The sequence below is a fragment of the Mchenga conophoros genome, linkage group LG15 (genome assembly GCF_057382185.1).
Source record: "Mchenga conophoros isolate Kocher_MC1m ecotype Shallow Benthic linkage group LG15, M_conophoros_male_GT1.1, whole genome shotgun sequence".
In the NCBI taxonomy this organism is placed as follows: Eukaryota; Metazoa; Chordata; class Actinopteri; order Cichliformes; family Cichlidae; genus Mchenga; species Mchenga conophoros.
In genome coordinates, this window is record NC_140540.1 from 15,623,653 (window position 1) to 15,744,087 (window position 120,435).

Sequence of the window (120,435 nt, forward strand, 5' to 3'; positions counted from 1 at the left end):
CGATCATGGTGTGACGGTGTGAACGGCACAAATCCGATATTTTCAAATCCGATCTGGGTCACTTTCGTATGTGGTACTGAATCCGATACATATCCGATGTTTCAGAAAGCGACTGCTGTGTGAACGGACAAGTCGCATTAAATCCGTCTTTTACGTCACTGACATAAGACAGACGCCAATTATCAGCGCCAGAGAAGCGCCCGAGAAGACATCGCGAACGCTTCCTGGTCATCCGGTGAGACTGCTGGGAAGACAACGTTGGAGAAACGTGAACATTTTATTTGTACTGCATAACCTGCAGATTCTGACAGAAATCTGCAACTATCCTTTGAAGCACCGCTCCTCTAAAACAGCAATAAGGATCATTATTAGGTTATTTACATTATTATGTAAATAACAAAATAACTTAAAGCAAAAATTGGGAAACATGAAGTCCGAAGTCTTTATATTAAGGGCCATCAGTCAAACAATATAGTTTGCTCTGGCTAGGAGGACTAGGAGGAGGAGTTGGCCGTCCGACTGCGGTCTGGAGTGTGGAGCCTTCCTGCTGCTGCGGAGTCGGGGCGGTCTGCCTCCCCCCACCGCAGGGAAAGGGGAAACACCACCTGGGTCTGGGTGCAGTTCCCCCCTCCAGGGGCGGGGGCACCTAGACCCGGTTTGTAGAGTACGCTTGGGGAGTGTGATCGTGTGTACAACGTCTCTTTACGTCTGTCTCCACGTTGGTTGAGTGTGGAGTAAGTGCATATGAGAGCATGAGGGTGGGAATGGATGTTTGTGTCTGTGTGTGCCTGTATGTCTGTGTCTATATGTCAGGTTGGGTGTCAGGCGCCACCTCTCTGGGGACATCTCAGACCCTCCAAGGTTTGGAGGCCTATCTCCCCCTACCACCACTTCCCCTGCCAGTGGCGGACCCCCTCAGACATCGGTGCGTTGGTGGTTCTTTGTGTCCGGGGATGGGCGTCCAGGTACACACCGGCTCACTCCTTGGCGGCCGCTTATCGGGGCCTGGAGCCTGGGGCTTGCTCGGGCCACTTCGGAGGTGGGGTGCCCCCGGCCTCTCGGCCTGGGGCTCGGTCACTCAGGCGCAGCTGGCTGCCGGCGGAGCTCACGGGCGCGTCACTGCAACTCCCCCTGGCTTCTGCTCCGCGGCTGCTGAGTGAGCCCTCATCTGGGACTCTCCTCAGCTCTTTCCGGGACAGTGGCGCAGCTGCCCCTCTGTTGGTCTTCCTTGGTCTCTTGTGTTCTGGGGGCCTCTGGATGTCTGGAGTTTTGATCTCCTCCACACCTGCTTCACGCCCTGGAGGACGGGGCTGTGGCCCCCCCACACCCTCTAGCAGATTATTACATGAAGGAACCTTTTAAAAAAACAAAAAACAAGCGCGTCCATGCTCACAGGTGTACACACGGGTGATCACACCCACAAACTACACCCTTTTTGGCTCCTACCTCAAAGCACACTGTGTTCTGTTGATCTTATGTGCTGCACAATAATGTTTAACATTTAGTATTTACTGTCATATTCCCATATATCATTGTGATGTTGTTTATTCTATTACTCTTGTTCTCTTCTGCTTGCTTTCTTTTTTCTTTCTCAGCAGGTGATCCAGGTGATTGATATATGCATTTTTTTTTCTCTGCCCGTTCTGTTGGTTTTTGTCTTTTGCCCTTCTCCCCCGTCCCTCTTCTCAGCTGTTTCTCTTTCCCTCTTTCTTTCTCCCCTTCTTTCCCCCAGTCAAGTCTGTCCCGTATTCATTAAGTGAAAATAAAATAAACAATAAAAGGTGAATCAAATGGACCATTACGGCAAGGCTGGGATGGTCAGTTTGGTAAAGTAAATCCGTTGGGCATCTTTCTTTGCCTTTAGACAACAATTCTGATGGCAAAAGAGCCAAACGGGACAGGCCAAAAAAAAAAAAAAATATATATATATATATATAGTTTGCTCTGGGTCTAAACAGAGCGCGTTGTGTGTGACGTCTTCTTTTGCGCATGCGGGCCGCTTTGAGCGTTCACACTAGAGAGCGTTTGCTGTCGCATTTTATTTGTAGTGTGAACGAGCAGACAAAAAAAATCGGATTTGATCAAAAAATCGGAATTGAGCATTAAGACCTGCAGTGTGAACGTAGCCTTAGACGCTTTTTCTCTAATTGATCTTTCTGAGTTAACTTCAATAATTACTTCCTCCAAGCCATCAACGTGTCTTTTAGACCCCATTCCTACAAAACTGCTCAAAGAAGTCCTGCCATTAATTAATTCTTCGATCTTAAATATGATCAACCTATCTCTAATGATCGGCTATGTACCACAGGCCTTCAAGCTAGCTGTAGTTAAACCTTTACTCAAAAAGCCATCTCTAGACCCAGCAGTCTTAGCTAATTATAGGCCAATCTCCAACCTTCCTTTCATATCAAAAATCCTTAAAAGAGTAGTTGCCAAACAGCTAACAGATCATCTGCAGAGGAATGGTTTATTTGAAGAGTTTCAGTCAGGTTTCAGAGCTCAGCACAGCACAGAAACAGCTTTAGTGAAGGTTACAAATGATCTTCTTATGGCCTCTGACAGTGGACTCATCTCTGTGCTTGTCCTGCTAGACCTTAGTGCAGCATTCGATACTGTTGACCATAATATCCTATTAGAGCGATTAGAACATGCTGTAGGTATTACAGGTACTGCACTGCAGTGGTTTGTATCATATCTATCTAATAGACTCCAATTTGGGCATGTAAATGGAGAGTCCTCTTCACACACTGAGGTTAATTATGGAGTTCCACAGGGTTCAGTGCTAGGATCAATTCTGTTTACATTATACATGCTTCCCTTAGGCAGCATCATTAGAAGACATAGCATACATTTTCACTGCTATGCTGATGACACCCAGCTCTATCTGTCCATGAAGCCAGATAACACACACCAATTAGTTAAACTGCAGGAATGTCTTAAAGACATAAAGACCTGGATGGCCGCTAACTTTCTGCTTCTTAATTCAGATAAAACTGAGGTTATTGTACTCGGCCCTGAAAAGCCTAGAAATATGGTATCTAACCAGATTCTTACTCTGGATGGCATAACCTTGGCCTCCAGTAATGCTGTGAGGAACCTTGGTGTGATTTTTGACCAGGACATGTCCTTCAACGCACATATTAAACAAATATGTAAGACTGCGTTCTTCCATTTGCGCAACATCTCTAAAATTAGAAATATCCTGTCTCAGAGTGACGCTGAAAAACTAGTTCATGCATTTATTACTTCCAGGCTGGACTACTGTAATTCATTATTATCAGGATGTCCAAAAAACTCACTGAAAAGCCTTCAGCTAATCCAAAATGCTGCAGCAAGAGTACTGACAGGGACTAGAAAGAGAGAGCATATTTCTCCTGTTTTGGCTTCCCTTCATTGGCTTCCTGTTAAATCCAGAATTGAATTCAAAATCCTGCTCCTCACATACAAGGTCTTAAATAATCAAGCCCCATCTTATCTTAATGACCTTGTAGTACCATATCACCCTATTAGAGCACTTCGGTCTCGCTCTGCAGGCCTACTTGTTGTTCCTAGAGTATTTAAAAGTAGAATGGGAGGCAGAGCCTTCAGCTTTCAGGCCCCTCTTCTGTGGAACCAGCTTCCAGTTTGGATTCGGGAGACAGACACTATCTCTACTTTTAAGATTAGGCTTAAAACTTTCCTTTTTGCTAAAGCATATAGTTAGGGCTGGACCAGGTGACCCTGAATCCTCCCTTAGTTATGCTGCAATAGACGTAGGCTGCCGGGGGATTCCCATGATGCATTGAGTTTTTCCTTTCCAGTCACCTTTCTCACTCACTATGTATTAATAGACCTCTCTGCATTGAATCATATCTGTTATTAACCTCTGTCTCTCTTCCACAGCATGTCTTTTATCCTGTCTTCCTTCTCTCACCCCAACCGGTCGCAGCAGATGGCCGCCCCTCCCTGAGCCTGGTTCTGCCGGAGGTTTCTTCCTGTTAAAAGGGAGTTTTTCCTTCCAACTGTCGCCAAAGTGCTTGCTCATAGGGGGTCATATGATTGTTGGGTTTTTCTCTGTATCTATGAAGCGCCTTGAGGCGACTTATGTTGTGATTTGGCGCTATATAAATAAAACTGAATTGAATTGAATTGAATTGAATAGATGAGTTTAAATACCTGGGGTGCATCCATCCAAAGCAAGAGAGGTGAAGAAGAAAGTGTAAGCGTGGTGGAGTGGATGGAGGTGAGTCTTAAGAGTGATATGTGACAGAGGGATAACAGCAAGAGTGAAAGGGAATGTTTACAACACAGTAGGGAGACTTCCTATGGTGTATGATTTGGAGACGGTGGTGCTGACAAAAAGACATGTGGCAGATCTTAACATTTTTGTTGGGAGTGACCAAAAGTCAGTACATCAGAGTGACATCTCAGGCTAATAGCTTTAGAAACAAAGAAAGAGGAAGACCGCAGAGAAGGCTGTAATGGATGCAGTGAACGAGGACATGGAGAGGGTTGGTGTGATACAGGAGGATGATACATTGTGGCAACTCATAAAGGAAACAGCAAAAAAAAAAGAAGAAGAAGAAGAAGGGAAGACGGTAAAGAATTTATTGGCAGTGTTACACTATATTGCACAAAAGTATTCACTCATCCAGCCAAATCAATAAATTCAGGTGTTCCAATCACTTCCATGGCCACAGGTGTATAAAACCAAGCACATAGGCATGGAATGGGTCGGTCTCAGGAGCTCAGTGAATTCCAGTGTGGTACTGTGATCGGATGACAGCTGTGCAACAAGTCCAGTCATAAAATTTCCTCTTTACTAAATATTTCAAGTCAACTGTTAATTGTATTGTAACAAAGTGGAAGTGATTGAAAAAACAGCCACAAAGTGACAGGCCAAGTAAAATGACAGAGCAGGATCAATGGATGCTGAAGCACATAGTGCGCAGAGGTCACCAACTTTCTGCAGGGTCAATCACTACACACCTCCAAACTTCAGATTAGCTCAAGAACAGCGCTTCATGGATTGGGTTTCCATGGCCGAGCAGCTGCATCCAAGCCTTACATTGCCAAGCGCAACGCAAGGTGTCAGATGCAGTGGTGTAAAGCATGCAGGGTAGACGTGTTCTCTGGAGTGATTTATTATGCTTCTCCATAGGGCAATCAGATGGATGGGTCTGGGTTTGGCAGTTGCCAAAGAACCTATTTGTCTGACTGCATTTTGCCAAGTGTAAAGTTTGGTGGGGTTTTTTCAGTGTTTGTTCTCTGTCCTGTAGTTCCAGTAAAAAAAACTCTTAAAGCTTCAGCACACCAAGACATTTTGGACAATTTCATTATCCCAACTTTGTACAAACAATTTGAGAATGGACCCGTCCTGTTCCACCATGACTGTGCACAAAGCAAGTCCTGACCTCAACCCGGCAGAACACCCTTGGGATGAATTAGAGCAGAAACTGTGAGCCAGGCCTTCTCATCCAACATAAGTGTCTGACCTCACAAATGTGCTTCTAAAACAATGGTCAAACGTTCCCACAAACACACTCCTGAACCTTGCAGAAAGCCTTCCCAGAAGAATTGAAGCTGTTATAGCTGCAAAAGGATGGGCTGCCGTCATATAAAACCCTATGGATGAAAAATGGGATGCCATTCAAGTTCAGATTTGAGCATTCTAGTGTATCAGCGCCATCTATACAATAAAAATAAAAACCAAAGTAAAAACCCACAAGCATCATGTTGCTCATGATAATGAAAAACTGAAGGTTCTGCTATGTTATAGTACATAAACTAGGTGAATTTTGCTCAACCACAGTTACAGCAAAAGGGTTCACACAATGAAGCATTTGTTATAATAGTCCAATGTGCTAATAATATCATTTTCAAAGGGAGACAATTTTCTATATTGTTGCAGATAACTGATTATTTTTTCACTGTTGTTAGATACATTGTTATTATTAAAGTATAGATTAGAGGTGCAAACAAAGGCAATACTTTGAGCGGTTTTAATAAATACTCCTTTCAACAGCTTTCTTTAGAGGCTCTATTTTGTTCCTTACCGCATTCAGCTGCAATAATAGGAAGAATTGTCAGTGCCAGTTCTTTTGTAAGGATCACATTCAGTCACTAATCACAAATACAACACTGATCTAGTCTAAAGAGACTGCTACAACTCTGCTGCTACCTGCTACAACTCTATCAAACACAGGGCACTACATTGTGGCCATTGTGTCTCCTGCTTTATTTGTATTTTGATGTGGAAATGAGATTGGCCAACCTTACAGTGGTACAGACATTCTAATCTTTACTGTAATTTTAATGTATTATAAAGTCTACACCCACAGTTTTAGTGGTTATTTGTACACTTCTCTGTAAAAACAAGACATCCCAGATAATACTGTATTGTGTTAAAAAATGTGTATTTGTACTCCATATCGCCATGATAATTATAGCAGTCCGTGATGACTAATTGGTGCTAAAGGAGACTATAATGGGATTCTGTAGGAGTGTATATAATGTTCTGAACTTATTTGCATACAAAAAGGCCCTGGTGGATTTTTAAAGTGCTGTGATCCGACTGTAGCTTTCTTTGAGGGACTGCTAAGTAAAGAATAGCTATTTGTATCAAATGAGTATCTGCGGCACTTGAAATTCTTCTGCAGTCACACAGGTAGCTCCAGTCAGCGGCCTTTATAGTACTATGACCCGTATGATGAAACCAAGCATTACACAGTCAACTACCCCTCCTTAGCAGCTGGTTTACAATCTTTCCCACACCCCACAAAACACGAGGAAAACAACATTACATAACGCTGAAGTTGGAGCTAGAGTCGACTAAACTGTCGAATGAGGGGGTGGTGGGGGATCCTCAATATTTAACACACCTCATCCTACATTCACTTTGACTTGGGCCGAGGAATAACCTTCTGATCTCATCCATCAAAGGTTACTCAGCCAGTCACCTCACATCTCCCTTTATACCCGAGTCTAATCGGCACTGATTGGCTTATGAAAACCCTAATCACTGAAAATTACTTTCAGTGTGATGCCGGTATGTGTGAGTTCTGAATAACTTTAAAATGACGAGTGACTCCAGGAGGGTTTTTCTGTGCCTACTTGATTTTAAGTAGCTGTGCACAGTCACTCTATGGATGTGGTTTTGAAAACTAATGAGACAGAGCAGAAAGCTCTCCTCCACAAAGATGGGGACAGCCAAATCCCTGATGAAAAAACATTACAATGTTCTTGTTGCAAACCTCACAAGCACGGCCTATATACTGTGTATGACACCTCAATCTGGACTTTAGTTGTTCTTGAAGGCATTTTTATCCATACGCCAACTATACTATGTCCGTGTAAACTGATATGGAGTTAGTGACCTTATTCTTTTTAACAGTTTTAGTGCCTCATATTAGCCTTGTCAACTCAGTGGAGAGGACTCATATAAAGGTTTGGACCCAGGCAATCTCATTCCAAGTCTGATATTGCTAAAGGACAACCGCTAATGCATCCAACTAACTTGGCTGTGAACTCATCATTTTATCTGAAGGTATTATGTAATATACTTCATGTTTCATCTGTCTCATACCGTTGTCTGCTATTAAAGAGTTATTTCAGTGACTAAATCATGGTTACAGTTTTTCTCAAATGTTAAAACACAAAAGCCAATCCTGTAACCCAAATGACCAGTAGTCTAAACACATTTACTAAATGTAGCCACCATATACCAGTACCATAAACACATGTCACATGAAGACACAATTCACAAAACACAACCCTCTGTACTCATAAATCTAAACACATTTTTCCTTGCCAAAACACATGTTGCAAAACAACTCTGCACATATTCTCAAATGAAAGCTCATGTGATGCAAAATGCTTGCCACAGTCACCAATCTGTGAACACAGGGAACACACTTGGCGTCAGTCACTACACACAACGACTCAAAATTGAAGACACCTGTTGCTAATGATGTGACCCCACCTATGAAAGCATAGTTTGGTGAAGATGCCAAACAATCACAATGGATGAAGGCATTCGAGCGTGCGGAAGGAGAAGAGCTGCAGGCCAAAGAGGAAGAGGGGTTGAGATCAGAGGAGGAAGAGGTGAAGGCCTAAGAAGAAGAGGAGTTCGGAGTAGAGGAGGAAGACAAGGAGGCCAACAAGAGAGAGGAGAAGGTCCAGGTGGGAGAAGAAGACAACCTCGCACCATCATAACAGATGATATGCGAGCAACAGTAATTGATCATGTCATTGTCCATAGCATGACAATGGCTGAAGCGGGACGAAGAGTACATCCAAACCTGAGTAGGTCCACCGTGGCCACCATTATCAAGGCATTTAGACAACACAACAGGTATAGTACACTATTGCTTTCTTTGTCACACTACAGTTTTACAGGCCTGTGAAAGTGGTCTGTTACCTTACATGTAGTTTTACATATAAATCAGTCAATTGACAACACATGTTTCTTTCTTTAGAGCTGAAAGAATGCCACATAGAGGTGGGAGGGTTGCCATATTCACAGCGGCACAAGAAACCCTCATTGCAGATATGGTCCGTGAGAACAACTGCATTAGACTCCGAGAGATCAGAGACAAAGTCATTGCAGATAATGTAAACTTTGAGAACATTGATGCTGTCAGCGTGTCCACAATAGACCGAGTTCTCCGGCGCCAACAGATGAGGATGAAACAGGTCTACAGGGTTCCCTTTGAGCGCAACTCTGCGCGACACATAGGACAACGTTACGAGGATGTGCAAGTACGTATACATCCATGTCCACAGTACAGTTAGTGGACATACTGTGTTGCTTAGTGGCTTACATTACTTCTGGACTACCTGTGCTACCTGATTGACCGTTCTGAACACCTGTACGCTTTCCCATGTTCACAGAGGATAATGCAGTTGGACGCGATGGCCAGACCCCATGAGTACCTCTTCCTGAATGAGGCTGGCTTCAACCTCCAGAAACGAAGGCGAAGAGGCCGTAACATCATTGGCCAGAGAGCCATCACTGAGGTTCCTGGCCAACGGGGGGGTAATATTACTCTTTGTGCAGCTATGGGTACGGAGGGGCTTGTCCACCGGCATGCTGTCCTTGGGTCTTACAACACCCAACGTCTCCTCACCTTCCTAGAGGAGCTAAAAGACATCCTCCTGGACCGTCAACAACACCATCCTAGGCTAGCACATCACATGTATGTGATCATTTGGGACAACGTCCGCTTCCACAAGACACACCAAATCAGAGAGTGGTTCACCACAAACAGTGACCACTTTTTAAACGTCTGTCTGCCACCCTACTCCCCTTTCCTGAACCCTATAGAGGAGTTCTTCTCATCATGGAGATGGAAGGTGTATGACAGACAGCCATACACAAGAGAGAACCTCGTACGGGCAATGGAGCTGGCCTGTGCTGACATCCCAGTGGAGGCCTTCCAGGGATGGATTCGCCATTCCAGGGCGTTTTTCCCGCGGTGCCTAGCAAGGGACAATATAGCCTGTGATGTGGATGAGGTGATGTGGCCCAATGCAGCTCGGCGACATGATGCCGCACAGTGACTGTGTGTAATACTGTAAAATGACCGTGTAGACAATAAAAAAGACTTCACACCCTGATCATGTTTCCGAGAGTACTGTTGTGTGCGATAGATTCTGTTTTTGCATTGAGTTGTGTTACAGTAGTGTACGTACATGCAGGATGTTTTTATAGATTTATAGTCTTCATGTGAAACTCACAAATCTAAATGCCTAATCCTCTGCAGGGTTCTATGACGATCCGTTACTGTACAGTTTATAAAAATATGCATTGGCAGTTATGAACCAAAGAACCTTCTCACAAATTGAGCATTGTGTTTTCAATTGTTTTGCTGTAGTGTGTAATGCTGTGTATAGTGTTTACAGTTTTGACAGCTTCGAGCTGCTCTCTTGGTGTGGGAGTTTGAGTTTTGCAGTGGGAAGGTGTGGTTGTGTTTATGTAGCTTTAGAGAAGGGTGTTGTGTTTGGACATTGGGGGACCTGGTGGTAACGTTTGTGACATGTATTTTAGCATTTGAGAAAAACTGTAACATTTTCACCTGCATGGCTCAGTGGATAGCAAATTTAGCTTGTCAACCACTGTGACTCAGATGTGTTCTTTTCTTTTTAGCAAACAATCATGGACCCCAGAGGATGGGAAACCTCATGATGTTTTATCTTAACACCACTTTGTGTTTGACCTTTGTAGTTTTTGGTTAATTGCTGTAAAATTTTGGGGAGATATCCACGGATCCCAGTGGATCTTAATGGCTTTGATCCTTCTCGGTCTGGATCATAGTTTCTACTTAATCAGTGAAACACAGCAACATACATGGGAAGGGTGAGCAGATAGTCATGGTTCCCAGAAAATCCAGAAAATGCATCCTAATAACTCTGGTAATTAGCTGGCAGCAACACAGTGCATTTAGGCATGCAGACACGGCATGTGACCTGCTAAAGATCACACTGAGCATCAGCATGGGACATAAAGGTGATTTAAGTGACTCGAACGTGGCTGGTCTCAGTAATTCAGAAACTGTTGATCTACTGGGATTTTCCCACACAAGCATTTCTAGGCTTTACAGAGAATGACCTGAAACCGAGAAAAAGATCCAGTGAGCACCGGTTCTCTCACCGGTGAAAATACCTTGTCAATATCAAATGTCAGCAGGGAATGTCCAGACTAGTTTGAGCTGATAGGAAGGTAAAAGTCACTCAAAGAGAATTTTACAGCCAAGGTTTGCAGACGAGCATCCCCAATGAGACATGGAATCGTGAAGCAGATGGGCAGCAGAAGACCATGTCGAGTAGCAAAGTGTAGTTCAATTGAGGTGAAAGACAAAAAGCAAACTGTGCTGACTGCAAACTGATGCAAAAACTAGACGACAAAAAAAAAAAAAAAGAAAAGAAAGGGACAAATCTTGAAGAGATACAATAAAACTAGCTGAAAAACGCCAGATGCCAAGCTGAAACGCTTGGCATCTGGGTTGAATAAAGACGACCGGGCACTGAACCAAAGAGAAACAGAGGAGGTGACTCATTAGACGACTAAACAAAGGCAATACTAATTGGGGTGGGGAAAGTAATCAAAAGGCAGACAAAGAAAGTAAGTATGAAAACAGGGGCACAAGAAGAAGGGAACAGAGTAATCTGGGAAATGACAAACGGAGAGACACAGATAAGAAAACAGGAGGCGAGTGGAAAGAGAAAACATAAGGGAAGAGAACTAGGAAATAAAGCATGATCTTAGATCAACTAGAACCCGAATCCAGGACACACTTAATGTGAATAATATTAGTCTTTTACTTTCACTCCACACAGAAGGCTTTTTGACTTCACATACTGCAGATAATGAAACACGCTGACTTGATGAGTGTCTGTGTCCTAGCAGTGACCGCATTTTATCGGTGCTCCCAAAAAGACTTTGCCAGTTTATAGTCACACAAATCTCAATTATACTTGTAACACTAATTCTTATAATACTGTTATTCAGACACCTGCTGCCATACCTATTCTAATTGAACCCTCCCTCAATTCCCCCCTTTCCGGTGTTGATGTGCTACTAAAATTTCCTGCAGAAAAACTGTAACACTTTTAAATAAAAAGGGGGCAAACACACTAAATGACAGGACAGGAGGGGCCCGAAACAGATGGCTGTTCCCTCTACATAAATAAATTGACCATAAATTCAATTCATTTCTCCCTGGTGTGTGTGTGTGTGTGTGTGTGTGTGTGTGTGTGTGTGTGTGTGTGTGTGTGTGTGAGTGTAAGAGAGAGAGAGAGACTTAGAGAGCTTATAAGCAGGAGGAGACTTTTTCTTTTTGTGCACAGTCGCACTGAATTAAATCAAATTGAACGTTTCTTTATCACATCACGACCAATGAGGCTAATTCCAAATGATTTTCTGTTTAAGAATTGGCAGTAATGTCTATTGTAAGCTATACAATACTGGGATACTGGTTTCCTACTTGTCACTCCAACATATTAGAACTGAACAGTGATTGATAGAGCAAGGAGAATAGGAGAGAGAGAGAGAGAGAGAGAGAGAGAGAGAGAGAGAGAGAGAGAGAGAGAGAGAGAGAGAGAGAGAGAGAGGTGGTTAAGCCTATCCGGAGGAAGAAGCAACTAGCCAAGAAGCCTCAGCAGTTACACTTGCCAAAACGGTTCCATTTAGCCAGCAGGCTACACTTGCAGCATTCACCGTTTAAATGTGAATGAACAATTTTGCATACGTGTTCGAGCCACAGTCGCTCCGCGTCTCTTCCTGTCTGCGCTGTGCTGGAGAGGCAGCTGGGAATAGGATTTTCTTTAACATAACTTAACGGCGGCAGCAGTTGTTGGACCGGCGTTTTTCTTTTTTCTTTTTTCCCCGGCGCCTCCTCGCAGCGGATTTACAAAGCCTCTCCGGAACCCGCAATGAAATTCAGCACCCTGGACAGAGACTAAGCGTTTCAGCACCCGGGGCAGCGATTCACCGTCCAGTGGAGGTAAGCCAGCAGGAGTTAGCAGAAGCCCTTCTGCCTTCACGGTGGTGACGGGAAAGAGCAGGTTATTAAAAGGAGACCAAATGACTCCTGAACGTGCTATCACTTGTCTCAGCGCTGCTTCGGAGCGGGATGTGCGCACATGCCAGACATTGAAACGGTGATGCTGAGAGGTTGAAATCACAGAAAGCGCAGTTTCCTCGCTAGTAAGTTTAAAAAAGATTGGTAGGTGTAAAGCTTTCCCAGTTCTGCCACTTTCCCTCGTTCTTGTTCAGACTCTTTTTGGGGGGCTTATTTTAGGCGCTCCTTTAAAGGAATTCGTGCTATGTGTGTGTGTGTGTGTCGGGGGGGGGCTAAAGTAATTGCCAAGCATTACTTGTTTCTACAGCTATTTGAATGATTAGATTTGTCGCCATGCTTCGATAAGCAGGGGGCTTCCGTCCCCCCCTCAACCCCTCACCCCCGCCGGTTTCCATCGTGCCCGGGCGGCAGCGGCTCGTGCCTCCGGTCTGCGCGGAAAATCAGTCCATCCGTGTTCAGAGGCCCCCAACAGCCTCAGTACCCAACACACACACACACATAGACGTTCACACCGCCCCCACAGCACGCGACTGTTAATCCTTACGACCCCTGTGCTTTCCCACCTCATCGATATTTGAGCCTTTCTATTTGGTAATGGGCACAAGAAAGAAAGGTGCTCCTCCCTTTTAGCACACACGCATTTACTTCAATATTTCTTTCTTTTTCGGAGAGAACAAGCCTCGGTTTCAATTTCTCGCCTCATTTCTGAGTTTTTAAAGCCACCAGCCGTGGCTTTAACCAGATGACTCCAAAGGTTAATCTTGCAGGTGTAACCACTGTGAAGCTTCAGATGATTAAAGTGTGTGTTAGGCCGTATAGTTATAGGTGTGTGATAACCAGTTCCTTTAGCTACCAGTCAGAACTATAGTTTGGTAATTATTGGAGTGTATATAAGAGGACAAAATCAGTCCACGAGCTCAAACTGTAAACCTTTGAAGTTTGAATACATGCTGTTTTCCTGTTATTGTATGTCATGTAACAGTAAGATGTTATTTGGGGGGTGGACTGTGTGTGGAGCTGAGACTAAAAGGCCTTTTTCATAAACTTTCTTACGCCTCATAGATTAAAACAATGAGCATATTAATCATTAACCCACTCATGAATAAAACCCACAGGCCTTGTGTCAAGTGATAGCAAATATTGTCACATTAAAGGTTTTCTCTTTTTTTTTAATACCCATTTAATCTAAGCAGCACATTAGCCATTGCTGGGATTAACCACGTGACCTTTTGGTTTCCAGACTGGTGCTTAAACTTGATGTGACCACCCAGCTTGTTCACTCCATGCATTGCTTGATCTGTCGGCTGCAGCTCTTTTGCACGAAGAAATTAGCTTTCAAAATGTGAAAGAAGAAAAATGCCAGTGTCAGGGCTGCTTTGAATAAGAGGTGACCCCTGTGGTTTTTGGTGGCTTTTTTTTTTTTTTTTTTTTTTTTGCCTGCGGCACTCCAACAGGCTCTGATAGCCCTTCAGACACACTCTCACACACATGCATACGCTCTAACTGTGTGTAAACTCACAGTGATGTAAGCCTCAGTTTTTAAAGCCTTGATTTTAATGATGTTCATTAGGATTTTGATTACACTGAATGTGTGATAACTCTCGGCACTGCGTTAAGTGTGTCTGATATGTCGGCTCAGACTCTGAGTGACAAGAATTAAGTGGGAGGAAGCAAGAAGTGTGAATCACAGCGGAGATGTTGCCACGGGGCTCCACTCCTGTGTCCTTGAAAGAAAGAAAGCATATATTGATATGCCAGTGTTGCCTCTGGGTTATTAAGCTCTGGGCACCACTGTATAGAAATTGCTGCTCTATATCATTGGGATGAACTAAATGCAAATTAATCTTTCATGCTCAATTTATTATCCAATAAACAGACCATGAATTTGAATTTTAATAGTGGCCCTACAGAGGGCACACCCCAGAACTGCCTTTTACCTCTCTGTAAACTGCATTTATTTTGTGAAAATTGCAGTGGCTGCAGTGAACATGAGATGCTCTGAGTTCAGGGCAGTTGTCCTGAGGCATTTCATTTTCTTGTACCATGAAAGCAGTGCCAGTTTAACATTCATTTCCCACCTAGAGGGTTACTTCTCAACTGGGGTTGTTCACACTGTCTCAAACCATGCCTCATTGAGAAACATGGCACGGCACAACCACAGCCTTAGGGTCAGCAGTTGGGAGTTCACACTGGCATCCACAACACAGCTTGTTGATGGGCTTTGCTTTAGATTTTTCTTCTTTTTTTCTTTTTTTGCATTACATAGATTGCAGAACCGCGTTGCTTTTCATGAGTATGCATTTTACATGCTCATTGCACAGTGGATCATGTTTCTGCATGCCCGGAATTCCATTTGTGGAGTCTCTTAAAATTCAGGCCTTTGCTAGAAATGCAATTAGATCCCATATTGCTATAAATACACGATGGGCCGATCTGAAGGCCACAGAACAGGCAGAGGCAGTGAACACCCACTCACCCTCCTCACTCCACATCACTCCCCCTTCCTAATCGAAATCCTCTCCCCCTCACCCCGCCACATGGTGAGTTGTGGGCAATTTGAATGGTCAGCAGAAGACAGTCAGGAAGCAATGGCTGTCACACAGAATACTGGGCCACAGTGAGCCTCATCAGTATAAAATCTACATGTCCGCAGAAGTGTGGTTATTCCCTCCTAGGTGTGTTTCTTTTGGTCCTGTTGCAGAGATAGAAACTGGATTCATGAGAGTGCTCTGTCTTTCCTGTGCTAGGCTCTACTGGGCAAAGCGTGCTACGCTAAACTGTGTGGTTCTGTGTTGTGCCTTGCTTTGCTGTGCTCAGTGTCGTTAGCCGAAACACAGCTGCTATTGCATCTGATGCAGTGAGCACACAGCTCGTCTCACCGGTTCCCTGCCACTGGTTTTGCACTCATGTATTGCTATGCTTCGGAGGGCTATAATCTCACTGACATAATGGCACCCACTCCAATCAATAGCCAAATGGCACAGTGAATCGATAGCTACAATACTGTACAATAACGTGGCCTGGGAGAGACAGAGGAGAAAAGCAGCATGCAGCCATCGTGTTTAACTCTGAAAAACCCTTTGAATATATACTCCTTAATTATGGATAAAAAATACCAGCCTTGTTAACGATCCATGCATTATGGATTGCTGCATGACCTACGCTAATATAAGCACAGCAGTTGGAAAAATACTGGCACCACTTTCCAGGCTTGCTTTCCTCACTTTCTAATCACCACATCCCACACACAAACAGCACAAAACTGGAGCCTGAACTACTGTAAAATATAAAAGTTTGCATAGTGCACAGAGGAAAGTCCTGAGTAAATATTCATCATTTGTCGTACTTGGAAGCTTTTTTTTTTTTTTCAGATTTTCTTGAAAACACAAACCAGTGGGTGTCAATATTAGGCAAGGGGAAAGCATTCACACATTTAGCCTTTTCAATTAACAGTTGTTGGTTTTCCCTGAGGACCCAGAAAATTCATTTGGTTTTTAAGTATTAGTCAAGCTTTTATCTAAACCTAGCTTAAAGAACTGTGCGATGGGGGGAGTATGGAGTATATTCAGAGGTTTATCTGATAGAATCCAGCTAGTATTTCAAACTGTAGAAAAGGCGCCTTTAAATGATCCAGTTTTAAACGTTTTGTCTGCACCGTTCTCAGAGATAATGTTATGCACAGAGAAAAAGACCAAGACGGCTCTGGGAAGAATACAAATTGCAAAGGTAACTAGGTAAGGGTCACAGCTAGAGCTAAATAACGGCTGTTATTCCAGCAGAGAAGCAAATTGCCCTGAATGGAAGATAAGAAGTTTATCTTTCTGTCTGTTCCACACTTTAACACTGCTAGAACCAAGATATGATTAGATCCAGCCTTTAAAAAAATCACTGCCACCCTAAATGGCACTTTCTCTGTTAGAGGGCAATTTGGCAATCTGCTCAGCATCTCATAAAGCAGCTACACTGGACGTTTATAAATCAAAGACTTCAAATCTCAGAGTGTGGCTAGAGGAGAAAACAAATGTACCCATGTGAATTTTTAAACAATCACTCCAAGCTTTGTTGTGGTAGCATAAAATTCCACCTGCACCATCCGTATGGTGGTTAAAGGTTTTATTTTAGTTTTTTTTTTTTTATCTCTGCTTTGACTGTGGATGTTTTTTTTGCTCGCAGCTCACTAATTTGCTCCAGTGGAGGATTGTTGACCAAAAAAAACATAAAGGGACCTGTAGCAGGAGCAGAATGCAAATCTGCCTCTTGTCCTGCGTATATGCAGAAATGTTTGGCATGTCATTACCACAAATGTCACCATGTAACTAGCAGCTAGTGCTGTTCCCCTCACACAACAGCATGCACAGCACACCTACATTTTTTAATGCCACCCATATACCCACCCACGCCCCGCATATACACATGCTTGCGCACTGAATGCTTTAAAGAGAGTGCGATTGTGCGGGTATATAGAAGTGAAATATTGGAGCCATTGCAGCCCTCCAGGCATGCAGTTATCAGGGATATAGAACTGATGGGAAATCAATCAGCTCAAGTGGAGTGGCCTGGCCTGTGCTGAAGAGAATCTTGTCTTTTTTTAGGTGCATGCCTTGATGTCTGCAGCTTACGTTCTAACCACGGGTAGATGTAGAGAGATTTGTTCTAATATATGGTTAAGTATGGTCAACAGTGGTTAGAAAGGGCCAAGAACAGATTGTGGTTTGGGTAATAATGTGTATATGTGAAGCTTAAATAATTATTGGTCTTTCGCAGAAACAGGGGTGGAGGTACTAATGTTGTTTACTGCTACAAGACCTCAGGGGAGCAGAGTGGATGTTGGGGGCATGTCTGTTTTTTTAGAAGACAAACTGCAGTTTGCATCCCATTTCCTAATGTTGCTGTGTTTTACAAATAACGCAGTCGTTGTGCCAGGCTTTGTAGAAAAGTCTATGTATACGTTCTAAACGTATACTTCATATTTTATTTAACCTGTAAACTACTCTATTTAAATTTTATTTTCTGGCGCCTCAGGATGGAATAAGAGTGAGGGGTTTGTTTTTCTTTGGAGAAAAAAATGAATAGGGAAACACTCATTTCTTCAGACCTTGGTATGTGCTTAAAGACATTTCTAAAACCTGTGCGTATTTTGCGTGCATAAGTTAAAATATAATCTTTCATGACTTCAGGGGGCACAAAGAATATGAAAAAGTAGTTTGGTTTAAATTTATTATGTCCAGATATCCTTGTAACCAGCCTAAAAGTAGTGTTCCTTTATCCATGAGCCTGATGAAGAACTGAGTGAAATGCAGTGCTTTTGCTCTGAGTCCTTGATTATAGTTTTACAGACTGAGTGCGCAGTATCTACCGCAAACACTCATGGCTAGTTTATTATGAATATGTTCTGGTCTTGAAATGAACTATTGTGCATAAATACTGTACATGTTTTGCCCTCTTTTTAAGATTCTTTTCCTCTATATAAATATCTATCTCTAACCTTACCTATCCTACAGCCATATTTACTTGCCGCAATATGAGGGGAGTGTTGCAGAATGAAACTCAGAAGATCTGTTACATCTCTGTGTCAACCTCATTTCTAATTCATGCATGTTATTGTTGCTCTGCAGCTGCATATATGTTCTCTGAGGTGCACAGGCCAAACCTGAATCACATACAAAAATGAAGAGAACAAGGTAATGTGCTGTAGCTAGAGGCTCTAGAGGATTTAAGTGTCCATAAACATTAATATGCTATATTATCCCACTGAGACTGTTTCCTTTATGGTGATTTTAAGTAGGAGAGTAAACCCATTTTCACATTTTCATGCAGACTTCTCAATGGCTTTATCTTGTGAGGAGGTAGAGACAGGAAGTGCACGTCTGTATGCGTGTTCCATTTTTCAGGGCACTTATAGGAAACAGCTTACAACATGCACAACCTCGCTCGTTTAAATGCTCGGACTGTCAGCAAAACAAGGATTCACATTAATCTGTCAGCATGTGTGTTTGGCTGTGAATGCATTTGGCCACATACACACGTCCATGGATAACGAGGGTGTCACAGCAATGCTGCAGTTTCTGCTGTGTAATACTATTAAAAGGGAAATAAACAGCAATATTCCATGTTTGTCCACATTTTGAATGTGTTTCACATTTCCATCTTATTATATTATTACTGCGAGTATGCACACTGGATAAGATGCTTTCTGTGTATATTTCTTTACATGTGTGCACGTGTGTATTTTCTAGATGAGTTGATTTCTTCTAATTTGTGAATGCGCGGTATGTGAGTACTGTATGTCTGGATTAGTCTTAAGTGTGTGTTTTGCAGTGTGCGTGTGTGTTTTTAAATGCGTGTTGGTTTATGCCTCTGTGTGACAGTAGATGTTTGCATTTGTGAGCAAAGAGGAGTCTACGAGTGACAGCGAAGTGTCAGCGGGGATATGATTTCAAGAACCATGAATCACTTTGTGCTGCTTTTAATTTAGCATTACTGAAGGCAGGAAAGGTTTTAGTAGAGAAGAGAGAAGGCATTATGGCATTTCTCACATTTTGGAGTTCTGTTATTACACTAGTGAGGGATACAGATGGGTGATGAATGCAAAGAACAGGAATGAGAAAAATAGCAGATGCTTCCATTTAAGATTAAGAGTTGGTAAATAATGTGTAGAGTGTGAATCAGTAGAATCAGTAAGGCATCACTTTTTATTAGCTAAAAAGCAAACCTGGAGCTACGTGAAACAGAAGCTGCCCGGTAGTTCAAACAGCCAAGTTGATCCTCCTTCACACCCACATGACATACTCCCCTAACAGCAGCGTATATCCAATGCGCCCTTTCAATCATGGCGGTGTACTTAAGCTGTCAGTGATCTGCTCACTATTTGCTGCCACACTGCTCACCTGAAACCTATGCTATCATTCTGTGCATGAAGCATTTAAAAGCCCCTATAATCTATTCCACAAGCTTGGCTAACTGAAATGGTTTTCACTCAAGCTGCAACCTCCAGGGCTGAAAAATGAATCCAAAACGCTCAAGTGCCAAAAAGTGCAGTTCCTGAAGAGGCCACTTGAGGAATCCCTATAGACTTCAGCCATGAAATCAGTCCCTGTAGTTTCTTTCTCCCAGCAAAATAACCAAATCCCATTTGGATTTTGCGAAAGATAAAAATCGCGAGTGTTTTCTCATTGCCTGGCGGTTGTGCCTACACAGCTGTTTGCTGTGCCACGCCTCTACAAATTCAAGTCACCGAACTGGACCTCTGTTCGTTATTGCTCTTTGTGTCAGTGCCTTTTGAAGCAGTTATCTGACAAACATTATGTGCTGCTTCGAAGTAGAGCACATCCAAGAAGTTTCTGCTCTAGTTTCAAACACTGCGATTGTGTTATTATCTTAGTCTGAGCCTCTTATCACTAATCAGCATTTGTTTCTATCTGTGGGATACAACCATACATCCATACGGTTAATGGATGAAGTCTACTTAACAAGTTTGCTAGTGTTTATATTCATCTTGAAATCCAAATTTTGTCAGTTTAGGTTCTGAAAAGCAATGTTCAAAATGTGGCTATGTACATCTTTTATATACAGGCTACACAGGCTGGCTGATATACGCTACATTTGCTGCAGTAGATTTCCACTGACAAACTATATGAAAAAGTATTACGCTGCACCAACTGCAAGATGGTTTATGTCAGCTTTTGCCTCATTTTTTCTCATTTATAGGTTCACACTAAAGTTGACTTTTTTTTCTGTACTTAGCAATAGTATTTTGCATCAGATTGCAAAAGAATGGTGAACATTAATAATAGCTTTTAAGACATTTTTCATTTGGGTTGAAGAGCTGTTAGCAAGTGAGTGACAGATCAGTGTACCAGTATGACAGGGAGGCTTGCCTTGCTGGTTGACTTGTCTGCCATTGCTGGTTAAGAAGCAAAATGAATTGAGATCATCTGGAAAAACAAACAAAAAAAGACTGTCTGAAAATCTGCCAAACACAGCTTGTGGTGTACATCAAGGGCCTCGTTATGTGCGTCTATTTCTGTATTGTGCAAAGAGTCACCCTTTGTGTAGATGTCGTCAAGTTGTTTTCAATTATGTGTCACCATATGTCTGTTTGTACAGCTATATGCTGCCCGCTCATTATGGTGTTGTCTAAGTTGGGCAAGGGCTAGAGGTGCACATGAGACAGATTTCACTCCACTGGAGACATAAAAAGATTATCAAAGTAGCCACGGCACATTTTGCTGACAGTCTCCTGCTGTTCTGTTTTTTATTTGCTCCCGGACAAAACCAGTCAGGGTTATATTGGTTAAGGCGGTGTCCAAACCAAATATATACAGTAGATAATAAGGGAACACCGCTAGATCGTCCTCTAAGCATCCTTATTAGTAATTTTAAACTGTTCCTGTAGGGAACATTGTTTGGACAACCTTTGTAAAGCTGGCAATGCTGTGCAGGTGTGATTGTGCATAATTACAGTTTGTGCTTTTTTTCCTTGTAATTAAGTCTGGCCCATCGAGTCAGCACCCAAGCTAGCCTAGGCTCCATGTACAATGCAACAAAACAGAGGCTTGCGTGATTTAATTACCGTACAATCACACAGTTCACACACATGTGCACACAAACAACAGCAAGCCAACAAGGCTCATACTCTCTTCTGCAGCTCTCTGTATTCCCCTCTCGTTTGTCACTCGCTGCCCTTTGCCAGCCCTCTACAAATTCACTGGGTTTGTGAGGTGCAGGAGGATAGTCACCATGGCAGGGAATTAACCCTGCTGTATGGGGCCACCTGACCCGTCTGTAAGACATTATTGCCTGTGTGTTGTACGTTTCAGCCCACCGAGTGCAGTAACTATTGTGTATATCATCATCGATACAGATCAAGCCTGACGAAGGGAAAAGTCAGACACCCTGAGCTGGACTGGAGCCAGGACTGGTAGACTGATTAGTCCATAGTGGCTGCTGGTAGATGTTGCTGGGGGGATAAATTCAGCTCCATATGACTGTTACTCCGGCTCGGAAAAGCAGAAGCAGCTGCTGCTGTGTCACTGCCCCTCGGCTGTGGAAGGAGACTCTGGAGATACAGGACAACTCTCCTCCCCTTTTCCCCAAGCTTGCTTTCTCCTCCCTCTCTGCCGTTACTCTTTTCCTCTATCTCTTCCCACTGCACCTCCCCCTCTCTCCCATCTTTCTTGCTTCCTTTCTCAGCAGCACTTAAACACCAGCACCAACAGGCAGTAGATAATGCAAGGACACACACACGCACCCAACAGTGATGTACTCTCACGTGTACTGCTTCGTTTTCTGTGTGGGCTCAAACACAAAAGATTGGTCCTTCTTATCTTTCCTGTTGTCATACTGCCCAAATGTGTGTGTGTGTGTGTCTGTGTGTTTAGAAACGCACACTTGTGTATGGAAGTGCACTTTTGAACAAAGCAGATGAGAATTTGCCTACATACAAATGTGTGTGAGTGCTTGTGTCTTGTTTTCAGTGATGAGCACTTTTTTTAACTAGCCTGTCTCTCAACTCAGCACGGCACTAATAGGCATTCAGCAAGCCACTCTGCACTGCAATTAGCCGAAAACCACGGGAAAAACATTGATAAACAAAGATGAAACAATTTACGCCCTGCCCATTGCAAAACCCTCAATCGAAGTCAAATGCTATTATCATCCCGGCAATATATTTCGGCAGGTGGAAGCCCGCTCTGCCAAACAGATACTACTATACCCTTGAAACACATCAAACAAAAGCAGATGCAAGTGCCTGTTTGCTCAAACACTTATTAAAATCCCATATAGGCCACTTATGTGGGTGTTGTTACTGGAATCAGAGTTAAAGCAGTGGTGGCTGTTTCATCCTTGTCCCCACAGTGCTATGGCAGAGAGTATCAGGGGCTACTAGCCATAGTTTCATGTCAGAGCCAAAGTCAGGGAATGCAGCCACCATCGTGACTGAAAAGCTCCATCATCCAGCAAACACGGTCATCTATCCTGAGCTGACTGCAGAGCAAAAGAGATAGCTTGAGGAATTTAAAACAAAAAAAATGGAAAAAAGAAAAACATGAATTGTTTGCTCTTTCTTTTCTCATTGGCTTTCTATCTATACCATCAGCCATTGCTATAGATTTCTCTCATTTCGAGCTATTTCTTAGCTGAAAATGTTTACACTTAATGAAACAGACCAGCCCACTCCCTGATGCCTGATGCCTTTGAACATTATTCTTAGCCTCAGCAGATCAATATCAACTATGTTCCCTGTCGGTCTGTTTGCAATCACTAAAACTTGGTAGTAATGAATTTTTTTTTCACCTCAAACTCTCTGGAGCTGTGTGATGAAACCAGCAGCATCTCCATCTCTTACTAGGCTTTACTTGTGAATGCTGTCAGGCCAAATATCTCTCATATCTTGTTGTTTTTAATCTCTTGCCAATAATTGAAGCATGCCAGGAAGGAAATGCTTGTATTACCAATCACAGCAGCCACTTACATTGATGCAAGTTGTTGGAAACCAAGTGGAGGTCGGAAATTGAATAAGGGGCCGGACTGTATCAAACCAGCAGACAGACAGCTGGTCTGCACATTGTACTGGTCAAACAAGTGGTCTGCTGGCACCCTTTTTAAATCTGAGACGGTCAACAGGAGTCAAAAATGTTGACTGGTGCCTTGCATCACTGGACACTGGAGTGAGTTTTACAAGGTCTCAGTCAATGGCCATGACAAGCTACAAGCGACATGTTTGCACTCTAGACGGCACTGGGGAACCCGTGCATCTATATTCTGAAGCTCATCTGTCTAAGAAAAAACAAATTTACAATTCCCACTAGCCCTGAACAGGAGTATGCACATGTACACAGTGAAAATATACTAAAAAGAGGGATAAAGTGCAGCCTGAGGACAAGATAAAGACAGTCTACGTATCTAAAATGCTAAAAACTTCAATATTATAGGATTTTACTAGATAAGCCTACTAAACACAAAACATAATTGGTATATTGAGGATCAAAACAGCAGGATTTCCTTAAAAAGGGCAGAAAAAATAAAGAAAAACAGCTATAAACAGTGATAAGAGGACTGAGGAATTCAGAAGGGTACCTGACCTAATGTTAAAACTGTGGCTGTAATTACTGATAGGAAAACCACTGTTATATAGTCATTTCAAAACCACACAGCTAGTTTGCTATAAGCAGTTGCAAAAATAATATGAGCTCACTTCATATGTAGAAGGGTGCAAAACCGTTTCAATCATCCTATAACTCGTGCGAGGCTTGGTCTGCAACGTTTCTGTGTCAATTTTGGTGAAGATTGGGGGGAAAATGTTTGTGAAAATTTAAAAAGAAAAGAAAATCCTTCATGAAGATTGCATCAGTTAGTTTGATCAATCAATCTCAGTTTTGCAGGTTTGAGAAAGAAGATCATCTGGGCCTATTTTAGGGAAGATTGTGGTGTGAGAAATATTTAATTATTTAAAGTTTTAACATGGTGATGCCGTGGTTAGCGCCGTCGTCTCACAGCAAGAAGATCTTGAGTTTAAATCTGCTGCTCTGCCGGAGCCTTTCTGTATGTGGCTTGCATGTTCTCCCCATGCGTGTGTTCGATCTCTCTAGGAACTCCAGCTTCTTCACACAGTCCACAGGCATGCATGTTAGCCTAAATTAGCAGCTGTCGAAAGGTCTGATTGTAAACATCAATGATTGTCAATGGTTGTGCACCACCTTTTGCCCTATGACATCTGCGATAGGCTTCAACCCCACCGATGACCCTAAATTGAATAAAATGGATTGGTGGATACCTCAAATACAACACAGAAAAAATATTACACAAAAATATCAACATCATAGGACACTGTGAAATCGTCTTTGATCCAATGAATCCAGCATTGTCTTATTTTTGAAAATGGTTTTTGAAATTGATTCGTTTCTGAACAGAGGTTTAACTAAATTATGCTTTCGCTTTCTTGGTTGCAATGATTGCACTTCCCCACTTTCTTCATGATTATGACATGAAGTATACTTACTTTTGAAACACAATACTTACAAATTCAGCCTCGCTAAGACGATTTTGAGTCCAGGAAGATAAAAAATAAAGAGACACTTTGTTATGAGATTGGTCAGGCTATCGTTACATCCTAACCCACAACTTATGTAACAATATTATTAGTAGTAATAATAATAATAATAATAATAATGAATAAATAAATAATATTGAAGCAGAAAATAACAAGTGTTGTAAATAATTTGGGTGTTTTAGACGAACTGCTACTCCCTGCATTCAAAATTCAGTTCTGAATTCTGACTGTTTAATTGTATTCACAAAGTATTCGACAATAACATGAAAAGTGAATAGTGAAAGAGTGAACGGGGTGATTTCAGATCGTCCTGGACTGTACGGTTTGTCTTTGGGCTTTTTATAACCTGCTGACAATGAACAGGACCTACAGATTGTTGAAATGATTGGCAGGGCATCACGGTTTCATCACTGTCACCATTTTTCCTGCCTCTGCTTTCAGTCAGTGGGTTTAAAGACTACAGTCTATTGTTTATTTTTTATCTGAAATTTAGCTAAATCAAATTAGGCTCTGTTATGTACAGTGTGGGCTGGGAGCGCTCTGTGTCTGTATTAAAAACTATTTTGCACAGATACTCATCCCATTCTTCATTCCAGAGCAGAGTTAACATGATTCATGATTATTGTCTAACAGCAAGCCCTGCTTTGTGTCCCCCTCCCCCATTTCTAGCCCTGCAGACTGCTGTGGTTTCTGCCTGATCAATGTGTGTTCTTACCAACTCCATCTCTTTCTAATTAAGATATTTCACTGTGTTCTCCATAAGGATTTCACAGAAAGGTCAAGCTGACTATTTTCCCATTTGGGTCTCAGCACATTTGCAAAGGTCCTGCTCGCCATGACGACTGATCTACATATTTCCACGTGACAAAATACCAGCAACTGATGGCATTACAGATTTTGGGAGGTGTGAGATGTTGGGCTGCTCCTTGTTCAAGCCGCTTCAACGCCATCGGACTTATTTACTGGCATAATCGCCTAATGTTTCATCAGCGCTTTCCGATGGGACAAATGATCTCTATAAAACACAAGGAAACTAATTAACCACCGGTGTCAAGATTTTAATGGTTCCAATTAGTCAACACTTTGGGGAACGTGTATTATTAAGAATGATTGCATGCCACTTACAATCTGCAAATTCCACCTAGTTTGTAGCAGTCGCAAGCAATCTTTCCAACAGTTTCTACACTTGTTTTACAGGCCTAACATTACTGTAAGTGGCGTTGATTTAGTGCGGTGAACATCATCTGAGAGCGGGGTATTCAGTCAGGCCGACATTGCCACCCTAAGCCCACGCACACACAAATCTCCACATGCCAACAATATCAGAGCGGCTTATCCTGTTTTCATGTTGAAAGGGATAGAAGCTAAATATTCAGCCTATTATATATTTTAGGTAAACATGTTTTCTCCAGTTTGTGTCTTTCCTCTTAAGTGTTGCCCGTTCGTAATGAGGCCAAATGGGTATTTCACACTTTAACTTTCTATTTATTTTTGGTGTTCCTATAACTTTCTATCACAACTGAGGGCTGTGATTTAAATGCAGAGCTGCCAGTAACTCCTGACTGATTTGTTCCCAGATTACATCCTTTGGAACATTATTCTTTTGGCAGCAACTCGTTTCTCTGCAGTGGTCTGATTCCAGACAGAGACAGTAACCAATCAGTTACCCTTAGCAAGCTTTCCAGAATTTTGTGGAGCCAGCCAGAACAGCTTCTGTTTTCCATTGTTGTATAGATGAAAACAATCCTTTGCTCACTTTAGTACTTTCCTCTGCAAGTGAAACAGCACTTTGCATTTCAAGTGTGTGCCAGCATGCTAGCAGGCTGCAATGCTTATGCTAAATAGAGGTAACCAAAGTATGAAATAAACTGAATTTCTGAGTGTCTAAATGGAGTAGATGACAAGCTGGATCACCTAAAGTTTATGAAAAACCAAGAATTAGTGTGACTAACTTCATGGCAAGTCAGCCTGTTGGAGTAGTTCTGGAGAAATTATAGTCTGAGTCGCTATTGTCAACCTACTGATGGCAGTAGAGAAAAATTCAGGAGGATGACTAAAATCATTCATGGTCCTCAGAGATCTGTTTATGTAAATTTTGCCCTGCTGTTGGAGTTAGATAACAATTCAGCAGGTACCAGAGTACACTGTCTCAGCTGGGGACAGAGAATGTTGAGCAAAACTTCTCATTTATTGCATATGCTGGTATGTTATTCATATAGCTATTAGCTTTCATTTACAAACTAAAATAATTATTCCTTGGTTGTAAACCTTCTTGATATGTTGCACTTTACTTCCATCTCTCCTTCTGTATATCTGAATATCTGAATATCAAACAATAGCTGGTTTTCCACTGTTGTTTTATGATGTTCCAATAACGCTCATTGGTCACTTAGGATATTAATTCATGGTTTCAGACAAATGTGTAAAATTTTATCATTATTCTTAGAGATTCACTAATACACCAGGTAAATATCAATAATACCTGAGGAGCTGAAGTATCTCAGAGTCTTTTTCATGAGTGAGGGGAGAGTGGAGTGGACTGAAAGAAAGATTGTTCCAGCGTCTGCAGTGATGCAGACCCTTTACTGCTGTGGTGAAGAGAGAGCCGAGTGTGAAAGCTGACTGAAGTTCAGTTGAAGTTGTCAGTTTACTGGTCAGTCTATGTTCCCACACCTACTTATAACCAGTAGAGACCAAAGGACAGCTGTGGAAATTAGCTTCGTCCACTGAGTGTCTGACATACGGGTCTCAGAGTAGAGCTGCTACTCCTCCACATTGAATGCCAGTTGAGGTGGTTTGAGGAAGGATGCCTCCTGGGCATCTACTAGGTGCTTCAAGCATGTCCTACCAGGAGGAGGCCCCGGGGCAGACCCAGGACATGCTGGAGAGATTACATCTCTCGCAGCCTTGGGAATGTCTTTGTGTCCTCTGGGAAAAGCTGGAGTACGTCGCCAGGGAGAGGGAGGTCTGGGTCTCTGCTTAGACTGCTGCCCCAGCTGTGGAAAATGGATAGATGGATTTATCACTGAGAGTGGCTGATTTTTATCTGTTGTGTCACATTAAATTTACAGTGGTCAAATGTTCAAATGCGAGCTGAAAGACTGGAAAACAGTTCAGTTGTTTTTACAAAAAGAACGAATAAATGACAACAAAAAAAATTCTGCATCAGCGATCAGCCAAATTGATCATCGTTACGTCATTATTAGCCTCCTTAATCACTGATGTATGAATTTTCATGCACATTAATTATGCAAGATGTGTTTTGTGGGGCTAGAATGACCTTTGACCACAAAAACCTAACAATTTCATCCTTAACCCCCGTGAACATCTCTGCCGTAATATTGGCAAGATATCGAGTTCACAAGAATAGAACAGATGGGCAAACAACTCAAGCACATAATGCCTGTGGCCACTGCAGAGGCATGTAAGAGAAAAAACAATGAGACACAAAAAGAAAAGCATCACACCACAAAGAGAACCAATTAGAAAAGAAAGAAAACAGACATATATGAATCAAAATGATAATTTAAAGATATTTAAAAAAAAAAAAATAACCAGCAGGAATTGAATGGAAACATTCAGCAGGGAGAAAAACAATAATAAGAATTCAATAGACAACAGTAAGGCCAATAGAAGAAAAGAAATGTATTGTCTTTGTAGAACTACGTACATATGTTAAATAGATCTCTCATTCCCTGCCATTGCTTGAATCTGCCAATTTATTCTTTGGATAAACATTAGCATATTTTTTCTAGACATGCTGGACCCGTGTTAGCAGAATATGAGTAATCACTACCGCTGTTTACAGGAGATATTACACACCAAAGGCTCATTAACCAAACGGCTCCCAGATAAATGCCTGTGCTCCACTAAGAGTCAGCTGATTTCGGAAAGTCTGGAAACGGCAGGACTGCAGAGAATCCATCTGACCTGTCCTATTGATTGTCACAAAGCATGTTTGCCCACATCAGGTCTCAAAGCTAAACTCTAGACTAAGACCGTCACCTCATGCACCCCTTAGCAGCAGTAATTGCAGAGCTTTACACTTCAGGCAACTGAGGCTTTGTCTTTCCAGCCCCAGCCCTGCTCCCATTGCCTGTCTTGGTGAACGGGCTTGCCAACTTGCTATGTCACCATGGGATCTTAGAGAGTGAGGTGTTGCTTGTCCTATATCAACCCTCTCCAGCCCCACCTACCTCTCATTTTAGGAAACAGAGGAAGTGCAGAGCAGACAGACAGTAAGCAAGCGTGCGTGCATACGATAAGGGGAATGTGAGTTCTGCTTGTGAGACCTTGTTTTTGTCTTTCAGAGTTCTGGCATGTTTGCCTCCAAATGAGAGGCATGGTATGTCAGATATAAGTAAAACTGCATGGAGATAAACAGAGAAAGAGACTTAAAAGCACGCCGCCGCCAAAGGTGTGCGCCTGTGTGTGAATGATAGAACGCTTTTGTCGCTCATCGTCTTTCTGCTCACGGCTGCGGTTAATTATTCACCAGGGTTGCGCTGCAGAGATGAACTGAGGGGCTTTGGGATAAAGGCATTGGAGGAGGAAGATGAAATTATAAAATCCTAATGACGGAACTCCGGCTGAATGGTAATTTCTTAAATTGATTTTGAAGAGGTGCCCAGACAGAACTGGCATGGAGAGACATTGAGATGGAGCGAGGGAGAGGATTCCTTCCTCGCTCTCCTTGTTTCACTCTCTCTCTGGACATGTTCCAGCCCTCTACACCTCTGGCCTCAGCCGCCGTTTTATCCTGTACTTAAGTTTCATCGCCACACATCTGTCCTTTTGTTTCAATCTCTCCTACTTAACCTCAACTTCTCACCTTCATTTACACAATCTGTTCACATATCTCTACGATGGGATCATCTTATGAACTATTATCCCATTTTACTCTTCACTCATATATATGCAGGACCCCAAATTGCAGGTCCCAGTCGTCTTTGAGGTGAACTGGAGTCTAAATTCTTTGGACTGAGAATGCAAACCGAACTTAAATGAGCATGAATGGATTTCAGTAAGGAAATGGAAGTTGACATCTCATGGTTAATGGAGTAAATCCAAGGACAAATCTGTAGTGATCTGTAGTCACATATTAAATTATACTTTTTCAAAGTTGCAGTGGTCTGAAGAGAGAGAGAGAGAGAGAGAGAGAGAGAGAGAGAGAGAGAGAGAGAGAGAGAGAGAGAGAGAGAGAGAGAGAGAGAACAACCCTGTGTATTGCATTTGCAGTATTATACCAAGTTTATTTACATTTTTGCATTTTTCCACATATTTGCTGTTTAGAAGAAATGTTATCGATGAAAAACAGCATAAATATCCACATAAACAATATCAAAGATATTCACTGTCAAACTGAGGGCCCTTGCACCTTATGTGCATGAACCCTTATTAGTCATTATAACTCTGGAGGGTCTGTAGTTGACATTAACCAAATACAAAGAAAATAAAATCCCCGGGAGAAGTTTAAAAAAGCTGCACCGGTCCGTCGTGGTGAAGAGGGAGCTGAGTGTAAAAGCGAAGCTCTCAATTTACCGGTCGATCTACGTCCCTACCCTCACCTATGGCCACGAGCTGTGGGTAGTGACCAAAAGAACGAGATCGCGGATAGAAGCGGCAGAAATGAGCTTCCTCCGAAGGGTGGCTGGCCTCTCCCTTAGAGATAGGGTGAGAAGTTCGGCCATCCGGGAGGGGCTCAGAGTAGAGCAGCTGCTGCTCCACATCGAAAGGAGCCAGCTGAGGTGGTTCGGGCATCTGACAAGGATGCCCCCTGGGCGCCTCCTGGGTGAGGTGTTCCAGGCATGTCCCACCGGGAGGAGGCCCCGGGGCAGACCCAGGACACGCTGGAGAGATTATATCTCTCGGCTGGCCTGGGAACGCCTTGGTATTCCCCCGGATAAGCTGGAGGAGGTGGCTGGGGAGAGGGAGGTCTGGGCCTCTTTGCTTAGGCTGCTGCCCCCGCGACCCGGCCCCGGACAAAGCGGATGAAAATGGATGGATGGATGGATGGAAGTTTAAAAAAGTATAACCCCTGAAAATGACAAATATGGCATCAAACTTTTCTCTTCAAATCAAACTTCCTTTGGGGTTTAGGTCATGGAGGCTTTTTTGTGTCTTTTCTGTTATGTGTGTACTAGAGATGGCACGATACCACTTTTTTATGTCCGATACCGATACCGATATCATAAATTTGGATATCTGCCGATACCGATATGAATCCGATATAGTGTTTTTTAATCAACAAAACTGTTTTTTAAAATATCTTGCTGCATTTTGCAAGTCTGCAAGTTCATACTCAAGTTTAAAACAACAACTACACTAAAGCTATTCTGTTATACCTGTATACAAAAAAAATATTTCATAGTTCAGCAATACTGATCAATCTAATAAACTTAGACCTACACCATCCTCCCTATTCTGGTATTTTAAAGAGTACTTAGCGTAAATATTAAGCAACCTAACTAATAGGGTTCCAACTCCCAGCAACAACAAAAATAAATAAATAAAAAATAGGGAACCACCCCTCACGCTCCACCTCATGATGCTTAATCAACGTAATCAACCTTAATTTGATGCAGTGTGAAAAAAAATGCACAGAAATCAATTATTTTTCAAGAAATATTAAATAGATTCAACATCTTTCTTCAACAAAATTGCAGACTGCACAGATGGTACCTTCCCAAAGGAAAATGTACTATAGCTTACTAGGGTATATATATTAGACTTAATAGTCACTATATACAGTAATTGACTTCTATTCATTTTACATCAAATTAAAACTTTGGGTGTCAGATAATTATTTATTAAAAGCTAGACATTTTAAATGAGAATAAGAAAGAAAAGTATGTCTTTGTGCCCCCTTTTCCCAGTTAATGCCCTATCGGCCCCCCTGGCTAAACTTTGCTAGATCCGCCCCTGCACAGTTACCAGCCGTCAGCTACGTAGAAAAAGATCCTGGTGTAGAAAGTAATATTAAATAAATTCTAACAACAGCTTATCAAGCTTAAACGTGCTGCTGTTGTTCAGCCGCTGGTTTCCTCTTTCTGGTGCAAAGTGGACCAAAAACAAACAAGAGAGACTCACGACAGAAAAGCCGATCAGCTGATCATTAGCAGTTTCACGATTGAAGTAGCAGCCGGAGAGCGAGAGGCAGTCGCTAGTTAAGCTTAACGTGGGAATGCTTTACAAACATTCAGAGATGGACTTACACACTTGCTTTACTTCTCTCGGGGATAACTTTGTCGGAGATGAAATGCCAGGTTGCTAGCGAAGCTCCACATGCTATCCAGACCACCGACAGGTCCCGCATGCCACAGCTGCTCTATCACGTGATGCATACTGCTCCGACGTTCTGAGGCGAGTTACGGCGTGTTGCAAGTTTTGTGAGGTGCTTTCGTGATATTTAATGGATCGGATTACATTTTTTATTTTTCTCCGATATCCGATCCAGTAATTTAGGTCAGTATCGGACCGATACCGATACGTAATATCGGATCGGTCCATCTCTAGTGTGTACCAAATTTCAAGCACAGCTCCTGTTTACGTACATTCCCTGTACTTTCAAGAGAGTATATGTCCTTGTAAAGGCTGCAAATAATCCTACTAACAAACTGGACAGACATAATAGAGCCTCTACACTGTCAGCACTCGGGCCTAAATAAAGAATATATCAACCAGGATAAAATTCTTTTGCATTTTTTATCAATAAATAAAAACCAGATGAACTTTCTAATAAAAAAAAAAACATTGGAATGGACAAATGGACTATGCACTGTTTAAAGTCTTATTCAGTGGTCTGCAGCATCTGGAATCCCACAGTTCAGCTCCTGATTAGAATAAGCTTCCTACTGCTATACTGGCATTAATGAGAGCCTACTTACATTCATTAATGTGTCTGCCTGTGTGAAGTTACTGGTTCTTGGAAAAACAAAGTGGTCCATGAGCTTAACTCGTTACATCGAAAGAAATGCCAAGAAACAGCTAAGGGAAGCTATTACATGCAAACAGCATCCTAACATTTGTAAAAAGGTATGCTAATGTTAACTCAACACTGCTAAATGTAGTATAAGTGAAGTGGATTTAATGTGCTTTCAGTTGGACATCTTTTGTGTTCCCGTCAGAAGAAATTAGCCACCTCCAGAATTAATAACGGCACTCCATATAAAGTCTATATCATGGGTGCGAAAGCCTGAACCAGCCCGTCACAGGTTTCAGTCCTGCTGACTGGATGGCTTTGTACAAGAAACAAAGAGGGCATAATTTTCCCCCCTTTTTTCCCAGTCTTAATGCAGCGTTGTGTTGCATTAAGTATGGATCACCTCGTGAGAGTGAGAAACTGTTAATTTCATAGGAGCCACAGGTCTGAATCATCATCAGTTTTACAGCCTTCCTACTGTCAAAGACATTACCCACGGCCTGCCATCAGCTCGCAAGTAAGATGGTTTAAGCCAAAGAGCCGTGACGGCATGTTTTTGATTTACCACGCTAGCATTTCTTTGTAATGACACTAGACTGGCTGAATGTGGAAAAAACATTTTTAGAGTATAGCTGTACTTTTTCATAAGAAAAGGAAACATTTGGAAGTTATTTAAATGAGTCATTATGCATTGGCTTCACCGGTTGGGCCCACTTGAAATCAAATTGAGCTATTTGTGGTCCATGAGGTAAATGACTTTGACATCGCAGCTCTATGTGACGACTAAAAAAATACTGCCTCTTTTTTGCCATCTCTTCCCAAGCTAAACCAAACAGTAAACAGGATTTCAGTGAACAAGTAGGCCAAATGAATCATCTTGTGAAAGGTGTTGCCGCTCTGTAGTAGAGAGGAAGTGTTGTTGCGGTAATGCTGATTCTAGGCTGAGCAGGGCAAAGAGAAAGAGAGCTGTTCTGCTCAAGAGTGTGAATTATATCGTCAACGGGATACACTGTGGAAAGTGCATCAGTTGAATCAGTGCGGAGAACTGAAAAAGAGTATTTTCCACTACCCTCGACAAACAAGAATAAACCTGTAGCCTTCGTAACATCAACAAGGACAAGGGTTTCCAAATTTTTGATAACCGAGTACCAGTTAAGGGAGACAACGTATGATTAAGCTCCACACAGGAAAAATTCCCTCTTCAAACAATTTTTAGTTGGTGTTTGTTCAGAAGATGGTCCTTTATTTGGGCTTTTTTCTTTTGACTTTTAGGGGGGGGGGGGGGGGGGGTTGTTGTTGTTGTTGTTGTTTTAAGAAACCAGCTAAATTCCTACATCCTCTGCCTCCTGTATTTTTCAGTTTCTAAAAAGGCTGTCTGATGGACAGAACAAGAGAGTTGCAATTAAAAAGAAATTTTGCCTCGGTCTCGTTCTGCAGTGCTATTTCACTGTGGAACTGCAGATGGATAAAATGTACAGTAGTGCATTTCAGCCAGACATTAAAGCACCATATGAGGGAACGATCATCTCTTATCACACCTGACAATCATCGACTCATCGAATAACAAACTGAAAGAAATGATGATGTATGTACGGTGGCCCTGAGAGGCCAAACGGACTGCAACTTAAGAAAACACTAGCAATAAGAAAAATGCTGCAAAAGCACACAAAACACAACAGAAATAGGAAAAAAGAAAACAGAAATAGGAAAAACAGATTTCCAAAAGTTCAAGGGAAGTGTTTCTGGGGAGACAATAACCTGACGGACCAGTTGCAGGAACCAAAATAAGAGTGGAGGATCTATCGGTTTTGTGAGGAAAGAAAAGATGAGAGGTAAGTGTGTTAGCCTAACTATTAGCCTAAAAATCTGTCATCAGTATTATATGAATCATGATAAAACACACCTACCATCTTTTGGGTTCCTGCAACTAGTCCGTCGGGTTATTGTCTCCCCAGAAACACTTCCCTTGTGTTTTTTCCTATTTCTGTTTTTTTTTTTCCTATTTCCGCTGTTGTTTTTCCTATTTCCGTTGTGTTTTGTGTGCTTTTGCAGCGTTTTTCTTATTGCTGGTGTTTTCTTAAGTTGCAGTCCGTTTGGCCTCTCAGGGCCACCGTATGTATGTCATAAGAGTAGAGATTGTCGAAGTTCTGCATCAGTAACAGGTCAACATACAGAAAACACAGAATAAACTAAACCCTGAACATTTCATAGAGTCTAGTGACTATAACCCATACCCATTATAAGAAAAATGACCAAATGTCTTATTCTGTGCCACTGTGCACGATTGCCCACATAAATAAACTGATTACCCCAGGACGTCTGATAAGGAATACAAGACATCTCACTAAAGACAGATGAAATACTGAAATAACGAGAAACACAAAAATTGCTCTTTTAATCCTGCAGGATACATTGTTTGATGATATATCCAACAGGCCTCACTTTGAAGAAGCCTCCCCTCTCTATTGTTGCCTTACTTCAATACCCCTGAACCATACATAGCAAACACTATGTCCAACAGAATGGAAAAACTGTAGCTATGTGAGATCCCTCGTTATTATTTCTAATGTTACTCTTGTCTTCTCAAATCTCCAGTAGTCTTCTCTGCATAACAAAATCAACATGTTATTAACTCAACTACATACTGCATGTGGCCCTGCATGAGATTCTTTGAAGGCTTTTGGGGTTGTGGTTGCTTTAATTGTGGCATCATAGTTCACACAGTTCAAACATGGAACATTTCCAGGGGAAAGAGGACTTGAAAGATGGGACTTTAAAAATTTATCTCTGAAATTACTCGATTGCTTTGAAGCGAATACTGGAGAATTAACAAACTCTTTGACAAAAGTAGGGCCAGTAGACAGGATGTGCCAGTGTTTTATATAACAACATTTGTAAGAGACTGGAGGATGGGTGAATAAATAGAGGTCAAAATCACAACTAGAATTTTTTATGAGTAGGGGGACGAGAGTTTATTTCTGTCCATTTGCATGACCTTAGATAGACTCATGCTTAAAATCCTTTGATCATATTTATTTTTCTGAGAAACAGCAACACAAATCATCAGATTTTTCTAAAACCCTTCCTCAGAGAACAAAGTATTTTTATCTGCGGTAGTTGAGTGCAAGATAAAACCTTTCCTTAAACTATGTGGATGATAACTTGAGGACAAAATAATTTGTATTAGAAATGCCGAGCAAAGCCACATGCTGATTTCTTTCTCATGTGATGTAATATTAGAAATAACAGGCTCTGCATATGTTAGGCTGTTTAAACCTTTTGAGTTGGGCCGCGTCTGCCTTTTTGTTTAGGTTACCACCTTCAGCCCTCATGTTACAAGCTCAGCTGAGCAAAGAGTGTCTCAGGCAAAGCTCATATTTAGTCATTAATCCTCTCGTGTCACTCGCTGAACAAATCCAAAGCAATGTTTAAACATATGAAAAGCAGCATTCCTCTTGTCAAATACAGTTGTGCTTCTCAAAGAGAAATTCAGTGTTGAACTGAATAGTGGCAATATAATGGGACATTTTTAATGAAATCACAATGCCCTTTTAAGCCAAGTTTTTACGTTTTTATAATTGTTTTAATATATACATTTCTTATGGATGGAGCAGTGAGTCCAAAGCTCACTATCTATAGGAGATTATCTATGAATTTTGATGTGATTGCCCAGGATAGTGACATCATTAGCATGTTAAACCAAATTTAACTAGTTTTTGCCTGTTTAGTCCCATATAAACATATAAACAGTAAATTGTGGTTGCAATTGTATCATTTTATTTTAGACTTGGCAGTATCCTCAAGGGTAAATAAATGCTCCTGTGCCTGACATCCATGAGAAGAAACTAGAAAAATGTGGGAGGAGAAGGTAAATACACTCAGTGCTGCTCTCAGTCAATAGCTGCTGTTGAGTTACCATTGAGCAAAGCACTTAACCTCCAACCGAGCCAGCGCATTCGCTCAGTAGATCTGTATAGATGGATCTTCGAAAGCTAGGCTTACTTGAATTAAAAAGACATTTTCCATCCTTACCTCCACTTTTACAGTTTTACACCACCCTGTGCAAGCACAGCACACTCACACCTGAGCACACACGCAGTGACATACAAACACACATCGTTCTGATCCTTCCTCTAGTTCTGTCAGCCCCCTGAGGCGTTTCACCCTCTCGTTCCTGTCTCCATTCGTCCTCATCCTCAGTGACACCGTGCCGTCCTGACCAGGCCTGTTACCCTGTTATCCGTGCAGCGGGCCGCAGAGGAGAGCAAAAGGCACTGTGATTGACAGAGATAAGGCCTCTAATTAAGGCAGTGATTGGGGGCTCTGGAGGGGGCTTAGCTTCCTGGCAGGCAGAGGAGAGGAGACGTATCCAGGGCGCCCAGCCCCTCTGCAATTAGACGCACATCTGCTATCAGCGATCAGCTCGTTGTCCCTGGAAAAGGGAGACTTTCTGGAGCACATTGCCTGTCAATGTCATTCATTGTCCCTTTTCCTTCCCTTGTACAACCTGCTTCCACCACACCCGATAGACTGTGAAGATACTGATCATGCCACGCAGACGCGAACACAAACAGTACAGGAGAGTGCACTGAACATTCACAGAAAGTTTTTTAGTCCTCATACAAAAGCAGTAGCTAGGCAAATACCCATTCATGCATATACTTTACAGTTTATTGTGCACACATGTGTTCAGTCATCATGGATGAATACATGCAATCAGAGCTAAGATTCCTAAACGCCTCTTGTTTTAGGTCTTTTAAATCCTGCATATATAAATTCATGCAGACCTCATCAGAGGATGTGTTTGAGTAAATAGGATAAATGCACGTACACTACAAATAAAAGTGAACACACCCAGTTGTACTGTGGCCACAGACACAAATTTACCATACCATTAGCATGCACAACCCTGTCTCAGTGCTCTTACTGCAAGCTTTGGATTTACACTTTGAAAGCATGATCAGCCTGTGGAGATTTTACAGCCTGGGTGAAATGTCAGATCATCTAAGCACCAAGTTTTATGACTCTAATCTGGACAGCTGACACAGACACAGGGCCTACTAGCATGTTCGAAATGGAATAATAGTACATTATGACACACAAGAGCATACATCACGGGAGTTCTTTGCTGCTGGAGAGGGTTGTCGGATCGGGCCAATTTATGAGCCGATATGTCTACAGCCTAATTCCAAATATGAGGGAGCCGTCATTTGAATAATCTACACCGAGAGAGCGGAAGGCTAAGAGATATTTAACATGATGAATATGCCTGAGCTGTACAACTTGTGCTATCTGCTGAAGTCTTAAATCTAGACTCCTCGCCAGGGGGAGCGGGGTGAGAATATGGATGGAGCAAGCTTAAGTCAGTCTACGGCTTTCACAAAGAGAAAGGAGGAGAAAGGCCACACACTTGAATTGAAGAAACTTCAGGAGAGAGACACAGGGGGCCAGTTACGCATAGTCACCAACTAAAGAGATTTCTCAACAGAGACGTCTGCTGAAAAGGCAAATTAGTCTAGGACCAGGCATAATCCTTGTCTGTGAAACTGGCCACGAGTGTTTTCTCTACAGGGAACCAGGTCTTTATTATATCCTTACTCTTCAATATTGCACCCCAGACTGCCAGGAGACAGGTCGCCTCTGCAACAAAGGAATTTTGCTTTGACATGGTCTGTTAAACACCCTGGTTGGCTCCTCTCATCTGTGCATGACTGTTTTAAGTCATTAAAAAAAGTTACTGCAGGTTGTGTAGGTTCAGTTGTGATCCCAAGCAACTGTTCTTGGTGTCTTGGAATTTACTGTTAACATGAAGAGAGCAAACTTAGCATTGAATTAAAGACGCATTGCAAGGTGTGCACCGAGAATGCTCAATATAATTGGGAGCACAAGAAAGTCCGTTGGCTCTGTGAGAAGAGAGTAAGGGAGAGATGGAGCCCCTCAGTGCAGGTCAAACAGGTTCTGTGAAATAAGAAAGAAATCAGGACAAGGGAGATGAAGAGGCAGAGAGGGATCATAGTGGGAAGGAGGGGAGGAATCTGTGAGCTCGCTCAAGGAGAGAAATGGGAGAATTGGAGCATTTTCCCCTTGTGGATACTCAACGTTTATGACCAGACAGACAGAGACAAAAGAAGAGAGAAAAATATATATGTGCATTCTTTATACCTGCGTTTAGCCCTCGCATGGCTAAATCCTTCTTCTAATGTTAACTCGTTAAATTTTTGTCCTGCCTATCAAGTCCAGCTGTCAGTCAAGGCAGAATTGACCTGGATTAAATAATAAACTCAACATAGATCTGACACGATCATTTAGAAATACACAGCTCCTTGGCACTTTTCAACTTTTCCTTGAATGTCTGATTTAGGATCATAGATCATATTTAAACAAAGGCACAGTTTGGTAAGCTTTTCTGATTTTAAAGCTTTGAGTTAACCATCATGGTTCTCATAATGCTATATTTTTAGAGCCAGAAGTGACTACAATTAGCAATAATTATAGTGATCAGCTAATGCTAGCAATGTTGATTAGTAAGCATCCATCAGTTGTAGTGGTGCATCTGCTAATTAGTGTTAAATAGCATACAAATACAATGGTAGCATTTCAGTCACCATAACTGGAGCACAGATGGCTTGGATGGCTGTAGAGCTAACTGCAAAGCGTGTCATATTACTTGTTAGATAAGTGCATTGAAAATTCTCCAAAAGCACCAACACCACAATCATGGCAGAGAGCACGTTCAGCCAGTTGTGAGTTGTTGAGTTATTTTATGAATACTGATTTTGCTCCTAAAGCAAAATCTTTAGGAGCAAAATTATGCTACTTCTGTACTGTAAGGTCCGCAAGTCTTATTTATTTATTCAGTAGGTTTTTAGACTATAGCCTCCATAATGTATGCATGTGAACTGCACATAAATATTGTTAAAATATGTTTTCTGTACTGACATGCCTTCATTGCATTTAGCTTTTCTGTCTAAGGTGATCCAATTATTCCACAATATAGTGGCACACAAAACCACTTTGCTTCAGCATTTGCAGCATTACACTCTGAAAGTGTCTTACTGCTGCATGCAAACTGAATATATCAGCTCTATGAAAGTCTCATTATTATAGCCGGGGAGCTCATGCATGTTCTGTTGTTAGCAGGCACTTTGGTGCTGCCTTCTTCTAGCTTCTGCTCTTTTTCTCTTGTCAAGATGCATTTTATGTCTCTAGCATTTTTGTGTTGTGATAATTTAAAGCATTTCTTGTGATATGCCGAGGCGCCGGAGTCTGATAGAATCTGTGAATGTGAGGCAGAGTGAAGGCTGAGTATTTATGAATGGCCTTTAACAGCAGGGGAGAGATGAACTGCTGGATTTTCCCTGCTCTTGTTTCTTCGCCTGCTCTCTCCTTCTCCCACCGCGAGTCAGTGCGTGCCGTCCTATTGTGCACAACATTCAGGCTTAGTGTGAAAATCAGCAGATGGGTAATTTTGTTTGTATGATTAGTGAGGACGCGTGGGTGTGTGTGTTTCTGTCTGTGTATGAAGAAAGAGAGCGGGTGAGAGAGAGCTAAGGAGCAGGGAATAATTTATGACCGCTGTACCCTATAATTAGCAAAAACTAAATTGCGTGTCAATGTAGGAGGCAGTTAAATAGGGCTCAGCTTCTGTCAGAGGACATTACAAACCTCAAAAAGAACTGCATTAGCAAACAACACTGTTTCCACTGACTACCGCTCTAAGCTCAAACAAAAAAAAAATGTGTCTGTAATAGGAGCCTATGGCCTGATTGGTTTCAGACCCAGTTTGGCGAGACCAAACTGCCAATAACTTTCTGATGAATTGCTAATTCTGATTACTTTTTTTGCCTTTAATCTGTTAATAAAGGCAGAAGGCACAGCCCAAAGGCGGAATCAATTGGAAAACACGGAGAATATTCTGGAGAAAAAAACACCAATTGACGTTTTTTAATTCTTCCTCTATACACTCTGTTGCCTATGAAGGTGCAGGCTTGCCCGAGGTGTGTGTGTGTGTGTGTGTGTGTGTGTGTGTGTGTGTGCGTGCGTGCGTGCGTGCGTGCGTGCGTGGTATGCACCAGCGTAGCATTTCCACAGATTGAGGCTGTTCATGTCTGAAAGGGCTGACAGCAGTTGGCTGATTGATCAGATTGACTTTTTAGCTTGCAACAGCACCACCTCCCACCCACCCGGCTTCGTCTGAGACCTTGAGTTAGGATGGGACAATATTTTTTCGCACTGTTCAAATTGATTCACAAGGCAGTGTTCACAATAGAGGTCAAGCAGCATAACATGTAATATCTAAATCAAAACCTAAATTGATTTGTGTAATTCTTTTGTCTTGCTGCTCAGCGGTTCAAGAATGGGATTGTTTGGTGAATTCAAAAACGTCAATGCTGCCTATGTAAAAATACAGCGTGTACCTTAGTACAAAAAATGAAAATGGCCATGATAATAAATGTAAACCTGAAACAACTGATCAGTGTTGTTGTTCACACAGTGCAGTTCAAACATTTCTTATTAAAGTAAAGCAGCTTTATAAATCCAGTTAAATCATGAAATACAGTGATTTTATCTTAAAATTAAGAAATATGTAGACGACTTAAATAATTCAATTGAGTTTAGTTTTATTTAGATTTTATTGGCACCAAATCACCTCAACATTCACCTCAAAACCCCAACAATAGGATGATCCCCTTTCAACAAGCACTTGGTGACAGTGGGAAGGAAAAACTTCCTTTTAACAGGAAGACACCACCAGGAGGCTCAAGGAGGGGCAGCCATCTGGTCATAACCAGTTGGGGGAGAGGGAAGGGAAGGCAGGACAAGACAAACTGTGAAGAGAGAATAGAGTAATAACAACTAGTGACTGAATGTAAAGTGGTGTAAAAACACATAGAAATGTTCAGCATTTCATGGCAACCCCCCAGTAGCCTAGACCTATTGCAGCATAACTAAGGGAGTCTTCAGGTTCACCTGATCCAGCCCTAACTATCAGGCCGGACCCAAATGCAGGACTCGAAGACAATGGAGTGAAAAAACAAAGATACAAAAAAATCCAAAAACTAATACGAGGTGGAAACTAGAACAGAGAGACTAAGGAACTCACAGATAACTCCTGAAAACATAGGATGAGGAGATAACACAGCAAAAAGAGGAAGACAGAGGACTTAAATACACAGGATAACGCGAGGATGGGAGGGAACACAGCTGGAACTAATACAGACTAACAGAACATTGGAAGCAAAACTGAACACACTGAACACCAGACGAGAGACTGTCAAAATAAAACAGGAAGTACGGAGACTAAGACTAAGACACAGGGGCTTGACACTGAGACCAGGTTGAAACAGATACAGGGACCTGAGTGACTGGGGAGACAGGAAGGGAGCACCGAGCGCGGAGACTCGAAATACACAAACATGAAAATAAGACTGGCTAAGCGTGGAGCGTGGATCAAGGCGAGGCATGGAAACAGAAACCTAAAAAATAGATGAAAAATCTGAGATCAGAAAAAAACTAATATTACAAAAATCCGATACAGAACTAAAAGAACCAGAACTGTTCTGTATGTACTACAACAAAATCCAAAGTATTTCACCACAGAGTATTTTTCTACAACATAACGTTTTTTATTACTCTATATTGTATTATGACTTATTATCAGATGCTGGTTGTTGAGCCAGGAAACAGCCCTTTAGCATTCACTGGCATCCTGATGTCCTAAGACAGAAGGCTGACAATGATTAAGGTGGCTGGGCCTTGGCCAGCTTAGCCCGCCGGGTGGTTGTATTTTCTGTCTTGATAAAGCGAGGCCATCAAATTAAAACAACTCCACAAGTCATCACTTGCAGTCTGATATAACTTTCAGGCTTTTTATGAAAGTTTCTCTCTTCATTCCACAGCTTAATTGTCACGTAATTAATACCTCAGATTGAAATCGCTCATCTTAATGGCGCCTCTGCATTGTTTATGAGCATTGTTTGAAAAGCGTGACATACCAGAAGTTTATTAGTGTGCCCCATCTGTTTGCCGGGCTCTGCGTGTACATGAGACAACCTGATGTCACTCTTTGATGCCTTTCTTCTGATCTCCATAATTAATTTAAAGATGCCTGCATTAAGTGAAACAGAATATGCTATTTAAATAGATGCCACTGTTGCTTGACAAAGCTTCTGCAGAAACGTGGTGGTGCACCAGCTCAAATTGTTAAATTAATTGCTCCCTTAAATTGTATTAATGGTGCAATTAATCAGTTTTATTAATTCCATAATATTGCACCCACTATAATAAATTTTAGATTTGACATGATTATTTTCTAAGCAAATAATAGAATACTTGTGCACTAATGGTTTCTCATTGACTCTAAGGCTTTCCATCACAAAGCACTATGTCTGGCGGTAATGAAACATTTAGCTGTGATTGTGGATAGGGATTCACAAGTTAATAAAGCTAATTTAAATTAAAAAGCCAGGTCTTCTTGCTCAGAACACTCATAGGTAGTCAGTATCTTTTTTGTAACTCTTCTTTAACAGAAATATTTAAGTTTGTGGTGTTAGCCTTATGACTTTTACACCAGGTTAGAGGAGCTTCTTTCCCTCTAATTCAAGTAATTTTCAAAGTAAACTGCCATGAGAAGCTATAATGTAAAAACAAAGTATAAAAATATAAAACAAGTGAAAATTAATTGCTGTACCTTTATGCCTTTTTAAAAAAAATCTGCTAACATATTTTACATGGGTTGTTCTCCAAAACTCTAATTGGCGGTGTGATTACCACGCCACTGAGTTGAGTTAGTTTGTGTACTTCAAACAAAGGGGACTGATCTGAGCTGTTACGTTGGAGTCGGTGCTAATAAATGTTGAGCAGCAGTTTCTTTTGCTGAAATGATTGCAATGGCAAAAATAGAGAGCACCAATCGAGTCTATACACAGACTGGCAGAGCTTTGAAAACGAGGAAATAGCAGATGGCTACGGCAGCAGATTACCGACTATTGCGTTAGCATTATGAGGAAGCCAGAAGCCGCAATTACATCCCATTACACGTTAAATTTTATTTCACAGAAGAAATATCTTTGAACAAGTCAGTATGTTGTGTTTATATTGATTTTCACGATTGCATGCCATATTGCTACCAAGCACAGGACAGTTGTTGCAGTTTGCATGGCGACGATGTTTACAGAGAGAAGCGCATCTGGCTTAGGATTGGACACTCTGCACGAAACTCCCTGGGCTAGACAGACAGGTCATAAAGTCACATGATTTTCAGTGTGGCTGTTGAAACTGAGATCACATTGCAAGACATAGGATCTGTGTTTGGATCGCATATGGAATCAGCCTAAATCAGAACTGGAAAAGAACAATCTGATTGCATGGGATTTGTGTTGTCTCCACTGCACTAAAAACAGATCTGAGTCACATATGAGAGAGGGAGAAAAAAATTCGCTTTGTGCCATTTCTGCCTGCAGTCTGGACATCAAACAGCGTGAACAGACCCTGCTGGTGTTAGATGAGTAAAACACTGAGTCACTGTGGATGTCAGAAGATCCTTAATTCAAGCAGTCAGTGTTTGTCAATGTTTGCATCCTGGTTTACACTGTTTAGCAAATAGTCCATCCATCCATGCTCTGACCACTTCTCTGACTAGAGTAGCAGAAAGACCTGAGCCTAACCCAGCTGACTTTAGGATACAGAAGGCTTGCCCCCTGGACAGATCAGCAGCACATCAAAGGAAGCAAGCAGTCAGTGTGCACAGATTCTCTCAGTTGGTTGGTTTTTTATGGTTAAATTAAGCATTAATCTTACTGGACACATACGCACTTAGAGGCATTGGAGAGTGCAGCAGTTAAGACCTTTTTTATTCACCATTCATAGTCTTTATATGTGAGAAAACTGAAATATAAATAATTTTGCATTATCACTGATCATATCTTGTGGTCCATGATTGTAACTTTTGCAACAGTAAATAAAGGGTGTAATGTAATGAAGCTGGAGATGTTAGCAGAAAGTTGTAGGCTGGACAAAGTTTTATTGTGAAACAGTGTGTGCCCATAGCACACCTACATTCTGGAAATTCAACTAAAGTAACACACAGCAAATATAACTTCAATTTAATTTTTAATTTATTTTTTTTATATAGAGCCAAATCACAGCAACAGTTGCCTCAATGCCTTTATATTTTAAGGTAAAGACCCTACAATAATACAAAGAAAACAGAAAATCCCAACAACCATATGACCTCTATGAGCAAGTAGGCGACCGTAGGAAGGGAAAGAAACCTCCAGCAGAACCAGGCTCAGGGAGGTATGGCCATTTGCCAAACGGTTGGGGTGAGGGAAGGAAGACGGGACTAAACACATGCTGTGGAAGAGAGCCAGAGACTAATAATAAGTAATGATTAAACGCAGAGAGGTGTATAGACACATAGTGAGTGAAGACTAAACACTCAATGCATCATGGGAATCCCCCAGCAGCTTAGACCTATTTCAGCGTAACTTAGGGAGGATTCAGGGTCACCAGATCCAGCCCTAACTATTTCGTTTCGCAAAAAGGAAAGTTCCTTCCTGTAGTGAGTGATTTTTTTTAAAACATAAAAGTTTATCTGGCATTGCTGTGCTAGTGTTTGTTCTTCAACATCACACTGATCAAAGAAACACGATTGTACCTGACCAGTCAGGCTGTTGGGGCGCCACAGCTGAAGAAAAAGTACTAAAGTAAGCTTCACTTATTAGAAGTAGTTGTACAAAGACGGAGGAAGTCTGTGCAGGTGGATGAATGGGCCGAACATTTTATTACTTTTAGACTTACCTTGTGCTTTTGTCAGGAGTAGTTTTAGTTTTAGGTTTTGGAAGAGATCACTGATGATAACCACTTCTTAGTAGGTTTTTAGGCAGAAAGCTCTTTTTTTGTTTTTTTGTTTTTATATGACCATAACATTACAAGTTATATTAGTCACTTAAAGTGAGGGAGTTTTTCCTCAAGTTCTCACTGAATCATATAACATACTCAAAATCACCTGTGTGGATCTGCATGGTTGTTACATATTAGTGTAACATGATTAACCTTCATACGGCCATCCAGTAATGTTGGTAGATGGCTCGTTTTTTGTCTCATAAAGAATTAAATGAGAAGTTTTTATTGGAGAAATGGATATTGAGATGGATTCACCAAAATAGGTGAAATGTATTCATGTCTCGTGTATCTTTTGCGCACCTGTGTCTTCTAAGCTGGCTAGCCGACTACTTGTGGGCATGTCTTGCAGAGTTACCTGAATTTCATTCAGACTTGAAATATCTGTGAATCCCAGAGCTTCTGGACAGATTACAGATAACACAGTTGAACTCTGGGCAGTTTGTTAATAATAACAGCTCTTCCTCCCATGCCTTTGAAATGAAGGTAGATCAAAGCTGGTCCTCCTGTGCTTCTCAGGGAGTTCAGCTGTAACTCAGCAGGGGAGCCGCCAGGGCTGTAGCCGGCACTATCTTTCCTGCCATCGCACTTTCAAAGGTTTGTGGTCAGCATCTGTCCATCTTCAGTTTTAGAGGTATTAACACTTGTTAGGAAGCTTATAAAGCACTTAACGGAGGCTAATACGGTGGCCTTGAGTTGCAAACAACAACAACAAAACTAAAAACACAGCATTTTTGACTGCATTTTTTTTTTAGGCATACAAGTTCTCGCCAACGCCGTCTCTCCTCTCCTACTCTTCACCATCCCCCAGCACACACATACACACACAAACACTGTGACATAAACACAGTCAAAAGAGAGGAGAGAAACTATCACAAGGGTAATTGACAGCAAAGGCTTTCGCATCCAGATGAAGTGCAACAAGAGTGCATAAATTAGATAAATAACAAATGAAATGTTTTGGTTTATTTTAATTTACTGCTTTTTTTTGCCTATTTGGAGGTGAATCTCTGGAGCGCTGGAACTATTGATCAGCAAGATCCCTGTACACTTTAAGCTTGTCACTTTAAAGCCACAGTCTTCTTTTATATTTCCAGGTAGCCTGCTGTTATAGTGGTTCGGAAGAGGTTTGAAGACGCCTTTGCGTGATTGTTAGTAATCTGAGTCACAGGAAATAAGTACTTGCTTTTAGTATGCTGTGTGATACTGCAAAAGTTGCAGTCTTTGCATTTTATGTGCTCTTACTTTCCGTTCTCAGCTGGAGGATGTGTAAAATGGACATTTCTGCTATGAGAATAGCATTTTGGAGTGCCGTGTACAGTCACTAGGGTACAATAAGTACTCACCATCTGAATATATTCTCGAGTAATTTTCCCAGCATTGTCGTAATTGCTTATGTCCAGTGTATGTGAAGGCTAAAAAGCTCCAGCTTCACAGTTGTATTATCCCATTAAAAATTGCACACTGCTGTGTAGAGTAATAACAACATGCCAAAAGCTGCAGCAATCTCTTCACAATGAAACAACTAATAATCACTAGTAAACCTTAGTGAACAACAACCACGGGGAATGAAGACGAGCAAAATATAAGGCCATTTAACAGACAAAAGCAGCCGCGGCAAACAGATTAAGTATTTCCGATTTTCTAAAGTTATAGTCAGTAAATATAAATTGCGTGAATCCTTCACTCACGCCACGCATAGGCACTTGTGAGCACTGAAGTCATGCCCAAACACACCTCGGTATAAAGCAGCTGCCAAGAAATTCGACACCTCTCAGTGTGTCGCACGGCAAACAATTGTCTAATCCTGAGTGAAATATTGTTTTCCATTTCATTATCATAGAAAACAGGTGCAGCCTTCAGCAAACACCGTACCCATGAGACTCATTCAAAGCTTTGCAACATTTTGTCAAATACCGCTTCAGTCATAATAGAAAGCACACGAACAGAATCTAACAAAGATCCTCTTTCTCTGCCAAACTCCTCTTAAGGTAAATGATTTTATATTCCATTTGAAAAAGCAATCATCCTTAAAACTGGGGACATTTCTCACATCATCAATAGATTTTCTCCACTTACTTCATGGCAAATTATTTTTTAAGACTGAACGTTAAGATTAAATGACTTGTTGAAAGGGACAATTTTTCCTGTTTTTTTCCTCCCCCCTCTAATCATGAATCCCTAGCTGCTAATATTTAAATCAGATTCTTCTGCAAAGGATATCCGATTTAACTCCTTGCTCATTAGCAACACTTCAAATCCTCCCTGTATCACATCTCTTTTTGCTTTTTAGTCGATCCCGTGGAACAGCAACCCTTGCTCCCTTGTCTCATTCTCCCTCTCCTTGCTCTCTAGTTGCTCTTCCCCCTGAGGACAGCGCATGAAGGTGACTGGCCTTGCCCTTTTACCTACCAACGCATATCTGTTTTATGCAAAGTAGTAGCAACAGCAGGTTGAGTGGGTGTTTAATTGAGATGGACAACAAAGTAAGCTTTACTGGTTACACCGGAGAGAACTATCAGGATTGTCACTTCCTACATTTTAGCCAGTAACGTAATATAGGACCTGTGAGGGTTTGATGTCTTTGAGATGTCATTTTCTCCATAAGTGGGATAAAAGCAAACAGAACAGTGCTTGTTCTGGAATGAAGCATGACTGGAATGAAGCCATCTCCCTTAGGGTGGCCAGACTAGAAATTGCAACACTGAACACACGGGGAGGAATTGCAAAGCATGGCAAAAGAGTACGCTGAAAAAGGGAGATGGGAGCGAAAGGGGGTTGGGTTATTGACACAAAGATTAAATGGATCTCCCTGTAAAACTGCTGGATGAAAATCACTTCTTTCCCTGGTTGATCACACACCCAAATGATCGTTACTGAAATAAATATGAGAGTTTGGATCACATGGGTAAATCAATATGCTTGTTAGACTCAGAGACATCAGAGAATTAAAAGCTAGAGGAGTGCGTAATAGCGTGTTACCATGGTACAGCTTCAGTGCCATGCCACAGATGTTTGTCTGAGTCTGTGTGTGTGTGTGTGTGTGTGTGTGTGTGTGTGTGTGTGTGTGTGTGTGTGTGTGTGTGTGTGTGTGAAGAAGTGGGGTAATGATAATCACTGCGGTACTTTATGCCCTTTTGTGGCCCTCAATTTAAAAAATTAAAAGGGAGTCACACTATTGCTTAAAGGGACAATCCAATTATCAGCGTGAGAGGAAGGAAAAGTGCTTGAAGGTGTGCCTTAAGAAAAAACGTAATTATTCAGGAATCACTAATTGTTATTGCTTGGCTTTAGTTCCACAAAGCCCAAAGCTGGGGGATTTGTGTGCAGGATGGTGCTGCTTCACTGACTGCCATTTGGGAATTTTGGAAAACTGAGAGAAAATGAGGGGCTATATCTTTAGGGATGAGGATGCGTTTCTTTGATTAAAACTGACAGCAGCATTAGAGGTGAAAGCACACTTGGGTATAAGGTATATTTTGCAGGTCAATTCAAATGTCCTAAATCACCAGTATAACCAGCAATATTATTTTTGGAAGATCAAGTTTGAACAGAGAGCAGTAATGTTGAGACCCAGTGGATTTTTCTCATTTTGTTCTTTGGAAATAATGGAAAATGGGGTTCTCGTTCCCTGCAGACAAAGTATAAGCTTAAAAATGCCATGCAAAACTGGCAGAACATTGCATTTTCACCTTAAATCTGTTTTTATATTAAAAATGTAAAAAAGAAATGGGATCACTTGCATTGACTTTCACTATGCACTTCAGAGACGTTTTAGTTTCTTTCTCTTCATTTTTTTAGTTTTCAGTTTTATGACCCACAACTTTAGTGTTTGTTTAATTAAATTTAACATTTACTTTGGCAGACAGCTTGGTGTATCCCGCGTGGTATAAAGCGTACTTGTTTCTGTTCTGCAAACAGGAAAAGACTATAGACTAAACTAACTACGTAATTTCATTCTATGCACTGCTCTGTATTAAGCACAATATGCTTAATTGGATGCACTTCTTCATTACACTCTATTCCACTTCCTGTCAGCTGCCAGTTGAAGACAGGTTACCATGGTTACCCACCCTCATTTGAGATGAACCAAGTAATGATTAACAAATTTCAAAGTAAAGTATATTATGCCTTGCAACATGAAGCCAATTAGACTCTCAGAATGAAGAGTTATTCACATTAGAGCTCAGCTGCCTTGATCACAGTCCAGCAATAGCCCACATTTCACTGTGGGATATTTATGCTGCCATAATGTCCAGTGCTGCTTTCCTATAAATATAATGGCCTTTGCACAGTATCAGTCACACATTGAGGTTCCTGACATATTAAAATATCCATATACTCATTAGTACATGACTACGGAATTTTACAAGGAAAACTATTCTGCAGCCTCTAACACTTCACACACTATTTCAAGGCCTTAAACTTCAAGGGTTTGGGTGTCACATGTTTGACAGACTGAGGCTAATTGAGAGGTGGGGTATAAGAGTACAAAGTTTTAAAAAAAAGAAAAGAAAAAGAAGCAGAGAGAAAGAAGTGAACTTTTTTTTTCCCGTGGAATACTTTTGCTCAGCTTACTTTTTCCTTTGTCTAAAAACTTAAAGCTTTATATGTTGCCAACATTTCATTTCATCTTAAATTAGATTGTATCTACTACTGTATATGCAATACACTAACAAACATGTTGGCATGATTTTATAGTCTGACTGCTATTACAGAGGCTACTAACAATACAAGGTGGCAGGGAGGTGCAGAAGTCAAACCTGTCAACTCACCACCTAGGGGCCCTGTTGTGTGGTGTTTTCATGTTCTCCTTCTGCCTGAGTGGGCTCTCTCCAGGTGCTGCTCCCACAGTCCAAAGACATGCATGTTAGTTTAAATGGCAAATTCTAAATTCACTGCAGGTGTGAATGTGAGTGCGAATGGTTATTTGTCACTTTGTGTTAGCCCTGCGAATGAGACTGGTGACCTCTCCTGTGTACCCTAACTTTCACCCTGTAACAGCTGGGATCAGCCCCAGCACCCTCAAGACCTCGCAAGTGGCAGAAAGCAGATGGATAAAGTTACAATGATATTTGTTATTAACTTTCAAACTGTAATTTGATATCATGTTCATACAAAGGCAAAAACTGAATCTCACTCAGCTTGAGTTCCGCATGAAGATTTGGATCCGTGTCTCTGAGGTACTTTGATATGTTTGAGGTTTTTACTTATTGCCTGAGTGATTAGAGATAAATTATCTCGATGTATGACTCGTCTCACTCGCTGTACTTGCACTTACTCCCCAATCTCTCCAATCCGTGTGGTACCTATGATAACATATGCACCCACAGTACAATAGAAAAACACTATCATCAAGCTTTTATTGATTTGGCACTTTTGCCATCTATATTGTGAAACACCAATTACTTCGACACATTTAAATTGCACTGAAATCAAATTTTCACCAATATTGGTCACACTGAGTAAAAATAAATGCTGTAAGCAGCACAAAATTTCCAGACCTACAATTTCTTCTTCCATAAATGATGTCTGTTAGCTCAGTTTCCTGTTGTAATGATCCAATTTCATTTTTATTATGTTTTGGGTATTATTATTCTTATTTTTTAATTAATTTTTTTGTCGATTTCTAACCAAAAATCAACCAAAATTTAATGGCGAATATTCCTTCTAAATTTCCAAGTACTGCAGTTTACCTTAATATCATGATACTGCATCCGTAATAGGAAAAAGTTTTATTGATGTTACACAAATCAGTTATTGTTTATCTTTGTTAAAACGAAAAATGATAGAGATGGACGGCATAGCCGATCAGTGGATAACACCGTTGCCTCACAGCAAGATGGTCCAGTCTTGGGCCTTTCTGTTTCCATGTTCTGCATGGGTTCTCTCCAGGCATTCCAGCTTCCTCCCACACTCCAAAAACATGCATGGGATTAGGTTAATAAGTGATACTAAATTGGCTGTAGGTGTGAACGTGAGATGAATCGTTGGCTGTTTATATATGCTAGCCCTGAGACAGACTGGCAACCTGTCGAGAGTGTATCCTGCCTCTCCACCCTGGTTAGGTTCCAGCGCCTTGCGACACTGAAATAGATAATCGTTAGAAAATGCATGGATACATGGATGACAAAAGACTAGACCTCAGAATTCGCCAATCAGAGGGAATTAATCAACGATTGGCTCTTACTTCTGCCAGAACTTTGAAAGTAGCACAGTAATGCAGTGTTTACATTTAATATGATCCCTGTCTAAACTGGTTATAGAAGAATTACAAGAATATCAGGTTAAGATGTTTGACGGTAATGACCATTTAAACTGCATCTTCTTTGGACGGTACCTCAAGTGTCTTGTGTCTTGCCTCACGTGTATACATTAGGCAACCAGTCATCTTCGCCCCCTGTGTCAGTGACTAAATGCTGGGTGGGATGTCAGAGGGCTGCTCTTCACTTTGATGATGATTCACTGTGGCATGGTGCCTTTGATCCTCTCCCCAGCTTTGTGAATAAAGAATACACTTTGATTGACGCTGCGCACATTATGGCCGTTTGAGAGTTGGCAGAGGAGAAAAAGACATGTCTGTCATGTTGAAAAGCCCCTTGTCTCTGCTGCTAAGGGCCAAGTTGGAGGAAAAACACTTTTGAGCTGCTTTCAACATCTAACCCTATACAATGCCTATTATTGGAGCCTATCCTGCACAGCAGCTATCTATCCTTTGTCATGTGCAGCATGTTTGATTCAATAGTGTTTGATCAACACCCACGGCTATTTAAAAGCAGAGACAGCCCAAATACAGATTGGGTTAGTTACAGTTATGGGCTGAAATGAACCCTCAGTGCTTATCACACACACACAATGTGACATGGCAAAGTAGAATAAGGATCAGCCTTAATCAACCATAATGGGTGATAAAATGAGCTTAGCTACTGCTACAAATCACAGCCTTCTTCTTAGTTTCAGATCCTTCTCAGTATTCTAACCCCGTGCAACCTTATAAGCAATCACAAGCATATTATACAGGGATAACAAGAAAACAAGAGAATAGCAATATAAGAGCAGCTAGTAACGTACAAACCTAGTGTATTGTGTTTTGACTAACTGATGTCTCTGCTTTGAATTGCACAAAATAGATGGAAAAGGACTAAACCTGCCAAAAATGACAACAGAAAGCAAAATAAATGTGTTCACAATTTGAATTCACCACCACAGCAATTCATTAGGAATAATAGAAATACACTGTAAATAATGTATCGCACAAGAGCTTAAGCCTCTGGTGGTTATAGAACATTGTGTCACACGGAGTCTTCAGCGTAAATGGGGAAATCAAGCAGTCAGCTTTGAATGCAGCTGGGTTTGTTATTGGTCCCAGTAGGGAACGTGAGACACGTTTTAACATGTATTCAGGGATCTGGGGATTTAATACCTTTCTGTGTTATAATCAGCGCAGGATATATTCGATCAGTGTGTGGTTACCGAACATTGTGAAGCTGTGAAATACGGGATAAAGGTGTGACCTAGAGATTGCAATCCTTTCAGCAGTCTTTCAGGCAAGAAAAGATGGAGTTTTCTGAGAGCTTTCGTGCGTTTGCACGTGCTCACTCACATACACAGTGCATGTGTGTTAAGTTACTGTGTGTGTGCACAAGCATTTGTTCAGCTGAGCTGTGCTGAGCTGTACCCTGTGTACTGAGAAAATTCAAAGCAATCTGCTATCTCTCCTCAACCTAGCCAAGCGCTGACTGTAACACAAAGGACAGCGCAGAACACCTGCTGAGATGATGGAGATGGCTTGCAGCCAAGACAGCATATGGGTCTCATTCTGGTCCTAATGAAGACAACCTGACATAAATATCGGACAAAACGGCCCACTCTCGAGACCTGCGCTGTCCCACTGCAACGTTGCTGACATCGACGTAAACATTTGATCATCCTTGAGGTTTTGAGGCAGGAGGAAGCATGGAGAGACAACGACACTGGCAGTGTAATGCGATATGTTTAATGCATAACAATACAGTTTCCAAAAAGCATAAACAGCTCAGTGTTCTTTGAAACCTACAGGTAAGGGAGAACGCCATCCACTGTCGCAGGATGAAATGTTTTTGCTGCTGTAAACAAGTGCAAGCCCACAACCGTTACTGAGTGTATGAAGTGTCAGAACACCTCAGTGTTAAAAGAGAAGCTTCTCGGAGCTTGAAAGACTTTACTTTTCTCAAGCTCTGAATCTGTGTCAAAAAAAAGACAAACATCAATCCAGCAGGAACATGGGTAATTAAGTGAAGTCAGAGCTTGAAAAGGTTCTGTTTTCAGGCTCATTTTCAAAAGCAGCACCTGCACACTACACCATTTAAAACGAGTATAGGGTTTTGAATTGATTTTTTCTTCTGTTTTGTTTTTTTCCACATGGTAGAGAGTGAAAGAATCCTGTGCCAAAGTGCTGTTCTTGCAGCTGCACTGCCCTGTTCTTTGGCTTAAACTGACCTCCTTCACTGATTTTTAGGACAAACAGAACAGCAAAGCAAACATGTCACTTGATGCCCCAACCTCTGGTCCTGTTGTGATCAGTGTGGACGTCTGCAGCCAGTCAGAGAGGCTAACTGTTAAAATAACTGCCTGACAAGGAAGCTCTGGCTGTTTAGAGAGATAATGGCCTGGACCACAGACACAATAATAGCCTCCCTCTGTGAAGAAATGTTGTCCTGCCAGTTCACAGCCCCCCGTGGTGCCTATTTATAGTAAACCATAATTAATACGCAGTATAATTGAAGCCTCTGAGTAGAGCTGAAACATACAGACTCCTATAAATAGAGGCCCCCTGCGCCAAAGGGAGGGGAGGAAAAAGTCATGCAGAGATGTGAAATCGCAGCTGTCAAATCTCATATCAGTGGACATTTCTTTTCTTTTTTTTCTAATTCAGCGTTAACTAATCTTCAGCCTTGAGAAATACATTATAATTCTGAACGGAATATGCTAAGCAGAGCAGTGCGCCTCTGTCATCACTTCACGCAGACAAAGAGATTTTTTCACAGTCTGTGGCAGATGGGATTAATAATAATCTAATATTGTCAAAGTTCATCAGCTTCCTGCTTCGTAGGGCGCACCAGCAGCAACGAATCACAGCGATGACATCTTGGGATCCATGTTTCGCAGCTCAAGTCATAATTCCTCCAAGGTTCAAACCATCCAATTTGGCACTCTCATATTATCACTCTGGCCGTAATCCGTTCATTAGCGAAACAATCTCAAAGTCTTTTTTGATAATTAATGGCATTTAAATGATGATTCGATGTACGGTATATGTGGAAGCAGTCTTCCTTATAGCATGTTAATGATCCACAGCATTCTGCTAATCAGTCAATTAATCACCATCTTATGAATTTAATCTCTTACTTAGGCCCTGTTCTACATAATGGGTTTTAAACATTCAAATCCATGCTTGGATTACAAATGAGGCGCACTCTGGTACCGTGCACTCAAACTGGGCTTCCACTGGCAGTCCTTGATTTGACATGTTATTAGATAACATGTTGTTTTTGTATTCTTCAACGAAATGGGGGTATAACCCAGTGCACCCTTTTAAATTCTTGCAGGGGTGCCATTAAAGCTGTATTTTTCTGTATGTGCTTTTAGGGTGTACACGGTGCAGTTCATGTTTTCTAAGGGGGGTATTTTCTGATGAAAAACAACCTCTCTGCAATCTTTGGATCTCATTCAAAAAGCTCAAAAGCCCATTTTTGCTTTAGTGATTTCACACAGCGGGTGTGAAAACAAGCTCATGTTTATTTATGTCATACTTAAATCTCTCATATCAAGAGCACAGTTAGTCAAACTAGGAGTAAAGTCCCAGTTTCTAAATTACAATAGTAAAGTCCACAGTGGTGGATCACTTTTAATGCATGTCTCGATTGGCTTTTTGCAAAGAAGGTAATCAATATCACTAAAAGGCTTGCCATTGTTTTGCTAAAGTGGTCAGAAAGTGGCTTGGGCAGGAAATTTAGGCTTTGACTTTCCATTTTTGTTAGAAACACAGTTGACATATTTGAGGTTGGAGTATTTCTTGTTTTAGTGTTTTTCCAATTTTGGTTCTACTTTCAAAGGCAAACTTTTATTTAAAAAAAAAGACAGTTTAAGAGTGGCTGTTGAAAGCACTGCTTTTACTAACTATTTTATATCATGTAGGCTGTGTGAAGGGCAAAGGCAGTACCCAAATGCAGGACTCAGAATAACATTACCAAAACAAAGAAAATCAAACCTTCAGCTCAACAAGGACCACATACTGCAAGTGAGGACACAACCAGGAGGGACAACATAACAAAGAGGAAAGGAAGACTTAGAGAATATATACATACTAGGTAATTAGGGAAATGGGAAAACAAACACTGAGACTAAGACATAAGAATTTGACAGAACTAAACAGGGGCATGACTGGAGAGACAGAGACATAAACGAACAGGGAGACTTTTCACAGGAGACGCTGAGGACAAGACACAGAGACAAAACTAGGGCACGAAAAGAAATTAACATAATCAAATATGAAACCATCAACTAGAAATATAAATAACAAAACTCTGAGGCACTAGGAGAGTACATCATAGACAGAAGGTCACGGGACTCAAACATAAACCGTAAAGACCTATGATAGAACATGTGCACAGAACTATAATACAACGATAATTAAAAATGAGAAAGACCTAGAAAAAACTCAAACTCAAAACACTTGGTCAATAACTCAGGGACCATGACATTTTCATAATGATTTACTAATGCATTATACACTCAAGTTGCTATTTGTGTTAACGAGCAGTTGAACAACCCACTACCACCTCTTAAACTGCTCATAAACCCAATAATCAGGTGGCTGTGGGAGAGCGAGTCATCTACTAATTGCAAGGTTTGTGGGTCAGTCCTCTGGCTTCTCCAGTCTACATGCCCAAGTATCCTTGGCCAAGATGCTGAACCCCAAGTTCCTCCTGATTTGTTCATCAGAGTGTGACTATTGTAGATAGAAAGCACTTGGAGAAAAAGTGGCTGTATGAGTGTGTGTGTGAATGAGACATGTTGTATGGAAGCACTTTGAGTGCTTAAGTAGAGTAGGAAAGTCCTACTTACCATTTACATCTAATCAGTCAGCTCAGTACTTTAAGGATGTAGTAATGCTTTAGATGAGTTGCTAAAGTTCAGAGCATTAGATGATTTATGTGACTTCAAACGTGGCATGGTTGTTGGTGCCAGACTGGCTGCTGTTGTAATGCAATTTTCCTGCCTCCGCATTCACCAAATCTCAATCCAAAGGCATACCTTAGGGATTTGGTGGGATGGGAAATTCACATCATATGCAGCTTACAAATGAGCAGCATTTGTGTGATACTATCATGTCAATATGGAGCAAAATCTGCGAGGAATTGTTCTGGCACTTTATTGAATGAATGTCAGAAGAATTAAGATGGTACTGAAGGCTTGAAGTGTGTAGTACCAAAGAATATATATGACCCAACAACTTTTAGGTGTCCAGATTTGGGAGAATACTAAACAAACCAGACAAAACCTACTCATCAATAACATAGTAAAGTATATAACTGAAGACCTAATGACTGAGAACATGAGAATTCATCAGTTCACGTATTACTTCTTTATAACAACAGAAAAGAAAAACAATCAATATCGGCTGGTACAATCTTTTTCATTTCTATGTTATTTTTTTATTATATTGACATTTGTTGAAAATTTAATGATGCAAAGTAAAATCACACCAGTTGTGTTTTCTGTTTTCCTGACAATAACAGGATATTTTCCACACTGCAGAAATTTTGAGTTAGACTTGCGTTAGCCAAACAACTTTTGTTTGTACGAGCAGCACATATTGAATGTTGCAGTCGTCTTGATTTGAAGCATGCTTGGGCTGACAGAAACACTAATGTGATTTATGTGCGTTCTGCCTGAAGGATCCGGTGACAGGAGTAGGCAGAAATGAACAGAACAGAGCGACAGATAAACACTAGTTCCCGCTCAATGTGAAACTCGACAAACTCAAACTGATTGAGACGTTTCTGCTCAATTAGCACATTTCACTTTCTTTTCTCAAACCTCGATTTTTCCTTTTTTTCTCTTTTCTCCACGCTAATATTTAGACTTGTTGAGTTATTTATGGATGAGGTCAGTGCAGAAGTTAAGCTCCTGCTGGCTAGTTAAGTGCTTGGCATCTGTTTTTTTTTTATTTATTTATTTATTAATTTTTTTATTAATTTTTTTTATTTTTCACAGATGAACACACAGCCTCCCCAAACCGAACCTGTCACACGCTCCGACACACACATCAGCTCAAATATTAAACAGGTCAAAACAGAAACACCTTGAAACATCATTCAGCAAAAAAAACAGAGTGTGAAGAGTAATTGTAACTGGAGCTTAAACTGAAGGTAAAATGAAACATGGACAGGGTTATTATTATCAATATCATTCATGATGCACTTTTTTTACACAGAGAACGCATGAATGATAGCTGAAATCTGTTCTGCAGTCACTGAAACAAAAGTCACCATAGCCGCTAAAAAAATCCTGCTGCATACATGCTGCAATCGCACTTTCCTCGTTTCCTTGAAACTGCACCGAACTGACTCAGTATATGTGCAGGAAATGAACTCTTTGCCGTCGTTTATCCCATTTACCCTTGCCTAGGAAGAAAATGCAGTGCCAAGCAATGTTTTAAAAAAAAGAAATAAATGAATGGGGGGGAAAAATGAAAGAAAGAGGCGTAGAGCAGTTAGCTACTGTGTGTGACTTTAAAATTGGCTTCTACAAGTTTCTGTAATAAATCCTCTATTAATTTAGCTCCAGAATTAAACTACAGGGTATTATGGCCCCAAATATGCTGAATATATTAACATTTCCACGGAAGCATATTAAGTCGTGCAACCAGATGTCATGTGAGATATCACAGACAATAGAGAGGAAATAACATCCTGAAGCAGTTTTACATGTGCAATATGCTCTGTCCCATCAATAGTGAAACGGGCTATATTTGAGCCAAGCTGACACATTACTTGGCTCCTCATATGTGGAAGGCCGTTGGCAATGAAACTGTGTTATATGGCCCAGTAGTGCTGACAGGTTTCTTTCTCCTTCTCCTCTACCCCCCCACCCCCTCTTTATTTCTTCCTCCTTTAGGCTTTGGAGAGGCCGGCACGTGGCAAGAAGAGGAGGGGGTAGGATGGATCTTCAGCCCGGTGTAAGAGCCTCCCCCCGGGGAAGCCGGCGTCAGACGCAAGACCTCACGGGCCGTTGACCTGCTGTCTCCGTGATTTATGGCGGCTGGGGGCCTCTGGCCACTGCAGACTCCTCTCCTCTCTCTCCTCCACGTCCCTTCACGCACACTGCAGGACCGCAAGGAGCCACACACACTGCACCACCGTCCACAGGAGCATTCAAAAAGGGATTCCTTGCACATGCCAAGCTGCACCACAAGCGTGCATATATCCACTGCATACAAAAATAAACACCCCCATAAACATTCCTACACTGCGGCACCGTGCCCCGCCATCCAGTCACATGTCCATTAGACAAAGCCTGCTCTCAGAGTCGGCTCCATTTGACGGCGTGTGGATTACGATCAGTTATGGTGTGTCAGCTGTGGAGCCCTTGGTGTAGCTACTGCTCAGGGGCAGAGTTGGATCAATGGAAGTGCGTTGAGTAACGAGGAGATGTCCCTGTTTTCGCGTGGTCTGAGAGCAATCAGCAGTTAGCGTCGTACCCCACACAGAGCTCTGCTTCTACGCTGCAATAATCATCGTCCTCTATGGACTATTAGTGCAGTGACTTATTTTATTATGAAATAAACTGTAGCAGGACATCTGCTCCTGTGCACACAACATCTGTCAGAGCACCTTAAATACCATTTTTCCCCCTCCAGCCTTAAAGGTTTGGAGTGTCCAGATTACTTTATTTTTATTTTCACAAGCTGTGGCCTGACAGTGAGAGCCAAGAGGTGCCCTCGCCATGGTGTTGCCACCCCCAGACAAACGCCACGTTTGCCTGACCACCATCGTCATCATGACCAGCATGGCCTTCATGGATGCCTACCTGGTGGAGCAGAACCAGGGTCCCAGGAAAATCGGTGTGTGCATAATAGTGCTAGTCGGGGATGTGTGCTTTCTCATAGTACTACGATATGTGGCAGTTTGGGTCGGTGCTGAGGTGCGCACCGCCCGACGAGGATACGCCATGATCCTGTGGTTTCTGTACATCTTTGTGCTGGAGATCAAACTCTACTTTGTCTTCCAGAATTGCAAGGCTGACAGGAAAAGTCTGGAGACAGTAGCACGGAAAGCATTGACGTTACTATTATCCGTGTGTGTGCCTGGGTTATACTTAGTTTTAGTGGCTCTGGATAGCATGGAATATGTGAGAACTTTCCGAAAGAAGGAGGACATGAGGAGTCGTCTCTTCTGGGTGGCTCTGGATCTTCTGGACCTGCTAGATATCCAAGCTAACCTGTGGGAGCCCCAGCGGACAGGCCTGCCCATCTGGGCTGAGGGCCTGATGTTCTTCTACTGCTACATCCTGCTGCTTATTCTGCCCTGTGTGTCGCTCAGTGAAATCAGCATGCAAGGGGAGCACATGTCACCCCAGAAAATGATGCTGTACCCAGTCCTAAGCCTGGTCACCATTAACGTGGTCACTATCCTAATACGTGGTGTAAACATGGTGTTGTTTCAGGACAGTCGGGTCTCCACAATCTTCGTCGGGAAGAACGTGGTGGCCATCGCGACCAAGGCCTCCACCTTCCTGGAGTATCGCAGACAGGTGAAAGAGTTCCCCCACCCACAGAATGCAATGGCACTAGAGCTGCAGCAGAACTCAGTCAGCCACACACAGCCACTGCCCAACGCCACCAGTTTGCCACACGAACCCTCACCGGCGCAGGATGTCATCGACACATGACCGCCAGCGCTAGACTCAGCAACAGTACAAAATAAGTGAAAGCTCTAGGAGTGGAGGACAGAGAATAGAGAAATCAGCTGCATGACAGGATGATATTCTGCTCTTGTCAAGCCCACACGAACTGCTGTGAAACCATAAAAGAGATTTCTAGCATCACCTGCCTGTCAGAATATACTGTAAACCTACACTTGACTGAGTGCAGCGAGCAGACTTTTCAAGTCAAAACAAAAGTTTTTATCGTGCTGTTGTGTTTTTAATTGTCTCAAATGTTTTAAAAGTTCAAACTTTATTTAGAGACAATCTCCACACGGCTCTGACCAGTGACATTAAGTCGTGTAAAATGGACAGCTGGTTCCCCTTCAGTGAGTATCTTGCATTTTTTTTTTTTAAAGGTCACTTTTATGACAGTGCATCTGTGGCATTTCCTTTGAATTCCAGCACCAAAGGACATACCACTCAGCGTGAAGCACTGATGGAAAAGAGGAGCAGAGAGTGACAAGGGTCATTCATGAGAGGCGATCTGTTCTGGCTATCTGTGCTAGAGCAAGGTTGATGGCTTCTATGTTTGGGTCTGCTGAGGAAGGTTCTCTGTGGGAAATGCTACAGACCAAAAGTCTGATCAAAGCACCGGTGCAAATCACTATACCATCCACTGCAGGCATCCCAGAGTGCGTTAAAGTGAAACGATATGTGTTTGTGTGCATGCGTGCACGCGAGAGTGTGTATGTCTGAAGGGCTTGCGTGTTGACCATGGGAGGTTTAGCCTATTTCAAGCTGTTTTGGAGCAGATGAAAGTGTTTGATGGGTGTGACGAACTGCAAATGAAACAAAAACATGTAGATGTCAGAAGCGAAATAAGATGATGGGGGAAAGATACTCCTTGTTTCCTGTACTGTACATTCCTTTAAAACTATCTCAAGCCTTGAGAATCCCAAGTATGCCTCACAAGAGAATTGACAAACATAAAGAAATAAAATAACACAGAAAAAAGACATTTCAGATGTTATTCAGTTCATTATTATTATTATTATTATTATTATTATTATTATTATGTACATTCTTTACATGTTGGAGGTCAATGATGTTTTAATAAAAGTAGAAATTAATAATAACAAGATGGTGGTTTCTTTATTCGGTGCTGAGTATAATTAAATAAATATAGGGTTTTTTTATTCAGTTAAAGATTATTTGGTGCTTGTGTTATATTTTGAGAGCAACAGCTTCCTAACATCAACATATTTTTCACAAAACAATCCACACAGCACATAAATATTTAGACTGCGCAGCCTTTTTCTGGGATCTTGGAGCATTTTGTCCCTAAGGCTACCAATTTTGGGGGAATGCAGTCAATGAATTTATTCTCAAAATGTGATAATAATGTATGAACCTTTTGTCGGTTTCGCTCTTTTCCTCCCAGTTCTCATTATCACCTTCCAGCTTTTTTTTAAATTTGTTTTGTTCTATTACCAGTTATCACCTCTGTATTGACCGGGTATCAGTTATCAAACAAAACTTTTTTCAGCCAACGAGAAGCCTTCGTGTCTCCATAGAGACTTGTATCAAAGGATCGGGGTGTTTCAGAAGAAGGTGGAGAGGTCAGCCACATGAGGAGATTCATTTTTTACCGTCATCAGGTCATCTAACTTCTGTTAACTGCTGATCTCAGCTCAAAGGGACACACTCTCAGACGCTGAGTGGCCCAACTCAATTAACGATAACTGTCATCCGCAGAGTCGCAAAGAGACTGAATGGCATTTTCTTCTTACAGTTTTTAGAAAAAAGGTGAGAGTCTGCGTAAAATGTTAATAAAAAGGAATACATGGTTTTGCAAAGTAATTAAACTTAATTGACGGCAACATGTTGAAAATGTTGAAACTAAGAAATCTTAATGCTCTCTGATTTTTTTATGCCAGTAAAAAAGTCAGTGCAAGGACATGTTTGCCACTGTGTTGCATCACCTCTTCTGCTAACAACACTCTGGTAAGCGTCTGGGAACTGACGAAACCAATTGCTATAGTTTTTAAAAGCAAAATGGTTTCCCATTCTTGCTTGATGTCGAATTTCAGCCACTTCTTTTGTCATATTGTTTTATTCCATGATGCATAATAGATTTTTTTAATTTAAAAAAACATACTTATTCCATACCCGGTTCTCAAATTGTCCTTTGCGCAGGTAGTACTATTTTAATAAAGCTAAATCAGATTGAAATAACTGCAAAGACCAAGATAAATATTTGTATTGATGGTATTTAAGCTTAATTACAGCTTAATTCAAAAATGGCATTGGCTAAAATTCCTATTTGAAATTACTATTTGCTAGCAAGGACACACTCCACAAATATGAATGAAAAACAGTTATTGATAATGAAGCAACAAGGTCAAAGGCTGCGATTTGGGCAAAGCCTCACTGAGGATTGACGGGACCTTTGAGAGAAGGTAGAGAAAAAAGCAGGGAAGGTGCGGCACAAAAACAGGAACACAGAGGTGTTTTGCACAAGCAGCAATTACAGGCGTATCAAATTCAGATCAATTATCTGTGGAAAGATGTAATTTGCTTTGCCTGTTGCGTTACTACAAATCCCTTGCAAAGCAGCGGTAATAATTCTAAAACTCAGGTAAAATTGTGCTTGCTTTGCAAATTGGTACAAGTTGTGCTGCATGTGCTTGCATACTGACTAGGGCCTTGTTTTAGCAAAATATACAAAATACGCAAAAAGGCAGTTTTCCAACTACTGTATGAAAAAAAGCAAAAGCTATTTGCAGAAATGCTTAATTACTTTCCGATTTCCTGTGTTGTTACTTTAGATTCATTACTTAATACAGAACGCAGGGTTCGTATGTGACTTACGGTATTAGTTGCAAACTGACAGTCTCTTCTCATGGATTCTCCTCTGTAGAAACATATTGATTGTTCTTGCTGGTAGAGTATGAAATATTTCTGAGACGTGGAGCACGTCCACTTCATTCTGGTTGAATGTTTTCTGTTCAGCTCCTGTCTGCATTATTAAGGCTGACAAAGAAATGTTAACTTTGACATGGTGCGTTATTGCTGTTATTGGCAAGCCATTTCTTAATCTAATGGATCAGGTGACCCTGAAGCATCTCTTGGTTTTGGTGCGACTGGTTCAGTCTGCTGGGGGGCCTCCCATCATGCATTGAGCAGTTCTCCTTCACTCTCCATGTATTTATGTGCCACTGTTGCATATCAGTAACTTTGTGATTCCTGTCTTGTAGCTTGTACTGTTTGTTCTGTTCTGCACATCTGTGCTTTTTTCTCTGCCCCTCACACAGCAAATTGTTGTGGAAAATTGCTACCCTCCATGGGCCTGAATGTGCTGAAAGATACTTCCTGTTAAGAGAGATTTTTTCTCAGCAGTTTAGTCAAGTGTTTACTTTAATTCCTTCTTCAGCATTTTAGGGTGTTTATGTAAAAATAGATTAACTACATCTCCCACTGTTTGAGAAATATACTATATGCTAGACCTGCTAGTGTGTTTAGACTAAATTATTTATAATCATAAAAAGCAATCATTTGTAGCATATTTAATCAATCCATTATGAAATTATTATGAATTTGGTGGAGGGAGGAGGCTTGTCATCCATAAGCCAATGTGCTCCTAATGACAGTGTCAAGCCAAGATAAATGGGGAACATGGGAAGGGTTGCAAATGCCCAGGAAAGGCATTCGGTATCAAATCTTTGCCAAATAAAATATGCAGATCATTGACAATGAGATTTCTATACTGGATCTGTTGAAGCCTGGGTTAACAAGACTGCCACCAGTGCTGCTGATCAGCAGGGTGTCAACGGAAGCTGTGCTATTGTTAGGCAAAGACAAAGGAGGAGAGGGGGAAAGCATGCTCGGATGGAGAGAGAGAGTAGGATGTCATGCAGGAGGGCATGCAAGAGGGTTGGTGTGACCAAAACGGATTAAAGGTTGGGGTGAGACAGAGGCACATGATCCTCTGTGCCAACCCCAAAGACATCAGCCTGAAAGAAAATTACACTGAAATATGTCGTTTCTCATATTTTTACAATCAAAGCGTCAAACATCACTTCCTAACAGAGACGAGCCAGCTAACTTTTTTTAGATAGATGTGGTAGTAGAGCGGCGCTAAAAACTACTACAAAAGTTTACACTCAACAACTGGCCATTTCAACAAAATTAATTGTTTGTAGTCTCAGTAATAGCTCAGACCCAACAAATCGAGGCAGTCAGCCACATATTACAAGCTCAGCCGCAAAACCACTGGAATTATTTCCGGAGAGGACAAACTACAGCAGCAGCAGATTTTCAGGCATGTTTTGCAGTAAAAGCTTAACTTTACTTCAAACCTAAATACACCCACCTCCAAAACATTTGTGGAGGTTGCACTTAAAGAAGGCTGACAACATCAATTTCACTGTGGCGTAATGTGGAGGATAAGTTCAGTGTTTGGCGTCTAAGAATTTAACTTTAATCCTCAAGCCTTCTGGAGCTGAAGAAAGCACGAATTGTAGGGAGGTTGATGATTGTCATCGTTTATATTTTGTTCCAGTCACAGCAGCCTATAGTCCTTGCACTGTAGGGTGTGCAAATTATTGCATTTTTAATGGGAGCTAGTCTTAGTTAAACTATCCTGCTTAGGAAGCATCTATCGCAGCTTAAAGACATACTGTACTTATCTTCTGTTTCCCACTGCAATGAGGGATCATTTTCACATTTTAACATACCAGCATGCTAATACACATGCTAGGTGAATCTGTCTTGCGCAAACAGTTTGCAGTAAAATATCACCTTACACTGTTTACTGACAATCACCTGTCACATAGCGGAATAAATATAACTCCCCCCAAATCAATAATCCTTCAAAATCGTGTCACCTTACACTCTTTAATGTCATATCCAGCTTCCCATATTCACAGCATGCTTGTTAGCAGGGACAGCGGTTAATCGAGGTTTGACACCGCTCAACATAAATAAGGGGATTTCAAACATCTAATTACACACCTCATGTACTGCAAAATTAATTATTGCATGTAAACAGACCATTACTCTAAGTGTTGGAATGACACTGCTGTTATTTTCTTCAATTTGAACAGACTTCTAGATGCCTTGTTGGCTTTCTGATGCAACTCACGAAATGAAATCTCCACTCGTGTTTTTTACACGGTAGAGTCAGAAGAATGAAACCGAGAACGAAATCCTACATTTAATTAAAAACATCCTCCTGAATATGAACATAAGCTACAGAACCGTTCCACGGTACTAGAACTTTTATATGTATGTCCAAATCTTTTTTCTTTCTTATTGTTAGACTTACAGCATAACAGCATAATGCCGCTATTGTTTGAATAAATCTTGTCAGCGCAAGTGGTTGGGGTGGGGGGAAGTAAATGGCAAACTTGGGAATAGAATAAATTACCTGTGCCTGCCTCTGCAACAGATCACCTTTCCGAGACCCTCTGAGCGAGAGACTCATCTATAAATCACCAAGACTGCACATCAGGAATGTAATTGTGCTCTCTCCATATGTAATAAGTTGGTAAAAGTGCCTTTTCTCTCTCTGCATCTGATTTACTGTGTATCCACGACTTCCTGCAGCACTTAGTCTCAGCTAATTTAAATCAGAACCAATAAGATGAGCGTAGCATTACCGGTACTGCAGAATTTCTCTGAACCACCTTTGTATTTGCTGACTTGAAGGAGTTTCTTCTCCGGTGGCTCTTTCGGTGTTTTACTTGTTAGTAAATGTCTCTGTTCTCATTCCATAGTCACTTCTGTGGCTACACAACGCTGCTGCTGCACACCCCATTGTGCACAGTAATCTGTATGTAAATCACTCACTGACTCCACCATATAACTGCACTGTATTTATTGCCCACTGGACAACAAACAGTCACCTTCAGTCTTGCAGAATCATGCTAAAAGTTTTGCAAGTATTTGTTTAATACTTAACATTTGCTTAATTCACAATAGAACATAAAAAACATCAGATTTTAAAACTTGGAAATTTTGCTATTTCATGAAACATTTTAGCTCGTTTTGAAGTATTTTGAAGTCATTTGGTAGTAACTTGTCTCAAAATAGCCAGGATAGGGGCCTGGCTGAACCAGACCTTAACTAAATGAAAACATGACAAAATAAGCATGAAATACAACAATGTTCCTCTTTCTTCTGGTCCATCAGCTGGTCTCCTCATTTTTCAGATGTTTCAGTCTGTTGGTAAAAGAAGAGGGGATGCCACACACTTAAAATATGGATCTATCCCAACTTTTTTAAGACATGCTGCTGCCATCAAAGTCGAAATTGCCGTTTTTTTTCTATCAGTTAAGTTTTACATTTGATGTGTTTTCCATATTCTGTTGTGAATAAATATGGGTCTGTCCCTGCATTTCTTAAATTGGGGTTTGTGCCTCGGATATTCATCTTTCTATCAGAGGTCAGTTTGAACACTTTGTTGAAGTCATCTAATAAACTGGCAATTAAACTAGATTGCAAGTCAACATATTCATTCAATGATTTGTATTGCCTTTAATGGAAACGTTTGACAAGAAAATGATTGGATATGTTTTTCATTTCATGGCTTTACATAATTTTTATACCTTCTAATCCTTTTTTTTTTGACAAAGTAAATATTACCGTATTACCAGAAACTCTAATGTTGACTTACAAATTCATGAAATTTGATCTGCTTTCATAGGCCAACCGCAGCCAGTGTTTAAATAAAGGTTAGATAATTGTTTGTTTAACTACATGCAGCCAAAGTCCACTCAAACATAAACCAGAAAAACAGTAAAAATATTGTCCATTGCATACAGATTCTGCAAATGAATATCCAGATAACTGTTCATAGAAATGAGTCAGACTTAAATACGGATACAAACACGCAGGTTTCTAAACTTACTGTTGAACATTTAAAGCCTAAACTGTGAAAATAGGATTTAACCATTTCCATAGCCACCCAATCTGTAAGCACATGCCCCCTCGTGTTAAACAGACACACGGCCCAGTGAAATTCTCACAAAAAGCCAGCACTTTGCTGCTACAGTAGCTGGTGAACACACTGGAGCATTTAGCAGCTAAAGAGCCAGATATTTCCCTCAGGAGTTCATGGAAACCAAAACAAAATTTCAAAGGAAGTGAATATTGGACTGCTTGACATTTGTAAAGTGGACAGAAATGCACTTGTAAATGAGCGCTAATGCTGATCAAGGCTGCTCTGTGTTTAAGCATGTTTACTGTAGTAAGAGGTGAATATGCCCGTCACAATGTGAAAAAAAGATGTAAGAGGGAAAAAACACAGCAACTGCTACAAAGGAACACTTAATAATTACTTAATGCTAGTGTCCTTGTTCAAACAAATAAAAATTAATTGCACTTAAATACACAAATAGAGGGAAAAAATGAATGGAAAAAAAGAAGAAATAGTTCTGATTTATTTGTTAATCACTTAACAAGCTGAACAAAACATAATTTTCCAACAAAGGAGGCTGTACCCCATTGTGATACCCTGAATTATGGATGTGGTTTCTTCTGGCAAAAAAAAAAGAAAAGAAAGTGATGTATCTGAGTCAGCTTTCCTGTTTTTATTTAAAATTAGATTTGACTCTGGGTGTGAATCTATATTTCAGGCAACAAATGAAAGCCTTGGACTCCTTCCAACACTAATGTGCTCTTTTAATGATTGATCTCTGCAGAACGGCCTAACAAAAGTCCTCAACACTCGGTGATCTATTACACATACTGATTCTAACCTTGATTAAAAGGGTTCAATGCTCACTCGCCATTAGTGGATGTTTCTAGGTGGTCTTATCAAAACTATCAGTCTTCATTGCAACATTGCTGGCGTCACCAAGGCTGGCTACTTAATATTCATACACAGATAGATAAGAAGGTATTGTGTTACCTTCACGAAGTGTACAGCGTGTGCAGAATGGATTAATCACTGAGTCACAATGCACAGGGGAATAGACTGTGGGAGCTGTCATAAACAGATAAGCATAAATGAAAGCTGAGCGTGCGTGGCGGTAGAAAGTCCTGCTGCTAGTTGTGAAAAGAGCTGACTGTCCTCTGAGTTTATGGCTTGATTTCTGTGCTTTCTTAAAAGTGACTTCATTATCAGCTGGATTGCTAAAAACAGCCAGTGACCGCAGGTTATGGCTCTGATAATATCACTGTCTTTATCATTATTCAGTGTATTTTAATTTTATCTAGTTATAAAGTTTGCAGACGATTTTAAATACCAGGGAAAGGTCACATGGTTTTAGTAGAGTACCACAGCGATGTACCACTTAAGGGTTGTGAACTGTTAGCTTAAAAATGTTATATTCATGCCAACTAATATTTTTACATCCAGTAGGTGTCCTACTAGAGCAAATGAAGCTTCAAGAAGCTTTGCGCTGGGATGAACCAATTGGATGAAAAGCTTCAGTGCTTCATGACGCTTCATCTGCCCATCACTACATTTCAGGTTTCCAGAGCTACACAACACAACGCTCTCCTCTGAATCTGGCAGAGACTGGCTTTAAATAGGGCCATCAATTTCCCTTCAATTAGCCCAGCCAGTACCACTCACTTGAACTGAGGGATCTAAAACGCTACACAGATGATTAAAAAGACACAAAACCTCTTCACACTTCTAATTGGCACGTTTAAACAACTGTAAACTAAGGCTGTATTAACGAAAAGAAAAAGATCCAACAAATCCCTTTAAACCTTGAGACAAACAAAAGGAAGCATTTCTATGGACAAAGAAACCCCTCCACTTGGTTCGACCTGCTGATGTCATGTGTGACATCATCAGGACTTTAAAATGAGGAAATGCTAGGCGGGCGTTTCCCCACACCTGACCCTGAAGACTGAAAAGAAAAACCAAAGTAAGTATGAACAAATGACTTAATCTGTAACATAATAAAATATAAAGAAACATGTAACTGAGTATTTGCCTTAATTTGCAGAATGTTTGATTTGCCGGCAACAGAACGCTTACACAAACAAACCCGGGATAGTGAGTGCAGCAATGTTACTGGACAAATAGCAAATCATAGCAAATAAATAGAAACAGAATAGTGTGTATAATGTGCACAGAAAAAAAAGGTCAACACATATGGGACAAATGGAGAGCATTGCAACTGCTCATCCACTTTGTCACCGTCCCCACCAGACACAAACACCTATAGAGGGTTGTAATCTCTGTCAGCAGCAGCATAACCGCTAACCTCACCTGACACAGTAACGTGCAGAAAAGCTACAAATTAATGCCTAAAAATGCCGCAATTTAGGAGTCTGATGCTCACACCCAGACCGCCCATCTTCTCACTGATTTTAAACTGACAACCATTAGCAGTATTACTTTAGTGGTATAATAATGTTCCATGACTCCAATAATAAAAAAAAAAAAATTGGCTGATCTTCTCTACAAGGTAGTGTCCTTGAACACACCTGGCCTGGTTCCAGCACGCCTGCTGTTTTTACATCAGTCCCTGAAAAGTCTTGTTCGGGCAACTTGCGTTTTAGCTTCTGTGATGTCTGCTGGAGGTCCTCCACTTATAATTAGAATTTTGTTTTTCTACATCGCAATAAGTCAAGTCTGGCAAATAAACTAAACTGATGTTCCTAGATCTAAAAATACCATCCAAGCTTGAAGCAACCCAGAACTGCACGTGGAGATGGTTACGAAAGAGAAAAAGTCCAAAGTGAAATCAGATTGTTTTTAATTTGGCATGTGCTGGGTTTCAGAATTCTATATTCACACTCCACAAACACTAATATTGAAAATAATATATATGCTAATTTAACACTGAAAAAACTTTAGAGTATCTGAAATCTTATTTTCTTCTAGGTCTACATGTCACTATGTGGACAAGCTCAGGTCAGCCAGATGGAATTGTGATACTCAGGGGGAGCATGCAGTGATTGTCCAGTGAAGAACAGACATCAATTAAAATGTACCAAAGTGAAAATGGTGGGTTTTGGGGTTTTTTCTTTTTTTTTTTCTTTTTTTGCAGTGACTATTGTCTCTGGAAGCAGGCTCGACTATGTTTCCATTTAAGTCAACTTCACGCATTTACATGTCAGCAAAACTACAGGATTTAAGAAGAGCTATCAAACTGTGTTTGTGTTAATATTTAGTTAGCATTAGCAAGTAAACACGCTTCTGTGGCTAAGGAGCAAGATGTGAAAACGGGTGTGGATCACAATCAGCCAAGGTTTCAGGTGAACCTATTGTGAAACCTAGCCCCACCCTATCATGTGATTTACTGAGGTCAAATGGCCCAGGATGTGAGTGGGTGTGAAGTCGTCTGATCTCAAAGCCGAATTATAGATGACATACAGTTAAAAGACAATCAGCTCAGAATCATAACATGGTATTTTTGGCTTTTTATCTGGATCTTGTTAAACAATTAAGAAAGATTGTTTTTTTTTTTTGGGGGGGGGGGGGGGGGGGTGTCTCTGTTTGCCTTTTTGTACTATGTATGCCACTGGACTGGAAACTCATGGCAAACATGGAGACTACATGTTTGTTTTTTTTAAAGCTACAGTTTTTTCAAAGCTGTTTTTTGTCAAAATTGTTCACAACAATGTGTGCGGATTATGGAAACCAGTGTGTTTTTGCAAGAACAACAAACTCCCATATGCCTTCATTTAATGAGGCAGGGATGGTGTCTCAAAACTTGGCCAAAATAAAAATCTGCTTGGCTGTTAAATATGACTGGGTAAGTTACAAAAAAAAAAAAGAAGAAGCTTCTTTTGTAATTTGGGTGCACTGTTCATTAAACAGAAGTTTATGGTCAAGGTTCAAATGCTAATTTTAGTATAGGGGAGTACAAACCAAACCTGAGGCTGAAGAAGCAACGTACACCCATTGACATGCTAAAGAATGGACGTAGTCACCTCAACATTACTTAGTGGTTTTGGCCAAAGCCATGTTTTGTTGAAGCTAGGAGTGGCTTAATCTGCCTCTTATCAACATTATTAGCCAGAGTTTTCTTCAGTTCCCAAATTCAAACACTGCAGCATTACTGAGAGTTAAAATTGCCTCAAATTCTTTCATCTCCAGTAAATTGTTTAGTGTGGCTGCTCTCCTAAGTGCTACAATACAGTTTAAGATACAAACATTAATTAAAAAAGGCAAATTACAAAGTTCAACAGTTACAAGTTAGCAGGAAGTTAGCTCGCTAGTTTCCATCTAAAGATGATATACCATGTTATGACCAGAATTTCTAAAAAAAACTGGAACATGCAGCCCTGCTATCACCTTGGATAAATGAAGACAGAAAAAGATGGAAAGCAAAACAGCATCAGTCTTTGTATGGTTATTGAAGTAGAGCTAGTTGGCATATAATGGTGTGCTACCTGGTAGTTAGTAAGCTGCATACATAAATTATGGCAAAAATAAGGCAAAGACACGTATTGGCTAAATGGATCCAGCAGATCACAGGAAAAACACCCAAGAGCTCTGTTCAGAAGGACAACCAAGATGCTGCACAGCATCCTCAATCTCCCAGGCCCGACGCTGGCATTGACGCTCAAGGATGTTTTAAAATAAAATAAAATAAAATACTCCAAACTATCTATGAAAGCCAAAACTGCTTTTGACAAGAACTGCAGTTTCTGGCACTCTCGCTTGGCTCCTGAGGTTACCATTTGCCCACAACACCTTGCATTCAGCAGTACAGGATGCCCTTATGAGCGAATGCAGCAAGCAGCAGCAACCCAGTTTGCTAACCATCCATCACTGCAGCACAGCCATTTACCCAAACAGCAACATGGTGTCAAAAATACTGGCAATGCACAAACAAGGAAAGAAAATGTCCCCAAACTATAGCTGTGGAGGCGGCGGGTGAACAGATAAACAACTTTTCAAAGCAGGATTATGGTGCTGTATATGTCAAGGCCAGGATGCGTGGGCCTTGACTCTAAATGTGGCACAGCAAATGGCGAAGGAGAGCTAAGCCGGCATTCAGGGGAGACACAGAGTAGCTGCCCAAACGGGCTTGTTAGGGGGCAAAGAGGGAACTCATCAGTGCACAAGATCACGGCTGACAGAGGAGCTTGTTAACTGTAGTAGGGTAGCCAAGAGGTGGCTCATTAGGGAGAAGCACCAGTCGCCTGCATGGGCCTTGCTGGCCTCACCAGATGGCTGTCCATCTGGATGAAGAAGGTTATCGACATCCATCATTAACAAATGATGCGCAGTATATTTTTTGTGATGGAATAGTATAGAAGGCACTCACTGTGTGACTTTGTCACAATTTGATAACTGAAACTTTATATCATAAAGTGCCAAAGTCTAATTCACTGGGGGGAGAAGAGCTCTATGTCAGTTTATCCTGAGCTTCTGTTTTGCAAAGTTTGTTGGTGGCACTGAAACATAAATCCTGTTGCAACATTGCCCCCTACTGGTGCTACTGACTGTAACTCCAGATTAATGGAGGAGAGATACAATCAAAATGGTTTTTTCCCCGTCACTCGCCGCTCAATGGACTCTTCACATGTTGCCAGCTGTCATTGTAAATAACACATTGTTTGCAATCACCCTGTCTTAATAAGTACAGCCCTCTTCAGCTTGATTATCCCACAAGACAAGTTTCAAGTGATGACCAATAAATCATTACTCGTCATTCACTGAAGGAGAAACACACGCTGCAGCAGCTACATCTATATCAGAAGTGGGACTCATTCATTTAGCGATTCTTTGCAGGGATGCTTCAACCAAGTAGCAGATGATTTATTTGCTTTCTGTCTGAACACATATCCCAAAATAAAGAGTATTGTTGCATGTTATTACTTTGAGGGTTGATTGAGTGTGAATTTATCAACTGCTGATGTGACTGGAAGATGCTGGAACTTAATTAAAAAACTGTGAATTCTGTAGTGAGGAACATCAGTGAGTAAGATGTAATAATTGAGAATGCAATCAAGCCATAGTGATGTAGCCGGAATAATAAAGAGGTTTTTTTCTCCAGACGACCACTTTTGTTTAAAAGAGCATTAATCGTGGTTGTGCAACAGCAGCTATGAGAACTACAGAAAAAGTCTACTTTTATCTTGAGGGGTTTTTGAACAAGAAAGAATCATTATATATGTTAACTGTGGAAACTGCACTTATACAATTGGCTCTTGGTTTAAGGGGAAAATGTGATTGATTCAGCAAGTCTGAAATCGTCCTCAAGTGCTGTCACTTCCAGTTAATTAAATCTTATACCAAGAAATTAAAATGAATTACTGGAAAATCATTTTATGCAAACTTTCCAAACCTTAACTAGAAATAAGACATCTTCCAGAACAAATACCAGTAAATGCAAAAACATGTGAAACTCGATGTGATCTGATGAGGGTTAAACCAAGCATCAGAGTGGGAAAGAAAGGTGATAGAAAATTATGAGTAGAAGTTTACAGACACACATCAAGGGCATGAAGGTCATGGTGAATTTGGGCTTTTGCTAATTTCTTTGAACTGTTCTTTCTCTGGGCTAGATCTCTTGTACAGCATACAACTTCAATAACTTTCTAAAATATGAACTGGGCAAACTTCTGACCACAACTCTAAGTGTCTTTGAAATTGGCATGGTTGCTGGCGCCAGATGGGCTGGATTAGGAATTTTAGTAACTGCTGACCTGCTCGGCTTTTCCCACATAACCATCTCCTGGGTTTACAGAAAGTGGTCAGAAAAAAGAAAGTATCCAATGAGCAACGGTTCTCTGAGTTAAAATGCCTTGTTGATGCCAGAGTGCTTTGAGTTGAGAGGAAGGTAACAGAAACTCAAATAACAACTTGCTACAACAAAGTTGAGCAGAAGAGTATCTCTCAGTGTTGTGCCAATGGGTTACAACAGTGAAAGGCCACACTGAGTACCAGTCCCATCAGCTAAGAAGAAACTAAATCTACAATTTAAACAATCTCACCGAATTGAACATCGGAAATTTGCCTGCGTGATGAGTTTCTGCTGCGACATTAAGATGGTAGGGTCAGAATTTGGCATAAATGTGAAAGCACGGTTCCATCATGCCTGTATCAACTGTTCAGGCTCCTGGTGTGAGGAATATTTTCCTGGCACACTGTGGTCCCCTTAGTACCAACTGAGCACCATTTAAAAGCCACAGCCTTGCTGAGTGTTGTCGCCTACCGTGTCCATCCCATTATGACCACAGCGTACTTATCTTTTAATGGCTGCTTCCAGCAGAATAATGCAGTATGCCACAAAACTCTAATCATCTCAAAACTGGTTGGTGTGGTGGAATGGAAGCTTCACATCATTGATGTCCAGATGGCATATTTGCAACAAATGTGGGATGCCATCATCTCAACATGGACCAAAATCTCTGAAATGTTTCCAGCACCTTGTTGAATTTATGCACAACTGGGGCAGTTCTGAAGGCAAAGGGGGTGTAAGTTAGTACTAGCAGTGATCCAGATAAAGTGTACCTAACAAATTAGCTCATGAGTATACAGCTGAAAATCTAGGTGAATTAGTTTCTCAGAAATAATCATTACGGGAATACAGTATAAAATAAAGTGGAAATCCTCAGTACAACCAGTATCATCACCAGTGTGTGATAAGCGCTATATAAATGCAATCCATTATTATTATTATTACTACTACAAGGACTTTACAGCGGGTCATCATTAACATGCTCGTATTAGGTCATCTTGACACCCGATACAAGCAGACAAGTAAAACTACTTCTGTTCGGCCCATTTTTCCAGATAGTGATTTATCCCTTCACTGTGTGCAGGCTCTGCAGGATGTTAGCACCTGACCAAAATTGGGACAATACTGTAAAATACATTTTTGCTAAATATCAGGGGAGTATATGCAAGTATTAATTTTCCACAGAATGAGTAATCCAAGCCTTGTGATTTGTAAAATCCTGAAATAATATAACAAGGAAACTGTTGTAGCTGCTTGCAATCTACCTCATTCAAACTACTACTGTTCTGTCCAGTGGCTCATGTCCTAGCTGCACTCTCTTATGAGTGGGCACATAAGAAAAAGGTTCACAGAAGCACCACTTAATTTACTGAACAGTGGGTACAAACAGGCAAAAGGCCCCTTAATTTGAAATTTGAGTTCATGCGGTGAGAAACAGAACAAGCATCAGGTACATGTACAAGTGGCTTCATTTAATTAACGCATTTCACAAACAGTAACTTCTGAGACAAATGTACAGGAATTATTATTTTGCCATTTTATTATTTTTTTCCTCACATTATTGCTTTACAGTAAAATGCATTGGTTGGATATGTCCAGTATAGCAAGACAATACATTCATATAAGTTATACAGATGTCCTCAGTAATGTTTTGTAACTAACTTTACATTAAATATATTTGTAATCATTATTACTCTTGACAAACAACTCCCACGTCACATTGAGCTCACAGTGCATCAGGTCGCATTCAGTCAAATACACACAAGCCGTCTCAGTCTGTTAAATGTGTGCCTGAAAGTTTGTGCACTTATGTCCCCCCCCACAGGATTTCCATACAATCTGGATTTTCGCAGAGCTACAACAAATATGGCCTCTGAAGTCTACTTTCATCCCCCCCCCCACTTCCTCCATTTAAAAAAAAAAAACAAAAAAAAAAACAAAAACAAAAAAAACAAACAAACAGAAAATTAATGAGAATGTACGCCGTGTCCAACAAACAGATGAGCTGTTTAACCCTGGTGCGCCCTTGCCCACTTAAGTGGGCAAAGACTATACACAGAAAAAGAAAAAAAAAAATAATAATAATTTCCGAATCAACCCAAGTACAGTACAAATATGCCTTCTTCAAAGAAAGCATAAAAAATATAAATTAAAAGAAAACAGCGGCTATGTATATATGTACAGAGTTGCCACTAAAAGTGTTGGGAGGGTCAGAGGATTGTTGTACAAGGGTAGGTGATTGGCGGACTCCCTGTGTGGTCACCTCCAGCTGATCCACAGTCATTGAACCCTGACAGACTAGCAGCTTTTGGGGTGGGTCTGACTTTTATTTTTTAAATTCTTTAAGAGAAAAAAAAAAAATCCTTTAAAGCCTGCTCTCACTCTGGAATTTAATGGGGGGGACAAAAAAAAAAAAAAAAAAAAACCCAAAACGACAACAACTGAGAAAAGCCATTCATGCCACCATCCCATGTTCGCTGCTGCCCCCGATCTCCTCGAGCCAGGGTTGGCGAGGAGTTAATGCGAGTGGCGAAAGACGACAAAGGATTGTGTGTAAGAGGAGACACCAGACTACCCACAAAGCCACTGCTCCAGACACTTCCACCCTTTGCACCGAGTTCCTCAGCTGTCACAAACACACTTGTGAGCTCACACATCAAGTACTAGTAGACAAACTGACATCACATCTTCAAGGTTCCCCCCCTCCATCCTTATATGGCATTCTTGCAGGGGGGAGGGGGTCCTTCTGTCACAAATTCTTTACATTGAGATTGCATATACAAGTGCCTGCTGCCAACAATGGGGCAGAGGGATATTTTCAACACTTAACACTCTCCACGAACATAGTTTTTAAGTCTCTGCGCCTCACTTGCGGACTCCTCACAGGCATTTTTGCATGATGTCAAAATGTCTGGATTGCAGTGTGGCTAGTAGCTGCCGTTTTTTGTAAAAGTGGGCAGGGCGGCATCCGTTGACATGCCCAGAGGCCCTCAGCCTTTCGCTGTGCTGTGGAGGAGCTGCTTTAGATGTCCCAGCATGCACTGCAGACAGGTGTGCTCATGTTGTTAACGAGGTCCCGGTCTGTTTTCGAGTCCGGTGTGAGAAACGTAGCGTGGGCCCGCACACATGCACTCAATGTTCTCTGGCACACACGCACACAGTCACACGGACACTTACACTGAACATACACACGCACATAAGGAAGCACTAGTTTATTCAGAATGAGAGGACGGCTGTTAAAGTGCAGTATCTACATGTAACTCAAAATCAAGAGACCATCACCATCTCCACCTCTGTGTTTCCCTGATAACTGACAGCTGTGGTTGCCCCCCTCTGCCCTGGGAAGAGGAGCTGCAGTAGTCCCTACTGGCCAGAAGGTGATATAGCAGACAGTGTTGAGAACCATCTGGTTTCTTTGCATTTTCTGTTTGGTTCTCTTTTGGAACAAATATCTTCATGCGGATGCAGTCTCAAAATGAGAACGCCACCTGATGAGAAAGATCAGATGTGGAGCCAGTCGTCCGTTTGTCTTTCTGAACTTGTGCGGAGGGAAAAGTGGATTGACACATTGCTAAACTAAAATAAAGCTGGAGTGGAGTCGCCACTGCCAGCCAGTACCTCTGAGTGGTCAAATCTCCTTACAGCAGAAAGCAACAAAAAGCATTTCCATGTGCAATTTGTTTCAGTGAAAAACAGGCAATGTCCAATATTTGCAACAAGCTCTCTTCTGTATTTCATACTAAACAAAACCTTGTTTTGAAAAAAAATACAAAAAAAAGTGTTTACAAATTTACATTGTGCAGTGCTGCATATGCATAACACCTCTCACAGTCATCGGATCTGGACTGTGATACAACTTGACACAAAGTGTCCAGACAAAAAGGTCTTTTTTTTTTTTAAGAAAACAAACATTTGATCAAGCAGAAGAGGGTTGGGAGTTGCACATGGCAAGTGAGTGAAGTGTAGCACTAACTGTAGCTGCTCCCTCATGCCAAAGGCCATGCCAGGAGAGTCAGGTCCAAGCTGGAGGAGGGGAGCTGTCAAGGACAAGACCCTCCTCCAGAAAGCTGAAGAGCGAGTGAGTCTTTGGGTTCTTGGGTAATTGGTAAATCTTTAAGGAATTACTTTAAGGAAAGCTCTCTGTGAGGGTTTAGATTGGGATCAAGGTTTGTGGTTTGTTAATTTTTTTTTATACTTTTTCCTCGACAGACTCTTTTGGTTTGTGGAAAGGCTTTGGAAATGGTGTGTGAATCTCTACAACGTGAACATTGAAAACACACCAACAATTAACAGGGGCACTTATGATTTCTGAAGGTCCCCAACATCTAAAGGCATGCTAGATGGGTAGAAAGATAGCAGGCGCACAGAGGAACTAAATACTTTACTGCAGTAACAGGCAATGCCCCAAATAACGGGCATTAAGGACCGGCACTGTGTGACAAGGAGACAAATTTGAGACATACAACGGCATCCATTCTTACAGCTTACTGCCTCGTAAGTAAATTAGATTCATATTTGGGACAAGAGGATTACAAAGAAGAGAGTGCAAAGGAGGAGGAGAACAGTCTGCTGATAGGTCCGTGTTATTGTAGAAAAGAAAATTGAGGGTTGCTATGGGAGCCTTGAGGTTTTGGTATTCGAGGCATGCTGCTGTGCTCTACTCTTCCATACACATGGGAAGGTTGACAAAAGTGAAGACGTTGTATTCTATCATGATAGAGAAGCAGAGGAAAACGGCATACAGGACGAGGACGTACACGCCCAGCTTTAAATCCAGCCGCCACTTGTTGAAGTGGATCCCCAGCACCTGTGTACACACACACACACACACACACACACACACAAAACATCAAAAGGCTCGTTACTGAATCCTGAGCATGAGAAAAAGAATTTCAAAATCAGTTTCTCTACCAGATAAAATGAAAACGAAATTTCTCATTTATGTAGCAGCATTATCTGTTTAAACAAAACCAATTAAGCAAGTTTCACCAACAGAAAGTTGTATTTTTTTGCTGGCACTACAGTAAAGAAACAATCTACACCGTCTACACCTGATCAGTGTTTAAAGCTCACCATTAAGCAAATAGAGCTCTAGTTTCCACTCTTTCCTTTGTTTACTCACTGCAACGATTTCCACTCATGATTATGTATTTGTTTACATGTGCATGCTGACGATTACTAACATAAAATGTGCTAAAGTGGAAAAAGACACACACGCACCAACAGCCAGAACTCTGCTGTGCACAAGTGATACTGCTACAGAAAATCTATATGGAGGGGGACCACGCACACATTTTGTAATAACTACAGTTTGTAGAAGTAATATTTGTTTACCACTTACTGTGTGGGGACTCATGTATATTTGATGTCACACTGTCAAATTTATGAATGTGTCTGACTGGAGCTCAGAATTTTCAAAGGATATCAAATTTCAAATTATTGCCAAATGCAGCACAAGGTTATCACATTGTAGAATTCTAAATATTGAATGAACCAATTATCACAGAACAGAGACAACACTAACCGAAGTGCGATCTTAATTCTGTAATATTACTTCAGTTTTATTTAAAACATGTACAGCAATTAACTAGATCATCTTTCTAGAAGAGAGCAACGTGTGAACACAACATGTAAGCATTTTATTCTCACCGTGAGGGCCACAGAGCCCAGGAGAAGCACCACTGAGTAAAGCAGCCCCTGACTGTTAATCATCACCTGAAACACAAAGAAGACTCATGTGCACGATTCACCTGGATTTTGGTGGTTTCATCCATTTAATAGAACAGAAACGATCAAGTACAAACTCTTGTAGAGCAAACTAGCCTCTCACCACTGATCCATAGTTAACGCACATGGTCTGCATCGCCCAGGGAACCCCAAGTCCCACTAGAATATCAAAGACATTACTGCCAATGGTATTGGACACTGCCATGTCTCCCAAACCTGCAAGAAAAGAGACCAAACAAAGTTGTTTAAAAACTTAAGTTTTCTCTTCTAGACTTTTGGGTAAAATAAAAATGCTTCACTTCCAACAATTCTGCTGTTCTGTAGCTTCTGGTATTCACAAGGGCCCTAACCTTATTCAGCAGTGACGCATGCCTGCAGAGTAACATCTATAAACAGCGCTGTACTATTTCCTCTTGTTTCTGTGATCTTGAGTACTTCTCCACTTGGGAAAAAAAAAAAACCTTGTGTCTATGTACATAAAAGACAACTGACAGCTTTGAACATATACTGCACTAGTTCCTATATCTAGCTATTTACCAAAAAAAAAAAAAAAAAAAAGCAGTATTTCCAGCTTTGCATTTCTAAATTCACGCCTGTATACATGCAACACATACAGCTTCCATCTGTGGGTTTCATACAATTCTACATGTAAATAGATTACATCCTTTTTAAAAGAAAGGGGGGACATATTAAGCATCAATGTAAAAACTAAATGTTAAAGATGTTATATTTACAAAAGTGTCAATTCTATATCTGAGCAGCATGTTTTTTTTAAAAAGTTGAGAAGGGTAACAGCACTGGAAAAGTTGCTCACGGGGTTGTGCGTTTGAGGAAACCCCAAAATAAATCAGAGGCAGGACTGGGCCCTTAAGTGCAGATGGGGATGGATTCATCATTGTGACCGAATGCAAGGGCAAATATTTCAATTTAACAATGACATTTCACAACAACAAAAAATGCAAAGAATTTAGAGCTTTCTTCAAACCCAATTAAAAAAAACAAAAAAACAAAAACAACTTATTGACAATCCAGGAACCCTGATGCTTTCTCTGAGAGGTGAGATGAGGTCATGTAGCACAGTGGTTTTGATGCATGTTGCTAGCAAATGCTTATTCAAATTTTCTTGTATGTTCAATATACTGTCATGGTAAAAAGTCCTCTTTAGGTCTTAAAATTAGGTAAAAGCAACCAACATAATGCACAGTCATTTTTAACAAAAACACAAATGAAGAAGCAGAATTTGGAAAAACTTCACAAGTCTTTGCAGCATTGCTTCGGTTCATTGAGGTTTCCAGGCATTCATAGATAAACAGCATTTCAATGAGGCTGATGTCTAGACAGTCATTTTTGTAGATTTGTGATCACTTTCTTACATAATTCACTGTACACTGTTCCACAGATTGCCTCATATTCAACTCTACAATCATTTGGGCACCTTGTAGTAATCAAGTTTAACATATACTGCTCTGTATACCAGAGGACTGTTCTACAAAGCAATTTCCAAAAAATACTCAGGCAATCTTTCCATTATCCTCATAGCCAAACTTGGGGTAAGTTAATCAAGATAAGTTATCAGGGTTTTCACTGTGCATTCACATGAGAGGGGTGGCACTGGCAACATCAATTATGGTTAAGTGTAATGCAGGCAGAGCAGCTGCTTTTAGGATTGGAAAAGAGCCCTTATATGAATAAACTTGAGCCCATTTAAAAACCACAGAAGAGGTGAAAATACCTTGCCGAGCCACGATGAGACTAGCTATGCAGTCTGGGACGCTGGTTCCTGCCGCCAAGAAAGTAATGCCCATGATAACATCAGGAATTCCCAAAGTGTAGCCGATTATGGTCACCTGAAAGTATACGTGGGAGGCAGTGCTCAACAAATGGCAACACAAAGCAAGACAAAAGATAAATGTCAAAAAATATGTTGAACTTTAGTATGAATCTTCAGTCCGTTCAACATTGTTAGGAATGATTTCAGTTGACTATGCTGTTGCTTATATGGTAGCTAGACACATGGCAAGAACAGTTAATATAACCAGTAGTGTTTGCTTAACTTTTAGCCTTTGTAAAATATATACATAAAAAATATCAGCTCCCCAAATGAAATCGGAGCATCATCTTGTATCTATGTTCCTTGGATTGCAAGTGTTAGATTGCTGCTGACCAAGCTAGCAAGAAGCCATTCAAAGCTAGTATGTAAGGGTAGTCCAAGACATTTTTAGGTTAAAATACAATTTAAAACGCCTCTATTCTCATAGCATAGTTGTGTTGTATTAAAAAGGGGTGACAGCAGTCTTATCCAAATGGAAACCTTTCGAATTTATGGATTGCAGGCTACTAAAAGCCTCAGCTTAAAACAGGACTTTAAAAAAGTAAACTCTAAGTAACCCTATTTGCTTTTGTAGCTGCCTTCATGGTTGCAATTTATGCTGCTGTGATTCATCATATTTAATTTGGACTGGATTTGGAGAATGTTTTGGGCTTCCACTCTCCACCATTTCACCCCATAATGGGGGCTTAAATTTCTTTGCGTTTTATTTTCCCACAGCAATAGAAATTCCACTTTCAATTACATAAAACACAGTTTACACCAATTTTCACTTTTCTGCTTTCATATTTAACAGTTTGGTTTTTTTAATCAAATAATTACTTCAGCAGCAGTCAAGCAAAATTAAAATGTTTCACTTTGTGCTTTGCAAATGATCTTTGGCATACAAATATTACACTCACCATCCAGACCATAAAGTAGGAGAAGACTGCAATCCAGACAGTAGACAGGATGAAAGAGAGCATGAAGTATTTCTCCCAGCGAGGCTTGGCACAGTTTGGGACCGTAAAGAACAGCAGCAGGAGCAGAGGCCACGAGATCAGCCACTTAAACTTACTGCCTATACCCCCTGCAGTGAAACAACAGCAAGAGATCAAAATTGTCAATTTATTTTGGCCAGGCTTCATTTATAAAAAATGAAAAATAATTATTAGCTTTAGCATCACATGCCAACAAAAACAAATCCATTCCGTTTAATGTTTTTTCCTGGCCTTTTTTCAAATGTTTACACCTTTCGGTGAATTCGGTCATTTTTTGCTTTGACCTTCAAATTATTTGTGGTATACTTAGAAATACACATCACTTACAGCGTTATATGAAGACTGTTACACGTACAGCCTAAACAGTCTGCAACTGCGAATTATTCAGCTTAAGGTCACACTGAAAATGACTGTCAAAACTGTAGCTCCATTTGTATTCAGTTCCTCTTTGGTTTTACTAGTGAACATAAACATGTTGCCTCATCTGTCATTTACCACAAACACAGAGCATCAAGCTTCATTTCTTTTTTAAATGAAGCTCTCATACTGACAGAGCACTCCATTTTGAGGAAAAAGATTTCAGTGTGCCTTAAAGCACCAAAACCTTTACTCTTCCATGTCATTTATAATCTAACAAGATGCAACACCAATTCCACCCACTTAGATTCGTCCGTTTCATGATAAATCAGGATAATCAGATTCAGTCTTTTCACATGAGCAGACACTGACTGATAAAAGGGCAGCCCTGCTTAGAGATGTCAAAGAGGATAATCATTAGTTGGTATACAAGAACCTACTGCCCAATTTAAGCAAGGACATCAATAACTGCCGAAGCAGAAATAAATTCTTGAGCAGACTGAGCAGCGCCATCCAACTAAGCATTCCTCTAAGCACCAACAGCACCTCTAGTTTTTAAAAATCTATACCTACAGGAGGCTGCATAGCAAGTTTTGAAATATGACTGGCATGTCTGTGTGTCCCCAATTACACGCGTTCATCAAAGAAATACATCAAGCACGTACTTGGAATATGAAAAGGTGAGATGGTGTCATTTTCCACCACCTCGCTGGGTTTGTCCTCTGGCACGTTTCCATTCTCGATTTCAACCTTCCCGTCGATCACTTGTGTCTCCACACCATTGGCAGCTTGCACCAACTTCTGGCGCTTTCAAAAGAAACAAACTAAGTCAAAGAGCACATGAGCGAACGTGCTACTACTTCTGCTTTTAAAATTGATTTTGTTCCTCTAGTTGTACAATAAAATTATGTAAGTGTATGATGACATAAAACCCTTCAGGCCTTCTTAGAAACACAAAGCTGAAAATAGTTCCCACCTTTAACCTGTAAAAGGCAGCTAAATCTAGTTACTGGAGCACCAACGGCCAGCTGTACCTCTGTAATGATGAGGCGACTGGCCATGCGCAGGCGGGTCTTGGGTCCAAAATGGCTGGTCACCATGACACGGAGGCCAGCCTCTGGGAACCTGAACTTTGAAGGGCTTGCATTCATGATCTCATCCACCATCACCACAGAGCCGCGGCTATAAGCTTTGCTAGGCTTGACTAAAGGGGTAGAAGCACACATTACAGCAATAAATACAAGACAAACCAATAATGGCCCAAACCATTACAGCATATTAAAAAAATAAAAATAAAAAATAAAAACAAAAAAAAAAAAAAACCATCTGCTATATAAATTTGTAGTCTCGAGACTTCCAAGCCAAAATAAAGCATTACTGAGAGCTAAGCTGCCATTTAATTAGTGTCAAACAGAGCTGCACTAGACCATATTATTATTCTACCACTCCCCAATCAGTGTGAAGGCAGTTAGATGTCAAATATATCAAGTAAAACCATCCCAAGATGAGGAATACCTTGCATCTACAAATCTGGATGCCTTCCTTTTCGAAAAATCCATCATTTCTTTCAAGCCATCTTTTTCTGTTGGTGCCTTTATGTCACCTGCTCTCTCAGTGACAGGGTAAGTGCTTCTCTGAATCCAATTGTAAGGTAACATTGTTGGTTTGGAGCACCAGGATGCCAATCTTAGCACATACAGTTCAGTTCAATTCGCTTCAAATGGGTAGACTGTAAGAAAATGCCAAATTTGATATTTCTCAGACAATTCAACTCAACTTTTTAGATTATCCAATCATATTTAAGTGGATTTACAGAGATGAAAGTTTTATATAAAATTGTATACAAAATTCTCCAATGTGAAACTACACATTGCCTGAGGGAAGCAAAGGACACCTACAGGAGGAAGGTGGAGCAGAAGTTGGAGAGAAACAATATGAGGGAGGTCTGGAATGGTGTGAAAACCATCACAGGCCACAACACCAAGAAAAGCACAGTGGGGGGGACTGTGGAGAAGGCAAACAAACTCAACAACTTCTTCAACAGGTTTGACCAGCCCACAACCCCCCCACCCTCACCTTCACTACAGAGTCCAATCCCCACTCTACCTCCCTCGCTTCCCCCCCTTCCTGACACCATGACACCCCCCTCCTCCAATCCCTCTCTCAGCAGCAAGACATCTCCCCCCCTCCCCTCTTCCCAAACATCTCCCAGTGTCACAGTGGATCAGGTCAGGAGACAACTGAGGAAGCTTCGCCCCAGAAAGGCAGCAGGCCCAGACAAGGTGTGTCCTAGGATGCTAAAGGCGTGTGCTGCTGAACTTGGGGAGCCGCTACGACGAGTCTTCAACCTCAGTCTGCGACTGGGGAGAGTGCCCGCCCTATGGAAGACATCCTGCATCGTCCCGGTCCCCAAAAAGAACCGGCCCAATGAGCTGAATGACTTCCGACCGGTGGCACTGACGTCACATCTTATGAAGACTCTAGAGCGGCTCTTCCTCAACCTCCTCCGACCACAGGTACAACATGCCCAGGACCCACTACAGTTTGCATACAAGGCGGGTGTCGGAGTGGAGGATGCCATCCTGTACCTCCTACACAGAGCCCACTCACACCTGGATGGGGGAAAAGGCACGGTCAGGATCCTGTTTCTTGACTTTTCCAGTGCCTTTAATACCATCCGGCCCTGTATGCTTCAAGAAAAACTGAACAGGATAGAGGTGGACCCCTGCCTGGTGGCTTGGATCTCCGACTACCTCACCGACAGACCACAGTACGTCAGGCTGAAGGACATCACGTCTGACACAGTGGTCAGCAGCACAGGAGCACCACAGGGAACTGTGCTGTCCCCTCTTCTCTTCACCCTGTACACCTCTGACTTCTGCTACAACTCTGAATTATGCCACATTCAGAAGTTTGCAGACGACACAGCCATCATGGGGTGTATCTGGGATGATCAGGAAGAGGATCTCAAAGACTAAGGAACTGGTTGTGGACTTCGGGAGGTCTAGAGCAGGTCCACTGCCGGTTCAGATAGAGGGGGAGGAGGTGGAGGTGGTCAACAAGTACAAGTACCTCGGGCTGTGGGTGGACAATAAACTGGACTGGTCATGCAACACAGAGCACCTGTATAAAAAAGCCCAAAGCCGACTGTACTTCCTCAGGAGGCTGAGGTCTTTTAACATCTGCAGGAAGCTCCTGAGGATGTTTTACCAGTCGGTGGTTGCTGGAGTACTTTTCTATGCTGTGGTGTGCTGGGGGAGCAGCACAGCAAAGAAGGACTCATCCAGGCTGGAGAAACTGATCAGGAAGGCTAGCTCTGTGGTCGGCATGAAGCTGGACACTCTGGTGACAGTGGCAGAGAAAAGGACATTAAAGAAACTGATGGACATTATGGACAATGCCAGGCATCCTCTGCACACGGCCATTAACAACCAGAAGAGTCTGTTCAGTGACAGGTTGCTTCTCCCAAAGACAAGAACTAACAGACTTAAAAACTCCTTTGTCCCACACGCCATCAAACTGTTTAACTCCTCTCTGGAGGGGAGAGGGAGGGGAAACAGGAGGACAAAGGAGGGAACAACTAAGCTGTAGTGCCTCTTCACCTCACTGTGCAATACTTTTGTAAATAGTCAACAGTGCAATAGACTCAATACTTGAAATGTGCAATTCACTTGTATTTTTATTCCTATTTATCCCCTGTGTGTGTGTGTGTGTGTGTGTGTGTGTGTGTGTGTGTGTGTGTATATATATCTCTGTAACTTCTGTCGGTGCTGTGCTTTTTTGGAAATCGAATTTCCCAGAGGAACCCACCCGAGGGATTAATAAAGTTCTATCTTATCTCTTACAATAAAGCTATATAGAAACTGATCTCAAGTTGGTGATTTACTGACGCCTCAGTCAGACACGTCTAGAGACCAGTTGGTGCCCTCCTGGCTACCCCAGTTTGCCATGGTAACAAAATGTGTACTCCAAGGCAAACTACCTAGCAAAAGAAAAATAAGAATTTGTGTTTTTGAGAGTTGAATTTTTTTATTTTTTTATTTTTTTTAACTTGTTTCGATTCAGATTCTTGCATCACCACTTAGGAATGATGAATCCTATCAGCATTCCTCTTTCCTACATTAGTTTTTGCACATTATGATATTTCTTGGAGATATAAATGGATGGAAAAAATGTAAAACTATCACCAAGAATGTGTGTGGCGCATGCTAGAAAAGCAAGGGCCCATTACAAACGCTTCTCCATAAATGCTCGTAGTACAAAAATATGAATTTTTTGCCTTTCCTGGACTTCAATCTCAAAGTTACTTGGTAGAAGAGGAATGCTTGTGGAGAAAAGGAGATGTTCAAAAACCCTTTGATTCCCAAGTGTTTCGTGCTTCTGGAATATTGACAGGAGAGTTTTACACAGCAACTGGGTTGGTTAAAATAAGTGTGCAGTTCATATGATTTCTGGATACTGAACTTCAAATAGCTCTCCCATATTGTCTTGTAAAATAAATTTTTTTTAAATATTTAAAACTAGCAACCAAGACTGATTTCAAAGGGTGCATCTTTGAACATGTAACCGCAGGAACCTTTGACTCAACTCTAGCTGTAATTTGGCCGACACGTTAAACAGTCCGCTTCAGACTTCAACTCGGCCTGCTTTATTGGCACCCAGCAAATCCACATTTGGTCTTTGCATGCAATTAGTACTAAGATTCAGTGTGTGGGGAATTAAAAGTTCTACAGTCCACTTATTAGTTTTACTCAGCCTTAATTTGACTTATTATACACGCAAGAATGCACATAAATTAAATATGTAAACAGAGCTGGCATAAACATTTCCTCTTGTGAAATTCATTACCACTTCAGGAGCGAGTGGGTCTACACCCCAGAGATCAGCAGAAGAAAAGTAGTATGCAAGCAGAAAGAACTGGCACACAGCAGCACAACACTGTTGACAACAAGCAAGAAAAAGTTTAGTAAGGCTAAACAGACAGGCATGTTAGCACTAATGCAGCCAAAGTAGGAAAGGTTAGGTCTCTCAGAAGGGTTACATGTCTAATTAAAAACCTTTGAGAGTTCAAAAAGAAGGAAGAAGTAGAGGACTGTGGCTATAAAGTACTGTAACATGACACCAATGGTATTATTTAAAAGACTAATTTTTCTCCCAGAATAACCTTGAGACCTAAAACATGTTGTGTGACATTAAACTAATCTGAAAAGATTTTTTTGAACTTTATTATGTTGTTGCCCTTTTAAAACTTCATTTTGTGCCTGTTAAAAAGCTACACTTGGTTATCACCCAAAGGAGAACTGAGAAAATGAGTTTTGGAGGGGGGTTTTGGACATGACAAATCGTCTCTTGTGAAGTTTGCTTGTTGTGCTTCTGAAGAATTATTAAAAGAAATAGTTGACATTTTGTGAAATGTCTTTTTGATTCCACTCATGTTTATATGCCAAATAAACTCACCACCCACTGGTGTACACCTTGCTAGTCAGAGTTGCTTCCGTTTTTTGACCGCATATCCTTGATATGAATCTTCATTCCGCCGCATCCCAAAGGGACTGAGATCTGGTGACCGTGGAAGCCATTTGAGTACAGTGAACACATGTTCAAGAGAGCAGTTCGAGATGGCGTGAGTTTTGTGACATGGTGCAGTATCCTGATGTAAGCAGTCACCAGGAGATGGGTACATTGTTCATAAGGGGATGAACATTGTCAGCTACACTACTGAAGCAGGATGTGACATTTAACATTCTTCTGCAAACCCTGGTTTTAATGAGCGGTTATTTGAGTTGCAGTTCCCTTTCTATCAGCTCAAAGCAGTCTGGCGATTCTCAGACTTCTGACACCCAAAAAGCATTTTTAAAATCACAGAACTGTAGCTCACTGGATATTTCCTTTTCCAGTCTCTGTAAAACCAATGTGGGGAAAATCCTTTCTTCACCATTCTGATGCTCGTTTGGTCGTCTTGACCGCATGTACACGCATAAACGCATCAATTTGCTGTTATGTGACTGTGATTAAATATTTGCATTAACAAGCAGCTGAACAGGCGTTAATAATGAAGTGGAAGGTGAGTGAATGTAGGTACAGCTGGGATAGCCTACTGTTTTACAAGAACAAAGAGGGCAGATGGCTATGTGACCACTGGCTAGCAGTTTTAGTTTGTAGGCTATAGCTTCACATTCTTATGAGTGGTATTGATCTTCTCATCCAACCACCAAGTTGTAAATGAGTTCATTTCACAACATGTTTAACTACTGTTCTGGGCATATTTTTAAAAGAACAAAGCAGAAGCTGAAGTATTTCAGGTTAGTTAGCCAAAAGGAAGCAAAGATCAAAGCCACAGCCCTTTTATAACAGGAGGAAATACCCACAGTCTTCCATAGGATTAACCACGTTGTTGCCTTTTCAACATACAGTCTCTCATTTAGCAGAGACTAGTCATGGGTATGCAGCCTGTCTGATTAACCTTACCTGGAAGTAAAGGCGATGACGGGTCGTCATCCCAAACATAGCCATAACTAGTATTACCGTCCTCCATCTCACTGCTGGCTGCCGCGTTGCCATTTGCCACATTTTTGTTTGACTTTCCCATGAAAAACTTCTGCATGCTGGAGTTGAATCTAGTAAAAAGATTAAACATAATACATGAATCAAAGATAGTGCAGGAGAGAAAAAAAAAAGTCACAAGATTGATCTGCAAATGGGTTTATCAGCTTTAGATGAAAGGCACCAATTTGTTTGAAATATAGCACGTATTAATTAGCTGGAATAATCCTCTTATTTCTCCTATACAATTTACAACTCAGGTGGCTCACTTTCTAATAAATATCAGCACATTACATTATACATAATGAGCTGCTCTGCATTGGCGTAAGAGAGAAAGAAAATATCCCCAGAAGGCATTAACAAGCTTTTCAGCCTCAGACTCTCAGCAGGACCATTTGAGTGCCATTACATAAAAATGGATCAAAAAACAACACCGCTGCCTTTGAACATAATTTGCGTAGAGGTTACACTGGCAGCATTACAAGAGCTACTCTAGCCCCTCGGCACCTTTGGAAACATTAAAAATTAAAATAGTTTGTGATTATAGGCTGCAGTTTGCAAGGGAAGATCCAAGGGTATCATTTTTGTTTTTCAATTTTTAAATTGTGTTTTCTGTGTTGCCTTTTTCCCTCTCAAATGAACTCTGAGGACAGAATGGGAATAAAAGACTACCTGAGGACATCAATAAAAAGCCCTTCTAGTTAAACACGACATGTTTGGGGCAAGACATTTTCTCAAACATTCAACAGGAAAAAAGAGGCTTTGTGCATATAATTACAAGCTCATGCACATACTTGATATGTGTAATATACCATAGTGCATAACTACTGAATAACTTTTAAACATAATCTTAGCTTTCAAGGACATGACTAATTACATCTAATTTAACAAATCCTTATAAATGTTAAAGTATTTATAGTGATTTATTATTCTTACATTTTATGCACCTAACTTCTCCATGCTGTCATTTAGCAGCATGTGTGCAGCTTGCTTGTGAAAAATCACAGCTGTGCACTACAAGGTCACCTCAGTGCACAGACTGTGCTATATAAAACCCACTTTATTCCATTTCAACTGGAATAACATGACAGCATATCCTAGAGTAAGCACTTCTTTCCTCCAAATGAGAAAGAAAAGGAGTGATCTGGTTAAGCCTGTGCTCTTAGCCACTGCAGAGGGGGGGAGAGATTAAACTCTTATGGCAGCGAGAGAGCAGACTGCTGCTGAGTGTAACACAGATTACCAGCTGGACAGAGAAAGCAGCAGAGGACAACCTGGTTGGCATTATTCACTTTGGTCTGGAAAGACAAAAATTGAGTGCAATGAACTCCAAAATCTGAAATGCCTATGATTCCTTTCCTTTTCTCAAGACGGCATCCTATAAATAAAGCTAAAATTTAGACACATTAACACTGTTAATTGTAATTTGAGCAAGTTTTCCTCCACAAAGCTCCCGTGTTGAATGAGCTTGTAACACTAGTCAGACAATACGAGTAGCTGGAAATCCGCTGCTCATTTGTGCACGCACGGTTGGTTATGCAGGTTGTTAGTGCATAAGAGCGTGAAGCAGAATGTGTTATCATGATTCCAGCCTGATTCAACAAAAGCAGCTGTAAGAAGAATTTGCAAGACTCACTTCATGACGAGGATGTATCCTGCATACATGAGCACCAGCACCAAACTCTCCCACCTGATGGAGAGACAGGATGAGGAATAAAATTAAAATGGCTCGACTTGTATATAAGAAGTTAAATAGGAATTCAGTAGGCTATACGTTTTAGCTTATAAAGCTTCGAGGTATTACATGACTGTAATACAGCGGCCCCTCCCACTTGCTTTTCAAACCTGCCCTATGAGGGGAAGCTAATCAAAAGAAAGATGTCTTAAAGAAAAGCAAATAATGGGTGTACTGAGGAGCTACACCAGGGACGTCAAACTCATTTTACAGCATCACACATACAGCGCACTTTGATCCCTAGACCAGTAAAAATCCCATCAAGTTTAGATGCACATTGAATCCCAGCGATATTTCAAAATAAGGAATAGAAATGCAATTTCAACATGATAAAGACATGCTGCTCTATTTTGATGACTTTAATCGTAAGAAATAAATGTGTAAAATTATGGGGGGGGGGTGAATGCAATAACAGCAATAAGACAGTATGAAGCAGAAATTTTTTCTTAATTCACAAAAAAAAAAAAAAAAGGTGTAATATGAAAGACTGTGGGCGAGGTTTTCATGAGTAAGACAACAGGAAAATCTATGAAAATACAATTAAAAGTCCAAACTGTACGCTCTCCTTCACATTTACCAGTAGGCCGGACTGGAGTGGGACGATTCCGGCCCCTGGGCCTCATGTTTGACATCCTTTGTCTACACCAACCACCAATGTATAACAGCAAAGGATTGTTGCAAACTGAATCAAGCAAAGCTGTCCTAACTGAAAAGAACTGAAAAGTTGGAAAACTTTAAACAACCTCACTATAAATATGGTTAAATGCACAGCTTACCAAACTATCTTCTCATCATAGATGAACTGAAAAATAAAAAGAAATTATTTTTTGATTACAGCACAGTCATGGCAAGTACTCATTAATAAACACATGCAATAACTTACTGCAATCAGAGCCACAACAGACAGGATGTAATAGAAGGAATCCCTGAAAACAGCCCACCAGGTCAGCATCACCACCTAAGAATTCACAGAAAGTATCTCTTGAGTTACAGTTAACATATTTGCAGAACACTTTCTGATTACACCTGCAGTTTAGTTCTCCACTTTCACTAAAACCAGTTCTAAGAAAACTGAAGCAGATTGCTTCATTTCCCCTCAAATGCGACACATGTGATGCTCCGCAGTCTATAAATAAACAGAACGATACAGTCACAGCAGTAAGTCACTCCTCTCTCTCGCACACACCTGTCCAGCAAAGATCCCGCAGACACCAATGATGCATAGGATGTTGAAGACCGCTGAGCCAACGATGGTCCCCACCCCCACATCACCGTGGGTGATGAAGACACCTGCACACAAGGAGGCAGCCAGTCAGAATTAGTGGTGACACCGACCATCTGGGAACGTCTGAGTGGGTGCACATACTGCTTGTATGTATATGCATGAGTACCGATGACAGATGCAAAAAGCTCTGGTGCAGAACTGCCAGCTGCCATGAAGGTGGCTCCTGCGACATCTTCACTTAGATCTAGTTTCTGCAGGAATTAAGCAAAGATGATTGGTTTTACATACACCGTAAAAGTGTAACTTGGGAAGAGAGGATGACAACCACCACGTACCTCACAGATCTTCTCCAGTGATGTCACAAAGTATTCATCACATGTTATAGCAAGCGCCAGAAACATGTAAAGAGCCTGGAGATGGGGGGGGGGAAAAAAGTTACATTTGTAGAATTTTTATGTGACAAGGGGCAAGGATATAGTAAATAAAGTGTGCATGGGCTTAATGGATATATCCTTAAATCTGCAGAAATTAGCTAAGTTAATAAAGCACCAGTTGCTAAAAAACAGCTGAAGGGGAAACCGCTTTAAATTTTAATATCAAATCAGTTTTAGGAAAAAAAAATATAAATATTCCCCACCACCATTCCTAACAGGCGGCTGGACAATGTATAAATTATAGATCATGTGTGACATCATCAGGGCCTGGCAGCTCTGACAGGCGTGCTCTGCTCTATGCTATCCACAGGGGGCAGTGCAGGACTGCAGTGTGAGCAGACTCTCCACACATTTACTTCTCAGCAGTAAAGTCAGAATAGACATTATTAGTTAAATTTAAATGTGTAAATTGAAGCTCAGGAAAATTAAAGAGGTTATGAGTGTATTGTCTTGACTGCAACTCAAATCAGTTTTGAAATATCACTTTTAATCAAATATGCTCAGACATTGAGAAATCCAGCAGTGATAATGACAGAAGCAATAAGACAGTATGAGCTGCTCTCCATATCTAAAATATCCCAATTCTTTGTACTAAGGAAAGCTTAAGCAGGAAGCCCAGTTTCAAAGCAGCCCTCCATCATTATTTCTTTAAATACAAATACAAAAAAAAAAAAAAAAAAAAAAAAAAAAAATTCAAAAGACACCCTAATCAGAGCATAGTCCTCTTATTAAATGTAAAAAAATAAATAAATAAAAAACCCACTTCAGAATTCCTGTGACCCAAATTTTAAATTTCACTTCACAGATTCCAGTCCTGGGTGTGTGCATTCACAAGTGCATAATAACAAGCAACTCTTAAACTGTCTTTATGCAAAGTCAGAGACATCATGACTCACTGAAGGCAAAACTTTTTAATATGGAATAATAAATAAAATACATTAAAACGCACATGCATTCTTACGAATGATGCCAATGTTAAAGCTTGGACCAAAAATACAGCACTGGCATATTTATGAAGCTTTCCATGCACACTCCTGAGCAGGGACACTTTTATGACATACAGAACCATAAAATGAAATGACTGCTCCAGAATCTTACTGTGTGCATTCGACACATTCAAAAGACAGTTTGACATATTAAAAGGCTGACCTATTAATGTAAATTGCCTTTTAGATTGTTTACCAAATTATAAACCCTAACAGGAAACAATCTTATTACAATTGGACACAATTCAAGGGTACTTTGCAACTTTTGCAAGATAATCCAACTGCAAGGATTGTTCAGATCTTTCACTGTTTAACTTTAAAAAAAAAAATGTTATATTTGACTAAAGTGTCCTTCTATGTCACATTTTGGAATATCATCAGTTTTTGCAACCATTGTTTGCAGTTTAAGTATTTGTTATTTTTCTGCTTCCACCAACTGTACAAATAGTAAAGCGACACTGGAAAAATACATTTAAAAGAACATAGCACTGATTTGACATTATAGTAGAGCAAAAATGTGACGTGTTTTACACTTTAAAAAAAAAAGTTTATCATGTTATTCCCTTATCCCCTTTGTTCTGAGTATATATATATATATATATTAAACTATTTCTGAGTTTGAATTTAAAGATATTTGCAGAGAAATGGGTGCATACTTATTTTAAATAACATGCACTTGAGCTAAAGAAAAGCACCTCTGATCAGTTTAAAATCTGGCAAATCAAACAAGCCACCATAATCTCCCTCTTAACTTTCAGGCTTAGAAAGCTGAAAACAGTAGTCGGCTATGTGAAAAGCCTCCAAATCTTCCTACAACCAAATGAGTCACCGACTGGAGACTTGTCATGCAGGTGCAGATTCTTTTAAAAAAGTAGTCTTACCGCCGCAATGTGCAGCAGAATGGCTCCACTCTTCCGTTCATCGTTGGTGAAAAAGTCGTCGGGGAACTCGTGTATTGCTGAGAAAAGAAGAAATGTCACAATCACCACACATCAGCAGCTTGACTGCGAAGTACACATCACTGTCCCATCTTCAAGATGGCTCACACTACACTACGACCACGTTATTCTTTTTCTTCCTTCCCTTTCCCCTTGGCTACCTAATATCGAAATGTGTCTTCCATGTTTAAAACTGGGCAGCTTTCAAGACTTTGTGCAAATGAAATAGTTTCTGATCACCAGCATCCCAGAACAGCTTTAAGGAACAGGAATAGCTCAGGCAAAGGAATAGTTCAAAACACCTTCAATATCACATCACTAAGGAACCAATTATTTCATACCTACTCAAGGGGGGTGGTCTCAATCATCACGTCCTCTTATGATGTGAAAAGCTCGGGCTATGATAAGAGGCTGAAGTCATACAGAATTAAAGCAAGCAGGCAGAAAACACTCCCATGCTGAGGACTCGTCATTCATCATCCAGAACTCCAGCTGGCCCACAGTGTGATCACGATACGAGCATAAGGCTCAGATAGGGGAGCACGGCCACTCCACGGTGCACCTGGCTGAAAACAGAAGCTAGCCATCTCCCTGACAAGAACAGCATCTGTGGGGGGGGAACGGCCTCTGTCCGACCCATCCCTGCTGGACCTGAGCTGCAGGTTCACATCTCAGCTTGCAACAAGCCTGCTGTATTCCAAGTGTAATACTTACAAAACTAGAGCATTCCCTAAACTCTGTATACTGCAGGTGGGAGGCTAGACTGAGTTGGAGCAGTGCTTGGAGTAGATGCTAACACATTGATGTAGAGCAAGGGTAATATTTACATATTTTTATCCTATTAAGTTGAATACATTAGCAAGCTAAATACTTAATTCAGTAATTAGCACAGTACAGGTGAGACTGACAGCGGCACTGTATGACAAAGCCACCGAAATTGATCTTGAGAAGGAACTTAACAGACATTAAGTGTTATTTAAGGGACATCAATGCTGTTGAAAACAGGGTTTTGCCCCATTCATGGTTCTCTGCCAGTGCTGTGAGCACATTTTGTTTGTGAGGGACAGCCAGTCAGAAGAGGGCTGGGCTAAAGGCTCATTAAGAGGAAAGAATGGGAAATCTTGAACTGTGAATCAAGCTAAGCTACTCCAGTAGAGTCCAGGGATTTAAGAAAAAAAAAAAAAAAAAAAAAAAAAAAAAAAAAAAAAAAAAAGGAATTGGAAAGTAGTGTGATATAGGCCAAAATTAAAACAAGTAAATGTACAAAATTTTTGAAGCGATTATTTTGTAACAGTTGATACATTTCACTGTGCAAGTGAACACCAGTGAAACTAGGGAGTGTATGAGAACATGGAGGCCATCATTTGGATCCTTTGAATTTTTTTGCTGTGAAATTCAGTCAATCTGCATAAAAGTGGTGCTTCAACTTACAGACCATCCCTACATCCCTAGAATTGGGAAAACACCTGATTGGGTTACTGCAGTGCAGTAATCATTGCTCTATCCTTCAGTAATCCAAATAAACAGGTATTGTTAAAATAAAACACTACAATCCAAGCCTGCAGAACAATGCCGTGTAGAGCAGAAAATAAGGACAAAATTCGGGCCCCTGTCACATATGGAGTCGTGAAGTGGAACAGTGCTCACCTGAGACTTGTCAATGCATCTGTCCCAATCTCACAGACATCTTTTTGCAATGATATTTTATTGTGTGCACATGTGACTGAGTTAGCATTTGAAACCGTGCACAGGGAAAATCAAATGCTGTGCAGGATGCAGTCCAAGACCTCTTAATCAACTGCGTGCTTCCTTCTTTTCATTTAATTACATCACATGACTGGTAATGTTGGTTCATTATGCATCGGTGTGTCGTACAATAGCTCCCTTTAGTTGCAAAATGAAAAAAAGAGGCATGGCCCAAATAAACTACTTTCAAATTAATCAAACCTCGATTTGTAGATTTTGAAATTTGGATAAATGCACCCGATTAGATTAGTATATATGATAATAAAAAACTGATTAACCTAGAGTGTAATATAGACTAACATGATGTATAATGAAAAGCCTAAGGTGGCATTGAAATCCAACAGTGGCATTGACTATGTCAGGAAGCTTTAGCTCATTTCATTTCTGACAGCTTTATATGGCATATGAAGTGCACCGGAAAACTGGCTGCCTAGAGTAAAGGTGCAATCAATTACAGGATTTGTCAGCTGTGCCTTAGAGGTGATTGAAAACAAACTTATGCCTTATGGCTACAAACATCATTCTAGCTGTTGAAGGTTACCCATTAAGCTTCTGAAAAGCATGGAAAGGTGTGAATTTCCCAGTCCTTCCATGTTCAGTTGAAACAGTCAATAATTAAGTAGTTATTTGGTGACACTGTGTCCTAAATATGAAATCAGCTCTGGCACGGAGAGCGTTTACAAAAATTAAAAATAAAAATGGAGGTGTCTAAAAGGGTGCTGGCACAGTGACCGCAGAGATGACAGGTAGGCAGGGGTCACCTCTCAGTCCCTGTAAACATATGAGCAGACAGTGTCTGCAGGGTTCGTCTGCGTCTCCTCACAGCAGAGGTCAAACAGGATGCAAACATGCTTCCGTAGCCAGTTCCCATATAAGGCCAGAACAGGATGTCCATACAAGAGTGGGACAATGCACACACTGCTTTAGTGATCCTTCTCAAATGAGGTCCAAAAATAGAATGATAAATATGTACCACAGCTAAAGAAAGTGGGGTTTTTTTTGTTTGTTTTTAAATACATGTATACAGAAAATGAGGAAGCAGCTTGGGGTGATGGATTACTAAAGTGTACCGCAAATATAGAATGTTTACCTCCAGATCAAATTTTATGACTTTAATCAAAGAATCAGTCGATGTTTGCAGCTTACAGCTTCACCGTTTAACTATTTTAATTATTCTTGATTTACTTCACTTCATCCATTTAAAAAAAAAAAAAAAACACAAAAAAAAAAAAAAAAAAAAAATCAGTTCTGTGCTTTGGGCCAGGGTAACTTATCTTTTTTTTAAATGAATGTAGTCACAAGGTTATCATCTTCCAGAAATTTGGCCATTTTTAGCTGCAGATATATAAATGTTATTCTATGGAAAATGTAGGTTGATTTGTGATTAGTTGCTCATAAACAATATAAGTACTGATTGCCTTGTGTCAAACAAGGCACTCAGCAGTCTGCTGCTTTCTGACTGTAACAAAATTTTATGTTTACATTGTATATCTAATATAGACCCAGCTGACTTCACATTGTTGAAGAAAATACTCAAGCAGCTGGAGGTCGTCAGCAACCTGCAGCAGACAACTGAACCCAGCATCACCAGTTCTCTCAGTCATGTCTTTAGCACCATGCTGCAGCACAGCATGAAGAGTTTTTTGTTTGTTTGTTTTTTGGAAATGCACCACATCTGAAGCCATCAAACAGACCTGATGAGGCATAGCAGCATGCAAACCTCCAAACAGCTCTGCATGTGGTCCCACGTGAGACACTGGGCAAGCACTGCTGGTATAAACATCAGCTGAGGACTGAAATGCTCTTCAACAAGCTGCTCATATGCCTTCTTAAAAAATTTTTTAAAAAAAAAAATTGATGCTGCTGTGTTGGTATGGGGTCTAATGTGGCTGACAGCAAGGAAATTCATACTTTGATTCCAGTGCTCTGAGAACTGCTAGCCTTCGAGAGCAATCTCCTTCGTAAGTGCTGTTGTCTTTTTTTCTTTTTCTTTTTTTTTTTTAAATATAAACGCAGAATGGATCATCGCTGTACATTTTCTCTCAATTCCCCAGTGTTTGCTGCAAAGCTGATGTTGGTTTAAGGAACCATTTTTCACTCCTGCACAGAGCATAGACGGCTGGCTGCATCACATTTGTCATCTTTGCCTAGCCTAACATACATTACCAAACTGCTCACTCAGTGTACAACTAATGAGGTTAACATTACGTTGCCCTAAAGTGGCATCGGTGTATTTGCACATGAGCAGGTCAGCGCATCTCTAAACATAATGTTCAGCCCTCCTCTCGACCCTCAAAATTTCAGTACAGCCCTGCTTTTATTCAAACAAGTTTAACCTTGGTTGCATTGTGAACCAGATAAATTCAAGACTATGGTTTATTCACAGTCTACAGTTTCAAGACGTGCAATATAGCAAACCTCCCCTTCATAGAATCTCAGTTTTTTTGATGCACTAAAGCCAGAATGTGGTAGAAACTCATGCATTTCTGCAATTACTATTCCATAATCTGGTAATATTCCAGATATCATGGTGCTGTTACATAACACAGCTCAGTATTGGGTGCCTTCTGTTGTCCCAGAGAGATGATTGACAGGATAGTGCAGAGAGCAGGCCAGTTTTCACCCAACACTTCTGGACACAAAAACACCCTATTACAGATGCAAGACTGACAAGGAGCCCTGCAAAGGTCTGTTTTATAATCCTATCAATAGCCCTACTTCTGAAAAACAAAAGGCTATTAAATGCGATACAACCGAATTAAAATCTGACGCGTGCAAAATGTTTTGGCAGAGTGCCTGGTGAGACCTGTCACTGCTCGCGTACTGACCCACGGACCAGCCAGGTCATTAGCTGACTACAACTGACACGAGAGCGCAGAAGTCAAGAGACTCTTCAGAGGAGAGTGATTTCTCTGGGCCATTATTAACCCATTAGATAATTAGCTTGCTCCAGCAGACATGACTCAGCTGACAGCTCAGTCCTGTAAACATGACAACAACATCACGGGGACGACCTATGGGAGAAATCTCCAGGTCACACAGCAACAAACAAAATTGAAGCTGCTTGTTTGTCCAGAACACACATGCCCCGATTATCCTTGTTAGGTTAGGATCTTCTCAGGCTGAACCACCACATGTTGAAGCACTCTCACTCTCGTTTGTGTGAGAGCTTGACACATGCAATTTTCACCCGCATGAGCATACTCTCATACCTATTACACTTCTGCTTTAAACATGAATTGCCCCGAGCCTTTAATAATCAAATTGTTGGTGCAGCAGATTCACAGAGTCCTGCTTTGACAACTTAAAGGGGACACCGATATAGAACACATGCATTTAGTTGGGAAAATGCATTTAGTTGGAGGGGGAGGTCAGATGTGTTTGAATTGCACGGTACTAAAGACTGCTCTGTGCAGGTGCTCGTGCCTCTCCTCTGCGTTGCGTTATTTGCTGGCAAACGAGAACCAAAGTGAGGTCAGTTTCCATTATGCACAGTGGCATAATCCCCACTTGTGTAATTCCCTTTTAAAAAGCCTCCTTCTGGTGTTTCCCAGGAGTTGACGAACCAGCAATCCAACATGGACGGGCCTTTACTCACTGGCAGCTTCACCCATCATGCTCCCGCCAAATTTCCTGCCTCTAAATTGTTGTGCCAGCAGGAGAACTCAGATTCTTCTCACTAGCAAACATTTACACTAAAAGGGAAGGCTGCAGCTTTTACACGGTGACGCTGCTACTTCTTAGCAATATAGATTCAGTCACAGCTCCCCCTCACCAACCCCTGCTTTTCATCCCTAGCGTGAAACATGTGCGGCCAGTGTCTGTGAGCAGATTAGTACCATATCAAAATAACTATAATCCAACCCATTTTGAACCTTTTTCTTTGTTGTTCACTTCCACTTTTGTGCTGCCATCTGCTTCAACCAGGACAATCACGCCACTCAAGAGGGAGTTCTCAATAAAGGGCATTAGTAGCATGTTTATTAAAGCCAAATTATTACTCCTAGAGAACATTAGCTATGCTTTTCTGCTCCCTCTCCCATTTTGTGCGCTCTAAAGTTGGCATAAGCACTCGGAAACGGGATACAGATGAGTGTATAACCCAATTCTTTTTCTCCCACCACCAAGTCAACCGTAAGCCATTTTTCAGGCAACGCATTACTGATCACGTTTCTTATAACAGCCTGAAAGAGCTCATAAAACATTTAAATCCTGAAATAAACCAGTCATTCATTTCTTCATATGTGGGTGAGAAATAGGAGTGCATTTGTTTCATTTGTCATGGGACAGCTACAGGAAATACTCAAGATCTGCATGTGATAGCTGGAAGATTATTCACATGTTGTTTCAGAAACTGAGTCATTTGGTTCTTTGTGGCTTGGAAGGATGCTTTCTAATCAAGAATGGACCCAGAAAGCAGTTTGGACAGCACCTTGTATTTGCCTGGAGTTATTACTGAACGCCTAATAAAACAAGCACTTGTGCTGCCTTAGCAGCACTTGGGACAATCAAAAACAGCATTAGCACCCTGTGAAGCACAGTGATCACAGAATTAATGAGGAAAAGGCAAAGACCAAAAATGGCAGAGAGAGAGAGTAATCCAAGCAGCCCACCAACAGACATTTAAGTGAACAGAGTATCATCTGTTCCACAATATCAGCATAAAGCAGAAGCCTCTAGAAATAATAATAAAAGTACCAGTCCTGGCTCCAGTACAAGCACTGGTCCACTGCTGGAGGAGCAGCCCTGGAAAACACATCTGCGAGGAATAAGCAGAAATGCAAAGATCTGACACAAACACATGCTTCCCTTATTGGGAGACTGGTATAAGGCTATTATTTAAGAGAGATTCCTCACTAAGAAGGCACTATGGAAACTCAACCTGACAAGTGCAACAAAACAAAAGGGTTATTCAATTTTAGTCAAATTACAAAATAGGACTTTTTTTTCCCCCCCCCAGCATTCGTTATTTGAAGAGGCCATTTTAAATTCCATTATCAAGCCATTTTTAAAGGTACATACCTGTCGAAACCACAATTTTAATGGTAGGGGATTTATATTTGCTTTAGCCTTTAACATGAAAAAGGCACCCTGAATGGTTGCACAGATTTTAAAGCTTGGATATGGAGGGGGGGAAAGAATTGCAGTATGAGATGTTACAATGTTTGTGTTTAATTAAATTAACATTACTGACCTGAAATTTTGCACAAATCCTATTAAGGCGTTAAAAACCTGAGATTGTCAGGTAAGACGCTTGTGATGGAGTAATGTGGACTGATCCAAGTTAACTGTTGTCAATCCCCCCCCCCCCAAAAAAAAAAAAATTACCCCATTTGCTTGTATTTCTCCATTTTTTTAGCCATGTTTGTACTGAATGTATACTATATAGTATATATAGCATGCATAGTGAAAAGTGGGTGACCCTTTTAGAATCATCTATACGAGCGCAGGTTTCTCTTAAAGTTTGAGAGTTCATGTCAACATTAAATAATTATCACACTAGTTACAGTGAAAATTGGATAATGAATGTGAAACTCAACAAAACCTAATTGGAGTCATAAGGGAGGAAACCTGGACTGTAATCAGTGAGACAAGACTTCAAGTGTGGGTTAGAGCTACACTGACAGACATTTGAGCTTGCTTACAAAAAGCTTATGTTCTGATCAAGACAAATTATATGCATCAAGCTGGAATGAGTTACAAAGGAATCCCAAGAGTCTTGATACTCATTGATACTCAAATTAATGGAGTTTGTCACCACCTCCGAGCTTGCAGTCATCCATACAAATGTCATAGTGCAAGGTTGCATGGGCACCACAGAGCATCTTGACTCATGTGGAACAGGGTTGAACTGCTCGGGATGAGCTTGCAGCCTAAGAACCTTCTGAAATTTGATGCCAGAGTGCACCAAATGCTCAGCTTTGTGTAAAGTCTGTCCGTGCTACAGTTAGGACCACACTGCCCACAACATTGGAGCAACCTGTCAGCCAGGGTGGTCTGAAGTTTAGCAGCTATGACAGGATTATTCATGAGACAAAGACTCAAGAACAAAGAGTCATATGATCAGCTTACTCTAACGAGGCAGAACACTGGTGGGAAAATAGGGAGGACTCCAGCCGATGAGAAATGTGTGGAATGTCAAATCCAGTCATCAGGTGCCTCCAGTGTGGAAGTCATTGGAAAAACAAAAAGGCAAAAGAAAGGCTTCCAACATTATTTAGCACTTTTAACCACAGCGAACTGTCTGGTATTGTGACTGGTGCAAAAACGTTTGTTTACATCTAAAAATTGCAGGTTGCAACACTAATGATTTGGATAATCTCTGAGGGATCTGCCTGCTGTGACCGGTAATGAAGTAATAGCCTGTTAGCTCTGACTGGATCACTTGTGATGCAGTAGAGTAAAGAGCATACATCACACTTGAAATTACTTCCAAATTGTCTATGCCGTAGTGTCACAACTTCTGTGCAACAAATACACAAAACAAAGACAAAAGCCAGTATGTAGCAAAGCAATTACTTTTAAGGCTTTAAAATCCAACCATTGCATTTCCAGACATTTGAGAGTTTAGTAACGGAAAGCACAGCTAGTCCCCAAATCCTGCCCAGCCAGTTAATCACAGCTCCGTAAGTGTATATATGCAACAAATGGCCAAAATGGACCAAACCTGTGCAACCCTGGCAGTCTTTGATGGCTCCCCTCTTCCCACTGACTCATTCAGAATCACAGAGCGCTCATGTGAGTCAGTGTTTGGGAAGAGCAAACTAGTCAGGACTGAGGCAATTCAAATGACATGGAAATAAATAAACAAATGCACCATTTCGTGACATTGCCATCACTGTTTATGTACCGTTTAAAAATCAATAACTTTCTGGTAAAAAACAGTAAATCTTTTTGCAGCACAATGCAGATCTCAGCAGAGAGTCAGCATATACTCCAGTGTATCTAAAGAGAGTGCTGCTTCCTTTAAGTACACCTAGGATGATGTAAGCTAATCAATACCCGACGCTGTTAATAGCCCTTTTGTTGCTTATTACTGTGCAAGTGATCTAAACCGCATCCGAATACAAACCCAGCAGAGATGTGAATTAAAAGCAGAAAATCAGCTGAGAAATACCACAACTCCCAGATGTCTTCATGCTAATCTATTGATATATTAGGTGCTGTAAAGCCCATTTACTACATCTTCTGAGCTGCAACAGAACTATCAGCCTCAAGGATGTAAATGTTTAGTTCAACAGAATTAATTTGCAGTTCCACCGTTTGAATAAAGACTCGCTTGTCAAGATCTCACTGTGTTCATAAATGAAGCCAAACAATATAACTGGCAAAAGAAAAAAGTGTTATCTTGTTATTAGGTGATAAATTCACTGTTCATAATTGCAACATGAGATCCAACAGTTGGCCATTTACACATCCAGCAGATCTGGCGTAACATTATGATTCAGATGTAGTTGCGTTTATCTCTGAGGAAACTATAAGGCTCCTCATCTGCTAAATGTTCATCCATGTCATCAAGTAGTTTAGTTAGCATTTGTGCCAGAGAAGCAAAATCTTCCAGGACATTCTGTTCTCAAAGAACATCCTGCTTTGACTGAGGATCATGAAAACATTGCTGTCAATATATTAAAAGGAAAAAAAATTACAATGGATTGTTAAGGAGAAACATTAATTCCAAGATGGTGTACCTGGCGCTGAACAGTTCTTCTCCTCAGTTTCATTTTCTGGTACTGAAGCCATTAGCCGTCTCCCCCAGATTTCATGGTCGGGATGTCCCTCCACAATCATCCCATGGCCTGAAACAGTATTGAAACAGCTTTGATTATCACATATTAACATAATAGTAATAATAAATACTAATAACAACTTTTTATTTAAATCCTCTTTTGATCAAGACCTTAAAAGTCCATTATACACACACACACACACACACACACACACACACACACACACACACACACACACACACACACCAAAAATGCAACAAAACCCAACATGGCTGCTGTTACACAAAGTATGAGCAATGACCAAAAATACCCATGTTCTGAATTATGTGCAATTTCCCGAAAGAAGGTTGCTTTTCTTTAATCCCTTAAAAGTTTTTATTCATGTATAAATGACATGTTTATCCAGCAGCAACCGCCGCAGGAGGAATAACGCATCAAAATGTAGCTGTGCCATTATATTTTGGAGGGGGGGGGAAAGAGTGTAATTTTTCATTAAACTGCTCTTAAGCCTCTAATGAGAACAGGAGGGGGAAGAAAGAAAGAAAAAAAATAGCAGTCACAAATCTATTATGTAAAAATCATAACAAGCTTAGCAGTGCTTTAAAATTGCAGCTTTCATAAAATGGTGAAGTGAGAAAGTGGTAACTGACGACATGATGATTTAGTAGTTCTACTGTTACACGATTATGAGCAGATTACTAAAAATACCACAAGGAGTAATGTCTACATTCATTCATACCAGTCGTTTGTCAACAGACCTACTCTTTTAGAGTAATAGATCACACAATGACTGGGACAGGGTCTGTACAGCAGCAGATTCACATGATCTCCATGACCAAAGTCTAATTACTGATCTTTATGACACCGAGCAAGTAATGTTTAAGATAAAGGAGAGAACATAGTGTTTTAAGCTTTAAACAAACTGCATGTGTACTAAGCCCCCCTAACTCTTTTAACCAGAAGTCCACAAAGTGCTAAAAATAACACCGATTAACAGATTTACAGATAATTACTCCATTTGCCTTTTTATTAGATTAAAACAAATTAGACTACACAGTGCACTACTCAGATCTGATTATCAAACCTATTCATCCACCGGTCCATTTTCTTATCCAACGTTAGGTGGTTCTCAAACATCTTAACTGCACAAGGTGACCGGTGGGTCTACCACATGGTTTAAAGAGTCAACCAGTCACACTCCTACTGGAAATTTGGAATCACAAATTAACCTAATATACAAGTCTCAAATTTCTGGGAGGAAACCCATGCAAGCATTGGGAGAACCATGCAAGAGGCAGAAAAGCCCCTGGAGACTAAAACCCAAGATGGTCTTACTGTGTGGTGACAATGCTAACCACTAGCAGCTAATCATTTCAGCTAGTTATTAGCCGCTAGTGCTGAATGTTCATAATAGCAACCCACACTTTAAGGAAGAAGTCAAGTATTAAACTGTTAGAAATTTTAACATGAGGTGGCATATATTAATGTAAACCAAGTAAATGTTAGCCAACTGTTACCTGACAGCCATATTAGCAGTCTGTTATCATTAGCATGGCAACTAATGGCTTATAACAGTATGGGAGAATAGTTGTTTTCCCCCATGGTGTTGAAATGGTATAAAGTATTTTTCCAGTGTTTCAGCATTGAGTTTGAAATTCTAGTATTATGATAACTAGTTTGCACCATCCATTTAGCCTAAATTTTAAAGCTAAAGGACACTGAAGTACTGCTGAGCCAAGAACTGCATCAGCAGTTAGTTTCAACCCAAGTGCAGGTTAGCTTTTCACATTTTCCTACCACAACCCTCTTCCAATTGCCATTGTAAAACAGTTCTACCTGGCTAGATTGTATTTCCAATGTAGTGATACAGAATTATTTGCCACTTTCAATCCAGTAGAGTTAGACAGCCTGAAGATCAGCAGGCACTTGACAAACAGACTGTACACAAAGCAACTGCAGCTGCTTCCTACAGTTCTCCAATCCAAAAGACCAAAACCCTCCAGTCACTGCTCCAACCTGTTCCGTCTCACTAACCAGCATGGTTACACTCCCCTTCTGCCTCTCCCCTTATTGCTGGATTTCTTTTCAAGCAATGCTCGCATTAAAATAAACATGGTTTAATTTGATATCAGGGTAGAACATGAAGAGTCTGAAGTTTGCAGACACTAAACATGTGGACATTTCATGCCAAGAACTGCTTTTTAATGTTGTATTAATGAATAGGCTGAACTTTCAGATTTACACAAACTCCAGTAGACCTGGAGAATTTTACCCTTTAGAAATGTATGCATAAGATTTAAATACAATTTGCAGTTTCAGTTGTGTGGAATCACTTAACCACAACTATTAAGTCTTATGACCAATGATTCTTGGAAGCCTAAACAAGATAACTGCATGTATGTGCATATGCACAAGCAGTTCAACATGCTTTCTCAGTGCCAAGCATCTGAAAAGAAGAAAACAGTGAAGACATGATTCTATCAGTACATCGAGGCAGTGGGATAAACTAAGGATGCAAGCTTTTGTTTTGCACAACATTGCTGGCTTATTCTACATCGCCTTCTCCCAGTTGACCTGTTTTGATTGTCTTATTCTCTGTGTTTAAATCTTCATGTTCTGACATTCTGAAGCTCTTTAAGGTTGGCAGTACCCCCCGATTAATCCTTGTTAGTTTGTTAATAGGAAGTGTCATGAATTCAAGAGGCTGATTAGAAATTGGTTGAAAGGCAAATGAGCCAGTAATCACTTCATTTGTCTTTGTAGGTCTGAGATCAATAAGGAAGCATTTTTTACTTATTTAAACAGCTCAAGCTGCTAAAAAATTAGATTTTTACATTTTAAATACAATTCCACCTGTTCCTTCTCAAAATTTTAAAGTTGATCACTTTGATGGTAACATGCAGGTCAAGAAATTCATTTGCAGTTCAGTATAAAAGTTTGTCACATTATTCAGGCACTACACCAAACTAATGTTTGATGCCAGTTTATTTTTACATTTACAGGGTCAAGAGGTCAACGAATCTTGAGTGGCTAAAAGAGGATTTTACATTAGAGCTGCTAGAAATCAATTAGTTAGCCATTACCCAGAAAGCATTCCAGCCTTGAGCGATTCTTATTTAGGAATCCAGTCAAGATGTTGTGATATGATATAAAATTTTTATCAGTTATCAGTAGTGGCCTTGGACGCTGTACACTAGGTTTGTAGAGTTTGACTAAATGAGTAGTGGGTGTAGAAAAGAAAAAAAAAAAAACCATGCCGCTACTGATAAAGTGTCAAATGAACCAAAGACAACATTTAAGTAAGAAAACCCATCCCTGGCTGCAGCAGTAAATGAGAGGAGCAAAGGAGGAAGTTGGGGGATATAAAAACCAGTTGATACAAAATGACTGTGGTGGATGAACTCCGCCACAAAACATCAAATGCTAATACAAGAGGCTGCAGTTTGAGTTCTCTTTTGTTTTTGGTTTTTTAAACAAATAGTCCACAATGAGTGTCTTAATGATAGTCCCCTACCCACATTTATCATGGCTACCAGGAAAATCAATAACCTTAAAACTCATTTTAACTCCTACTATGATCTTTTCCTACCACTTTCTTTTGTCTCCAAACATTAGCCCCACCAAATCAGTTGCACAACATGAAACTTGATTTATTTTCTTTAAAATCAATTTATCAGATTGTCTCAGGTCTGCTAACCCTCTCAAACACACTATGTTGGATAACATATGAAAAAGCACATCTGTCATTCTGTGCACGTACATACAACATGTAAATTAAGGATGTCACAATCATAATAGGTTCAGAAAATTCAAGAAAATAGTAGCAATAAGGTTATCAGCCAAAAATGTTTCTATAAACTTGTTTCTTATTGTAATTGAATTTAAAATGTAGTGTAGCATACAAACAGTACAACTGCCATTAGTGCATCACTGCGTTGATATTCATGGTTTTTGAAAACCATGTGTATTGTCAATACAGATTCATTGTGATCGGTACTGTAAAGTGAACTCAGATTTATAAAATTATTCTCTAAAATTAGGGATATCCAGCTACTTTAGGCAAAACCAAAATGGATACAATTGAATTAAAAAAGATCATAACTTCACTTCTAGCTGAGCACGCAGACAATAATAGCACTGTGGTAATGTCCTCTATCCAGGCAGATCGACCAAGGACAGCCATCCATCAAGCTCACAATGCTTATGGTTATTCACATTCCTTTAGTCAAAAATGTCTCCGGGTTATTTACACCCACACACAGACATACGCATCCAGCACAATCAGCCCCTCTGCAGCTACCTATCAGAGCTCAGCCCTGCTTCTCAAAACACCTGCTCTACTCGCCCATGTGAGGTTTCCACATACACACACACACACCACAACATGTTGCGCCCCACCCCTCTTCATGAAGATGTAACTCAGGAGTAGTACATCAAATCCCATCCATCTGGAGCATTCAGCATTTCATCACACTCCTATACTGCCATCAATCAAATGGATGGCAAGCACACAGACTTTCCTGTGACATGAGACATGCTGGTCCCTGTTGTGATTGTTGAAATATGAGAAAGGGCACAGCTATTGAATTAGACAGATTTAGTTATGCTGAGCTTTGGGTCTCCTCGTTCTAAAAGGAAATTTCTTTTTCATACCCCCCTTTCATCAAGCATGTCACCTTGAAATTCCACTATCCACCACCAAGGATGCAGCTGCTTGTCAAAACGGCTGAAACCCAAGAGGAAGCCTCCTGTCAAATGCCTTCATGTGGACAGTTAATGTGTAGGTCAGGCAAACTTGATTAAATGAAAAGAGGGGAAGCCACTGGTGACCAAAAGGAGCTTACTTTGTCTCCCAGAGCCTGTCTTTCGAGATAAGAGATTTGCACCAGCCTGTATGATATCGCTCCAGAATAATCTTTTAAGCCTCTTGTTGTTTTTAACGTAATTAATAAAACTCCCTGATATGTCTTTAGGGATCCACAGTCAGGCAGGAGCTGTGGTGACTTTACAGCTGCTTTCAGCACTGGGAATTACTAAGTGGTTTCAGATGGACAGATCTCACGACAGGATCTGACGCTGAGGCTTACAGCGTTAGAAGCACAGCAATCCCGCTTCTTTCATGTGAAAAGTCCTGAATGGAGCACCAAGTCTCCTTTGCGATTAAAAAAAAAAAAAAAAAAAAAAAAAGCTAACAAAATCCCCTTTGGCACTGAATGCAATCTCGATGTTCCCTCCTTGTGAACAGTACTGGCCTGAAGGTGTGTTCCCATCTAGTTAACCCATGATCCCAGTGGTGTGTCGGATATTCTTCACCAGTAAAATGTCAAGGTTGGCGGTTAGATTATATAACCGTGTGTGGCTGTGTGGGATGCTGTGCGTGTCAGTGTTTGCGCGGAGTTTTGACATGTGTGAATGGGAGGGCATGTAGCTTGGAGTCTGTGTGTTTGCGTAGCACAAAAGCAGCCATCTAAATGGTTTGTTTCAGCCCACACTTCAGACTTTAACTATGAATATTGTAACATCCGGCAAGATAACGCATCCCCGCTGCTTACCCTCCACCCCTCCCCTCCAAGTCATAATCAGTGGCCTCTGCGTAAAAATCGGCATCCCTCGATCGCCATGTGGAACCTGGGAGCGTAATGATGCTCGTGATCCGGTGTGAGCAATGGTGTGTGAAGCCCAGGGGCAGACGTGATAATGCCAGCGTTAACGGCGATCCTGAGCGCTAATGTAGTGTGATCGACAATACATCTGGCACCAGAAGAAGAAGAAGGGGAAAAAAAAGGAGGGTGGGAGGATTTTCTGAGAACAAAGGGCATAAATGCAAAAAGCGATCATACTGGGGTCGGAATGTTTTCTGAAGTGTGCACGTTATGCATGGAGTGCGCGTGTGCCGTAATTATGAGCCTGGCTTTCAATTTCAAAAACGTGCCAAAGCCACGGCGCGCACACTGCGGCATATACTGTCAAACAGACGCGTGTATACGCCTGAACAGATTCTCTTTTTTCCCCCTCAAATGTCCCGCAATTATATTTAAAGCCGACTTTCTAGGGAGTGTGATGGGTCGGTAACAGCGGATGCCAAATTCTTTTTCCATGGAAACGACACGGGTATGAATGAATAAATGATAAAAGGCAACAAATACGCATTTAGGGTCTGAAAAAAAATACATATTTTGATCTCATGCCCTTGCTACTGAAGCCTGATGGTGCTCATGTGACAGATCTTCGGGGTGCATGATTACACTGCAGATCTGTGAGCAGCTCTGCTCCGTCCTCTGTTCTCTACACCCCGGTGGATCCCTTCACACTCACCTGTCTTGGTCAGTAGTGCCGACATGCTCCACGCTACGAACAGGACACTGCAGATAAAGCAGACCTGCACGAATAACATCTCTCTCCTCTTGCGAACTTTAAATATCTTCGCAATTATTGTCTTTTTGGAGGGGGTCGCGGTGTCAGTGTCGTGCTGCTCCATGCTTCGCACCTCGGCCGGCGGCCACTTTTTGCGTCCTTGAGCCGAAGAAACTGCCACCTCGCTTGCCTCTTCACACGGAACACAACCGGGATGTGACCCTCATTTCAAGCCGTCCAGTGCGCAAATGGAGAGTAGTAAAGCGGAAGGTTTTCCCCCCTTCTTGTCTCGGATGCTGAGATGATGCCGTTCAGCTGCCCGGGACTGGTGAATGGACAATGACAAGGCGGTCAAATTCCGATATATGTCTCCAAATCAGTTCAGTGGCGCCCCTGAATTCGGATTCTGCAAAAGGACGTGTGTCGGATGGGTTCCTATTGCAACCTGCATCCTGTCCCGTGGAAAGAGGGGGAAAAAATCAGCTGCAATTGCTATTATCTATCCGTGGCAGCCTGTAGTTTCTGTGTTTAGCATAAAATGCGTCAGTGTTCAGTCACAAATGTGGAATCGCTCAGCTGCGCCGTTTTGCAAACCACACGCACCTGCGCCTGTTAAGTGAAAGCAATCAGTGTTCATCAAGGTTAATTGTTAAATTCAGGCAGCAGTCGTGCCGCTTGCCTCGCTTGGGCGCCTCCCCCTCCGCATGAAGTCCTCCTCAGTGCAGGAAAACCGCGCTGATAATGAGAGAGGACCATCAGCTTCCCTCCTACTCTGTGCCCTTCATCCCCTCCATCGAGACCGTGCTCCTTTAACTTTCCTGAGTACTGCATGTGCAAACAGCCAGTGGGGGGAAAAAAAATCTTCCTCCTTCACTGTCCACTTTAGAAACAACGGGAAGCTGCTGATTGATCACGCGGAACTCCAAACTCACGCGATCTCTTACATTATTTGACCGTCGAGTAGGCAAGCCCAATCATACTGTTTAAAAGAAAGCCTACACAGAAAACCCCTATCCTATCCCAACACTGCTGTGTTATGAAACCAAATCTAATATCTTCTGGGTCCCTGGCACAGCCCCTTTAATAACTGCCCTGCAAGTCACCTGCTGTCCTCATTTTGACACCACCCTGAATAAGTGAGGTGATGGATCTTCTGCTTCTTTCTCTCAAACATCCACAAATACAGAATAAATTCTTATTTTTTTAAACTTGCTTTTGTGCCCAAAACACCCATAACGGTTTTTGCTTCTCATAAATATGGGGAGCATTCACATGTACAGCACTGTGCATAAGTATTGAGCTACCCCTCATATCTTTATATTTTATTAAAAGAATGGGAAATAGGTGAAGGATTTTCTCGAAATGTGTAAATATAAATGAAAATACAGTATATATAAGAAAACACAGCCTGAACTCTTGTAGGTAGGCTTTCTTTAGGTATTCTTTGGGAATAGTTCTCCAGGCTTCTTGAGGGATATTTCAAAGCTCTTCTTTACCTCTTGTTCTGTCTAGATGTAGCTAGTACATCTAGACAGAGCCAGTAGCTCAGGAGGCATAGCAGGTCTGACCTGCAAACCAGCAAAATTAATAACTGTGACGTTTGTGGTTTTATCCCTAGCATACAAAAAATACAAAATAAACCAAAAATCAAACTAAATGACAAATTTGGAAGTGAACTGGAATTCAGCTTACAGTGAAGGCAAGGCATAAAGCACTCACTGAAGATCATTGCTCTTTGATAGTTAGCAGTCTTGCATATAGGGCATCTGTGTTGACTCAAGATTTAAATCTAAAGGTATTTAATGCTGTGGTTAGGATAGTGCACCAAATTATTATCCAGATATTATAACTTATGTTGTCACACGCAGCTCAAAGAAAAGCGAAATTCAAAGTTATTGGCTCAAAAGTTTAAACTCTCATTAATATATTCAACTTTGAGGTTGTGTTGGTGAGCCACCCTGCTGTTTGCACTAATGAAGAGCCTTCCAGTTGTATTTATAGACTGCTCCTAGAATAATTGAGTCGCTTCCCACAGCTAAATGTTTAATTTACTTTGAATTTGAAGCTGATGATGATTCCATGAACATGTAGAAAAAATTGAAATAGACAGCCCCACACTTTGAGAAATAGTGAAATAATAAAGTCAGTTGAGATGACGAGCTTAGCTTAACATAAAGCCTGATAGCAGTGAGACACAGCAACCTAGGTCTAGTACACAGTGAATAAAAGCTTAATCTGTATCTTTAATTAAATGTTGTCACTGTAAAAGGTTATGTACACTATAAGCTTGGCTAACCCTGGTGGCACAAGCTTTCTTTTTGCCATACAAGCATAAGCAGGGCAATGGTGTTTATTGCTAGAAAGATAATAACCACTGTTTCATTAACACTCAAGTGCAACCTTGCCCTCCAATTATAAACAGCACACTCTTGTTGGAGGACTTGTGAGACTACAGAGCACAGTCTGCTCCAGCTGCTGCCTCCAGGCCTGCTGCAGGTCACCTTAGCTGCCAAGATAACAGACAGGAAAGCTGCTGCACTCTCAAAGCCATCAAAATGCACAGGTTGACAGGGCTGAAACAGCATGTCAACTTTTTACCATCACCACGGCTGCCCACTTAAGCAAAAACTGAGCCACATGTAATAGTCAAAGACCTCGCAGTCAGGCACAGTCTCCAGCAGACAAGAGTTATGTAAGACCAGGACTGTCCTGTCCATACAGTACGAGGCCATATTCCAAAAACAATTCACGTCATCTCCAAGAAGCATCCAAGATGCGTGAAGGGTGCTAGTTAAGCATGGAAGGCGATCGAAGGTTATTAGTTGGGGCTTTCTGAATCTGTTGCCAGGTCTTGTCTTTATCCTGCAGCTTGGGTCTTCTGCATGCACCCGTACACATCAACATGTGCGACTCATGCCCATGCCAAGGGATTAGTCCCCTTCAGGCCCCTGCCCGCACAGCAGGCAGGCAATCGGGGAGCAGCGCCAGGGCCTGCTTACAGAGATTTAGCCACTGCTGTACACTCCCTGCCTCGGTGAAACATACATATGGCTTCCTTTGCCTTCTACAGGACCCAGCGATTGCCCCCTGATCTGCAGCAGAGATAATAACGTGTGTGAACTGTGGTTTTAGTCACGGAGAGATAGTGAAAAATTGGCTTTGATATTAATGCCAGGCGTGTGTCATGTCCTTGCTCTGCAGATCACTAATGACTTGATGTCAAGTGTGTTTACAGTGTTGCACAACAATTGCAGTCTGACTCAGCGTTGCTCATTTAGGCTTCCAACTCCGTTACTGCTGCGATGACTCGTGTGGTTTATTCACTGGTTTGATTCAGTGATTAAATCCACTCTTTAAGGGCATTACAGCTGAATCACTTTACATCATGTGAACATATTTAATTAGGCCTTCAAATCAAGCACCATCAGCACGTGCCAGTTAACCAGTGCATGTTGCATGTCTTTTCTTAAAACTGTCAGAATTGATTTCAGATCATACTCTTTCTGTGGGAAATGGGGATTGTAATGTTTAGGATCAGATTTAACGGGGAAATTAGGTTTATTCCTATAAAAAAAGTTTTTCTCCCCATAGTCCCAAAGTGTCACATTGGATTCTTTGGGTTTTTTCTCTCTGACATTGTAGGATTTTTACTTCACAGAGTAAAGGGCTTTGGGATGACTGTTGTAATCTGGCACTATATAAATCAAATTAAACTGAAGAAAATATAACAAATTAACTGAATTGAAGTTACCCTAGTCCCATTATGTCAATTAGGCACAGAGATACACAGGAAGTAGTTTTCAGGTTCAAAGTTAACCTCACCACACGTGAGTTAGAAATGTTCCCACTTATCCTGTTATTAAGCCTTCTTTTATTTTGTTACTTTTTCTTAGCACTTTAAAGGCAAAAGCAACTTTACAAAGAACTACATTTTTTGGCCATTACAACATATTTAAATGCTGTATTGTCGGAGTCTCAGCAGGTAAGAACAGTATCTTTTACTTGGTAATGTTAGGTATTGCCATCAAACAAGACTTGCATGATGGAATCAGTTTAGCTGTCTTTATGACTCCTCTCTACTGGTGTCACAGCATTTCAGAAGTTTTAGCATAACTAAACCAGGACTTTTAAGTTTGCATTCCTGTTCCTTTTTACATATTAGAAGGCAAAATTCCCTTTCATTTTCTGTGTTATAATGGTGACACCAGCAGCGAACATTTATCTGCTGTCTCATACATTTCAGACACTGAGGAACTTTTGTTGAGAAGTGATCTGTGCAGAGCTTTGAAAAACTAAGTATACCATTAAATAGCTTGTAGAACCACATCTAGCAATAATAGCTTGAATTAATCATGGCCACGTTGCACCAACATTTCAGTTCATTGAGGTTTGGAGGCATTCGTTTATGCACAGCACTACAGCGTTTCAGTCAGGTTGTGGTCTGTGCAGAATTATGGGTCTGGATGGATATCTCCAAATCAATCTTCCTGTTTATTTTGGTCAAAGGTAGTTTTGCAAACCCAGGCTGTGCTGTTCTTTGAAGAGAGCAGATGTTTTCTCCTGGCAACCCTTCTGACCAAGTCATACTTTTTCAGTCTTCTTCCAATTGTATTGTCATGAACAAGCTAACTGAGGTGGTTGTCATATTTGGACTGAAAATTCAGACACAGCACACCGGCAGCAGTTTTACAGTGATTTACAGTCTTATAGCTTGAACGCAACCAGGAACACTGTCAGAGTGGAGAGATGTGGTGAAGGTGAGTTTAGTGAGATCTTGTAATTTTTGTGAACTGTTTCAGTGACCTTACTTGAGCCCTGGAGGAGTAACCGACGGGCAGGCAGAATTCCAAAGCAGCTAGATGAGAAACAGTGACGAGTGGGCAGGCAGGTGAGTAAATGGTAAGCACAGGAATCGACAGAGACTAGCAGCTGCACCACTAGCCACTAGCATGGTGTTCAGCACCATCCAGCTATTATATATCAGAAGGTTAGTGAGATAGCTCAGAACAAGTGTGGGAAGAACATGCCGAGCAAGAGTCTGCCCACATGAGGGCCAACATGGAAACAGCAGCCCACAGTTTGTTTTGTTTTTCATTTCATCGTTTTTATTTTATTTATCAGGAGCAGAAAGTTTTGTTTTCACATACTTCATAAGTTTTCCAGCTATAGGCTAAATAAAATCACATGTACCCTCCCCATTTTTATATATGTATATAAAAAAAGACAATGCCAGTTGTACTATAAAATAAAGCACATAGTGTAAATGGTGGACACCATTTGTAAGCTGATAAGCGAATTCGTGCCTGTGTGATGGATCGTGATAACCAGGTGACACTGAGCCAAAGGAAGAAGCTGGACTCCTTCCATTAATGCACTGCTGGCATTGTAACTAATATTTTACCAATCAACTGAAGCTAGTAGACAGATGGATGGAGAAATATCCCAAGCTTTGAACGTTTTTTTTCCCTCTGAACCTGAATTATTGCCGAGCTCACTTTAGCCACCGGCTGGTTGTGTACAAGCTTGGTGTGCGTGCACACATACAGAGCCAAATTATCTCTGGAGACCTGCTGATTCTACTTTTTGCGAAAGCTTCTCATCCAGCTGCAGGAAAAATAAAATATTCATCATGAGTGTTGAACATTCGGTGGCTGCACCGCAGGTTTATTTGTATGCCTGTTCAGGTGTGAAGAGTAAACAAGCCGGAGACGAGCAACAGAGAGTCTAATCTGTGTATTCTGGAGGCAGCAGTCATCTTGTGTACTGCTCTCTTCATCTTCGAGGACATGAAAACCCACCCTTAGCGCTTTCGACAACAAAAGGCAGCACTGTCAACCCCAGACAGACAACATCAGTGACAAACATTACGATACACTGCCTTAAAATGGGTGCAATGGGGGACAATAGGACCTAACAAAAAGCAAAACGATCAGTTGTGTGTATTTCTTCCCTGGCAAGATAGATTAATTTCATTTTCTTTTGAAAACTATTACATAACACATGATAGGTCAAAGTGGTGTACCGTAGGTGGCTTCTGACTTGAGAGTAAAACCTGCACAGAAACTATTTGTCCTGTTAAATAGCAGTAAAGTGCTAGAAGCCAGATTTATAGTTTCTCCAATAACAACAATAGTTTCTTGCTGTAAAAAATATTATAGAATATGAGCATTAAAGTGTGATACTATTACCTGTTTGTGTTCCATTATACTGTTGTTTTAATGGTCCTATTGTAATCTCTATAAACAGCAAATTGTAAAATGTATCAAAGTAATGTATAGTAAATGGTATGTTTAGAAAAACGCTATTCCTCATGCTGCACCATGTCCCTATTCATGCTTCATTGTAAAGACAATGTTATTTTATTTAACATTCAGCTACCCTGAAGATGAACACTGGCTGTAGGTCATAAATCTCCGTGATCATGTTGCTAGCTGAACCTTTCTATTTGCCACACAGACACCGGAAACCACAACCTACATCTGTACATACAGAACTGTACATAATCCAAACCACTGTTGTTGTTTTTCTTCACATTACTAAATGACGTGGTTATAATTAATGCAACAGGATTTCATGCAGATGAGCTGCAGCAGACTCAGACTTGTGTGTCTGTCCAGTTGTCAGTGGTGTTCCCCAGGGCTCTGTCTTAGGTCTCCTTATATTTATAATTATTATCTTCTACCTCTCATATAGTCATATTTTTAGGAAAGTCACATTTTCATTCTTACACTGATGACCCACAACGTCATCTGTCCACTAAGCTCTACTCTTCCACCTTGTTCTCTCCACGGTTTGTTTACTTGAACTTGAAATGTGGTTATTTGCTAATTTCCTCAAATTAAATAGTGACAAAAAAGTGTTGGGTTTTTTTGTGGTAAGAACTAAAACTGTTTAGACAAATGTAATGTACGTAAATGGAAGTTTTCGCACTTCCATTTACGTAATATTAGTTGTCTACATCCATTTTTTACAGCTAACAATGTTCAGGGTACATTTTAATTCTACCCTCTCTAGCTTACCAAACAAACATACCCATATACTTCAAATGTTTCAAAATGCGGCTCGTTACCAGAATCCCTTCCACAGGACATAATACTCCTATCCCTCAACACCAGCTTCCTGTAAAATACCACATTAATTTTAAGAATCTGATTCTTGCTTTAAAGTCTCTCCTTAACCTTGCACCCGCTCATTCCCATACTCTGAGATCCTCCTCCTCTATTAATCTCATTATACCGTCTGCTCGTCTGACTACCATGGGCTTTAGAGCTTTTAGCTGAGCTCAGCTTCAGCAAGCCCGTACCCAGGTTAGAACCCAGGACCTTCCTGTTGTGAGGCAACAACAGGAAGGCTAACCACCAAGCCGCCCTGCTCCATTAACAAAGAGTGGTATACAAAATCCCTCTTATTTTAAAATGTTTGCTATTTTGATGCACAGATACAGATGAATAGATGTATATCCTGAGACTTATATGTGATTGGTTATGAGCAGAACAGGTTGTAAGGTGCTTCTGAGTTAAAACTCAGGTCAGGGATCAACTGTAAACATTTAATTTGATGCTGAAATTTAAGGTGTTGCACTAGAATACTTTTAATTCAAGATGTTCATTGTTTGACTACTACTATACTATTACTGTAATACCTTAAATTAATTAAATGTGTCACTTATGGCCTTTATGTTCTTAATGTTATCCATTCTGCAGTTTACATCAAAACAGCTTCATCTTTTCAGTCCCTTCTCAACTTGTTGAAAAAGTTTTATTCTTTTAAGGATCAGGGCTGCATGAAATTGGATCAAGGTATTGCAGTTCTGCAGTTCTGCAGACAGTGGCTAAAGGAAAAAGGTTGGCTAAATCTGAGAGAGACTTAACCTTTTATAATGAGCTGCACATAAATAACGTTATTATTCTTTTCTGTCTGTGGGTAGGCACGCAAAGAGCAACCTTTTCGCCTTGCCAGGAAGAGTGGAGATTACCATTCAGGCTGACCACAGAGGTTATGTCAGACGAAGCAAGCAGCTCATTCATTCTGCGAAGATAGCATCAGAGTTGCAGACACAGGGTATAACAACTATATTAATGCAGGAAGCATTCCTGAAACAGAGGACAAGTGAGGGTGAGTTCATTTACTTCATTCACTTGGAGCTGGAGGTGGAGGGTGCGTGCAATAAAGTCAGTGAGCCAGTAGATTTCCCTGCTGTGTAATTTCATCACCCTGCACACCTCCATATTGGACAAAAAAAGTTATAGGCACTGTGTAGGAGGACAATGTGTAGGAGTTGTTAATGTCAACTTTTTATTATTCATAAGCAGGCACGTGGCACAGAATGTGCTTTTTGATGAAAAAAGCACATTTAAAGGAGCCCTCCATGGCTTTTGGACTTCATGGTATGTTTGCAAACATTTCCAATTTAGTCTATTATACTTATAAGCTTTATTCACAGACTTGGGTATGGAGAGACTCTGAATATTGGTGGGCTTTAACAAAAGATACGGTTTAATTGTGGGAATTGTAAGATTTGGTTTTTTAAGCTTGAGCTCAAAAAAAGAGGATCAGAGCCAGGATTTGTTGGCCTGCTGCAGCAGTTTGAGTGCTGTAACTTTTCTTGAGTACTACAGTTTCCTTGCACAAACCACTACGTGCCAGTTAAAAGACAGGAAAATTAAATCCATCAGCTCTTTGGTAGCAAGTCTTGAGCCTTAAAGGGAATTTCCTATTTAACCTGCAAGCATTGAACCTTTTCAGAGATGTCTTAATAGCATGTGCATCTCAGATAGAAGCTTTCTTGAGATTAGAATCACATTTTATACTCTTGATATGCTTCATTAGGTGATCAACATGTCAGAAACAAAGGCTGAATTGCAAATCAAGCCAAAAAGGCATCAGGAAACTGTCCTGAAGAGAGCAGAAGGCTCACCATGTGGTGCTTGTGGGAGTGTGATTGATTGCATATCTGTTCATTATTACTGTATGCAGCACGACAGTACAGTCACAATTAGGTGACACATGAATTATTACATAATCCAGAGGCCAGTTTTATAGACTGGTTAAGTGATTATGGACCTAATCTCTATAAACAGCAATCTGCATGCGAATATCCTAAATCTGCAGGCAACAGACATCATGGTGTTTGGTACTGGAAGCTTTCTGGTTTCCCTCTCCTTGTTGTCTGAGAGCGACTAATGAATCGCTTTGATCATCAGATAATCTACATTTTTCACTCGAGTCCCCGTAGATCCGTGGGCAGTCAGGCCTCAGGTCTAGTTTTATTTTTCAGACCACTCAACATTTTCTTTGAGTCACAAAATGCTCACTTATGCTGCGATACAAGGCAAAGCTAGCAGAATGATTGGGACTTTACATTTTACCGAGATCTGCAGGTCACCACTCACAGCGCTGGCATCTAAACTGAGCTGCTTAAAGATAAACTGTTGGCAGTGCTGAGTCACTTCTCTGGATTCGTACTCCTTGGTCTGGCCTCTACTAGTTTTCACATCACCATCATTCACTGCAGATGATTCAACCTTATTACACGGCCCTGTGGCATGCTGGAGAGTTAGGAGAGGCGTCTGCGGTGGTAAACACAGGCAGCTAATCTTCATCATGTTTACAGAACTCGAATTAATCATCAGCAGGGTCTCCTCGCAGTTCTAAAGGTGGTGTCAGCCATGTCACATCAGATAAGGCCGCTTCCCTCTGATGTGCTGAGTGGAAAGAGCAGGCCAGCCAGGTTGCATTCTGCTGACTGGCTGGAACCACATGTCAGGCTGAATGCAGTTTTGCTAAGAGGCTGATACCGCCTTCACCCAAGAGCACATTGCCTGATCCTATTGCCTGTAATGCCTTAA

The 120,435-nt window shown here is 41.0% G+C and overlaps 3 protein-coding genes across 4 annotated transcripts; 2 read left to right on the forward strand and 1 right to left on the reverse strand.

Moving 5' to 3' along the window:
- The first annotated feature begins 7,943 nt into the window (after nt 1-7,943).
- Nucleotides 7,944-9,590, forward strand: LOC146558102 (uncharacterized). The gene is made up of 3 exons (XM_085247656.1): nt 7,944-8,332; nt 8,457-8,739; nt 8,872-9,590. The coding sequence occupies exons 1-3, from the start codon at nt 8,001-8,003 to the stop codon at nt 9,538-9,540; spliced, it is 1,284 nt and encodes a 427-aa protein (XP_085103782.1). The 5' UTR covers nt 7,944-8,000; the 3' UTR covers nt 9,541-9,590.
- A 2,542-nt stretch (nt 9,591-12,132) lies between these two features.
- tmem121ab (transmembrane protein 121Ab) lies at nt 12,133-61,460 on the forward strand. Its single transcript, XM_085247916.1, has 2 exons — nt 12,133-12,482; nt 58,598-61,460. Exon 2 carries the CDS (start codon nt 59,426-59,428, stop codon nt 60,368-60,370), a length of 945 nt encoding a protein of 314 aa, XP_085104042.1. The 5' UTR covers nt 12,133-12,482; nt 58,598-59,425; the 3' UTR covers nt 60,371-61,460.
- A 13,998-nt stretch (nt 61,461-75,458) lies between these two features.
- slc24a4b (solute carrier family 24 member 4b) lies at nt 75,459-111,482 on the reverse strand. Of its 2 annotated transcripts, none has more exons than XM_085246401.1 (17): nt 110,549-111,482; nt 104,195-104,302; nt 94,704-94,780; nt 92,738-92,812; nt 92,569-92,653; nt 92,364-92,467; nt 92,061-92,135; nt 91,954-91,979; nt 91,079-91,132; nt 89,425-89,516; nt 83,934-84,103; nt 83,565-83,700; nt 82,465-82,631; nt 81,467-81,581; nt 79,838-79,950; nt 79,657-79,722; nt 75,459-78,814 (listed from the first exon to the last, which is right to left on the reverse strand). In XM_085246401.1, exons 1-17 carry the CDS (start codon nt 110,709-110,711, stop codon nt 78,665-78,667), a joined length of 1,776 nt encoding a protein of 591 aa, XP_085102527.1. In that variant the 5' UTR covers nt 110,712-111,482; the 3' UTR covers nt 75,459-78,664. The 2 variants fall into 2 exon arrangements, with proteins under 2 accessions (XP_085102527.1, XP_085102526.1); XM_085246400.1 differs by having other exon boundaries at nt 83,565-83,706; nt 110,549-111,480.
- Nucleotides 111,483-120,435: the final 8,953 nt, after the last annotated feature.

Excerpts from the sequence above, each read along its gene's own strand:
- tmem121ab (XM_085247916.1), top strand. The coding sequence starts at position 59,426 with ATGGTGTTGCCACCCCCAGACAAACGCCACGTTTGCCTGACCACCATC.
- slc24a4b (XM_085246400.1), bottom strand. The coding sequence starts at position 110,711 with ATGGAGCAGCACGACACTGACACCGCGACCCCCTCCAAAAAGACAATA. Across the intron at positions 91,980-92,060 it reads CTGTTGTGGCTCTGATTGCA|TTCATCTATGATGAGAAGAT; the intron begins GTAAGTTATTGC and ends TTTATTTTTCAG. Across the intron at positions 79,951-81,466 it reads TCTCATCGTGGCTCGGCAAG|GTTTGGGAGACATGGCAGTG; the intron begins GTATTTTCACCT and ends CTTTTCTTGCAG.
- LOC146558102 (XM_085247656.1), top strand. The coding sequence starts at position 8,001 with ATGGATGAAGGCATTCGAGCGTGCGGAAGGAGAAGAGCTGCAGGCCAA. Across the intron at positions 8,333-8,456 it reads GCATTTAGACAACACAACAG|AGCTGAAAGAATGCCACATA; the intron begins GTATAGTACACT and ends TTCTTTCTTTAG. Across the intron at positions 8,740-8,871 it reads AACGTTACGAGGATGTGCAA|AGGATAATGCAGTTGGACGC; the intron begins GTACGTATACAT and ends CCATGTTCACAG.